The sequence below is a fragment of the Neltuma alba genome, unplaced genomic scaffold, assembly GCF_004799145.2.
Source record: "Neltuma alba isolate B1F8T4 unplaced genomic scaffold, ASM479914v2 tig00010210_pilon, whole genome shotgun sequence".
Classification (NCBI taxonomy): Eukaryota; Viridiplantae; Streptophyta; class Magnoliopsida; order Fabales; family Fabaceae; genus Neltuma; species Neltuma alba.
In genome coordinates, this window is record NW_021635146.1 from 62,861 (window position 1) to 207,039 (window position 144,179).

General features: G+C 35.1%; 1 pseudogene; it reads right to left on the minus strand.

The window, feature by feature from the left end:
• Nucleotides 1–138,070: 138,070 nt before the first annotated feature.
• On the minus strand, nucleotides 138,071–142,067 carry LOC114754851 (2-alkenal reductase (NADP(+)-dependent)-like; annotated as a pseudogene).
• Nucleotides 142,068–144,179: the final 2,112 nt, after the last annotated feature.

Consider the following 144,179-nt stretch of genomic DNA (forward strand, 5'->3'; position numbering starts at 1 on the left):
TTCTCAGACTCACTCATCGAGGGGCCCAGTAATATCTCTCTACGAATGTGAGGGACAAATTCCATCTTGACCATTCACATTCCTCCGCATGAAAAACCACTAAGCCTGAACATAGTCTTTATGATCACTCGGTCAAAAGTGACTTTTGACTAGGTCAAAGCTAAGCGTTTCTCATGTAGGAATCCATGATGATCTCAGTCAAAGGGCACAGTGACATGGTTTGTATATGAGAGAAGCTTATGACTTAACCCATGCAACTCTCTCATAGCGGGTCGGTCCAACACCTTGTACTCTTACATGTGCCTATGATTTTAATTTATATCTCTATATATCTTTAAGGTCATACTGGTCTTATTTCATCTCTGCTCTCACATAGATGACCGACCAGGGACATTTAGGATAAACCATGAGTTATCCAAGGATAGTCATCACAGTAAACATGCAAATAATATGATAACGTAATTAATAAATTCATAAATTAACAATGTTCAAAACATAATGATTGACCCCTAGGGCACAATTTCCAACAGTACTTTCGTCTTTTCTCTTCACAGAAGAGCCTTAGAATATTATTTTCATTTTTTAGGATTTTCTTGGAATTCTTTGTATACTCTTCCATTTTAACCCCTGTTGGTCATAACTTTCTGAATTTACGATTTAGTCCCTGCTTAGACTTAGCTTCATATAATCCTCTCTTTGAGGCTTCTAGCTTAACCTTTGGCTATATCTAGTTTCTTTTCTCTCTCTAGGCCTTCGAGACTTTGCTGGAGCCTCTAACTTTGATTACACTTTAGCCTCTTAAAACTTTTACTTTGCAGTTTAGTCCCTGAAACTGCTTTGCCTTCCTTTCTCATCTTTGGGACTTCTGCTCAAAAAGGGTCTAGTAGCCTATTCAATCCAGGCTATTTATGGTACTTCTAGGCCCAAAAGTTTGGATGTTACACTTAGTAATCTCCTTTTTAACTATATCAAGTATAAGAGGGTTCAGTCGCCTTTGGGGCTGCCTCACTGGTTTTGATCCCTCACTAAGGAGAATCCTGTGTGTGCAAATAGCTGGACTAATCCCAGGAATATCAGCTAAAGTCCATCCTATTGCCCTCCTATGCTCCCTTAAAATAGATAAGAGTCTCTCTTCCTCACTCCTAGATAGTGAGTTAGCAATAATAACAGGTAATTGTTCATTAGATTCAAGGAAAGCATATTTTAGAGTAGGGGGCAGGGGTTTCAAATCAATCATAGGTGGTTGCACAATAGAAGGGATCAATTTATGAAGTTTAAGAGAGAACAGATTACTCCCCTTTCCTTCAACCAATGATAGCTCTGGTTGAATTTGATCAACTTTGCAGTTTCCTTCCTCTCCAAGTGTTTAACCAACTTTATGTTGATCTACAGCAACAACCGTCTAGGAGGGATTCTTTTCCATATCATCATTTCCCATTTCAGCATTAGCTTTCGTGATGTTAAGGCAATCTGAAACATGAATAAAAAACCTTTCCCCAAGGGAATCATCACTGATAATAGAGGAATCACAAATTGAATTTGCATCAGTAAATGACACAGAAAATATATGCGGGATGGAAAGCATGCAATTAACCATAGTACAGTCAAGACATGTCACGTCACCACCACATGAACAAGTAGAAAGAGATGAATAAAGAGATGAAAAAGAAGAAACAGATTCATCTTCATCATTAGAGTTAGTAGAGTAAAGGTCAGAATAAAAAGAATCATGTTGCAATTCAATTTCAGAGCAAGCATCCTCAACAGCAATGTCTATCATGTTAACACCCAAAAGTGAATAGTCCTCATAAGGATGTTTCATTACTTCATACATGTTAAAAGAAACTTTATTATCACCCACTTCCATTATAATGGTCCCCTCTTTTATGCTAATCATGGTATTAGTAGTCCTTAAGAAAGGTCGACCTAGGATTAGTGTGATATCATTTACAAGCTCAGAAGACATGTCAAGCACATAAAAATCAGTAGGAAAAACCAAATCCTTAACTTGAACCAAAATATCCTCAATAATGCCCTCAGGATACCTAATAGTCCTATCAGCTAGTTGGAGTACAACAGTAGTAGACTTAAGAGTCTTAACTCCTAGTGAAGTATAAACAGGCTTAGGCATGACATTAATGGTTGCTCTTAGATTAAGCAGGGCTCCCCCTATAGTGACTTTTCCTATAGTGCAAGGGATAGTGAAAGATCCAGGGTCTTGACATTTTACTAGGATTTGGGGTTTAAACAAGGCAGACACATTAGAGGGCAATTGAACTCTTTCATTATGCTTAAACCTCCTCTTTTGTGTACACAACTCTTTAAGAACTTTTGCATATTTAGGAATCTTTTTAATCAGGTCAAGCAAGGGAATATTGACTTCTACCTTCCTAAAAGTTTCAAGCAATTCATGATCTTGCCTTTTATTGCCCAATTTTAAATTTTTCAAGTAAGAATAAGGAAAAGGTAGTTCATTGATGTTTACCTCCTTACCTTTCTTGCTCAAGGCTCCATGTTTGCTTAGTTCAGATTCCTTTGCATTCTTCTTGCCATCATGCTTAGTAGTGGACTCCTTCCATCGCAATTTCATCTCCTTGGAGCTTTCTGACTTCTTGACCTCTTGGGAAGGTGGTGGTAGATCATCACAAATAATCTCCTCATCAACAATTTCATCTCTTTTTTATTAAACTTCACTTGCCTCCCACTTCAAAGAGTGATAGCATTTAAACCCTTAGGTTTTATAACAGTGTTGGAGGGGATAGTGCCACTGCTCCTAGCTTGTTGCTCACTCATGTTATTGGACAGCTGAGTTACATAAGAGTTGATGTTCTCAGCCTTTGTCTCCCAATGCTCCATTCTTTTCTCTAAAGCACTAAATCTAACATCATTTTTAGAGGAGTCTTGTTGAATCAATAAAGCCAACGAGTTGAACTGATTTGCATTAGAAGTCCTTTCTTCTTTCATTAAGGCCATCATGTTATGCAGGAGTTGATTTGTGTCTTCTTTAGGTGGAAAAGTCAAGGCCTGAGGTTAGTTTGGAACTGATTTGGGATGAACCAGTTCCTCCACTCTTTTGAAATCTATTTGGAGGTTGACTCTCTTCATTTCTCCAGCCAAGTCGAGGGTTCGCTTTCCACCCCTCATTATAAGTGTTGGAGTAAGGGTCCCACTTCTGATTTGTACGACCCTGGAAAACCACAGATACCTCTTCATATCAGCCAGGACAGACACTAGAAATATGCATAACCGAGCCACAAGTCTCACAACTAGGGGCAGTAATATCCATAGGGGGTGTTGGTCTATGTACATTCATATTCTTCAACTCCGTAGTGATAAGGGACAATTGAGAAGTCATTTTGCTTTCCAGAGAATCAACCTTTGATTCCAAGGTGTCCATTCTTCTGTTGTGAACTGTTGAAGCTCCCAACTCATATACTACTTGAGTATCTCTTGCACTAAATTATTAATGATTCAAAGCCATTTTCTTGATCAAATCCCAAGCCTCTTCTGCAGTGGAGTCTATCAAAGTGTTGGAAATTGTGCCCTAAGGGCCAATCATTGTGTTATGAACATTGTTGATTTATGAATTTCTTAATTATGTTATCATATTATTTGCATGTTTACTGTGATGACTATCCTTGGATAACTCGTGATTTTATCCTAAATGTCCCTAGTCGGTCATCTATGTGGGAGCAGAGATGAAATAAGACCAGTATGACTTTGAAGATGTATAGAGATATAAATCAAAGTCATAGGCACATGTAAGAGTACAAGGTGTTAGACCGACCCGCTATGAGAGAGCTGCGTGGGTTAAGTCATAAGCTTCTCTCATATACAAACCATGTCACTATGCCCTTTGACCTGAGATCATCATGGATTCCTACATGAGAAACGCTCAGCTTTGACCTAGTCAAAAGTCACTTTTGACCGAGTGATCATAAAGACTATGTTCAGGCTTAGTGGTTTTTCATATGGAGGAATGTGAATGATCAAGATGGAATTTGTCCCTCACATTTGTAGAGAGACATTACTGGGCCCCTCGATGAGTGAGTCTGAGAAATGTATGGCCATACTATAATAGAAAGGTAGTTCCATTTCTGTACTCATACTACTCAGGGATCGAGAAAGCAACAGTCAGGAATAGGAGGATGACGTTCTCCATGCCTCATCCATGATCGAAATGTCATGTGACAAAAGGGACGTGATATGGTTGTATGAAAGGTTGCATCGTTCATCGATCCTCATATGATTTAGGTAGTCATGATGTCTTGCTAGAGACCGCTTACGACTTGTGAGTCATTATAGTAAATGGCCCACTGCCAACTTCATATGGGCCTACAGGGTCGCACACAAAATAGCCCAACACGAGCTATGATGTCCAGATTCATTGAATCTAAGATATGTCCAGATTCAATGAATAATCTAGGGTGGACATGTATGTATATATATATATATAAATTCGCATGTGTGTATATATATATAATATAAGAGGTATTTATAAGATTTGATTTATAAGGATAAATTAAATATATATCATTTTTTTTAATTGATAAGGTATAATATCTCAAATTTGATTTATTAGAATAAATCAAACATAATTCCGTCATATCTTTATTTTGAATTAAATGAATAGGTGAATTAAATCTGTAGGATGGATTTAATATAAAAACCGTATTTATTTAATTAATTGCTTATCAGATTATGCAATATGTGATATTATATTAATTTCGGAATTAATTTAGGATTAATTCTGAAATCCAATATCCTTAGCGTCCTATATATATTTGATATTAGGAGCTAGGGTTTTTGGGGATGTGAGGGTGCAAAACGTTTACAGATAAGAAACGGTCAATAGAGAGACGGTGAGGATGGATTATCAAAAACCCTAGAAGGACAAGAGACGCTAGCACGTCGTTCGTGATTGGAACGCTGTTCGTGTGGATACCAGTAGAGGAAGCCGATTTGAGTCGTCGACTTCTCACGATCACACCAAGAGCATAGGCATCCCGAACGTCGGAATCCCTGAGCAACCATCGATTCGAATACCGCAAGTAACATCTCTTACCACTTGACTTAAACACAATCAGTAGATCCGGGCAAGGAATTGAAAAATTTTAAAGGTTAATTTCCGCTGCGTGTCTTTCAATTCCTTACACAAAGATCCTCCTGATGCAGCATCTAACATTCCCTTCTCTTGGTTCTTCAACCAATCATAAAATATTGCACAAATTGTTCATCTGGAATTTGATGATGTGGGCACCTTGAAAGCAGGTCTTGGAATCTATTCCAATAGTCGTAAAGAGACTCGTCATAGTCTTACTTAGCTGAATAAATCTCCTTTCTCATTGATGAAGTCCAAGAAGCCAGAAAGTATTTCTCCAAGAATGCTTTCCTTAAGTTCCCCCAAGTGTGATATGCATCAGCCATATGTCTTGGAAGGCTCATGTACCACTCTCGAGCTTTACCCTCCAATGATAATTGGAAAACCTTCCACAGCACTTGATCCAGCGATGCTCCTACAGGCTTTATGCTCTAACAATTTCTTAGCTCAAAACCTCAATTGACAGATAAATGACACAAGCTAACCTAGAGAACCAATTTCTTAGCTCCCCGACAACGGCGCCATTTGATTTACTCAAAACCTATTCTAGACCTTGGAGGTTAAACCTCAGGTCGTCTCACTTAAACGGAGCCTTAACGAAATGGACCTAAATTAGCTTAAATGTCATGCAATGCAAACTTGAATATAAATAGGGGGTTTTGGTTTTTTTTTGAAATCATTGAGTGAATTGAATGAAGGGTAAACAAAATATATGTATATATTTTCTTGGATTTTAGGGAATAAGTGATGGATACAGGTAGACAATAACCAAATGATGATTAAGTTCCTCTTAAAAGTGTGCTCAGGCTGTCATAGTTCAAAATCAATTGATATGGGAGTAGAAATCACTAAGTTTTAAATTGATAAACCTCAAAGTACTCTTTGAGTCCAAATTTTGATAAACGAACTCCATTTCTCAAGATCCTGTTAAGTACTCTTAGTGTATAGAAAAATTGATTAATGCAACAGGTCAAATACAATAAAAATCGTCTCAATATCAAAACACAACCGTGCAAGAGTAAAGAGAATCAAAAGATTACAACTGACATATATGAGACTTCACATATTTAAACTCAAAGTTCTACAATAATCAATTGACTGCACATATGAAAATCCAAGCTGATTACAACTATAATCAAGCAGTTCAACTACAAAATACAAATCCTAAACCTAGAAACTCATAAATTCATAGCTGAACTAGGATTAAACTACTCCCCTTCTTAGCTCATTGAACTCCAACCATTGCTACACCTTCAAGAGGAAGGAAGACGCATAGCCACTCATAGAAATCTGAAGCATCTCAACTAAGAATGAATTTGAGCTTCCCATGGTGGAGGTTTGACAGTGAAAAATGGAAGAAATTAGGGTTAGATAAGAGAAAGATGAGAGAGAATGAAGATGGGGGTAGTGGTATGAATGAATGATGTCACTTACACAAAAATAGGGTTTTTAAACCGGTAATGGGGTGTATTGGGTCGGTTTATGAGAGTGGGTAGGTAAAATTTCTGAAAATGGTTTGGGTCTGGGTTGCTGATTCGAGGGGTTCACTATGGCGAACATATACTTTCACCATGGTGAACCTTGGCCGAGAGAACTTCTACTGATATAGTTTCTTTTATCGCGGTGAAGACAAAGTTGGTCGTGGTGAAACCTGGCAGAGGTGTCAATTCGTCTTGTGTGCTAGACTTCTTTGATCTTCACTCTTGGCTCTTCTTCTTGAGTGTCCTGAAATAAAAAGTAATGGTTTGAGGTATCAATTGTCTCAGAAATTAATTAAATCCAATTAATGAATAAATATGACAATTTTACCCTCAAATAACACTAACTCAGAACAATGACCCTCAATCTCAATTAAGCACAAATATCATTAAAATGAGCCAAAAAGTGTAACAAATATGGAAAAAGTCATCAATTAGTATAAACAATTTGAGCTCAATCATGATTCTAATGATTTTAAACACTTTTTCTTGGTGTTTCCCTACACAAAAACACCTTTTAAACTCATTGGAATTATCAAAATATATTGAAACAATCTCCAACATCAAAATCACATAGTGGCTAAATAGGGTGTTCAAAAACCCTAACTTTGTTTTGTTCTAAAACTCAATCCAAACATCAATTAAACATGCAATTTCAAGCTCATATTTATGGTTTCTATCATTCCCTAAACCATCCTTGAATAGACCAAAAATAGAAAGCATCACACCTTGGGATTTGTCATGAAATTTCAACTAAAATAACCCTTAAATCTAGCAAAAATCAAGTTTAGATATACCTTAATGGATCTTAGCTTGAAGCTTGATAGTTTTTCTTGAATTTGGAGGGTTTTAGGTGCTGTTTAGTGGTAAGTTTTAAATTTGGCAAAACTTTCCCTAATTTTTCTATTTTGGCCGAATTAAGAGCAATTAGGGGGTATTTATAGAGCTCCAAATCTGACCCTCTCCTGTCTATTGTGGCACCATTTTCTGCCACCTAAGGGGCCATGTGTCCTGTTATACCTTACTATCGTATCGTCTTAGGGTTCAATGAAAACCATTTTAGACCACATTGGATGGTCTTGGGCTCAATTTTATCTCAAAAACACTTATTTTTGGATTTTTACTATTCATCAGATAAAAATCTAGTTTTCTGGCCCAACTTCAAAATTTCATAACTTAATCTAGAAAAAATCAATATGGAGTGGTTTAAAATTATATATAAAGCTCTTTGAATGCTCTTTTAGGAAAAAAAAATCTTGTGAACCAATTCCATTGGAAAAAGCGTCAGGTTTTTGTGAAAGTCACCTCTGTCTATTAGGCAAAAACCCTTTTTCCAGATTCTAAACCTTAACTTTGAAAAATCATTAAAATTTGTGTAGTTGGCCATTTTTAACGTGTTAGCTATCAAAATGTCAGAACGTGATCTACAATCATGCCAAATTTCGTGATTGAACGCATTTAGGAACTTAATCAAAACGTCACTTAAAGTTGGCGGTGTCAGTAAATTTACAGCACTGCCCAGTACAATATTTACATAACCCAAAAATCCATGAATTTTTATGGTAAAATAGAAAAGAGAAACGAGAAGAGAAGGAGATCAAAGAAGAATATTAGAGAGAAAGGGAGAGCAAAGATGAAATGGGAATGGAAGAAAACTATCTGATATGTCAAAAGCCAAGTATGCTTACATGATAGAAACCTAGGGTATTTATAACCTAATTTTAAATAAAATAATTAAAATGCAAAATCAATAAATAGGTTAGTGGGTAGTTAACAAAATAAATAACTAACAAAAGAAAATTAATTAATTAAATCTATATCATTTCCCCCCAGGTTCAAAGAACTCACCACTGGAGAGTTAGAAAGCTGGTAGCTGTCAAGGAGGGCAGTATCTAAACGATGAAACTCATCCTCGGTGAGCCATGTAGCGTCTGCATCAGGATAGCCTTTCCAATGAATGAGGTGACAACTAATGGGACCTACTAGAGTTAGAACTGTCTACTCATCCATCACGACGTTAATGGCTTCTACGGGAGGCACAACTCTAGGCACGGGTGGGGTTGGGGCTTGGTGAGTCTGAGTACCTACAGAGTCATCAGAACACAAAGGGGGCAGCTCGAAAGTGCCCTGGTAAGGAACAAGATCCTCAACATTAAATACTGGACTAATAGACATATCTGCAAGTAACTCTAATAAGTATGCATTAGGCCCTAACTTCTTGGAAAAGCAAAATGGGCCAGAGGTGCGGGCGTGTAGCTCCTTGTAAGGCCTCTTTGGGAAACGCTCATGCCGTATATGAGCCATAACAAGGTCGCCAACATCAAACTCCTGGTGACGTCAACAGACATCAACAGCTATCTTATACCTGCCATTATTTAAAGCTAACTTACGCCTAACCTCAGCATGAATATCATGAAGGCAATGTGCAAAGGTCTCCACGAACTCAGAAGGGCAAGCAAACAAAGGAAGGGGAACAAGGTCAGTAGGCTGCTTTGGGTTGTGACCCTGGATAATTTGGAATGGGCTTTTGCCAGTGGATCTATTGACCGAGTTATTGTAAGCAAATTTAGCTATAGGTAAGACAAATCCCAGTTACCGGGCTTATCGCCAATTAAACTACGGAGCAGGTCACATAAGCTACGGTTAGTCACTTCAGTTTGTCTGTCAGTCTGAGGGTGAAACGCAGACGAGAACTTCAGTTGTGTACTGAAGATCTTCGAGAAGGTCTTCCAGAAATAGTTAACAAACTTAACATCCCTATCAGAGATGATGGTAGTAGGAAGACCATGAAGATGCATAACCTCTCAAAAGAAAAGCTTAGCCAGATGTGAGGCATCGGTAGTCCTACTGCATGGGATCAAATGTGTCATTTTCAAGAATTGATCAACTACAACCATGACAGAATCATGCCCTCGTACTGTCTTTGGCAACCCAAGCACGAAATACATACTAATGTCCTTTCAAGGTGCCTCAGGAACAGGAAGAGGCATGTACAACCCAATATTCCTCTTCTTTGCCTTTGTTGTATGGCATGTACGACATTGGGAAAGGATTCGAGCAACATCACACTTAAGGGAAGGTTAGTAGAACCTATCTTTAACTATGGTCATAGTCTTCTAAATGCCGAAGTGTCCGGCTAGCCCTTCCATATGTAATTCCCAAACGAGAAAATGATGCAGTGACATGCGGGGAATACACAACCTAGACCCACAGAATAGGTAGCCATTATCAATCAGGAAATTCACATGAGCTTGGTGGTTTTCGTCTTTAACCTTATAATAAATGATGCCAAAGTTAGGACACAAAGTGTACTCATCCTTGAGCTTGTCAAATCCCACGACATTAATAGTTAAGGTGTTGAGAACGTGGATTCTCTGGCTAAGAGCATCAGCTACCTTGTTCTCTACCCCTGGGCATTCAAGTATCATTGGGAGCTAAGGAACTTGAGAGATTGGTGGTTTGAGTAGATGACAAACTACTGGGGGAGGAGATAGTACTTCCAATGCTCCAACGAGCGAACAATGGCATGGAACTCTTTGTCGTACGTGGAGTACTTTTACTTGGCCTCATTAAGCTTCTCACTGAAGTAGGCGATGGGGTGGCCTTCTTGGCTTAGAATGCCTCCAATTCCAACCCTAAAAGCATCACAAGCAACTTCAAGCACTTGTTAAAGTCAGGTAAAGCCAGGACGAGAGCACTTGAGAGTTTCTTCTTAATAGTGCTAAAAGCTGTGGAGGCTGTGGGAGTCTACTTGATCTTATCCTTCTTCAAGCAGTCAATGATTGGAGACATAAGGGTGTTGAAATCTTTGATAAAACGCTGATAGAAGGACGCTAGCCCATAAAAGCTGCGTCTTCATGCAGTGTCTGCGGTTCTGGCCAATCTTGGATGGCTCGGACTTTTATGGGATCTGCAGATAAGCCTTGTTCTGAGACGATGAATCCAAGAAACGTAACTTGACTTTGCATGAAGGAGTACTTTGGTAGGTTAAGATAAAACTTCTCCTTTCGAAGGGTCAGGAGCACCTGTCTAAGGTGATGCAAATGGTCATCTCTGGATTTACCGAAAACCAGAATGTCATCAAAATAGACAACCATGAACTTTCCTAGATAAGGCTGCAACATATGCGCCATCACTCGTATGAATGTGCTCGGGGTGTTTGTTAAGCCGAATGGCATAATGAGCCACTTGTACAGTCCATCCTGCATCTTGAACATGGTCTTCCACTCATCTCCTGGTCTGATTTGAATCTGATGGTAACCATTGCAAAGATCAAACTTGGAGAACCACTTAGATCCAGACACCAAATCAAGCATGTCTTCTAACCCTAGGGATCAAGAACCGATACTTGACAGTTATCTTATTGATGGCTCAACTGTCAACACACATTCTCCATGAGCTGTCTTTCTTAAGAGTCAGAAGGGCAGGGACAGTGCAAGGACTAAGGCTACGCTGGATGTAGCCCTTCTCAAGCAAGCCATTAACCTGTCGATTGATCTCTTCCTGATCTTTAGGTTTCACCCTATAGTGTGGATGATTGGGGAGCTGTGATCCTGGAACCAAATCGATTGCATGCTGGATGTTCCTCATGGGTGGCAAGTCAGGAGGTAACTCCTTAGGTGCAACATCCTTAAACTTGTCTAAGAGTTGGGTCACCTCTTTTGGAAAATTGTCAGGTGTTGGTGCAGAAGGAGAAACGACCTTAGAAACGACGGCAAGGATGACATCAACCTCCCTACTTTCTTCGATGAACTGCTTCTCTGTCAGGAGGTGAAGGTTAATGGGCTTAGAGGTGGATCCTTTCAAGGGGCAGGACCTTTTACTTTATACTCAGGCTTCGCAAGATGGAGTAAGATGGTCTTGCCCTCATGGTTGAAGATGTGGTTGTTTGCTCAGCCTTGGATAGTGACATCATGGTCATATAGCCACGGGCATCCTAAAAGAATGTGAGACACATCCATGGGGATCACGACACACAAGACATCTTCCTTGTAGTCGCCTAAATGGAGTGGGACACGACACTGCTGGGTGATAAGCAACGAAGCGTTGTCGACCCATACAACACGGAAAGGCTTAGCAATTGGTTCCGTCTTAAGTCCAAGACGAGCGACACCTCGAGTAGAGATCACGTTCCTTTCGCTTCCACTGTCAATAACCAACTTGCATGACTTGTCAACATAATTCACAAAGGTGTGAAAGATGTTGTTCCGTTTCCAGAGTCATCTGGTGTTGGGACAGTCAGGAGACATCGCATCACTCCAAGATGGCCCAATGGCACTTCATCACAATTAATCTCTTCATCCACATCAGAAGGAATATTGATAGGGTTAACGACTACATCTGGCACGCTCTCGAGTAGTGCATCTTCTTGAGATTCGATAAGCAACCCACGTTACAGGCACCTTGAAGCGATGTGTCCCTTGGAGTGACACTTGAAACACTCTATTGATGAGCTACTCACACAAATGTTTGATGCTAATGACTCTCTTGGTCGTGAAGTACTTGGCCCTGAAAGTTGATGACTTACCCGTTGATTGGCCGAGGTAGCAGAGCTGCGAGCGGGATGAGACTCTTAACCGAAGAAGCTGGATGCCTGAAGGAGGGATATTTAGGCAGAGAGTCAATCTTGATAGCCTTATGATATGCTTCCTCTAAACTGTAGGGGCAGTTTACTTTGAGCTCCCTCTATATGTCATCCCTAAAACTGCTGATGAATCTCTCGATAATGACAAAACTCGGCTCATTTAAGTCGTTGCAAATCAGAAGGTCATTATATCAAGAGACGTAGTCAGTTGCCGACAAGGTTCCCTATTTGAGGCTATTCAATTGGTTGAAAAGTGTGCTCAAGTGGCTGACCAGTATGTACTTTTCCTTAAGGTTCAGCTTCATCTCCTCCCAAGTCATGACGGGAGGTTGCCCTAAGCATTTGAGGTTTGCTTGGACATGCTGCCTATAACGTCCTGAGTTTTATCAGGTTTTAATAGCCTCTTTTTGGTTGATTTTGAGGATAGATTAGTGATTTAATCTTGATCTTGGTGTTTGGCTTGGGATTGAGTTATGTTGAAGAAATAGGTGAACAATCCCTCTCAGGGTTTGTTCACTACGGCGAAGTAAAACTTCACCGCGGCGAACCGGGAGTTCCAGGAGGGAGTGTCCTTTCGGGAAGGTTTCGCCGCGGCGAAGTTAGGGGTATGCCACGGTGAAGGTTTTCTAGGCTAGCGAGAGTTTCCTCTCAGGAAGCTTTCGCCGCGGCGAAGTCAGGTTTTCAGGCGAGTAATCCCTCTCGGGATTAGTTCGCCGCGGCAAAGGGGGTCGAATCTATATAGTCGCGGGTCAAATATGCAAAAATTAGAAAATCTGAAGGAAGAGAGAGAGGCTTTGCTAGGGTTTCGAATTTTTAGCTTGGAGGGGGCATTTCTAAGGATCCATTACCTCAAGTAAGTGATTTTAACCTCTAATTTACTTTCTTTCTTGGAATTTCTGAGGATTTATGGTGAAACCCTAGAGTTTTCTAGGTTGTTATGGAATTGAGGTTTTTGACCAATTGTTTTGAGTTTAATTGATTGCTTTGGGTTAGTCTAAGTATTTAATCAGTGTAGTTTTCTTGGATTTGAAGAACTTGAGTTTTTGAAATTAGGGTTTATGGAAATGGGAGGTTTGTGATTGAGGATGATAATGTGGAGGTCGATTTTGAGTTTTGTGATTTGGGTTATGTTAAGGAAGGTTAAATTGGATGTTTAATCGGTTTAGAATGTTGTTAAGACTTCAATTGTTCAAATGGGATGTTTGGGTGTTGAATTCCTATAGTGGGTCCTTGAGGTTATGAGTTTTAATTGATGTTTGGAAAGGAATTAAGGTTTTAATGGATTTTTATGACCTTGGAGTGTTGTCTTGATGGTTATACCCTTTTTAGTTGGGTAGATTTGTGGTTGGAGCTAGGAATTTTGTGTCCTTAAGTGTTGTTTTGGCCACATTATTAGTTGAAGGCTAATACATGATGGTTGTGTGCTTGTGTAGACCGATTGTGAGCCTTGTGGGTGCACGCGGCCATATTGTTGGTTTGTTATTCCTTGCTCAGGCAAGAGGTAACCACTTTCCAATCCTTTGTACATGCTTTTGTGGTATTGTGAGTGGATTTATGTTTTATGCTCCGAGTAACAACTGTGTTCAAAGTGTATGTTGTATATTGAAAAGGAAAACCGTCTTGTGGGGTTTAAATTAATATTGATTGAATCTGAAATCTGTGAAAGATAGGCCACTGAAAGAAATTAATTGTGAAATGATCATTTACTCTTTGATTATGGTTTGAGCATGATGCATGAATTGGGGATTGGTGAGAGTTTTGATTGTTACTACCACATGGTAAGGCCTCCATTAATGCATGATGGTTGGCTCTTTACATCCCCTATAGTGAGGGATAGGCCTTTTGGCTCCTTACATCCCCCATAGTGAGGGATAGGCCGGGTTTGGCTCTTGAAAATCCCCCAAGGTGAGGGATATGGTTGATGGGATTGCATCATTGCACTTGCATGACTTGTTGTGGCTATCATTTATCATATTACTTGTGAACTGACCCACTTGACACCTCACGAGCACCTATTTAGTAGTACCTTGAATTAGAAAGGCTGGTTACTGGGACATTGTCTCACCCCGTGGTTTACAATATTTTCAGGTGAAGGTTCTAGGCGTGTGTCATCGGGAAGAGATGTAAAGGCTTGAGCTTGGTTAGCTTTAGGCCTCTAGCCCTTGTATATGTATGGCTAGTTGTATATTGCCACATTTAGGGCCCCTTTTGAAATATTTTGATTGCCCAGCCTTATTGTAAACTGAAGGGGATGTTATCTCCTTATTTTGGTTGGCCAGAGGTCATTTCTAGTGTCTTATGAAACTTTGATTTATTTTGTTGGAAACCACTTGGATGGGCTGATGTTGATGCCTTTTGTTACTCGGGTCAGAGGCTCAGAGGCCTAGTGGATGTTAATGAATGATTTTTAGTTGTATGCAACGGAGTTTGGGTTTGACTCGAGTTTGAATGTAAATTTCAAAAATTACGCAATTTCTTTCTACTATGGTAGTTTATTGTAACAGCTTTCCTTTTCTACCATAGTAGTAATTTTACGACAAGTTTATAATGTTTTGAGGTTAAGGGTTTTACACTGCCAATACTTCCATGCAGATCTGATGAGCTTTATCTTGGTAAAGCAAACACGCTGCATGTCACTCATATTGTACCACTCGAAGTAGTTGTCCATGGTGGCTAACCAATCGAGGAAGGCATTCGCATCTAATCGACCATCAAAGTCAGGTGCCTCAACCTTAACCCTCTTCATCGCATCATCATTGTAGTCTTGTCGAGGGGTGTCTTAGTATCACCTAGGTGGTGACGGGTCTTGTCCATATCTGGGGTGAGCTGTGTACCCTCCATAGGTACGTCGATTCCCAAGATGGGATTCATAACGATTCTCTGTACCTTGTTCATCCCATAGGTCGTCCTCTTCCTCGAGGGGTTGGGGAAAGGCCTCAACATGTAGCGGTCTAGCTTGTGGGTGATGCAGACCTATAGAAAGCTAGGAGCCTTTAGTGTGAGATGGTCTAATGGTGTTGAGCTTGGTGTGTGCTTGAGTGGTCTCAGGGGCATTTCCAAGAATTCCTTCTATACCTTCACTAAAGTCCTACCTATCAATTCTTAGGAGAGAATCTCTAATTTCCTGCTAGGAGGTCCTAAGCTCTTGATTAGCTATCTTAAGCTCCTGAGTAGTGGCTCTAAGCTCTTGACACGGGGAGTTATATTCTTGCTTAATCTCGGCCAAGGATTCCATAAGGCATTTGGTGAGTTCATTCAGTTTTAGTTCAAAGGTCTGAAGTCTCTGGTCTATTTAGGATTGAAGGGAGCTAACACGAGGTTCTAAGTATTGAAGTGCTTGGTCTAAGGTGTCTTGTCTATTTTCAATATCACAAATAGTCATGCAATAGATAGGTGAAAGCTAACAATAAATAACGAAGCAAGCAAAGAAGCTACTAATAAAATGAAAATAAAATCTTTTTTCCTTTTTTTGCCCCTTTTTTTCCTTCCTTTTTTTTCTTTTTTTCCTTTTTTTTAAGCTATAAAATAATAATCAGAAATAAATAACCAAAAATATATGTACAGGCAGCAGTGGTATCTAGCAAGAACAACGTCCCAAAGCAATAAAAGTAACCTCCAGTATACTAAAAAGTCACAGTAATTAATTAGAGGGTTGATTGGGCCTTATTGGCGTAGCTTTACGACACCAAAAAAATACCCCAATCCTCCTGGGTGACTACTCTTAGCGTTGGGAGGGTCAATGGTGGAAGAAATGGTGTGAAACAGGGTCAAAACAGTAAAAAACATGATCTGGGCAAGCTAGCAACGCGGCGGCACATGGAGACCATGGACAGGGACTATGACGGTGCGTGGGGGCATGTAGAACATCGGCTAGCCTTGAAATTTCTGGGTCTAGCCATGTTCCTCCTTGCGAACCCAATGGAGGTGGTTTCGCGCCAATCAGAGGTTGGACGAGAGAGTTATGAGCCTTCAAAGTGACGGTGACGGTGATCTCGCACAGTGGACTTTTTTGGTAGTAACTCACCGTGAAACTGAGTGGTCTGGACGATTATTGGCCAAAGAGGATGATGACGGTGGTGGTGCGGCGAGAGGAGGCCTGGGAGTGAATGGATAGAGGCGATTGGCGGCAAAAACTGGAGAGCGACGACACTGTGTGTAGCTTTTAAACTTAAGGGCGTGTTTAGATGGTTTGGATTGACATAAATTAGACACAAGGAAGCACAACCAGGCTTCGATGCCAAAATTGATGTAAAACAGAAAAGAGAAAGGAGAAGAAAAAGAGATCAGAGAAGAATATTAGAGAGAAAGGGAGAGCAAAGATGAGAACGGGAATGGAAGAAAACTATCTGATCCGTCAAAAGCCAAGTCTGCTTACACAATAGAAACTTGGGGTATTTATAACCTAATTTTAAATAAAATAATTAAAATGCAAAATCAATAAATAGGTTAGTGGGTAGTTAACAAAATAAATATTTAACAAAAGAAAATTAATTAATTAAATCTGCATCAATATGATACCATAATTTAACCTTCAGTCTGCAGCTTGCCCTTGGATGTTTCAGGTCCTAAAATGTTAGATTGCATTTAGAGAATGAGATTTCATTGAAATCCCAATAGCAAATTAACCAACTATATCATCAACAAGCATCATCATTATGCATAACTACATTAACTACTATTGGTGAACTAGCATGCTTATCATTTGGAAAACTCAACCATGCAAAGGTCAAAACAAGAAAGTGCAAAGAGCAGCCACATCACAATCAAGAAAGTTCATCCACATAATAGCAATTAATCATGCAATAATCAATAATGCCAAGTTAATGTTAGTAGTTAGGTTCAACTTGCTACCTTGCTCCAAAAGCTTGAGCTTTATTTGTTTCTCTTCTTTTCCTTCACAAATGTCAAAACCTAGCATGACAATCCACCAAAAAGGGCAGCAAGAATCATTAACCAAACCAAGCAAAAGCAAGAATACAACTTAAACATAACTCTTACTCCTAAAATTACTTCTTGACTTATTCCTACACGATTTTTCATGTTGATTCCAAATATGTGCTTAGATTTAAGAAAATAAAATTCCTCCTTTTAGTTTTCTCTTGACCGAACCAAAGGGGTTCTCTAACCAAAAATTACGATTTTGATTTTTAATGCTTCCAACACTTGTTCTTTAGGTTTATCATATACCATTTTTCATTTTAAGCACAATGGAAGCATTAAAACACTGAAAAACTCATCCTAGGGTCCATTTACTACCTTGGCCAAAATGAACCTCAAGAGACACAACGAAGAAAGTACTTCAAAAACAACCTATAACCACTTGCAACCACTAGGAACTAACATGTTTTGAAGTGTTCTAGCAAGTGTGATCAACAAAACTTCTTTCCCCACATGATAATCAGTTTGGCTAGCACCCTAAGAAGAGAAGAAATAGAAATTTCAACTATACAAAGAAAGAAAACAAGACAAAGATCCATTTAGAACCAAGAACTCACCTTGAATCCTTGGTTGTATGACCAAAGTTGGTAGCTTTTCCCTTGTTTCTCCTTGAACTCTCTCTTTTCTCTTTTGGTTCCCTCTTGGCCAAACTTCACATTTGAAATTAGGGAGAGATGTACTTGTTTAATGAGCCAAAATATCCCAACCACCATCATAAATGAAATTCCAAGTGTCATTATCCCCTTTAATCTTACTTTCTCTTTCATAATTAACTAAATCCAAACGAAATTAATTACCAAAAGCCAAAATCCTCTCCATTTGAGGAATGACACTTGGCAAGTTTAAATCCTTTTCATTAGGGGCTTGACACATGACTAATTGTGAACCATTTGAATTGCAAGACTCTAGTCTTGCTTTAACAGTGCACTTTGACTCCGGGTTTAATTTCTTTTCTATAATTACAGTATTTTGGCCTCTGTAATTATTTTCTGCCAGATCCCTAATTGATTCTTCATATTTTTATCTTCCCAAATTGCCCTCTTTGTCTCAAAATTAATTTCCCAATAATTAAATAAAAAGGAAAACTAATTTCCTTCTTTTTAGGGGTTTCTCTTTAAGGAAAAATCTTAGATACTTGAAGGTCTTCATTTAATTCCATAATCTCTTATAATTTCTTGGGATATTATAGAAATTTTCTTAGAGTTTTATTCTCCTTTAAAATATTTATTTGGAATTTTCCAAATAAAATCCCTTAAATTGGCCTAAATCACCCTTAAATTCTTTTGTAATTTCTCTAAGGGTAATTTGGTCATAAAACTAATTTTATAATCTCATATAATTCTCAAAGGATATTATTCTTATTTTTTCTTAATTTTATAAGGCTTGAAAATATTATTCTATAATTATATTTGACCAATTTTCCTTAATTAGTCAAATTTCCATAATTGGCTTGGAAAAACATAATAGTTATTTTCCACCAAAATTCTTCTATTCTCCTTATTATTTTTGGCCCTTAATTATTTAGAAATATTTTTATTCTTAATTACTATAGTACTAGATGTGACATGTCCCTCATCATATGCCTCAAGTTTTCAAATCAAGGCAAGTGTCCTTCTTGATTTTTCTTTTGAATTTTGGGCTTAATTGGTCTTAAACTCCTTGACAAGAAGAAGTGTGAGTTGCACGAAATTTCTGGGCCCTCTTGGCCCAATATGAAGGCAAAAACTGATTTAAAAAGGAAGGAGAAGTGTGACCCAATCACAATGATCAATTTCTAACCAAAACTAACTAGTTTGGTTACTATTTTCAAAAATATTTTTGGGCCTCCAAAAATTCATTTTTATCCATTAAAAAATCCCTTTTACTATAGGAAATCCCCCTAAAAAATTTTGGAATTTATCTCAACCTCTAACTATTTATTTTGAATTTTCTCTAAAATCAGGCTTTACCGATAAGATTTCGGTAATAAATATTCTAAAATTAATTCCTGTACCTTTAAGGCCTAGAATCAATTTTATAAATTCAAATAAATCCTTAAATAATTTTTTCATATTTTCTAGGAATTATTAAGGCCTCCATATATTTAAAATAATTATTTCTAGCTAATTTTTCACTATTATTTTGGCCAAAAACCTCTGTTTCCAGGAAATTCTATAATAAGCTATTTTCATGCTATTTTCACTCCAAAGACTCAAATAGGATTCCAAAACCTCAAATTTTCCCATTTTCCATTTTTTAGGAATTTCTAGAATTTTTCTCAAAGTTTTCTATTTTGCCCTTCCTAGACTAATAATTTCAAAAATATCAATCCGGGCCTTTTTTGGATTTTATGTTATGCCTGGCTTTGTCAGCCAATCCACTTTTTTTATTGACCCTTGACTTAATTTTTCATACCTATTATCAGGGTTAAATTCTACGGGATATGGCACATATCATATCATTAAACCATTCAACATTGCATATTGCCAAGGCATATTATGCATAGAAATTCGCACATAATCACATAGCTTACTCAATCACATCATTACAACATAAAACAAGTAACATATGCACATTCAAATAAGTAAGATACTAATCAAATTATGAATTCAATGCTACCTCTTGCTTAAGTATATATCTCGGCCTCTTAAGGTCTTTAGTGCTCCTCCTTTTTTTTTTTGGCACAATGGCTATCAATCCAAACACAAACACATTCCACATTACTAATAATTCAAAGCATAATAATTGTTACTCAATAACATGCTCAAATAGACCTCTTTTTCCTTAATTTGTAACATTATTGTTTCCTTTGTTTTGATCAATATCTTGCGCCATTCCTACATAATTTTCATGCAAAATCTAAATATCAATTCAGATTTAACAAAATCACACTCCTTCCCCCTTAACTCAACTTGGCTGAATAGGATGTTTAAGGGGTCTTTGGTTTCTATTTTGTATTCCAATGATTTTAAACACTTTTTCTTGGTGTTTCCCCACACAAAATCACCTTCTAAACTCATTAGAATTATCAAATCATATTGAAACAATTTCTAACCTCAAGAACCAAGAGTGGTTGGGAGGTACCCTTATGAACACTACTTACGATTTCTTCCAAAATTTAATCCAAACATCAATCAAACATACCATTCCAAGCTTATATTCAAGATTTCTATCCTTCTCTAACCATTTCTCAACTTTATCAAAATTATGGCAGCATAATAGCCTAGGATTTTGTCATGAAACCTTGGCCAAAATAACCCTTAAACATAACCAAAATCAAGCTTGAACATACCTTAATGAATCATTGATTGAAGCTTGATGATTTCCCTCTTCTTTTGCTTGAGTTTTTGGTGTGGCAAAGTCTCCCCTTGGTTGTCCCAAACTTAGCCGAGATTGAGCTCTTATGAGGGGGTATTTATAGAGCTGTTGGGCTGGCTAAATTCCTTTCTATGTGGCCTAAAAATCTGCCCACTCAAGGGCCATGTGTCCCCCCTTAAAGCCTTCCATCTTTAGGTCATGCTAAGTATCCCTTTACATGTGATTTTTCTTAGTTTCTTGGGCTTGTTTTGGGCTGAAACTCTTCTTACATGAGAGACCATGGGCTGCATGAAATTACTGCATTTTCTTGGCCCAAAATGAGTCCAAAATTGATTAGAAAGAAAGAAGAAATGTGGCCCAATCATAAATTATCAATTTAAAGTCAAAATACATTATATTGACTACTATTTCTCACTAATTTCCAAAAATAGTTTTGTGCCTCCAAAAATTCATTTTTATTCACCAAAAATCCTATTTTATTATAAAAATGTCTCATAAATTTTTTTAGAATTTATTTGCATCTTTAACCTCTTGTATTGAATTTCTTCCAAAATTAGGTTTTACCAATAAAGTGTCATCATTAATTATCTAAAGATAATTTTCTTCATATTCTGAGGCCAGAGATAATTTTAAAATCCATAATAATATTCTAAATAATTTTTTCATTTTTTTTCAAAATTATTGAGGCCTCAGGATAGCTCAAATAATTAATTACAACAAAAAATTCCTGTCCGGTCATAAAATACTGATAAATCTTAAAAATTCTGTAATAAATTATTTTCACTTCTTTTTCACCTCTGAGGCTCATATACTATTCTAAATCCTCAATTCTCTATTTTTCCTATTTTTGGGGAATTTTTCAAGTTTTCTGACACCCCCTTGCACTCTGTTCTACTTATACAGCATATTATGAAAATATCAGTCCGGACCTTGTTTAGATTTTATGTCATGCATGGCTTCATCAATTAGTCTATTTATCTATTGGCCCTTGACTTAATTTTTCACTTTCATTATCAGGGTTAAAATTTATAGGATATGACAAGAGCCAGGCTTGGTATTTTGCCCTTCAAATTGCAAATAGCTTGAAATAGCCAGTCCTAATAGGCTGAGGACTTAAACAAACCCTTTTATATTTTTTATTTTTTTTAAAATTTATTCATATGATGCTGGTATTATTGAATTTTTTTATATTATTAATGATGTTGCAAATATTTAATTTTTATTATTTTTTTAAAATTGAATTCCATAAAACGGTTTGATTTATTTGGTTTTGGATAGTGTTTGTTCAATTGAACTTTAAAAAATGGGCTGATTTATACTTTAGATGATGATTTAATTTATATTGTATGTGTTAATATTTATCTTTAGATGATGATTTAATTTGCATTGTATGTGTTAATATTTATAAACTATATAAATTTGATAAGAGAGTACTTTTATACTTATATAACTTGTGATTTCATAATTTGAATTAAAAATTTATGAGTTTCAATAGTCATGAATCTCAAAATAAAGTAAAATAATAATTTAACTACGAAACTTGAAAGTGAAACTTATTTGAGGAGAATAAAATCATAATTTAACTATGAAACTTGAAAGTGAAATTTATTTAAAGAAAAAAACCTTCATAATTTTGCCACTAAAGAAGAGTGCCTACTCATAATGAAGTTCAACCAAATATTTTTTATATTGAAGATAGTAATGAAAATTATGTTGATGCTGCTGCTATTGTTTAGTGTTTAGTTTGTGCTTTATATGATTTATTTAATTTTGGACAACAATTTACCATTTTTTAGGACACTAGCTCAATTTAGTTTGTTCTAGAAATTGGGGCAATAGTTTTAGCATTGTATTTTACTAATATTAATGGCTTGAATCATGAATTTTATCAGGTTTATTATCTTACTTTTGTCCATATCAAAATATTTTTTAAAAAAAACGTAAATGGGCATAAAAGTCTATAGAGCCCACCACTATAAGGGATGGTCCTTGCAAAATGAGTACTTTTGAAAAGCTAGCCTAGACGAGCCGGCCTATTTAAATTCACGACCCATGAAAGGTTGGCCCATTTTCCTAGTGCTAATATTTATTATATTAAGTTTATCAATCACACAGAGTCATATGTTCTATTTTTAAAATATTAGTATTTAATATCATTTAATTATAAACCTACATAAGAAAAATAAAACACATGATCAATGTTATTCGATAAATTGACATAATAAATATAAAAAATTTGACCTAAGTATTATATGTATATGTGAAGACAGCGATCTGCTCGTAAAAAGAAAAATATCATTAAATAAGGATGGAAAAAAATTCAGCTATGGACAAGATTTTAAATTAAGTACGGTAACATTGAAATACTTGAAAAAATTACATGAGTAATTTGGTCAGATTTAGAAAAACATTTTCTCACCCCTCTAGGAAAAACCTCACTTTTGGAAGGTAGGGGAAGGGAGTACCAAAAAGGAAAAATAACATTGAGGTCCTATGGTAGACAAAATACTGCAAAAATGTAGCTTGAAACTTTTAATTAAATAGAAGTCTTAAAGGGACCCGATTACAATAAGAGAAAATATGAAAAGACAATATTGTCCCTACTAAAACATACCAAGAAGATGTTGAAATTGAAAAATGATTTTGAACCCGACTCCTATTTGTATCAATCAGTTATCTCACTCTCCCCTTAAATACTGACTTTGAATCCACCCCTATCGAAAGTAGCTTAACTTGAATCCATTCAGCATTGCCATAATCGTTGAATATCATCCTTGTCACTGTTTGTAGTTGATGTGGTCATGGTTGGAGTGAAGTTGTTCATCGTTAGCATCTCATCGGTGTTCTTTGTTTTCGTTAATGTATTCCGATCCTCCTCTTTACAAAATTTGTGGGTTTAAAAATCTTACATCTGATTTGGTTTTCATTTCATGAAGTTGTGGGGAAAAAAAATCAGATTTTTTGTTCCAAGGGTGATGTTTGTCTGAAACAAAATATTGAAAAATGAAATTCTTTGGGGGATCAGATTTCATTTTTGTTTCATAAATATTTCTTTGTTAATTATTTGTTGGTGCAATTTTGGTGTCTGATTTAATTTTTCAACCCCCCGTCTCTCGCCTTTTCTTTTTCAAATTTTTTCTCCCTATGAGATCTTGCATTGTGTTCGTCCATAAAGTATATTGTCCATACTCATTAATCATATGCTCAATAGATGTAATAATCATCTCTAGTTAAAGGAAGCATACAATTTTATATGATTTTTTTCAATGAATTTATATGTATTTTCCTATTCAGTTTCTAGTTTCACTGACTGCAGGTTAACAAAATGTAATTAACTGAAGAAAGAAATAAACAAGAAGCACTCAATATAGGAAAATATGAATTTCTTTCTCAAATTGAGTGTTCTGAAATAACTTTTTTAAATTTTATCTTGAGAATTATATACATTTAAGGGCAGTTTTTCAAATTGAGGGTTCTGAAATAACATTTTAAATTTTATCTTGAGAATTATATACATTTAAGGGCAGTTTTTTGGTTGCACTTAGAATGCCAGATAGTGTTATAAAGTGAAATACAAAGCCAAATTTAGATGAAATTCTTAACTGGTTTCATTTAATCCCTCTATTTTTCAACACTTGATTGTAGACTTTTTAGTAGACCAAGACTCACATTCATTGAAACCGATTCTAATCTTGTTTCTATTTATTTTTCACCCCCAAAGACCTTAAATAGGATACAAAATGTTCACACACATACGTTCTTCAAATGATAAGAGAAAAGATTCATTAAGAATTATGTCCCCAAAACTCTACTACCTAAAGACAAATAAGAAATTTTTACCTCGCGTTTCTTCATTTGTTTCTTTCTCTTTTATCGATTAAAGCTATTACTTACTTCAAATTCTAAAAGCCCATGATGAAACACAATGAGCAACATATAAAAAGGTGAGTTTATGCTAAAATGAAAAACAATGAGCAACACAGAGCATAAACCTAGTCATCCACTGGATAATGATACATGCAGGGATGTATTTTTATCTTCTCAATATCATATCAAGGCTTCATTTATCACCACAGATTTGATCATTCGTCAAATCCTTCAAACGAGGCATTTCAAAGTGATTGAGGATATCAAATTTTTCTTTGGAAAGTTTTGTGTTAGCCTCTTTGATGCTATGTTCAAATTGTTTTTGTTGGGAAGTGATGAAAATAGATTTGCACATGGCAATTTATCAAGTCCCCTCTTGATTGCCATGATTTGCTGGGCTAGTAGACATATTACCCCTACTAGTTTCTTTGCTACAATGGGGTCATTGTCGCTTAAATCTACAAAAGAAGAAGGGTGGAGCACTATCTAGATTGTTTTAATGCTTGGGGTGAGGATTTCTCTAATAACAGAATGTGGTTGCAAATTTGACATACTATAAGGATCCTATTGTCATGATCTACCACAAAATTTTACAGTTGGCATTATTTTTACTAATGAGCTTAGTTGGAATGGATGAAGTTCAATATTGATTTAAGGGAGCTTATTTCCCATTTTGGAGAGGAGTGAAATTGCCAAATATGATTATTAAGGGTTAAGGTTTAACAATTATGTCCCCAAAACTCTACTACCTAAAGATCATTGCATTAACAACCTTAACAATTACAATTTTGAATACCTCAAGTGCTTAGGAATCAAATTTTGGCATAGAGAATTCGAAATTCACTAGTACCCACCAATTCACACCTTAAGGACAAGGTGTAGCTTGGAGGGTGGGGCAATAATGGACCCTTAGCTAATAGACTCTTTTGTATTGGGCTAAGGCTAGGTCATGCGGAGTGTATGTGGTTAGAGAGAGAAAGAGAAAAACAAGAACAAAGGATTACGTGCAATATATGTTAGGAAAAATTACACACAGGTCCTACAGAAGACAATTTTTTCAAAAAAAAGTCCTTTGAAATCCTAAAATTCTTCCTAAGTCCCCAGGGACCTGCGGTAATAAATTTTAAATGTGATATTACCTACTTACCCCCATTAATTTGAGTTTGTATTTTCCCTGCCTCAAACCCTCGGCCGTTCTCTTTGCCTATTAGGACCATCTTCGTCTTCGCAACTGCCCCAAATCACTCTCAGTGTCATTAGTGCCGAATCTCAACCCAATCCTCATGGTCTTTGTCTTAAGTGTGGATATGGTCTCTTGGGTAAAGCAAGGAACAATAGCATAAAGAGAGTAGTAGCATTCCAAGAAAGGCATTATCTTTTGCTTCCTTCGAAATCTCTCAGGCTACTCCTTTTTTAGAGATTAATGCTCTGTTTTCTGGTGATTGATGATGTGCTTCTGATGAAAATGAATCAAAATAATACTATAATGCGATGGTTAAATGTCTTGTTAATAAGTACATCGAAGGTTGTTAATGTAACTCTATGACTTGTTATTAACAAGTGATTGTGACAGGTTGATATGAAGGATGGCAACTTCAAGTGGGAAACATTTGTTCTATTACCTCCATATAGGGGGGAAATTTATTAATAGTGTAGAAGGTGAAATGCAATATGTTGGAGGTGGTATGAAAACAAGAATGATAAAGGAAGGCATTTAGAAAAATGGTCGGAAAAGAAAGTAATGGAATGATTATGAAATTCACAGTAACCTTTGATGAGTGTACATTTGTAGACCTTGTAGATAAAGTATAAATTTGGTGTAATTATATTGTACATATATATATAAAGTTGTAAATGACATCTGGTTGTAATATGATATAATATCATATCTCTATTTTGCTGTACTTGTGAATAGGTTGTCATAGACTTGTTGTCAGACATCGTAGAGGTTGTCATTGGCAATCTAAATTAAGTTACTGATATAAAGTGACAATTTCTCCTACTTGCAATGTTCAATGATTTCTTAACACATGATTTTAGTGTTCAAATTGCAATATGATATGATGGAAAGGCTAAAAAGAATTGGTTTTGATAAATTGTCAATTAATGCTTATTGATTATTTGTCATTCACTACTGTTAAGGTTGTCAATGCTTGCTAATTACTTGTCATTCACTACTGTCAAGGTTGTCAATGCCTGCTGATTACCTGCCATTCACTACTATCAAGGTTGTTAGTGCCTATTGATTATTTGTCATTCACTACCGTCAACAATGTTAAAGCCTGCTGATTACTTGTCATTCACTACTGTCAAGGTTGTTAATGCTTGCTAATTACTTGTCATTCACTACTGTTAAGGTTGATGCCTGCTGATTACTTGTCATTTACTACTGTCAAGGTTGTTAATGCCTGCTAATTACTTGTCATTCACTACTGTTAAGGTTGATGCCTACTGATTATTTTTTATTTACTACTGTCAAGGTTGTTGATACCTGCTGATTACTTGTTATTCGCTATTGTCAAGGTTGTTAATACCTGTTGGTTACTTGTCATTCACTACTGTCAAACTTGTTCCTTTTTTTGTTTTTTTTTATAGAGAGATTGTTTCTACCAAGTTCTTCATAGAGTAAAGCTAGCACTATTTGATGAAAAGGAAAAAATTGACAAGGAAGTCACATAGGCAAAAGTCCATGTGCAATTTGACACATGAGTTGTTGTTGTGCACAAAAACTAATTGTGTTTGAGTTTTTGGGAGATAATGTTTATTGACTAAAGTACTAGTATTTTTTCTAGGGACTCTTGTGGGGCTTATGTTTTGAGTTGGTTACAAATGTGGGACGGCATGGAGTATGGTGATGACGGCTACACAATGCCTAAGTACTCTACTCAGGAAATTCATGATGTGAAGGTTGGATGCTTGTAGTGGTTTGTAACTCATCAGAACAACCTGCATGGTGATCAAGTGTTATCTTTGCTATAAAGAAACCCCCAAAGCAAGAGGAAAAAATAAACGACCAGCATATATTGTATTTAATCTTTTTTATTTGACAGCATAATGACAGCTGAATGTAAAGTTCAAAGTTTGTTTTTTTATTTGACAATATAATGACAGCTGAATGTTAAGTTATGTTAATGTGTATTAACATTGTTTACTGGTTATGAAGTTTTTTTTTAATGACATTTTTGTGCTTTGATAACTATGAAATGCTTCATTCCAAACCCGAATCAAGTCCAGAAATAAAAGCTTATAAACAAATATTAACCATGATGACATGATAGCTATATATCACAGTCCTCTCTGCCAGATCCATTTACAACCTCAACGGCGGCTTTGGACAACCCAAGGAGAAGTGGTTAACAGCCTCAGTAGTGCCCCTGACAACTCACTCTGTGAGATACCACAACTTCTAAAAAAATTGTATTATTAGCACATATAACAACCTTGACAATATAATGGGAAGCATTTTGAAGTCATTAATAGCTTTAAGTGAACCCAACAGGATTACAGCAGATTTTTATTGCAGAGATTCATTTACAACCTCAACGATGCTGGTTGACAACCCGAGGAGATGTGGTTAACAACCTCGGCAATGCCCCTAACAACTCATTCTTTAGGATATCACAGCTTCTACAAAAATTAAATTATAACCAAACCATATCATATTACAACTTGAATACTAAAATCATGTGTTAAGAAATCACTGAACACTGCAAGTAAGAGAAATTGTCACTTTATATTAGTAACTTAATTCAAACTGCCAATTACAACCTCCCCGACATCTGATAACAAGTCCATGACAACCTATTGACAAGTACAGCAAAATAGAGATATGATATTATATCATATTACAACCAGATGTCATTTACCACTTTATATATATATGTACAATGTAACTACACCAAATTTATACTTTATCTACAAGGTCTATAAATATATACTCATTAAAGGTTACTATGAATTTCATAACCATTCCATTACTTTCTTTTCCCACCATTGTTCTAAATTCTTCATATGATGTGCCTTCCTTTATCATTCTTGTTCTCATACCACTTCCAACATATTACATTTCACCTTCTACACCATTAATAAATTGTCCCCCTATATGGAGGTAACAAAACAAATGCTTCCCACTTGAAGTTGTCATCCTTCATATCAACCTGTCACAATCACTTGTTATAACAAGTCATACAGTTACATTAACAACCTTCGATGTACCCACTAACAAGACATTTAACCATCATATTACAATGTCATTTTCATTCATTTTCATCAAAAGCATAGCATCAATCATAAAAAAATAGAGCATCAATCACTAAAAAAGGAGTAGCCTGAGAGATTTTGAAGGAACCAAAAGATAATGCCTTTCTTGAAATGCTACTACTCTCTTTATGCTATTGTTCCTTGCTTCATGTAAAACCCTTAACCTCAAAACATTATAAACTCGACATAAAATAACTACTATGGTAGAAAAGGAAAGCTGTTACAATAAACTGCCATAGTAGAAAGAAATTGCATAATTTTAGAAATTAACATTTAAACTCGGTTCAAACTCAAACTCCGTTGCATGCAACTAAAATCATTCATTAACATACATTAGGCCTCCGAGCCTCCGGCCCAGGTAACAAAAGACATCAACATCAGCCCATACAATTGGTTTCCAACAATGTATATCAGAGTTTCCCAAAACACTAGAAATGTCCTCCAGCCAACCAAAAATAAGGAGATAACATTTCCTCCAGTTTACAATAAGACCAACAATAAAAAATATTTCAAAAGGGGCCCTAAATATGGCAATATACAACTAGCCATACATATACAAGGGCTAGAAGCCTAAAATTAACCAAGCTCAAGTCTCTGCGTCTCTTCCCAATGGCACACACCTAAAACCTTCACCTGAAAACATTGTAAACCACGGGGTGAGACAACGTCCCAGTAACCAACCTTTCCAATTCAAGGTACAACTAAATAGGTGCTCGTGAGGTGTCAAGTGGGTCAGTTCACAAGTAATATGATAAATGATAGCCACAACAAGTCATGCAAGTGCAATGGTGCAATCCCATCAACCATATCCCTCATTTTGGGGGATTTTCAAGAGCTGAACCCGGCCTATCCCTCACTATAGAGGACGTAAGGAGCCAAAAAGGGCCTATCCCTCACTATGGGGGACGTAAAGAGCCAACCATCATGCATTAATGGAGGCCTTACCACGTGGTAGTAACAATCAAAACTCTCACCAATTCCCAATTCATGCATCATGCTCAAATCGTAATCAAAGAGTAAATGATCATTTCACAATTAACTTCTTTCAGTGGCCTATCTTTCATAAGTTCAATTTATTCAATATCAATTGAAACCCCACAAGACGGTTTTCCTTTTCAATATACAATATACACTTTGAATATAGTTGTTACTCGGAGCACAAAATATAAATTCACTCACAATACCACAAAAGCATGTACAAAGGATTAGAAAGTGGTTACCTCTCGCCCAGAGCAAGGAACAACAAACCAACAATACAGTCCTGTGCACCCACAAGGCTCACAACCGGTCTACACAAGCACACAACCATCATGTATTAGCTTTCAACTAATAATGTGGCAAAACAACACTTGGGGACACAAAATTCCTAGCTCCAACCAAAACTCTACCCAACTAAAAAGGGTATAACCATCAAGGCAACACTCCAAGGTCATAAAAATCCATTAAAACCTTAATTCCTTTCCAAACATCAATTAAAATTCATAACCTCAAGGATCCACTTTAGGAATTCAACACCCAAACATCCCATTTGAACAATTGAAGTCTTAACAACATTCTAAACTGATTAAACATCCAATGTAACCCTCCTTAACATAACCCAAATCACAAAACTCAAAATCAACCTCCACATTATCATCCTCAATCACAAACTTCCCATTTTCATAAACCCCAACTTCAAAAACTCAAAGTTCTTTAAATCCAAGAAAACTACACCGATTAAATACTTAGACTAACCCAAAGCAATCAATTAAACTCAAAACAATCGGTCAACAACCTCAATTCCATCACAACCTAGAGAACTCTAGGGTTTCACCATAAATCCTCAGAAATTCCAAGAAAAAAAGTAGATTAGAGGTTAAAATCACTTACTTGAGATAATAGATCCTTAGAAATGCCCCTTCCAAGCCAAAAATTCAAAACCCTAGTAGAGCCTCTCTCTCTTCCTTCAGATTTTCTATTTTTGGCACATTTGACCCCTTCCGCGACTATATAGATTCGACCCCCTTCGCTGCGGCGAACTAATCCCGAGAAGGATTACTCGCCTGAAAACCTGACTTCGCCGCGGCAAAAGCTTCTTGAGAGGAAACTCTCACTCGCCCAGAAAACCTTCACCGCGGCATACCCCTAACTTCACTGCGGCGAAACCTTCCCGAAAGGACACTCCCCCTGGAACTCCCGGTTCGTTGCGGCGAACAAACCCTGAGAGGGATTGTTCATCAATCCCAAGCCAAACACCAAGATCAAGGTTAAATCACTAATCTATCCTCAAATTTCAAGCAAAAAGAGGCTATTAAAAACCTGATAAAACTCAGGACGTTACACTTCACCCAAGAGACCATATCCACGCATAAGATAAAGGCCATGAGGATTGGGTTGAGATTTGGCACTGATGGTACTAAGAGTGATTTGGGGTAATTGCGAAGACGAAGATGGTCCTGATAGGCAAAGAGAGCGACAGAGGGTTTAAGGCAGGGAAAATATAGACTCAAGTAAATAGGGGTAAGCAGGTAATATCACATTTAAAATTTATTACCCGCAGGTCCCTGGGGACTTAGGAAGAATTTTAGGATTTCAAAGGACTTTTTCTGAATAAATTGTCTTCTGTGGGACCTGTGTCTAATTTTCCCTATATGTTAAGCAAAATGGTTTAGTGGGGGATGGAAAACAGTAAATATTGTGAGGAAGAGACTAGCATCTCGAATACTAGGGAACTAGTGAGTATGTCTGGGTTCTATTAGCTCTGTTCTATTTTCCAAAAATTCATAGTTTGCTCTAGCTTAGACTTACAATTTGGCTAGATTCTGTAACATCTCAAATTTTGGGTCTAAGAATGCAAGAAATATTCTAGAATAGGCAAGCTACCAAACCTCTTTTGGTAGGAGTCCTAAAAATTCCCTGAAATGATAGCAGGATTCTTAGGGACCAAATTGCAAAATAAAAATTTTTTGAGACCGAGAAGTGAGAAAGATAGAGGCTACGATAAAGTCTCGAGAGCCAAATATAAGAAACAAGGATGATTATGGGCCAAAATTCATGTTAGAGACCTCAATGAGATGATTCTTGAAGTTAAACCCCAGTAGGGACCCAATCATAATTTTGAAAAGTTTTGGGTCCGAAAGGGTAATAATTGAAAATATGCTTGAAAATTTTTAAAAAATTCCAAAAAATGGAAAATGATATATTAAGGCCTATTTCAAATTAAAAATGATGAAAATATCCCCATAATAACTTGAAGAGATTTTTAAAATTTTTTGCTAACAATGGGAATTTTGGCTAATTATTGAAAAATTAGTCAAAGTCAATTATTTTAATTATATGGAGGTCTTAAATAATCAGACAGAAATGAAAAAATTAGGTTAGAAATTATAGAATATTATAAAATTTTTCCCAACCCTTGAAAGTGAAGAAGTTCACGTTAAAAATGTTAAATATGATTAGTTTTGATGATGTCAAATAAGAGAGCAAAAAGTTTGTATAAATTATTTACCTCATATTTTGACTAACTATCATACTTAATATCCTGTGTAGTTTCCTCAAGAAAAGAAAGGAGTTATTATGTTGAACTTTGAGTTGTGGAGAATGATCAAGAGAAAGAAGAAGGAGAGATTGAGAAAAGAAGAACTTGCAAGATCAAATGGAAATATCAAGATTCAAGTTCATAGATTTGATGTTAAAGGTTGCTATGCTCAATCAGAAGATTGAATGGCTCAATCGGAAGATAAAATGCACAAACTGGAAGTTATATAATCATATATTGAGTCACCCTTCATATAAACATGGAAAATAAGCTTCAGAGGTGATTTTCATGGGCATTTATCGATCACTTGATCGATCATCCACTTATCGATCAAGTTATCGATAAACATATACTCTGTTATGCTCTGTTCTTCATTCGGCTCTGACATAGGTTTGATATTTCTCTAATATCTCTTAAACCACAAATCTGTTTGAGGTAAAACTTGATTCATATGAAACTAGTCTCAGAACACGGTTCATGGACACCAAAATCAGCTTCAAAGAGTTTCATATGAGGGAGACATGTTGTTCGAAACATTGCAGTAAGGATTAACGCCTTGATTCCAACCTTCGGTCACTGTGATGAAGATAACTTTGTAACTACAACGAATTTTGGGCTGATTCTTGTTGCATTAGAAAGTAGACTCAAAGAGCTTTTTGAGGATAGGTCATTTGTAAAATTTGGAGTTGAATTGGAAGGTTTATGATCAGTCAAAGTTGACCTTCGTCTTGCTTGAATCAGAATTCGAATTTATTGAGGCAAAGACCAGAAGTTCTACACTGATCGATTAAGCTCTCAAGCAATATGCTACTCAAACATGTTATTGAGTAAAAGCACTAGAAGAAATGAGAAAATGAAAAGCCATTATCAGATGTTACTCGAGCCTGATCAAGCAACTACATACTCGATCACTTTATCGAGTTCCTGGTACTATCTCTTCAATTCTTCTCTTATATCTTCACATGCATTTCTAAGTTGCTCAAGCTATAATCTATCTTTGAAAATATGAAAGCACAAGTAATCGATAACATTATCGATTAAAGGATAATCGATTAGATATTCGATCACTAATAGAATTGTTTAAGTGTAAGATTTTGCAGTAAATTATCGATCATTTAATCGATAATTGGTTGATCGATAAGTTGTCAGAAAAAGGTTCAACTTCCTCTATCTCATAACAAAAGATTTATCAATCACGTAATCGATCAGGAGGTAATCAATAATGACTCAGATAAATTGGTACTTATCCAAGTAGCTTGTCGATCACCTGATCGATCAGCAAATTATCGATCACATGATCGATCATCAGTACATTGCTCTTAAATCATGGCTCTTCGATCACTGGATCGATAATAAGATTATCAATAATATGATCAATCATCGCACTTGCATATCTACCTTGTTTTTCACATAACGTGATCGATAAATCAGTTCTTTGACTATACAGGATTAAAACTCTTTATCGATCACTTGATCGATCATTACTTAATCGATCACCTATTCGATTAACCTACATAGCCTGTGTTTTCACTAAATATACTTTTGCTTATTAATTATCGATAAGGGTATCCAACATCTATTTATCGATGATGTTCGAAAAATTATTGCTTTAAATTCTATTCTATAATGCCTTGTTTATCGATAACCTGATCAATCAACAAGTGTTCGATCACTTGTTCAATCATTGTACAAGTTCATTTGATAACATCATTTCACGATGATTTTGAAATCTTTTATCATTTTATCTTTAAGCTTTTCTCAGCCTTCCTTTTACACATAACTCTCTATTAAAAGGATACGAAGGCAAACGTAACTTGAAAAATTTTATTCTTGCATAAATTATTTAAAGCTCACTGCATTCATGTTTCATCAATTATCGATCACATATTCGATCATCATATGATCCATAATCTATTCGATAATTGCATATATTTGTTATATCTTTTCTTCATATAATTAATCGATAATATGATCGATCAAAGGATTATCGATCAAGGCATCGATTAATTAAGTTCATCTTACTTTCTGAACATCTGAGTATCTAATGATTGATTCCATGTTTTTCAACTTATTGTTTCTAAGATTATCAGATACTTGTCACTTGATTTGAGGAAGATTATTTTAGGTAAAGAGCCACAACGAATTTATGATGTGAAGAATCAACTTTCGTCAGAAGCTTCCAATGGCTAGTTTCAACGGTCATATTCTTCAAGCCAAACTGGAAGAAAATGCTCAACGGTCAAGTACCTAACATCATCTATAAATAGAAGAGCATTCAAAATAAGAAAAAGAAGAAGAGTTTGAGCTTACAACATCAAATGCTAAAATGTCCGAATCAATATATTCTCATTTAGAGCTTTGAGAGAAAACTCCCTGTCTCTATACTTCACAGACAAAAACATATGTATTCATAAGATAGAGAGGAGAGTTTCCCAAACATGCTTAAGATTCATCTATCACTTCTTTGAGAGAAGAAATATTCAATTTTCTTTATCATTATCAGATTGTATCCTTACGGTGTGTAAGGGGGAGTATTACCTCAGTGAGAGGTTGTTGTTGAATAGACTAATTAGTCTAAGGATTGTAAGTGGCGTTACAAGTGCCCGGATCAAACTTGTAGTTATGGTGGTTCTCAAGTACCCGTGTTAAACTTGAGGGAGATAGTGGATTGAAAATCTCAGGGGGAGCTTGGGGACTGGACGTAGGTCGGTGAGGACCGAACCAGGATAAATCATAGTTTGCATCTTCTCTTCCCTTACTTCTTATATTTCCAACTAAACCATTTTACTACTGTGATTATGCTTATGTCGATTCCTTGTTTTTATACTTAGAATTTCTTATGAATTTCATTACATTGCGAAAAGGTTTTTAATTTTAATTAACACCCAATTCACCCCCTCTTGGGTGTTCAGCCATTCTTACAAAAAATATTTAAAGCCGAATTTTTACTAAAAAGGAGTTATTTGGGAAATTTGTAAAAGACATATCTACATGTTGAGTCATGGTCTAAGAAAATTAAAGATTTTTCCCATAATAAAAGAGGATTAATGAAGTAGAAGAGCTGAATTTTTAGAACCAGGAGACATTAGGAAGTATTTAGTCAAAGTTATGGTAGAATAAAGTAATTTGATGTTTCCTTTAAGGAACAAAAACCCTAGAGGAACTTTAGATTTAATTATTGTTATCATTACATCACATGAGGCTATTTATGATAAGAAAGAGAGTGTAACAAAAGGATAAGGATATCAGAACATATGTCAATATTATTGAGAAAGTCAAGACTCGAAAAAGTACCTGATAATATGTAATATTGTAAAATTGGTAGAGGAATAGTCTAGGGTTTAAGTTTAAATGAATTTTTCCTATTTTCTTTCCATTTTTGCACCATTTTTCATGGGAGAATAGTATTAAAATTGTAGTATTTGTTTGAAGGAAAAATTGGAAAGGAATGACCTTGGATTTAGTTAAAACCACATGGGAGCACGGAAAAGAAGACACATGGCAATGATAATTCTTTTCAACTTCAAGAGCAAAATAAGATGTGTGAACTTACATAGGGCTTGGAAGAAAGGACACATGGCATTGTAAATTTTTCAAACTTCAAGGGTAAAATAAAATGGAGACCATTATAAATACCCTTCTCTCCTCCCATTTAGGTAGATTTGACTAAGAAAGGTCTTAAAGGGAGAAGCACAGAATTTTGATCAAAGAAGGGAGAAGAGGAAGAGTAAGAAGCTTCATGCCAAGTCAAGCCTTAATATAAGGTAAGATTGTGGATTTTGATGTATTTTATGATACTCTATGTATTATAAAGATTAATTATGGTTTTGATGAGTTTTGGAAGCATGAAACTATAAGGGAAAGTTCTATCCAATTGTGATTGAACCATGAAAAAGATTTAGTGAAGTCAAATTAATGATTGAGAGGAAGAAGAGAGTAGTAGTTAAGAGATTTTGTGATGAAATTGGAAACAATCCAACTTTTCCTTAACCTTTGTATAATTTCGGCCAAGACTAGGGTTTCTGTCAGGATTAGATTTTGATGGTTTTGATGCTTTCAATGTGTTTAACATGAAAAATTAAGTAAGGTGCAAGTGAGAAAGTAACTTTGGAAGCATTAGAATTGAAAATAGAATTTTACCCTAAAACCCCATAGTATTCAGTCAAATAGTTCAATGAGGAAGGAGTTGGATTTAAATGTTGAGCTTGAAAATAGATTCTGTATACAAAATTATATAGGAATAACATGTAAAATTAATTTTGAAAGGATTGGATTAAAAGAACAAAAGTTCAAGTTAAAAGGTTACATATAAAGAGAGCAAGTTTGTAATGTCATTTATTATGACTCTAATAAATGAATGGCAATGATGTGTTGATGTAATTACGGTCATTGGACATTATGGAAGTAGAATTGGAAGCTTGGACAATGAAGCTCTAGGTATGGGAAGAAAAGGAAGCAAGAGGAGCTAAAGCATTAAGATAGCAAACTTTACCCTTCTCTTATATGCTTGGTATTTGCTCGTATCACACCTTACTTTTAAACTTTATTTTATCTCAATCGGAACCATTTTTGATCATTTCTTATGGTTTTAAGCTAGCAAAATTTGAGCTTTGAAATTTCATGAATTCGGGTTACTATTCATTACAACCCTAATAAAGACCAAACTTTAAAAATTCATAACTAATTTCAGAAAAAATCAAAATGAGATGGTTCCAAGTTCTATGGAAAGCTCTTAACATGCTCTTTAAAGGAAAAAAACTCATTGGCATCTAGAACTCATCCATTAATCCTAGATTTCATTCAAAGTGATACTGTTCATTTGGTAAATTTTTAATTTATCCAAAATTTCTGCCCAACTTTGAAAGGGCATAACTTTCTATACAAACTTCAAATTTAATGAATTATCACTTGTTTTAAAGCTAAAAATAATATCTATACGCATGCCAAATTTCATTTCCAGATTCAAACAATTACACAAAATTTCATTGGTCAAACTTTATCTTTAAAAAAGTCAACTTTTGTCCCTTTATTTACCATTCTTGGTTTTTCTTTCCTTTTTAATCCATATAACCATTTTAATCACTCATACCACATGGAAACATGACTTTTGATCAAGTATGAATATATATATATATATATATCATTGTTGATCACTGAAACAAATATTCAACATAATTTATAATAATCCATAATAATTACAAACTTTGTCTTTGCTTGGTCCAACTCCTAGATGGTAAATTGCGAACATAAAGAATGAGATTTCATAAAAATCTCAGTAGTAAAGAATTACAATAATAATGTCAAACATGCAAGGTAGGTTACAAATAGATTTATGAACATTCTATGCCATGCAAGTATCATCACAATCCACTCATAAATAACATGTTAATACATGTTGCCAAGGCACACAATAAAATCAACTAACATGTCATTTTCACCAAATAATTTTAAATACAACATAGCATATATTCAAGTAATCATATTATGTAACAACGAAGCAAGTCGACATTAAAAAATGTAAACTCCATGCTACCTCTTTTTAATCCACAATTTCAGCCACTTTGATTCCTTTGGGTTTCTTCTTGTTCTCTTGCATAATGCCCATCAATTCATGTATAAACACATTCCAAATTACCAATAATCCAAGCATAAACATTAATGTTTGACCTTAAATTCAATTAAACCCATTTTCCCTTGATTTTTGGCATTATTATTTCTCTTTGTTTCCATCAATCTCTGAGGCCATTCCTACACAATGTTTTATATAGAATCCAAATATCAAATCAGATTTTACAAAATTACATTTCTTCCCTTCCATTTTGACTTAGCCGAATAGGGTAGTATAGCTTTCAAAATTTTTATTTTTTATTCTAATGATTTTAAACACTTTTTCTTGGTATTTTCCTACAGAAAAACACCTTTTAGACTTATTAAAATCATCAAATCACATTGAAATAAACTCTTACCCCAACAACCCATGGTGGCCGAATAGGGCTATATAAACCCTAACTTTGATTTCTTCCAAAATTCAATCCAACTATCAATTAAACATGTAATTTCAAGCTCATATTCATGATTTCCATCCTTCCCTAATGCTTCCTCAATCAGACTGAAATGTTATAGCATGACACCATGGAATTTGTCATGAAATATCAATCAAAAGAACCCTTAAATCCAACCAAAATCAAGTTTAAACATACCTTAATGGATCCTAACTTGAAGCTTGATGATTTTTCTTGAATTTAGAGGTTGTTAGGGGCTGTTTAGAGTTGAGTTTTGAATTTGATAGAATTTCCCCCTATTGTTTCTATTTTGGCTGAAATATGCTTAATATGAGGGGGTATTAATAGACCAAAAATCTGACCTCCCTCTCCTTACTTATGGCACCAAATTTTGCCACTTAAGATGCCATATGGCCTTTATCAAATGCTCCAAATTTTCTGATCTTGCCAAGTGTCTTATTTCTTGATTTTTCCATTGATATTTTGACTTGAATTGGGCTTAAGACTCCTTAATTGTTGGGCTATTATTTACATGAAATTTTTAGGCCCTCTTGACCCAATATGAAGCCCAAATATGATTTAAAAAGGAGGAAAAAGTGTGGTCCAATCACAATTATTAATTTCTAACCAAAACTCACTATTTTGGTTACTATTTTCAAAAATAGTGTTAGGCCTCCATAGGGTCTTACCAATAAGATTTTGGTAATAAATATTTTAAAATTAATTCTTGTACTTCCAAGGCCTAAAATCAATTTTATAAATTCAAATAAATCCTTAAATAACTTTTTTATATTTTTCCAATAATTATTGAGGCCTCTATATATTTATTTAAATTACTCAATTTTTACTATTTTTCCTAAAAAACCTCTATTTTCAGAAAATTTCGTAATGAACTATTTTCACACCATTTTCAACTTCAAACCTCCATTGAGGTTTTAAAACCTCTAATTTATCAATTTTTCATTTTAAGGAAAAAATTTTAGAATTTTCTCAAATTTTTCCATTGCACCCTTCCAGACTGATAATTTTGAAAATATCAATCCGAACCCTTTCTGGATTTTATAACATGCCTGGCTTCTTCAGTTAGTCTACTTTTCCTATTGGCCCTTAACTTAGTTTTTCATCCCCCTTATCCAGGTTAGATTTTGCAGGATGTGACATTTCCTTCCCCTTAAATAAATTTCGTCCTCGAAATTTAAAATATACCTTAGATAAAAAGCTCTGAGTAGCTGCTCTTCATGTCTTCTTCCTTTTCCTAAGTTACTTCTTCATCCCCCTTATCCAGGTTGGATTTTGCGAGATGTGACAGCTTGCATGTATGACATGTTTGTTATAGTTATGTGACTTTATAAACTCATGCATTGTGTATGTGATAATACTTGAAGCATGCCATAGGCCTATGTAATTTATGATTAATGCCTAATAATTTCCAAATATGTCATTATGTTATGAAGACGCTAAGTTTGCAAGCATGTTACGAATGCCAAACTATGCCATGTATATTTAGGTGGTAATTGTTTGCTATTGAGATTCTTCATACTTGCTATTGAGTTAAGGACCTTAACTAACCATAATAGATTTTATGAGCAAGGAAGAAGAATGCAAGATGTGGAATCTTCAAAGAAGAGAAGAATTGAAAAAATGTATTATGTAGTGTTATATAATGATATTTTCTTTATGTTCATGTATGTTATGAACAATGCCATTTATATTATATAATGATGGCATGTAAGATTGAGTATGACTATGCAAAAGAATGTTTATGGAATGTTAAAATGGTTGCATGTGTAATAAATGATGATTATAGCATATATTAATCTCAAGTAAAGGAGATAAACACCCTAATAATGGGCAATGAGTTTGAGACAAAGCCAAAGTGATACAAACAAATGATTTTGCCCTCAAATTTTATGAGTAGCTATTACACATCCTAAGTTTCAAAATAAGTGGCAAATCACCTAAAATGAATGTGCGTGCTAGAAGTTATGGTTGCTCAAATTTAGGGCAGAAAAGTTGTAAAGCACTATTTTGACCACATGAACAGTATCACTTCACTTTTTTTTTTTGGGAAAATCACTAACAGGTCCCACAGAAGGTAATTTATTACTCTGAAGTCCCATGAAATGTCAAAATCACTGACAGGTCCCAAGGGACCTCAGAGTAATATTTTCGTTTTGTAAAATGACATTACTGCCCCTCATATTCCAGATTCACATTTGCTCTGTCATTACGATTTACAACCTCAGCAGCGACTATTAACAACCTAATGAGAGGGCGTTAACAACCCTAGCAGTATCCGTTAACAACTTACTTTATAGAATTATATAACCTCTACATAAGAGTAAATTATAACCAAATAATATAATACAACAACTTTAACACTAAAATGGGAAGCTTTTTGATATCATTAAGAATTTTAACTAGATCCAATAGGATTATAGTAATATTTTAATACAAATATCCATTTACAATCTCAACAGCGATTATTAACAACAGAATGAGAGGGCATTAACAACCTAAGCAGTAGCCGTTAACAACTTACTTTATAGAATTATATAACCTCTGCATAAGAGTAATTATAACCAAATAGTATAATACAACAACTTAACACTAAAATGGGAAGCTTTTTGATATCATTAAGAATTTTAACTAAATCCAATAGGATTATAGTAATATTTTAATGCGAAGATCCATTACAACCTCAATAGCGACTATTAACAACTGAATGAGAAGGCATTAATAACCTAAGCAGTATCCGTTAACAACTTACTTTATAGAATTATATAACCTCTGCGTAAGAGTAAATTATAACCAAATAGTATAATACAACAACTTTAACACTAAAATGAGAAGCTTTTGATATCATTAAGAATTTTAACCAAACCCAATAGGATTACAGCAACATTTAATGCGAAAATCTATTACAACCTCAACAATAAGTATTAATAACCTAAGGAGAATTGTTAACAACCTTAGCAGTGTCTGTTAACAACTAACTTTATCGGATAATATAACTTCAACTATAACTAACTAAACTATAACTAAATAGTCTTAAAGTTAATCTTATATAGTTGTTAGAGGTTATATTATCCTATAAAGTCAATTGTTAATAGATACTGCCTAGATTGTCAACAGCTCTCTTTGGGTTATTAATACTCACCATTGAGGTTGTAAATGGATTTTCGCATTAAAATGTTGCTATAATCCTATTGGGTTTAGTTAAAATTCTTAATGATATCAAAAAGCTTCCCATTTTAGTATTAAAGTTGTTGTATTATACTATTTGGTTATAATTTACTCTTATGCAGAGGTTATATAATTCTATAAAGTAAGTTGTTAACTGATACTGCTTAGGTTGTTAATGCCTTCTCATTCGGTTGTTAATAGTCACTGTTGAGGTTGTAAATGGATCTTCGCATTAAAATATTACTATAATCCTATTGGATCTAGTTAAAATTCTTAATGATATCAAAAAGCTTCCCATTTAGTGTTAAAGTTGTTGTATTATATTATTGGTTATAATTTACTCTTATGTAGAGGTTATATAATTCTATAAAGTAAATTGTTAACGGATACTGCTAGGGTTGTTAACGCCCTCTCATTAGGTTGTTAATAGTCGCTGCTGAGGTTGTAAATCGTAATGACAGAGCAAATGTGAATCTGGAATATGAGGGGCAGTAATGTCATTTTACAAAACGAAAATATTACTCTGAGGTCCCTTGGGACCTGTCAGTGATTTTGACATTTCGTGGGACCTCAGAGTAATAAATTGTCTTTTGTGGGACCTGTTAGTGATTTTCCCTTTTTTTTTTTGGTATGAAATGGGTAAGTAAGTGATCCAATGGGTATGTTTTCCCTGTTAAGAATTAAAAGACCTTAAAATGGAGATTTGAATTACCTCAATGTGATTTCTATAATTAGTTATGAATCTTTGAAAGTTGGACCTTAAAACTGCCATTTACTATATGAAAAGTAACCCGAGAATTAAAATGCAAGATACTAATGTACAGGTTTTAAGTAATAATTCTCCTAAACCATAACACTTCCAAATTCATATTAAATGGGATGAAATGACAAATATTTCACATTCATTATCTCTTAATAGTATATTTGAGCAGTGGGTTCTCTCAGGTATAAAGATACTGTATTAAACCAAAATAAAAGGGTATTATACCAAGCACTAATAACATTGTTAAGAGATTGTCTAATAGTTAGGCCATATTGAGATTCTATTGATGCACTCACTAATACTCATCTCACTTGAAACTGAAACTTTGTACTTTTATATTCTTATACTTCCATATGCTTTACCTTTTGCAATTATACGCATTGAATCGAAAAGTGAAAGGTTTGATATGTTTATGTGTCACACTTTACTTTTATACCACATGTTATCTCAATTGGAACCATTTTGGATCAATTGTTAAGGCCTTAAGTTGGAAAATTTTGATCTTTAAAATTTCTTAAATTCGGCTTACTATTCAATATAACCCTTACAAAGGCCAAATCTTGAAAATTTATAACTAATTCTAGAAAAATCAAAATGAGATGGTTCCAAGTTCAATGGAAAGCTCTTAGCATGCTCTTTGAAGAAAAAATACTCATTGGCATCCAACACTCATGCATCAATCCCAGATTTCATTCAAAGTGGTTCATTTGGTCATTTTTTAATTTTTCAGAATTTATGCCCAACTTTGGGAGAGTATAACTTTTTGTACAAAACTCCAAATTTAATGAAATGCCACTTATTTTAAAGTTAAAAATATGATCTATAAGCTAGCCAAATTTCAGCTCAAGATTCATCTAATTGCATAAGATTTCATTGGTCAAACTTGACCCTTAAAAAGTCAACTTTTATCCCCTTGCAATTCTTGCCTTTTTCTTTTCTTTTCCTTTCACACAGCGCATACTTAAACATGATTCCTTAATCAATCACTCATATGTAAATCATCCTTAATCATTGATATAATGTTTCAACATAATTCATGAATATACATCACAATACATAACAATGTATAATAATTACAAACATAACTTCAATAACATTAAGCTCAATCATCTCCCAAAGTGAATCCCTTTCCTTTCTTCTTGCTTGATCTAACCCCCAGTTGGTGAATATTGGAATATAAAGGAATGAGATTTCATAGAAATCTTAGTAGCAATGAATCATAATCATCATGTTATTCAAACTTTGCATAATGCATTATGTTACAACACTTCAAAACATCCTCAAATCATTATGCCATAAAAGAAAACAAGCATATAATCATATTGGTATATCATTATGCATTTGGCTAAAGCATATCAAGCATCATAAAATCAACCATTTCTATAACATAGTTCAATTGACATAAAGCAAGCAACATAAACACATTACTTGGTGAAATTTGGCCTTCTCAAGAGGTTAATGTTCTACTTGGTTTTTCTCCACAAAACCTATCAATTCAAGTATAATTACAAGCCATATTAACAACCATTTAAGCTTGAACACAAACACTTAACCTTAAGCCTACTTAAATCCCCCTTTTCTTTGATTTTTAACATAATTTTTCCTCTTTTGATTCCATCAATCTCTCAGCTCATTGCTATATAATTTTTTATATAGAATCCCAATACCAGTTTAGATTTATCAAAATCACACTCCTTTTCTTTCATTTTTCATTGGCCGAATAGGGTGTATTATGTTCCAAAATTTTCATTTTTCATTCCAATGATTTTAAACACTTTTTCATGGTGTTTCCCAACACAAAAACACCTTTTAAACTCATTAGAATCATCAAATCATATCAAAACAAAATCCTACACCAAGAACTTGCCTTGGCCGAATTGGTGTTCTTTAAAACCTTAACTTAATTTTCTTCTAAAAATCCATCTAAACATCACTTAAACATGATAATTGTAACTCATTTTCAAGGCTTCTATCATTTCCTAAATCATGCTTCACTTGACTGAAGTGGACAACATAGAACCATAAGATTATGTCATGAAATTTTCACCAAAATAAGCTTGAATCTTAACTAAAACAAACCTCAAACATACCTTGATGAATCCTTAACTAAAGCTTGGTATTTCCTCCCTCAATTGCACTAATTGAGACTCACTTTCAGGTTCAAGAAATCAGTTTGGCAGCACCTCCCCAAGGTTTTCCAATTTAACTGAATTTTGAGTATTTTAAGAGACATTTACAGAGCAAAAATCTAACCTCTCCCCCCTCCATTTATGCCTATGACTTGGCCACCTAAGAGGCCCCTTGTCTGCCATCAAATGCTCCAAATTTCCTGATCATGTGATGTGTAAAATTCCAAGAACATTCTATTGATTTTTATGTGAAAATTGGGCTTAAATCTATTTAAATATTGGGTCATGGACTTACACGAATTTTTGGGCTTTATTGACCCAATGTGGGGCCCACTTTCGGGCTGTAATGGTCCAAAAAGGGTGGCCCACCATTTAGATATTAATTCCAAACAATATAGAAGTTTATTGATTACTATTCACTTGTAACTTTTCATAATTTTTATAGGCCTCCAAAATCATTTTTTTTCATGAAAAATATTATTTTAATATAAGAATGCAATCTGAAAAATTCTAGAATTTTTCTCCACCTCTAACTATTTATTTTGAATTTTCTCTGAATAGGGCTTTATCGGTAAGACTTTCAGAAATAAATTCCCTAAAATAATTTCCTATACTTCGAGGGCCTGAAACCAATTTGATAAATTCAATCAAATATTTAGATAATTATTTCATATTTTTTCTAGAATTATTGAGACCTCTAAATATTAAAATAATTATTTGTCACTCAATTTTTACTATTTTTTCTGAAAAACTTCCATTTTTAGGAAATTCTGTAAATAACTATTTTCACACCATTTTTACCTTTAAGACTTCTATTGAGATTTCAAAATCTCTAATTTCTCTTTTTACTATTTTTTAGGAATTTTCTGGAATGTTTCTCCAATTTTCCTATTTTGCCTTTCCTAGATTGATAATTCTAAAAATATCAGTCCAGATCCTATCCGGATTTTATGTTATGCCTGGCTTTGTCAGCCAATATACCTTTCATATTGGCCCTTGACTTAATTTTTCACATCCATTGTCAAGGTTAATTTTTGCAGGATGTGACATTATGCACCTAGATATCAATTCCGAAATATATCCTTTACAAGTAGGTCAAAAGTTTGCTCTTTCACTGGCTCCAACACTTAACCTAAATAGACCACCAAACACTAGCTATTTTAATTTAGTATTTCATATCATATTCCACACAATCCCTCCATTTTATCATTGAAAACTATTTTACATGTAGCTTTTGGTATTTTGCACAGACTTAATAGAAGGATCCTGTCTTTTTTGTTTTCTCTTTTATTTTGTATCTTCATTTTTTGTTTTTAATCATATGGTAAGGGCTTGGTTTATGCATGATCATAAAAGTAGATTCTATATTACTTGTAAGGACCATTTCTATAATTCTAACATGACTACTCACCCCCTGTTTTTATTTTTTAAAAAATTTAAAAAAAGTGGTTGATTTGTTTGTAGTCAAAAGCTAATTGCAAAGTTTATGGTAGGGCCAGGATATATTGCATTGATCTTGATGAGCACCAAACAATGGCACTATTTCTTAATTTTACTTTCAATTCATGGGGAATGAAAATTCCAGGCTGTTAGATTAAGACACTTTAAGAGTTATAATATTTAGGGCTTTCTTCTCAAGTAATTCCCTCAAATGTGAAGTAGGTTGAAGTCAAGCTAACATTGACTTCCACTGAGGTCAGACAAGGGCAATGGGAATGTTCTGGAAAACTAACATCTAACCTTTATATTTTCAAAATGGCTTGCGCTCTATTTTATTATTGAAGTTTAGATCCTTAGATGCAGCCTACTAATGATTTTAATAATTTAATAGCAAGATATGGTCAATATTCCTCAAACTATGGCTTGAGTTTTCTAGGCTATTGCTAAACGGATTACATTGATATGTGAGGATGAAAAGAATTATCATATTGAATGAATGGAGAGATTATGTGATTTTACATGTGTCTAATATCTTGTTCTTGATTTTCCTCTCCTTTTAAAGTTGTAGATAGGTTATCTATTGCTTGTCAGATCTCTAACGCTGAATTTGCCTGCAGATTTTTGCCAACTTTAAGGAAATAGATTATCATTGGCTAACAATTTTGAATATGTCATATATGGGAAGTTTTATAGAAATTCAAAAGGTTCAGGATGAGACAGAGCATATGTAGTCTTGGTTTCTCAATACAGAGCATATGTGGTCTTGGTTTCTCAATATTGATTTATTGTCAATTCTGGGTGTCAAATTTTGAAAAAATGGAATTGTTGTTTGTCACATCCAGTAATATGGTAATTAGAAATAAGTATATTCCTAAATATTCAAGGGCTAAAAAGGATAAGGGGAAATAGAAGATTTATGGTAAAAAATAATTATTATGATTTTCCAAGTCAATTATGAAAGTTTGACTAATTAAGAAAAAAATTGATAAAAAATAATTATGGAGAAATATTTGAAGTATCAAAAAATTAAGAAAAAATAAGGATAATATTCCTTTAGAATTATATGAGGTTATATAATTGGTTTTATGACCAAATTATCCTTAGAGAAATTACAAAGGAATTTAGGGTTGATTTAGCCTAATTTAAGGCCTTTTATTTGGAAAATTCCAAATAAATATTTGGAAGAAGAATAAAATCCCAAAAAATCCTATGATGTTCTAAGGAATTATAAGAGATTATCATATTAAAAAGAGACTCTCAGATATCCAATATTTTTCCCAATTATTTAAACAAATGGGAAAATCAATAATAATAAGGAGATTAGTTTTTCTTTTTATTTAATTAATGAAAAATTGAGTTTGAGCTAAAAGGGCATTTTGGAAAGATAAAAATAAGAAGAATAAATTATGGATCTAACAAAAAATAATTACAGAGGCCAGAGTACTGTAATTATACAAAGAAAATTAAACTCGAAGTAAAAGTGCATCGATAAAGTGAAGACTGGAGTCTTGCACTTTACTTGGCTTACAAATTGCCACTTGTCAAGCCCCTATTAGAGAGTAATTAAAGTTTCCAAGTGTCAAGCCTTAAGAGGAGAGGATCTTGACTTTGGAAACTAATTACATTTGAATTTATTTAATTAAGTAAGAAATTTCAAGAAGGAGTAGGGAGTGACACATGACATAGCAATTAATTGTGGTAGTTGGGTGGTTGGGGTATTTTTAGCATTTATAGTGGTGGATGAGATAATTGTGTTAGCATTAAATGAATTCTATCCTCCCCTTTTCAAGACTCCCTCATTCGGCCAAAGAAGAAAAGAGGAGCAAGTTGGAGTTCTTGAAGAGTGATCAAGAGAAAGACAAGCTATTTTAATCCACCAAGTTAAGATCTAACGTTAGTAAGTGGTTCTATGTTGTAGCTTGCTTGTTTTCCTTGAGATTGATGGTTAAAAACTCTTTGTTTTCCTCTTTTGGTTGCTGGCTGAATTGAACAGTGGTGAGGGGAGGGGAGTTTTGTTGTTTAACCTAGTTAGAAGACCTTAAATCATGGTTATTTCAAGTGGTTTGAAGTTATAATTGAAAGATTTCATGGTTGGGTTTTTAGATATATGTTTCAGCCAAGTCAAGAACTCAACCCTAGGATGAGATTTTTAATGTTTTGATGCTTCCATTGTGTTCAAAGTGAAAAAGGGTGTAGGATATGATAAACCTAAAGAACAAGTCTTGGAAGCATTAGAATCAAAGTTGTAATTTTTGGATAATGAACCCTTTTGGTTTGGCCAAGCTAAAACTGGAAGAAGGAAGTTTCTTTTGTTAAATCTAAATAGATATTTGGAATCTACATGGAAAATCATGTAGGAATGGGTCAAGAGAGAATATTTAGAGTTAAGGGAACAAACTCTAAATATTCAAAGAACAAAGATAGAAGCTTTAAGGGGTTTAGGAGTTGCTTGAGTTATATTGTTAATTTTCATGTGGTAATCTTGCTGCCCTTTTTGTGATTTATCATGATTAGGGTTTGTTAATTGTGGAGATACGAAGAAGGTCAAAGAATCAAAGAGCATTGGATCAAGATAGTGGGATTTAAATAGCTACTAACGTTAACTTTGCATTGTAATTTATGGCATAAATGCTTGCTATTATATGGTTGAACTATGATGATTGTGATGTGGTTGCTCCTTGCATTTATTGCCATGCCTTGCATGTTTAGGTTGCCTATTTATAAGAACATTAGTTCTCCTATGATCGCTAATGTTAAAATGCTTTATAATGATGTATGTTGATGTTTTGGTTGATTGATCTTGCTACTAGGATTTCATTGAAATCTCATCCCTCATAGCTGAATCATCAAAAGGGAGGCTACAAATCCTAGGATAAATATGGTGATGAACCATAAGGAAACAATTACATTTTGGTTGTGTATAAGCATGTATGTTGGTGCTGTGATCCCTAAGCAGGACACCAACTTGTAGCCATATTTTTATTAAGTTCCCTAATGAATTTCTTCACAAAATTTGTTATGCTTAAATTTCATGTCATGAGCTTCAAATCAATAGGCTGCACGCTGAAAATGGCCAACTATATGATTTTTGGTGATTTTTCAAAGTTAAGGTTCAAAATCTGGAAAAAAATTTTACCAAAAGGACAGAGGTGGCTTTCGCAAAAAGCTAGGATTTTCTCACAAGGAATTAATTTCCAAGATTATTTTTTTTGAAAGACCATTCAAAGAGCTTTCCACTTTCTTAGATTAAGTTATGATTTTTTGAGAAAACTAGATTTTTACCAAATGAACAGTAAAAATCTGAAAAGTAGCGTCCTCAACGTCCTAAATGAGATTTTTGAGTCCAAGACTATCCAATGTGGTCTAAAATGGTTCCCCTAGAACTCTAAACTGTTCTAGAAGTAAGGTGTAACATTTTTGGTATTAGAGCAGAGGTTTTGGCATAGGATAGAAAGCTCTGCTTAAGTTATTCATTAGATAATGGGGTTGGTTGAGGAAGAACTGACGAGCTTGTGTAGGAAACAAGATAAAAAATACCATAGACTGGGATGCTAAGTTAGAAAAGTCAATCAACCAAGGGGATATTGACTACATTGAAGTTATTGAGGAAGAGGATCTAGTGGAATGGGTCATGGTAGATGCTAGCCCAAGCCATTCATCAGTAAGCTCTAGTAACTATACCGAGCACTGGGCTGAGCTGTTAAGGATGTCTTTTAAGGAGTTGATGAACCTTCCTGGACTTAGAGACTTAGTAGATCCTAAAACATGCCTGATTCAACCACCCAGAGATTTTAGGATTCCTCAGCATAAGAAGCCTGCCCTGCAGACATAGCCATACGCCCAACAGACTTTGTTGCCAGACTGATGGTACCCCCAACACCTATAGTATCAGCTGTACCTACAGTACCAGTTGTACCTACCCTAGCTTTGCCTAATCATGAGATCCGCAGTGAGGGTCAGTTGAGTGATAGATTGAGGTTCCTAGGGCATCACATCAGGAGGGATATGGATGCAGACCTGAGAGTATACCTAGGTTACATCCAGGCCGTGAGAGAGCTGTACCAGGCCCACAGACTGGGCAATGCGTACTTGGAACCATATGACTGGTTGTGAGAGATGGTGGACGTCCCACCCCACATACCCCTCTGGACACACGAGATTGTCCGCCTGGACCATATACTTGGAGATGATGTAGAGGGTTGGATCTAGAGCCTCAAGGGCTTTGTTATTATTCACTTCCTCTATATGGATAGAGATCCTCATAACACTAACGTAGGATGTTTTGTTACAGCTAACCCTAGTAGGTTAGTCTGGCATGCTTGATTGCTATGTATGTTTCTAAATTGGCATGAATGTTTGAACTATATTGCTGTGATTGGTGATTGATACTTGAATGATGTATGATAAATGCATATGTTGTTAAATGAAATCCAAGAATGTTGTTAATTTCTTGTTCCTTTGTTACGCTATCCATTTAGTTAAAGCGATGGTTAGAACTTGATGAAAGCCTTCACTAGAGAGACCCTCAGGACACGACATAAGGGTCCCTCCCGATCTGTTACATTTAATTCTGGATTGCTTAGAACAGCAGCAGAAGACCATCGAGGAATTAAGGGCAGCACAAGCCTGCTTGGAACAAGAAAGAGACACTGTCATAGCTGCAATGGTAGCAGTAGCAGTGGCTAACCTTGATAGGAGGCAGCCAGAAGAAGAAATTTTCGTAGCTCAAACATCAGAACTGTTACCTAGACCAACAATGCTGACAATTGTCACACCTTAATATTGGATCCATTTAGGGTTTAATCAAAACCATTTTAGACCACATTGGATGGTCTTGGGCTCAAAAATTCATGAAAAACGCTGATTTTCGGATTTTTACTGTTCATCGGGTAAAAATCCAGTTTTCTGGCTCAACTTCAAAAATTCATAACTTAATCTAGAAAAATCAAAATGGAGTAGTTCAAAATTTCATTTAAAGCCCTTTAAGTCTTATTTCAAGAAAAAATAAGCTTATGAACCAATTCCATTTGAAAAAGCATCAGGTTTTTGTGAAATTCACCTCTGTCCATTTGGCAAAAATCCTTTTTCCAGATTCTGAACCTTAACTTTGAAAAATCATTAAAAATCGTGTAGTTGTCCATTTTTAATGTACTGCATATCAATTTAAAGCTCAGGACATGAAATTTAAGTATACCAAATTTTGTGCAGGAATTTGTTCCGTAACTAAAGAAAACGTGGCTCTAAACTAACGTCCTGCTTAGGGGTTACAACACCAACCATTGATAATTATACATAACCAAATGTCCACGAATTTTTATGGTGTAAAACCATAATTTAGCCTCCAATCTGCATCTTTCTCTTGAGAGTTTCAGGCCCTAAAATGTTACATTATATTTGGGGGATGAGATTTTTGAAAATCCCAGTAGCAAGATCAATCAACCAAAACATTAACATGCATCAATTACAAGCATTCCAACCTTTTGCTATTAATAGGGAACTACTTTACCTCATACATGTAGCACTCTAACATGCAATAACCAAGGCACATAAAGCAAGGAGTATAGCTACACAATCATCATCATCCTCATCATTTAGTTCAACCACATAATAGCACATGAAATTGCATAGCAATCAATGCAACATTCAACATTAAGGTCAATTAAATCTTACTACCTTAATCCAGTGCTCTTTGATTTTCTTGTTCTTCTTTCTTGCTTTCACAAATGCCAAATCCTAACATGGCAATCCACAAAAAGGGCAGCAAGAATCATCAACCAATCCACATAAGAATCAATAACATTACTTAAGTGACACCTAAACCCCCTAAAGCTTCCATCTTTGTTCTTGAATTTTTAGAGTTGGTTTCCATAAACCATAAAAATTCCCTCTTGACCTTTTCCTACATGGTTTTTCATGTAAATTCCAAATATCTAGTTTTATTTAACAAAATAAATTTCCTTCTTTTAGTTTCAGCTTGGCCGAACCATTAGGCTTCAAAATCCAAAAATTATAACTTTGATTTTATGGCTTCCAACACTTGTTCTTTATGTTTACCCTACACCATTTTTCATTTTGAACACAATGGAAGCCTCAAAACTTTGAAAAACACATCCTAGGGTTCAGATCTTAGTTTGGCCGAAATGGGTCTCAAGCTTCATAACAAAGAAAACACTTCAAAATCAATCTACAACCCCTTATAACCACTAGGATCTATCATACTTTGAAGTGTTCTAGCAAAATTGAACCATAAAATTTCCTCCCCTACCCCATAAGCATTTCGGCCAGCTCCAAATGAAAAGGGAAAACCAGATATTTCACCATACAGATCACCAAAACAAAGCAAGGATTGTCTTAGAACAACTTACCAAGCTTGGATCTTAGTTGGAAGATCAAATATGCTTGCTTTTGGCTTGATCCCTTCACAAATCACTCTTGCTCTCTCTCTTTTCCTCTAGGCCAAAATGAGATCAGATTATGGGGGGAGGAAATACTCAATTAATACTCTCAAAATATCTCATCTACCACATTTAATAAAAGTCCAAGTGTCAATTACCTAAGCCTCCTTGAAACCTCTCTCTTAATTAACTTAATTCATTATGTAATTACATTCCAAATTCAAGATCCTCTCCAATGGTAGTTTGACACTTGGAAAGCTTTAATTACCATCCATTAAAGGCTTGACAACTGGCGACTTATGGGCCAAGCAAAGTGCAAGACTTCGATTAACACTTTTACTCCGGGTTTAACTTCTTTTCTATAATTACAGTGCTCTGGCCTCTGTAATTATTTTCTATCAGATCCATAAATTATTCTCCTCATTTTTATCTTCCCAATTTTCCCTCTTTGTCTAAAATTTAATTTCCCAATAATTAAATAAAAAGGAAAACTATTTTCCTTCTCTTTAGTGATTTTTCCTCTTTCTAAAGGAATTGGGAAAAATCTTGGATACTTGAGGGTCTTCTTTTATTTCATAATCTCTTATAATTCCTTGGGATATCATAGGAAATTTTCTTGGGATTTTATTCTTCTTAAAAATATTTATTTGGAATTTTCCAAATAAAGGACCTTAAACTAGCTTAAATCACCCTTAAATTCCTTTGTAATTTCTCCAAGGGCAATTTGGTCATAAAACCAAGTTTATAATTCCATATAATTCTTAAAAAATATTTTCCTTATTTTTCCTTAATTTTCTGAGAGTTAGAAATATTTTTCTATAATTATTCTTGACCAATTTTCCTTAATTAGTCAAACTTTTCATAATTGGCCTGAAAAATTATAATAATTATTTTCCACCAAAATTCTTCTATTTCTCCTTGTCATTTTTGACCCTTAATTATTTAGGAATATTCCTATTCCCTAAATGCCATATTACTGGATGTGACATTTCTCCCCCTCTAAAATAAATTTCGTCCTCGAAATTTAAAGCATATCTTATTGGAAAAGTTCAGGATACTTTTGCTTCATCTTAGTCTCCATCTCCCTCATAACTTCTTTCAGTATAAAACCTTTCTAGACAACCTCGACCAGCAAAAACTTCCTGTTTCTCAGCTGTTCGACTTTCTGATCAATGACTTGCTCTTGTCTGATCTTAAAAGACAAGTTGTTTTGGAGCACAATGTCATCATAGCTTATGACACGTGTCGGGTCTAGATGGTACTTCTTCATTGGGAGACATGGAAGACATCATAATTTTGACTTACATTCAGGGGAAGGGTCACTTTTAATCTATTGGTCCATTCTTGGACAACTTTAAAATGGTCTACCATAGTTTGAACTTAACTTCTTAAGCTTTAGGGATCGACTGACTTCCATTGTTGGTTACACTTTAATCACCAACCTTAATCTTTAACGGTCTCCTTTAATGTCTGGGTAGCTCCTTTGTCTACTTTGAGCCGTTAGAAGTCTTTGTTGAATAACTTTAATCTATTGGGAAGTCTGATCCACTAACTTAGGACCATACTTACTTCTTTCATTGAACTCTATGAGCACAAGGGAGATCTACATTTCCTCCCATAGAGTGCTTCTTACAGCACCATTCAGATACTTGAATGGAAATGGTCATCGTAATTGAATTCGGCTCATGGTAAATGCATATCCTAGTTACCGCCGACATCAAACATATGTGCGCGTAGCATATCTTCTAACATCCATATTATCTTTTTGTGTCTGCCCATCCGTCTCAGGATGGGAGGCTATACTGAAGTTGAGAGTAGTGTCCATTTCTTTCATAAGGACCTCTAAAACTTCAAGTAAATTTCAGGTCTTAGTCTAAAACCATACTGCTTAGGGCACTCGGTAGCTTAACAGCTTCTTTAACCTTCATCTTCTATTATCTGCTAGACTTAGTACATTCTTGCCAAAATGGCTAACATATCTGGCTTTTGCACTTTCTTACATTACTTCCCAGGGTCACACTTTCTTTGGGCTACTCTTGCTTGAAACACTTAACTAAACAGTGTTGACGGGAAACTGAGGCACTGATTCTGCTAGGCTCACCTTGGTACTTTGTTGTCTTAGACCTATTTCTTGATCTATCTTTAGTCAGGTCTTTTTAGGTTACATTCTTGTCTCTCGCCTCGTCTTAAGGATTTATCTGTCAATACCTAGTATGTCTCTGTATCATATAGGTTCTTTCTGTATCTAGAGCTAGCTTGAATGTCTCTTTTTCAGGTCTTATGGCTCTAACACCTCTAACTTTGGCTTTCCTTTGTTAATCAGAAGGAAATTGAATCCAGTCTAATTAATGATAAGGTTTTCTGGAAGGAAGTCGTAGGTACTCTCTCGGTGTCGGTTTACAACCGCAGGAGGTTTCCACATCCTCAAGTTATCCCTGGTCCTTATCTTCCCAAAGTGGTACCATGCTCTTAAGATCTCTGGGAGACTTTTGACCATAAGACTAAGTATAATCACCTCCTCTCAGTTGGTCACCTAACTGATAATTCCCCAAAACTGTTCCAGGAACCATTACCATTCTCTTAGACTTTCTGTCAATTCCCTAGGCTGCCTTTTTATCTCTTTAGGTGTTTAAGCCAATCTGTCTTAGGAGTTCTCTTATTCCTTCAGCTACTCTTACTAGTTTCTATGTCTGTAGCGTGCCAACGAGGAATCTCATCCCTAAACAGGGAGCCTCTCTTTCTATTCACAGTTGCTTTCGGGAGTCATATGGAGAGGACTTTTGAGTTCTTTTTCTTTCTGCTTGCTCTAGTACTCTACTAAGCTCAGGTACATCTAAGCCTAGCTTCGTTCTTGGCTAGTCATACTTCTATTAGGTAAGGTCAACTCCGTTTGCCTTGCCTCGGCTGCTTCCCTTTCCTGCGCGAATAGGGTACCTTGCTCCATCTTAAGCAACGTAAATTTTAACTTGGAGGACCAACTCCCTTTCTCTCTAGGAAGATCCCTGGCCAAGAACTTATCCCTTGAAAAGGGTACCTCTCAACCTAAACCCCAAGCAACTGAGTATCTCTTAACATTCAGGGGAACATGCCAACTTTTAAGCTAGTTCCCTGCATAGCTATCTGTCTCGTCCTCTTCTTCTTGATCCTTAAGACATTTCACTAGGGCTCTCCATCTTACTTCACTATCTCAGAGTTTCTATTAAGTTATTCTAGGACCTGAGATAGCTACTCTATCATGGTGGCCTAGCCCTAACGAGGCTGTAAGAGTTTGTCTAGCTTAGGTTGCCACTTACACCTTCTTAATGGTGTAAAGACTCAACCCCTAACTGTCTCGTTCAACTTCTCATCATTACCCTTCGTCCTGAGGGGGAATATGATAATTCTAATTAGTGGCTACCTTTCTCTTCTTGACTTCTACTTATCTTACTCTTTGCGACCTCCAAAAGTCATTACGTCTTATTGAGATACCACCTCAACATTGAGGGTTAGTGTGTTTGTTCGTCGTGACTAGAATCCTGGTTTGCAGCGACAAAAGTTGCCACCTCTTCTGGTAATCACTTCCGTATTTGTTCATCACCATTAACTCTCTTGGTTTATTATGACGAAACACACTTTTCTCTTAACCTCTGCTAGTCTCACATAGCTTCACTCATCATATTATTGCCTGTCCAGGCTTCGTTATGAAGTTTAACTTAACTTTCGGATTTACTCCATTTCTCTTGGGGGTAGGATCATGGTTTTGTCCTTGCCATTACGGGACAACAACCAATGAATCCCATCACCACATTTACTTCATAGAAGGCATACATATCAAGCCTAAGGCGATATAGCAGTGCTCACAACTAACTATACAATTTAAGCACACATCAGATGTAACTGTCCTCTCTTACATTGGTGTGGACACATGCATGTTATAAGGCAACATGTTCATAATCAAGCCAAATCTTTTAGCTTAGGCATACAATTAAAAGAATGACTAGCACCCTAATTAAACATTGCAATCACTGGAGAATTGTTAAGAATGATCATTCCTTAGATCATTTCCGGAGACTTCCAGACTTCTTCCCCTGTGAAGATAAATACTCGTCCTCGGGTGCATGGCCTTGCCTTTTCTGTACTCTGCGCACATTCTCTTAAGAAGTGGCCAAGTTTACTGCAAGTATGACAGACATTTTGTCTGGCCATACATGGTCTATTACTCTAACTCTTACCACAAGTTGGGCATTCTTTGCTATTTGGGGGCTTGCCTCCCTTCTTACTCTTTCAGTTGTCCCATGGCCTCTTTCTCTTCCTATTGGCATTATAAGTGGTGCCACTCTGATCTCCCTTCTTAAACTTGGGAGTAGGCTCAATCATCAAATGATGGTTCAAGCCATTCTCTGTAATTCGGCAGGCCTCACCTGCCATGTCGAAGTACTTGAACTATCGGGGAGCAATCATCTCCCTTAAGGATTGCATTAGTCCTCTGACCATCTTTTTGGTCATCTACCTTTGATCATCTCGGTCATGCTAGTAACTGAAGTGGTGAGAAGGACGTTTAAACTTAGCTAAGTACTCATCAAATGATTTGTTATCCTTCTGCTTCAGGTTTAGGAATTCTGCTTCCTTTTCATCCCTGGCTGACCTCAAAAATACTTCTCATGGAATTGCTTTAGGAACATTTACCATGTCACTCTCATGTTCTGAGCATCCAGAAGAATCTTGGCATTCTTCCACTAATGATCGGCATCCTTTTCTAGCTGGTAAATAGCTATTTGGGGCTTCTCGCTTAGCCAAACAGTCTAGAACTTTGAAAATCTTTTCCAAGCGGTTAATCCAATTCTCTACTGCTTGGACATCAACCACTCCATCAAAGGATGGCGGATTGTGCTTGCAAAAGCAAGTCATCTACTATTGGATGCTGTTAAGGTCTATTACTGGCATGGCTGGTCTAGGCAATTGTTTTGTTGCTTGCGCTGTTGAGTTTTCTTCCTCTGGCTACCTCCTGTCGAGGTTAGCCACTACCACTGTTACCGCTGCTACTATTACAGCGTCTTTGTCTTGTTCCGGGCTAGCTTGTGCTGCCCTCAACCCTTCAATAGTCTTCTATTACTATTCTAAGCGATCCAAAATTGATTGTAGCAGATCAGAAGGGACCTTTACGTCGTGTCCTGAGGGTCTCTCCGGCAAAGCGTTTCATCGGTTCTAACTACTATGCTAACTAAACAAATAGCATATCAAAGAAACAAGAAATAAACATCATGTTTGGATATCATTTAGCAACATATGCATTCATAATACAACATTCAAGCATCAGTCATCAGTCACAGCAATATAGTTTAACATACATAGTCATCAACTATGCTAGACTAACCTACTACTGTTAGTTGTAACAATACAAGTCCTATATCAATTTTATGAGAATCTGACTATCTAAAAATAGTGAATCTTAACAAAGTTTTCAAGGTGCTGGATGTAATCCTCAACACCTAAATCCACTATCTGATTCAAGCGACAGAACTAATATACCCAAAAGGGTAAATTTGGAAGCATGTCTGTCATCGTAAAAATCCAGTCCTTGGTGTCTAGATAAGGGTTACCCAGTCCTTGAGTCTGATATAACATCTTTACTCCTTGAAGGTATTCTAGGTAGATGTTCGGGTCTTGCTCATCCTCATCTTTCCTGATATGTCGACCAAAGAATTCCAACTTCTCTCTCAATTGATCCTGACTATGGATCTTAGGTTCAGTCGGAACAGGGATAGGTACTCTGGGTGTTGGGAGTATCCCTGGCTTGGTACTAGGTTCGGGGATGTCACTTGGGTGTACACTTGGGGTAACAAGCTGTCTGCAAGACTGAATGTCACAACTAGGATCCACTGGTTTTTTATACATATTAATTGTGGGATCTACCGGGTTACTGGGTCTAGGAAGGTTCATTAAATCCTCAACAGTAACCCCTAAAAGGTTAGCCCCATACTCTTGGTAATGGTTGGACTCCTTCGTTGAGTATCCCGGGCTAGCAGTCCCCATAGTCCATCCCACCAGATCCTCTTTGGTGAGATCGGTCATATTAACATCCCAGTCATTGACCGACTTCTCGGATCTTGTGTCCCAATCCATTGTGTTTTCCATCATAACTCCTACAACAATATGTCAACTTTCCTTAACTAACCTGGATATCTAACACATAAACTCAAGCAGAGCGTTCTACCTATGTCAGAACCTCCGCTCTGATACCAAAAATGTCACACCTTAATATCGAATCCATTTAGCGTTTAACCAAAACCATTTTAGACCACATTGGATGGTCTTGGGCTCAAAAATTCATGAAAAACGCTGATTTTCGGATTTTTATTGTTCATCAGGTAAAAATCCAGTTTTCTGGCCCAATTTCAAAAATTCATAACTTAATCTAGAAAAATCAAAATGGAGTGGTTCAAAATAATATTTAAATCCCTTTAAGTCCTCTTTCAAGGAAAAATAAGCTCATGAACCAATTCCATTTTGAAAAAGCATCAGGTTTTTGTGAAATTCACCTCTGTCCATTTGGCGAAAATCCTTTTTCCAGATTCTAAACCTTAACTTTGAAAATCATTAAAAATCGTGTAGTTGTCCATTTTTAATGTGCTTCCTATCAATTTAAAGCTGAGGACGTGAAATTTAAGTATACCAAATTTCGTGCAGGAATTCATTCCGTAACTAAAGAAAACGTGGCTCTAAACTAACGTCCTGCTTAGGGGTTACAGCACCAACCATTGATAATTGTACATAACCAAATGTTCACGAATTTTTATGGTGTAATACCATAATTTAGCCTCCAATCTGTAGCTTGCTCTTGAGAGTTTTAGGCCCTAAAATGTTACATTATATTTGGGGGATGAGAATTTTGAAAATCAGTAGCAAGATCAATCCACCAAAACATTAACATGCATCAATTACAAGCATTCCAACCTTTTGCTATTAATAGGGAACTACTTTACCTCATACATGTAGCACTCTAACATGCAATAACCAAGGCACATAAAGCAAGGAGTATAGCTACACAATCATCATCATCCTCATCATTTAGTTCAACCACATAATAGCACATGAAATTGCATAGCAATCAATGCAACATTCAACGTTAAGGTCAATTAAATCTTACTACCTTAATCCAATGCTCTTTGATTTTCTTGTTCTCCTTTCTTGCTTCCACAAATGCCAAACCCTAACATAGCAATCCACAAAAAGGGCTGCAAGAATCATCAACCAATCCACATAAGAATCAATAACATTACTTAAGTAACACCCAAACCCCCTAAAGCTTCCATCTTTGTTCTTGAATTTTTAGAGTTGGTTTCCATAAACCCTAAAAATTCCCTCTTGACCTTTTCCTACATGGTTTTTCATGTAGATTCCAAATATCTAGTTTTATTTAACAAAATAAATTTCCTTCTTTTAGTTTCAGCTTGGCCGAACCATTAGGCTTCAAAATCTAAAAATTATAACTTTGATTTTATGGCTTCCAACACTTCTTCTTTATGTTTACCCTACACCATTTTTCATTTTTAACACAATGGAAGCCTCAAAACTTTGAAAAACACATCCTAGGGTTCAGATCTTAGTTTGGCCGAAATGGGTCTCAAGCTTCATAACAAAGAAAACACTTCAAAATCAACCTACAACCCCTTGTAACCACTAGGATCTGTCATACTTTGAAGTGTTCTAGCAAAATTGAACCATAAAATTTCCTCCCCTACCCCATAAGCATTTCAGCCAGCTCCAAATGAAAAGGGAAAACCAGATATTTCACCATACAGATCACTAAAACAAAGCAAGGATCGTCTTAGAACAACTTACCAAGCTTGGATCTTAGTTGGAAGATCAAAGATGCTTGCTTTTGGCTTGATCCCTTCACAAATCACTCTTGCTCTCTCTCTTTTCCTCTAGGCCGAAATGAGATCAGATTATGGGGGGAGGAAATACTCAATTAATACTCTCAAAATATCTCATCTACCACATTTAATGAAAGTCCAAGTGTCAATTGCCTAAGCCTCCTTGAAACCTCTCTCTTAATTAACTTAATTCATTATGTAATTACATTGCAAAGTCAAGATCCTCTCCAATGGTAGTTTGACACTTGGAAAGCTTTAATTACCATCCATTAAAGGCTTGACAAGTGGCGACTTGTGGGCCAAGCAAAGTGCAAGACTTCGATTAACACTTTATCGGTGCACTTTTACTCCAGGTTTAACTTCTTTTCTATAACTACAGTGCTCTGTCCTCTGTAATTATTTTTTGTCAGATCTATAAATTATTCTCCTCATTTTTATCTTCTCAATTTGCCCTCTTTGTCTCAAATTTAATTTCCCAATAATTAAATAAGAAGGAAAACTATTTTCCTTCTTTTTAGTGATTTTTCCTCTTTCTAAAGGAATTGGGAAAGATCTTGGATACTTGAGGGTCTTCTTTTAATTTCATAATCTCTTATAATTTCTTGGGATATCATAGGAAATTTTCTTGGGATTTTATTCTCCTTAAAAATATTTATTTGGAATTTTCCAAATAAAGGACCTTAAACTAGCTTAAATCGCCCTTAAATTCCTTTGTAATTTCTCCAAGGGCAATTTGGTCATAAAACCAATTGTATAATCCCATATAATTCTTAACGAATATTGTACTTATTTTTTCTTAATTTTCTGAGACTTGGAAATATTTTTTCATAATTATTCTTGACCAATTTTCCTTAATTAGTCAAACTTTTCATAATTGGCTTGGAAAATTATAATAATTATTTTCCACCAAAATTCTTCTATTTCTCCTTGTCATTTTTGACCCTTAATTATTTAGGAATATTCCTATTCCCTAAATGCCTTATTACTGGATGTGACAACAGTTGACCCTGATAGCATCTAGCAATGGATGACCCGTTTTTACTAGCGCAATCTAAGATCCTTTGATGAAGTGTTTGACGTCCAAGCGGCAGAAGACTGGATTAACCGCTTGGAAAAGATTTTCAAAGTTTTGGACTGTCTGGCTGAGCAGAAAGCCCAAATGGTGATCTACAAGCTAAAAAAGGACACCGACCGCTAGTGGAAGAACACCGAACTCATTCTTGATGTTTAGAACATGAAAGTGACATGGGAAGTGATCTTGGAGTAGTTTTACAAGAATTACTTCCTGTGGTCTGTTAGGGACGAAAAGGAAACGGAATTCCTAACCCTGAACCAAAAGGATAGCGAGCCATTTAACGAGTATTTAGCTAAGTTTATTTGTCTCTCTCACTACTCTAGTTATTTGCATTACCGGGATGATGAGAAGTGGACAACCGAGAAAATGGTCAAAGGACTGAGATAGTCCTTAAGGGAGATGATTGCTCCCAAGCAGTTTAAGTATTTCAATAAGGCAGTTGAGGCCTGCCGAATTACAAAGAATAGCTTGAACCATCATCTGATGGTTAAGTCTACTCCCAAGTCAGAGAAAGGAGATCAGAGTGGCACCTCTTCTAATGTGAATAGGAAGAGGAAGAGGCCATGGGACAACCAAAAGAGTAAGAAGGAAGGCAAGCCCCTAAATGGCAAGGAATGCCCAATTATGGCAAGAACCACACTAACAGACCATGTAGGGCTGGACAGGATGTTTGCTATACTTACAGTAAGCCCAGACACTTCTCGAGAGAATACCTGTAGAATACAGAGAAGTCGAGACCACATACCCAAGGACGAGTATCTGCCATCACAGGGGAAGAAACCCAGAAGTCACCTGAAATGATCCAAGATATGATAATTATTAACAACTCCCCAATGAATGTAATGTTTAATTTAGGTGCTAGTTATTTTCTTATCTTGTGTGTTTGTTCTAAAAGACTTGACTAGGTTATGAACATGTTGCCTTATGACATGTATTTGTCCACACCAATATACTCTAGGATAGTACATTTGATATGTGTGGCTTCCATGAAATTGATGTGGTAATTGGATTGAATTGGTTGTCATCTCATAACAGCAAGGGCAAAACCCTGATCTTACCCCTAAAAGAAATTTAGTTAAATTCAGAAGTCAAGTCAAACCTTGTAATAGAAGCCCAAACAGGCAATGGTATGATGAATGAAGCTAAGGAAGACTAGCAGAGATTAAGAGAAAGGTGTATTTCATTATGATGAGCCAAGGGAATTGGTGGTGATGAGCGAATACAGAAGTGATTACTAGAGGAGGTGGTAACTTTCATCGCTACAAACAAGGATTCTAGTTACAACGAATGAACACAATAACTCTCAGATATTGAGATGGTAACTCAATGAGATACAATGGCTCTTAGAGGTTGTAAAGAGTAAGATTAGTAAAAGTAAAAAAGAAAGAGATAGCTACTATTTAAGAGCTATTAGATTCCCCCTCAAGAGGAAGAGTAATGATAAGGAGTTAAACAAGATAGTTAGGGGTTAAGTCTATATACCACTAAGAAGGTGTGGTGGCCACCTAAGCTGGACAAACTCTTACAACCTCGTGATTGAGCTCAAATTGTTTATACTATTTGATGGCATTTTCTATGTTTTTGTTACGCTTTTTGGTACAATTTAATGATATTTGTGCTTAATTGAGATTGAGGGTCTTTGTTCCAAGTTAGTGTTGTCTGAGAGTAAAATTATCATATTTATTCATTAATTGCATTTAATTGATTTTTGAGACAATCGATACCCCAAACCATTTCTTTTTATTTTAGGATACTCAAGAAAAAGAACTAAGAGTGAAGACTAAGGAAGTGCAACACATAAGACGCATTGCCAAGGTTCACCGCGGCCAACTTATGTTTCGTCACCGCGAAGAAAGGATTCTCCACTTGAAGATCCCTCTTGGCCAAGGTTCGCCACAACCAACTTTTGTCTTCGCCGTGGCAAAGACACCACATCAGCATAAGTCTTCTCAGTCGTGGTTCGCCGTGGTGAACCCCTCAAATCAGAAACCTAGACCCAAACCATTTTCAGAAATTTACCTACCCCCTTTTACAAACCGACCCAGTACACCTTAATACCGGTTTAGAAACCCTATTTTGGTGTAAGTGACGGGATTCACTCATACCACAGCGTCCATCTCTATTCTCTCTCATCTTTCTCTCATCTAACCCTAATTTCTTCTATTTTTCACTGTTAAACCTCCACCATGGGAAGCTAAGATTCATTCCTAGTTGAGATGCTTCAGATTTCTATGCTTCAGATTCATTCCTAGTTAAGATGCTTCAGATTTCTAAGAGTACTTTAAGGTTTATCATTTTGAAACTTAGTGATTTCTACTCCCATAACAATTAATTGTGAACTATGACAGCCTGAGCACACTTTCAAGAGGATCTTAACCATCTGTTTACCTGCATTCATTACTCATTTCCCTAAAATCCTAAAATATTTTGTTTATCATTTATTCAATTTGCTTAATGATTTTAAAAAACCAAAATGTCACACCTTACTTATATAATATCTTAGCATTCATTTAGAACCATTCCAGACCACTTTGGATAGTCTTAAGCTTAAAAATTTCAATTTGGACGTTAATTTTCGGAAAATTACTGTTCACTGTCCAGTTTTCATATTACAGGTCCAACTTTGAAAAACCATAACTAATTCTAGAAAAATCGTATGGAGGTGTTCCAAAATTCTACGGAAAGCTCTTTCAATGCTCTTTAAGGGAAAAATATTCAACTGAACTCATCCTCACTGAAAACATACAGTTTATTGGATTAAGATTACTATTCGTTTGGAAAAATCTGGACTTTCCAGATTCTGCACCTTAACTTTGAAAATTCATATATCTTCGTATACAGATACAAATGAGGTGATTTAGTACTCATTTTGAAGCTTGGGATATGCATTATAAGTGTACCAAATTCCGTAGCTTAACTCATTCATATGATAGGTCGAACTGAAGCTTGAAATTAATTGCTTCAGGACCTACGTTTTATCCCTTAATATCTCTTTACTTTAATTCTTTTTATTTCTTTGGCATACCTAACATGGGCTTACTTTTTCCCATTCATGCTCATATACTTTCATTCATGCCATAAACATCCTAAGCATATACATTGAATTGATGGCATTCATAACATAACTTACAACATAGGAGAATTATACATTGAATAATAATATCAATCATTAGCATTAATAATTCTCCACTTCTTCTCCTTGCTTCTCATGCCCTTAGTGCCCATCATTGATTTGACCTAAATGGTTGGTTAGGGAGGGGGTGAGATTCGGGGGAATCTTAGTAGCAAACAATACCACATAATCATGCTAGATGGATGCTAATGCACTACACGCAACTTGTTTATTCTCTTGTTAATTAGTGACATACTAGCATGCTCAAAGCTAACTTCTTGATGCATGGCCATGGAGACATAATCTACTCATCATGAATAGCAATTACAGCAGCTAAAACATGTCACAACAACATGCAAATAACATGTACACGGCAACACACAAGCATACCACATCAAGCAATGACAATAGGTAAGTTCACTACCTTGCACCTCAAGCCTTCCTCTTACTTTTCCTTTGACTCCCTTGACTTTCCAACCATGTTAGCTTTCGGTCAACATTATCAAACATCCTCTTGGATGTTCCAAAGGTCCTAAACATAGTCATAATGATCATACAATCTATTAGGACCACTAGATTACATAAAGTTCAATGCTAGCTCTCTTGAACCTCAACCCTTTCTCTTAGTCTTAGGGTTTTCTTTCTAGCTTTTCTAATATAAATCTCATCATTTCCCATCCTTATGATCCATTTATTGTCAATTAGGACCACTTTAGATGGCCTTAGATTCAAGAAGATCAAATTTGGAAATTTTGGTTCGCGGGTACTGTTCACGCAGAATCTCCAGAATTTTTGCTCAACTTTGAAAATTCATAATTAAATCTATAAAAATCTAAATTGAGTGGTTCCAAGTCTCACTGAAATATTATTAAGTTAAATTTAAATGAAAAATATTTTTAGGAACCAATTCTATGCCGAACAGTACCAGAATTGTACGGAACTCGACACCCTTCCAAAAGCTTAACACTGTTTCCAGATTTCAAACCCTAACTTTGAAAACTCACCATAAATCGTACACATACCCAAATGAAGTGTTCTACCCATGGATTTAAAGATCACAGAGTGTACTTTAAGCATGAAAAATTTCAGAATTAGATACGCACAGTAACTAATTCGAAATAGGTATCAAATCAGATGTTACAGCCACCACATACCTTGATCTTGAAGCTTGAACTTTGTTCCTTCTTCTTGGCCTTCACCCCTACGTTTTTCTCTCTAAATTTTGGCAGAGTTTCCCCTCTTAAACTCGTGTTGGCTGAAAATATGAAGGGGAAGAGGCTCTATTTATAGCCAAAAAAGTTAGCTTGAATGGACCAAAATGCCCTTGGTGGCTAATAGAAAGGGTAAGGGCAAATTTGGAAGTTCAAGTGGACTTTTGTATCATCATTGCATCATCTTATTACATCATGCTTACCTCAAACTTCTAGAAGATGTCAAGTGTCATGAAAGTGGTGGAGGAGATGGGAGATTAGATCCTAGCCGTTGGATCAAACTTGTTTCATAAGCTTCCTCCGAATTTACTTGGCCCACGTTTCTCCGGCTTTCTTTATGGCCTTTCAGAGCTCAGAAAATTGTTCTGTCTGCTTTATAAATTCCCTTTAATTCTAAGAATATCTATAAATTTTCTTAGGCCATAACACTTCCTTTAACCCTTGCATAAAAATTCATTTACCAAAATACCCTTTTATCGGCAAAACCGGCTCTTTAATTTTTTAAAGCCACTCTACTGGCCTTTTGGTTGCGGGACTAATTTTATAAATTAGTACAACCTTTCAACCATTTAACCTCATTTTTGTATACATTTTTGAGGTCTCTTGCTATTTCAAATAATTACCTCAAACGGTATACTTTTTACCGGTAATAACCTCATAAATTCCATTGAAGCTGCCTCAGGGGCATTTTCATCTTTTCTCTTCATAGAAGAGCCTTAGAATATTATTTCCCATTTTCTAGGATTTTCTTGGAATTCTCTGCGTACTCTTCCATTTTTACCCCTGTTGGTCATAACTTTCTGAATTTACAGTTTAGTCCCTTCTTGGACTTAGCTTCATATAATCCTCTCTTTGAGGCTTCTAGCTTAACCTTTGGCCTGTATCTAGTCTCTTTTCTCTTTTTGGGCCTTCGAGACTTTACTGGAGCCTCTAACCTTAATTATACCCGAGCCCCTGAAAACTTTTACTTTGCAATTTAGTCCCTGAAACTGCTTTAACTTCCTTTTTCATCTTTGGGACTTCTGCTCACAGGGGTTTGGTAACCTATTTAATTTAGGCTATTTCTGGAACTTCTAGGCCTAAAAGTCTAGATGTTACACAAAACCCCCGATTTATGTTCAAATTTGCATTGCATGACATTTGAGTTAACTTAGGTCCATTTTGTTAAGGCTCCGTTTAAGTGAAACGACTTGAGGTTGCACCCTATAGTGCAGTCCTTGGATAAAAATTTTGATTTAACCTCCAAGGTTTGGAGCAGGTTTGGAAAATCAAATGGAGTCATTGCCGGGGAGTCAAGAAATTGGTTCTCTAGGTTAGTTTGTGTCATTTATCTGTCAATTGAGGTTTTGAGCCTTTTTAGATTGCATTTTAGGTAGCTTAGGTGCATATTTGTTCATAGTAGAAGTTTTCATTTTGCATAGCATCAAAATTTTTGGAAATACAAACAAATATACTAATTTTCTATACCTTTAGCATTTTCACTCTGTATCTGCATCGTCTAGAACTCTGTCTTGCTCTCTATGACCTTTCGTCGTGGTATACTTTTGCTTTCACCGTGGTCAACTAGCAAAAATTCATGAGGATCCCTCTTGAGATACCTTCGCCATGGCAAACCTACTACATTCAGCTCACAGACCATCTTAGCCTGCCTTCGCCACGGTATACTTCTACTTTCACCGCGGTGAACTCCTCTGGACAAGTTTTGAAATTTAAACCTTTTAGCCTTTCTTTCTATGCATACACACCCATACTCATACATACACTTGCATCCATCACAATTCATACTTTTATCTGACTTTGTGTGTGACAAGTCAATTTTGTTTGCTCTTTCTTTGTGATTTTGTTCTTGTATGCCACAAAAAACCAGCTTGTACCCTTGAACCCTAAGATTGAGAGAAGACTTAGAGATATAAGAAGAAAGAAGAGAGTTTAGGGGACAAGTAAATTAGTGGTTGAACAAGAAAACATCTCTGCGGAATCTAGCCTATTTAGTAGCAAGAGTGACCCTATTAAAGAAGAGATCATGGCTGATTTACCACCTAACCCACTTAATCCTAACCTTAATGCTAACCAAGTGAGGAATGGAGGCAGTGGAGAACAAGAGAGAGGGGGAGAAAATAATGGGCACCCTAGAAGAAGAACAATTAGGGAAGCCACCACATCTAATGTTAATTTTGACCTCTTTACTGCTGCATGTCCAAATTTTGAAGTTAGCTTTGAAATTAAAGGTTTATTGATTAACTTACTTCCAAAACTTCATGGCTTGACAGGAGAAGATCCTTATCTTCATTTGTAATCCCTTTCTATGGTTTGTCAGAGCATGAAGCCTATGGGAGCATCGTTGGATCAAGTACTGTGGAAGGTTTTCCATTTATTATTGGAAGGTAAAGCTCGAGAGTGGTACATGAGCCTTCCAAGGCATGTGGCTGATGTATATCACAGTTGGGGGAACTTAAGGAAAGCATTCTTGGAGAAATACTTTTCGGCTTCTTGGACTTCATTGATGAGAAAGAAGATCTATTCGGCTAAGCAAGATTATGATGAGTCTCTTTATGACTACTGGAATAGATTGCAACACCTGCTCTTAAGATGCCCACACCATCAAATTCTGAATAAACAATTGGTGTAATATTTTTATGATGGGTTGAAGAACCAAGAGAAGGGTATGTTAGATGCTGCATCAGGAGGATCTTTGATAGACTCCACTGCTGAAGAGGCCTAGGATTTAATCACGAAAGGGGCCTTGAATCATCAGTAATATAGTGTAAGAAACACTAGAGTGGTACATGAGTTGAGGGCTTCTACAGTTCATAACAGAAGAATGGATACCTTGGAATCAAAGGTTGATTCTTTGGAAAGCAAAGTGACTTCTCAATTATCCCTTATCACTGCGGAGTTGAAGAATATGAATGTGCATAGACCAGCACCCCATATGGATATTACTGCCCCTAGTTGCGAGACTTATGGTTCAGTTATGCATATTTCTAGTGTCTGTCCCAGCCGGTATAAAGAGGTATCTGCAGTTTTCCAGGGTTGCCTAAATCAAAAGTGGGACCCTTATTCTAATAGCTATAGTGAGGGGTAGAAAGCGAACCCTCGACTTGGTTGGAGGAACGAAGAGAGTAGACCTTAAAATAGATTTCAAAAGAGTAGAGGACCTGGTTCATCCTCAAACAAGTTCCAAAACTAACATCAGGCCTTGACCATTCCACCTAAAGAACACACAAATCAACTCTTGCATAATATGATGGCTTTGATGAAAGAAGAAAGGACATCCAATACCAATTAGTTCAACTCTTTAGCTTCCTTAATTCAGCAAGACTCCTCTAAAAATGATGCGAGATTTAGTGCCTTAGAGAAAAGAATGGAGCATTGGGAGATAAAGGCTGAGAACATCAACTCATATGTAACTCAGCTGTCCAATAATGTGAGTGAGCAGCAACCTAGGAGCAGCAACACTATTCCCTCCAACACTGTTATAAACCCTAAGGGTTTTAATGCTATCACTCTTCGAAATAGAAAGCAAGTTAAGTTTAATAAAGAAGAAGATGAGGCTGTTGATGAGGAGATTACTTGTGATGAGTTGCCATCGTCACCTCAAGAGCTCAAGAAGTTTGAAAGCTCTAAGAAGATGAAATCATGATGGAAGGAGTCTACTACCAAGCATAATGGTAAGGGGAATGCAAAGGAATCTGAACCAAGCAAGCATGGAGCCTTGAGTAAGGAAGGTAAGGAGGTAAACATCAATGAACTACCTTTTCCTCATTCTTACTTGAAAAATATAAAAATAGGCAATGAAAGGCAAGATCATGATTTGCTTGAGACTTTTAGGAAGGTAGAAGTCAACATCCCCTTTCTTGACCTGATTAAAAAGATTCCTAAATATGCAAAAGTTTTTAAAGAGCTGTGTACACAAAAGAGGAGGTTTAAGCCTAATAAAAGAGTCCAATTACCCTCTAATGTGTCTGCCTTGTTTAAACCCTAAATCCTAGTAAAATGCCAAGACCCTGGATCTTTCACTGTCCCTTGCACTAAAGGAAAAGTCACTATAGGGGGAGCCCTGCTAGATCTAGGAGTAGCCATTAATGTCATGCCTAAGTTCGTTTACACTTCACTAGGAGTCAAGACTCTTAAGTCTACTACTGTTGTACTCCAACTAGCTGATAGTACTATTAGGTATCCTGAGGGCATTATTGAGGATATTTTGGTCCAAGTTAAGGATTTGGTTTTTCCTACTGATTTCTATGTGCTTGACATGTCTTCTGAGCTTGTAAATGAGACCACACTAATTCTTCGTCGACCTTTCTTAAGGACTGCTAATACCATGATTAGCATGAAAGAGGGGATAATTATAATAGAAGTGGGTGATAATAAGGTTTCTTTTAACATGTATGAAGCAACAAAACATCCTTTTAAGGATTATTCACTTTTGGATGTTAACATGATAGACATTGCTGCTGAGAATGCTTGCTCTGAAATTGAATTGCAACATGATTCTTTTTATTCTGACCTTTACTCTACTGATTCTAATGATGAAGATGAATTGTTTCTTCTTTTTCATCTCTTTATTCATCTCTTTCTACTTGTTCATGTGGTGGTGACGTGACATGTCTTGACTGTACTGTAGTTAATTGTATGCTTTCCATCCTACATACATTCTCTGTGTCATCTACCAATACAAATTTGAATTGTGATTCCTCTATTATCAATGATAATTCTCTTGGGGAAAGGTTTTCTGTTGATATTTCAGATTGCCCTAACATTGTGGAAGCTGATGCTGAAATGGAGAATGATAGTATGGAGAAAATTCGCTCTAAGGAGATTGCTACTATAGATCAACTTGAGGTTGGTTCTGTAACACCTTATATTTATACCAAATAACTTATCTTGTGAAAGCATTTGGAATCACTTTTGAAGGCTGCAAATGATGAAAAATCAAGTTTGAAAATTTTCATTTACGGGTTACTATTCATTGTCATCTTAAAATGTGACAAACTTTGAAAATTCATAACTAATTGTAGAAAAATTGAAATTGAGTGATTCCAAATTCTACGGAAAGCTCTTTGGATAAAATTTTGAGAAAAAATAGTTTCTAGACTGATTTCCTTGGAATTTGAGCCCAATTTTCTTTGAAAAAGTACTATTCATTTGGTCATTTTCGGGTTTTTTACTTTATTTTTGCCTAAATAGGGAGAGGCATAACTTTCTGCTTGGTTATCGGAATCAGGCGAACTACCCCTCCTTTTAAAGAGAAAAATAAGTTCTCTTTGTCGCCAAATTTTAAAACCTAACTCACTCGTTTACTCAAATGGTCAATGGTCAAACTTTGATCCCTTTTAGTTGACTTTTTACCCCCTTTGGAAGGGTAACTTAATTGACCACTTAACATCATAGCATACTCTGCTTAGCTATATTAGCTATTTCTAATCATGCTTGGACCATTCTACTCATACTTGTATACCTCTAACCTTAATCATACTATTGGAAACATAAAGCATGCTTCATATTACATTCCTCCAAAGTAGAAAGGTTTAAAGCCATATAAAGTTACTATGGCTTACTACCTCTTCAAATAAGAGCCAACTCCTTTCCTTTGCCCTTGGATGTTGAAGGCCCTAAGGTTTATTTAAATATTGGGGTAAGATTCTTGGGGAATCTTAGTAGCAATTGCATACATTATCAAGGTCACACAATACATTGTAAATCAAGCTACATGCATGCATACTTTAACTTTATGTTCATGCTATGGCAAAGACATATCATCATAAACATTCATAGCACTCAACATAGCATAAGCCAAGGCATAATTTGCATGGAGACAACATCATATAACATAACATTCTCATCCACCTCATAGCATAACAGATTAGCAAAACTCATAGCCATAATCATACAAAGTAAGGTAACACTCTAATATAATGAATTGCAAAAACTACCTTGAATGCTTTCCTTCCTTTTGAACTCTTTCTTCTTGACTAGATCTTTGACCCTTTGTTATGTATAGCCTATTAGGCAATCAATGACTGATTTAGCCCAATTATTCTATGTTATTTCATATCATTTTAAGGGTTTTTATCATAGGTTTTGGCTCCTTTTAATGATAATTGTGCTTAATTTAGATTAAGAGTCCTTACTTTGAGTTAGTGTCTTTTTGAGGGTAAAATTGTCATAATTGGTTATTAATTGTATTCAATTGATTTCTAGGACAATTGATACTTCAAATTGTTGCTTTTTATTGTAGGACACTTGAGAATTAGAGCCAAGATTGAAGACCAAAGCATTACACAACATGAGAGTTTCCAAGAAAATGCTGTGCTGTGGCAAAAAGTCTGAAAATGTGCATCAGTGGCTATTCTGGAATAGTTCGCCGGGGCCAACTTTTGAGTTCGCCGGGGCCAACTTTCAAAATCTCACTAGAATACCTCTCTGGAATAGTTTGTCGCGGCCAACTTTTGAGTTCGCCGCGGCGAACCTCTTCGTATCAGTAACGTCAGATTCGGATCCAGAACGCAAAAATGGACCCTCTACTCATATGATCCGACCCAAATTGACCCTAAAAGCCCTTAGAAACCCTATTTTCGACCTATCACTCCATTCTATCACCTCCAACACCTCTATTCTCCCATCCTCTTGCCTCTCCATCTCCATCTTCTTCCCCATCCATTTCCTTCATCTTTCATTCACTCCATCTCAATTCCTTCCACTCACAGCTACCATGGCCGACGGATTCACTTCAGTTGGAGCTTTTCTTGAAGCTATGGAGGGCTAGGGTTTATCAACTCTTGAAGAATGGTGGTGTGGCTTGAGTTCCTAGGCTTCAAAGGGGAGTTTAGTTTCAGTTTGCAATTTTTAGCTATGATTTATGGCTTTCTAGGTCTAGGAGTTGTAATTTCTTAGTTAGGAAATTGGGACTGATACTGTAATTATTGGTTAATGATTACATTTGTAATTTGGATTGATTGATGTTGAACTTTGTGCTTAAATATATGTGGTTGCATATATGCTTATTGTAACTCTTATTATTCTCTCCTATCTTGCATGGTTGTGTTTGGGTACTGAGTTGATTGTGTGTTACATTAAGCCAATTACATTATCATTCCAAATTTACACATTAGGGAAGCTAAACAAAGCTTTCATTAATGAGTTCATTAATGAAAGCTTTGGACTCATTGAGTTAATGAGGTTCTTATTAAGAAAACCTAATGATTTGTGAAACTCCCAATATTTTAAGTGAACTATGATTGCCATCAAAACCATTTTCAAGAGATTTCCTATCATTCATTTCCATTCCATCATTATTATCTTAAAACACCAAAAATATAGTATCTTAGGTTTGTTTTCATTGTATTTAGTTTAGGCACCATTCATTTAAGTCTTAAAAAAACCCAAAACCCCATTTCATTGCATTGCATGGCATTTAGTCTAGCTTAGGTAATTAATAAAGGCTCCCAAAAGTGAAACGACCCGAGTTTGCACTATACTGCATAGCTTGGATTAAATTTTGATTGAGAACCCCAAGGCGAACGACAGAAAGGCTCTCTTTCAATGACATAACATTAAGTATCATTGCAACTTCACAACTTAACATAACCCTTTAAACCCCTTTTTCTTGATTTTTAGGGTTTATTTTTCTAGCTTTGATTCTTGAACTTTCTTGGGCCTTTCCTACATAATTTTTCATGTAGAATCCATTTATCATATTAATTTTATGAAAATCCAATCCCTTCCCATTGACTTAGCTTGGCCGAACCATATATATATTTGTAAGGAAAAGGATTTTCAACCAAACTAACATGTAACCACTTAATCTTTAACCTTGCTTAATCTTCATCTAAACCATTCCCTATCATTTTGATAAAATTTGGGCAGCACTTCCCCTTAGGAAAATGACTTTCTACCATCATTAAAATAGCCTAAAATTAACATACCATCATTATAACTTGAAACGGAAGAGTTTTAGAAGCTTACCTTGCTTCCAGATGACTTTCTCTCACTAAAATTCTCCTCTTTCTCTCTCTACACGAAAATTGCAAGAGGTTTCCTACTTGAAAGGTCTTGCATGAAATGAACATGTGAGGGGGTATTTATAGGCTTCATATTTCACTAATTCCACATATGCCCTTCTTGCATAAGACTTAATCTTAGCCCTCCAATTTTTACCTCTTTCCACATGTACAAATCTTAGGCTAGGTAGCTTAATATGTTGCCACTTGGATGATGAGTCATTAGGGCTTATGTCATCTCTTCTTATCCATTAAGATTAATTAGGCTCTAATCAAGGTTTACTCTCTTAATCCCTTGATTAACTTGGCTAATCAACCTTCTAGAAACTTTTGACTTTTCAAAAGTAGATGGTTGAATCCTAGCCATCCAATGAACCATGTTTGCCACATGTCACAATCCTACAAAAGATGACTTAACCCTAATCATCTTACTTAAACCTAATTAGGTTTTAACCTATCTTGATTTATTATTTTCTTTTTCTTTTTCTTTTTTTTCTTTTCTTGGCCAATTTAGGTGTGACATGTGTCCTTATCCATCTGTAGGAAATTTTATCACCCCTGTTGTCCAGACAGTCCACTGAGTCTTAATATAGTACTGGTTTATTTTATCTGATAGTTGAAAAATTCTAGTATCTCAAAATTCTTATATCAAATCACCATTAATTATGTCTCAGTAAAGGGAACTTCTCTGATTAATTTCATAATTTTTCTCCCTCTATAACTCCTTAAATTGTCGTTCTTGTAAAAACAGACAATCTACCGATATTAATTTAGCTTTAAATTCAATTAAAGCTAACCTCCTCATCATTTAGGGTTGAAAATAATTTTATAAATTTCCATAATTCCTAAATAAATTTCCTTTAAATTTTCATAATTTTCTGAGATCTCTAAATATTTTTAATAATTGACATTGGCTAATTTTCCTTAATTTAGCCAGAATATTAATAATTAAAATAATTTTTAATAAATTATTTTCAACCTGTATTTACTTTCTAGACCTCAAATACCATTCTACGGCATTAATTCTATTTTCCATGATTTATTGGAAATTTTTAGGATTTCTGGGCACTAATTACGATAATGCCCTTTGTAGACCAATCATTTTAAAAATGACAATTTAGTCCTTTTTCAGTTCTCACTTCAATTGTTATGCTGTTTATCTATCTTTTATCTCACCTGGCCTTGGTCAGCCCTAAATCTTTCATTAATCATACTAAAGATATCAGGGTATGACATATTTCCCTATTTCTAGGTTAGAAATTTTGGGATGTTACAAGTTCAACACTTGGAGAGGAAGGAAACTACAAAGCTAATAATATTCAACTAGAGCTATCATGGGTTGAAGAAAAGGGGAGTAATCTGTTCTTTCTTAAATTTCATAAGCTAATCCCTTTTGTTGTGCAACCACTTATGCTTGATTTGAAACCCTTACCCCCAACTTTGAAATATGCTTTCCTTGAGTCTAATGAACAATTACCTGTTATTATTGCTAACTCGCTGTCTGAGGGTGAGGAAGAGAGACTCTTGTCTGTTTTAAGGGAGCATAAGCGGGCAATAGGGTGGACCTTAGCGGATATTCCTAGAATTAGTCCAGCTATTTGTACACATAGGATTCTCCTTAGTGAGGGATCAAAACCAGTAAGGTAGCCCCAAAGACGACTGAACCCTCTTATCCTTGATATAGTTAAGGAGATTACTAAGGTTTTCAGTGTAGGGATTATCTATCCCATTTTTGATAGCGAATGGGTCAATCCGGTACACGTAGTACCCAAAAAGAGTGGGGTGACATTGGTTAAGAATGAACGAGATGAGCTTATCCCTACAAGGGTGCGAAATTCATGGCGTGTGTGCATAGACTATAGAAAACTTAATGATGCCACACGAAAAGATCACTTTCATATCCCTTTCATAGATCAAATGTTAGAAAGGCTTGCTAGCAAGTCACATTATTGTTTTTTAGATGGCTTTTTAGGTTATTTTCAAGTTCCTATAGCCCTGGAGGATAAAGACAAAACCACATCTACATGCCCCTTAGGTACCTTCGCTTATCGTAGGATGCCATTTGGGTTATGTAACGCTCTAGGCACCTTTCAAAGGTGCATGATGGCCATTTTTAGTGATCTCCTTGAGAAAAACATGAAAGTCTTCATGGATGACTTCACAGTCTATGGGGAGAGCTTTGATCAGTGCCTGAATAGCCTAAAGTAGGCTCTTGAGAGATACATAGATAAGAAGTTGGTCTTAAATTTTGAGAAATGTCATTTTATAGTGGATAGTGGGATAGTTTTAGGCCACCTAATCTCCCAAAAGGGGATTGAGGTTGATAAGGCTAAGATTGAAGTTATTTCCTTACTTCCTTACGCTACCTATCTTAAAGATTTAAGATCCTTCTTAGGGCATGCAGGGTTTCACTTGCGATTTATTAAAGACTTTAGTAAAGTTGCCCTACCCCTTTCTACTTTATTGAAAAAAAGATGTGGAATTTAATTTTGATGACAATTGTCGACATGCCTTTGATACTCTTAAATCTATGCTTGTTTCACCTCTAATCTTAACTGCACCTAACTAGGATTTACACTTTGAACTATCATGTGATACTTCTAATTTTGCAGTCGGTGCCATGCTTGGTCAAAAGGAGGAGAAGCAATCTAGAGTCATAGCTTATGCCTCTAAAACACTTGACCCAGCTCAAGTCAATTATACCACCACCAGGAAGGAGATGTTTGCTATTGTTTTTGCCTTAGATAAATTTAGGCAATAGCTAATCAATTCTAGAGTGGTTGACAGATCATACGGCGGTCTGCTATCTACTCAAGAAGCCACAATCCAAGCCAAGATTAATAAGGTAGGCTTTACTTCTATAAGAGTTCGATATTGAGATAAAAGATCGCGCCGGGGTAGTGAATCAAGTAGCTGATCACCTAAGTAGGCTACCAGAGGACACAAGGGGAGTAGAATCTTCTAAACTCACTTGTGATTCTTTTCCTCATTCTGCTTTATATACTGGGGTTGTTAAAGAGCCTTGGTATGCTGATATTGTCAATTATCTCATGATTGGACTCACCCCTCCTTTTATGTCTAGATTTCAAGCACAGAAGCTTCGAAGCGAGTCCCAACACTACATATAGGATGCACCTCATCTGTGGAGAATGTGTAGTGATCAAGTTATTAGGAAGTATGTGCTGAATAAAGATTTCAAGCCCATCATTTCAGCTTGCCATTCCATGGTTTGTGGGGGTCATTTTAGTACAAGGAGAACATCTAGGAAAATCTTACATTCTGGATTTTATTAGCCAACCCTTTTTAAAGACTCTTTTGTATTTTGTCTGTCCTGTGATAAATGTCAACGTTTTGGAGGGTTAGGAAAAAGGCATGAGATGCCTTAACAACCTTTATTGTTTTACAAAATCTTTGATGTTTGGGGCATCGATTTCATGGGACCCTTTCCTTCATCCTTTGGTTTTGTATATATTTGTTAGCTGTAGATTATGTGTCCAAATGGATAGAAGCGATACCTTCTAGAAAAGATGATGCCCAAGCTATTTCAAAATTTCTTAAATCAAACATTTTCTGTAGGTATGGGATCCCTAAGGCCGTAGTTAGTGACAGGGGTACACATTTTTGTAATATAATTGTAGATAATCTGTTTTCAAAATTTGGTATCACTCATAAAGTCTCCATTGCCTACCACCCCCAAACCAATGGTTAAGCTAAAATTTCTAATAGAGAGGTGAAGCACATACTGAAAAAGATAGTAAAGCCTTTCAAGAAACACTAGAGTTTACACTTGGAAGAAGCATTGTGGGCCTACTAGACAGCATACAAATCACCCATTGGCATGTCCCCTTACCGTTTGGTCTTTGGGAAAGCTTGCCATTTATCAGTAGAGCTCGAGCACAAGGCCTATTAGGCAGTCAAGCAATGCAACATGAATATAGAGTATGCCAAAAGGGAAAGAAAGTTGCAACTGCAAGAGTTGAAGGAGCTTAGACTTAAAGCCTATGAAAAGTCCAGACTCTACAAGGAGAAAACAAAGTTCGTGTATGACCTGGGGATCCTGGGAAAGTACTTCAAGGAGGGCGACTGAATACTGCTGTGTCAGGTCCAGTTCATTTTCAAGCATGGGAAATTAAACACCCGATGGGATGGGCCCCACACAGTCACAAGAGTGCACAATTTTGGGATGGTTGAGCTTTTGTATGAGGAGACTAGAGCGAGACTCAAAGTCAATGCCATTTATTAAAGCTTTACTATGAGAATCAAAAGCCTCCTTAACTCCCAGGTTGTTTCTTTCCTTCACTCATTTACTTACTTTTGCCCTATTATTGCTCATGATATATTATGTGCATTAGTATGCTGATTGAGTGTTGGGGAAAAACCATCTCAGTAGTATAGTTTTAGTGTAGTTAGTTATTTTCCTATTTAATAAGATTCCCTTCTTGATTTTGATCTCTGCTCTTCCTCGTCGTGTGCTTAATTGTTATAGTGCAACAAATTATTAAATTATCTATTTTTGATTGATAGAGAAAATTTGCTACTCAATTTTGTGTGTTATGCTGCCTTATCATATGTTTATTGAGCACCTTTTGATCTCATTTTGTGCACTTAATAGCTTCTAAAGTATCCAAGTGCCCCTTTTGTTTATGTGCCTTGTTCCTCTGCTGCTGTGTTGTTTCTGTTTAGTTTTTGGGTGTCTCTGGCTAGTTTCACTATGGCGAACTTCATCCTTCATCGTGGCGAAGCTGCCCAACTTGTGTTTGTTGCCCTCAGTATACCTTCACCGCAGAGAACTCCAACTTTTGCGGTAACGAAGCTCACCCAGTTCTGTGTGTCATTCTCAGGATACTTTCGCTGGAATGAGGCCACTTTTCTTTCCTTTCTCTTCATCTCGGGAAGGTTCCGCCACGGCGAACCCCTACCTTCGTTACGGTGAAACCTTGGATTCTGCACAGAACGTTTCACTTAAACCCTAGTTTTTAATGTTAAATTACCATTCTACCCTTTGTAACTGCCAACCTATTTAATTTCTCTAACTCCATTTTCATCTTTTTACTTCCCTTCAACCCTTCAACTCTCCAAAACCACCACTCCCCCTTTGTATTCTCCAAACCATCAGCCTCCCTTCCCTTTCTACACCATCCTATTTCTTCTTTCTTCTCCTTCCTCTTCCCCCCCACATTCAACCAAAACCCCTTTTCCTTCTCCAAGTTCCAGTTCTGCCTGCCTCTTCTCTTCCATACCCCATTGCTTTCTTTTCTCCATTGATCCCTCTCCCTCTCTCCATTCTATCTGTGCATGACTCCCTTTTTTTGGTAAGTCTCTTCCTTTCTTCTTCTTTTTTCTTTGCTCTTTTTGTTTGCTCTATTTGAGTTTCTGTTTAGGGTTTGTTAGTTTTTCTATTGAGTCCCTTTAGTTTCTTGTGGGGTAGGTTTGTTTTCATCTTCAGTTTTAGTTACGTAGCTCTTAGACTATCTAATGATTCATGGTGTATTTTGTTTTTCTGTGATTCCTTTACTCAATTATGAAAGGTTTTGGTAATTTGAAAACCTATGAATCATTACATAGCCATTTGCTACTGCCTAGGTTTTTAACTTTGGTTTTTCTGGGGTAGTTATAGTTGCTGTCTATTTGGTGTTTGTTTAGTGTGTTTTGTTTGTTGTGTTCAGAGTATGCCTCGTACTAAGAACCATGTGCCCTTGTTTGAATCTGATTCTGGGGATGAATATACTTTTGAGGAGTTGTATGAAAAGATTGATCAGAGACCTCTTCTCAAGCAGTAACGTTTTCCCTTAAACCCCCTAGATAACCCTTTTGCCTGCCAACACCGAGCATCCCAATTGACCGGTTTGGTCCAGGAGCGTTGACTTTCGTAATATCCGTGTCCACCATTCTTTTACTACTGAAAACATCCACTACTATTACCGCCTTCCCCCTTGTCGTCATTTTGATTATTCTAAATATAGAGATAAATATCCTTTTGACGATGCTGTCCAAACCCTGTGTCATGAAGGTGTCACTTGGCATTGCCCCCGCACTATAGAACAATACCTAAAGCAATCCGAGTTTCAACCTGAGGCTCGTCCTTAGCTGCACTTTGTCGGCAACAACTTAGTACCCACTATCCACCTAGCAAACGTTTCTAAGTGCCAAGCCCTATACATTTACCTTCTCATAACAGGCTAATCATTTGATGTAGCCGACACCATTTACTCAACTCTCCATGATGCCATTAACACCCCCCAACTCACCAATAATATCATTTTCCCCTACCTAGTCACTGACCTTTTTCGCGCTGCCAATATCCCTAAGTACAACAATAACAGCTACTTCGAGCCAGCCCTTTTGTTTCAATATGACCCTCTTAAACAGCTTGTTATTGGACCACCTCCACCCATCTAATCTGTCTATGATGTTGGAGCAGCCTCTATAGTTGGTACATTAGTCCAAGAAGGACAAGAAGGCTAGGAAGATCAGGAAGCCCCTAAACCTGTCACCTTGGACACCCTAACTGATGATATTGATGAGCTGGTAAAGCGTGTCCACCAGTTGTGTGTCACACTCCTCCAAGAGATGAAGAGGCAGAAGGACTGCGATGCTCTTTATGATCGAGACCAGTGTTATCGCCGTCGTGTGGATGCTTTGATTCCTAAACGGTTGAACTTTCTCCTACCCCTCGAGAAGGATGACCCTTAGAGCAGAGCCGGGACATCTGGAGTAGGCACTTCTGGTATAGGACCATCTAGGTCTGGGGCGGATGATACTGGGATGCAATAGTAGTTCTTTCTTTGTTTGCTTTGTTTCTTATTTTTATTTCTGTTTTGAGTTGGTGCTGCTAGATACTTTTTAAGCTTTTCATTGTTTTCATTACTTTGAACTTGCCCAGTTGGATTAGATGCTGGTTTAACTATTTGGCTACTGATGGCCTTCTTATTTTGCTGTTATCTTTACAATTGCATTGATCCCCTATGCTATTTTCACTTATCCTTTTTGTTTTGCCTACAACCTGTCATCCTTCTCCCTCCTCTTTGTGAATTTGATGTGTTGTGCTTCAATTTAAATTGGACTTCAGAGCTTCCAATTTACTTGTTGGTTGGTTTGCATGTACCAATTTAAACATTGAGGACAATGTTGTGTTTAAGTGTGGGGGAGAGATCTCCATTTTTTATTTCAGCAAATGCTTCATCATACATCCATTTTGACTCTTTAGGTGCTTTAGAACTGATCAACTGCGGCATTTCTGAAGTTATTGAAGTTAATTTCCTGGGAAGTTTGAAAATTGTATTGCATTCTGTCTTTCCGCCAACCTTTACTGTGGCAAACTCCTTCCTTCGCTATAGTGAAGCACTTCTTTCTCAACTATTTTCACTTCTCGGTCATACTTCACCGCAGCCAACTTACGGTTCTGCCGTAGCGAAGTAGGCCTGTTACCAGGTTTTCCTTCTCAGCCAATGTTCACTGCAGCACACTCCTTCCTTCGCCATGGCGAAGTGTAAAAAAAATAAATAAAAAATAAAAAAAACCTTAAATGCTTTGCAATTTCATTTTCCTTCCTTCATAAATCCTCCTGGTTTAGATTCTTAATACTCTTGTATTTTTAAAAATTATTGGAAAATTCAAATTAGACTTATGTTTTTAGAAAACTACCCATGGTTTTAAATGATGGTTGAACTTAGACTAGTCATTCCCCACTGTTTTTTTACAAAGAGTAAATGAGGGTATGCTTTGAAAATAGGATTATGCGCTTTTAAACCTTGAGATCGATTAATTGAGATACGAGCCTTGTTGGAAGGATATTTGGGCTTGAATTTGTTCAATTGTGTGAATTTGTTAGTTTCATATTTCTCTAGAACTTGTTTTAATTCTTAATTGAAGCTTGATGAATCAATATTTTGTGAACATGACAGAAGCATTCGATTCCAAACCCTTATTACCCAAACACAAGGCCAAACACCTTACCATTGCCAACCCATTTGGACCTTCACTTTGAGTACATGCATACAAATAAATTGTAAATATTTTATTCTATTTTGGCCTTGGTTTTATGTTAAAAAAATGTGAGAAAAGCCAAACAAAGAAATAAAATAAATAGTAAAAAAACAGGGAGAGAAAAAGAGGGAAAAAAAGGAGTTAGTATTTTATTTTAAAAAATTTATTATTATTAATAGCTCCTTTTCTTCAGGAACGTTTATGTTTGCTTTGTGGATAGAATAATTGTTATGCTTGTACTCAATTCCTCTTTCTATGTTATTCCACCCATTTCACTTAACCATCACTAAAATTTACGAACCCTAAAGTCCACTTGATTTGCAATTTGTGGTTCTTGTGGTGGAGAGGTAGAATTATCACAAGCTTATTGTTAGTGGCAGTCTCACCCAAGGGGGTGAATTGGGTGAGTTATAAAAAGTTTACAAAATTAAAACAATGAACTAATGAAAACAGAGTGTGAGTTAGAGAGATTTCACTGTAGAAAAGTGGACACAGAATTTATACTGGTTCGGTCTCAACCACTTGACCTACGTCCAATCCTCAAAACACCTCTGAGTATTCTACTATGTTCCAAGATTGATCGGGCTCTTGGTGCCTCAATACAGTAATTGATACTCTCAATCACTCCCCCTTACCACCCATAAGGTTACAATCCCACTCAAGAGTCCACACTCTTGAGTTTTTCACACAATATGTGATTAATGATGAAATATATAGACTCTCTTACAGAGTGAATAAGTGATAATCACTAAAGCTCGGTATATGGAAGAACAAAGTATTGAATGTAACAGTAAATAATCAATAGAGGGTAGCTCGTGTATTCAATCTGCTCATTTAATGCTTCTTCACACCTTTTATAGTTGAGGTAGTTTAGTAACCATTAGATGGAAAAGCTTCTAGCCATTGACAGTCCGGTTGCATGTTTTCCCAGTTGCAACGGTTTCCGCCATTAATGCTTCTGATAATGTAGGTTACAGGCTACTTAGACAACTGTGGGACAGCCGTTGGGTTTTTCTTCATAATCTGCAATAATATATTGATTCAATAATTTTTTCTTTACAGAGTAAGGTCAAAAGCAGAACTGAACAAATGATAAAATGAACATTCATAGTTTACAGGTAGAATCAATCAGTAGTTGAATGTGCTGTGTAATGACTGATCGTGCTTGATCGAAGTAATGATCGATTACTAGTTGATCGATCACGTTATCAATTATTCAGAGTAAGAGCTTTTGAAACAGATAACTAAGTTTATCGATTAATTGATGGATCAATGATTTATCGATGAAGTGATCGATAAAAGGAAATAGTGACATCATACTGGTATGCAGAGAAAAAGAAGATCAAGATCACTTTTGATTTTGAGTCTCTTTAAATAGAGAATTAAGACAATCATGAAGGCTGAGAAAAGCTCAAATGAAATAGATGATAAATTTTGAGAAACATCGTGACTGGTTGAAATTTAAACTGAAATCGCTCCTTGATCGAACAAGTGATCAAACACTTGTTGAACAATCAGGTTATCGATAAACAAAGTGTTATAGAACAGAATTTAAAGCAATAATTTTTAAACACATTATCGATAAATGGATGATAGATAACCTTATCGATAAACAATAAGCAAAAGTATATTAGTGAAAACATAGACTATATAGGATTGATCGAATAGGTGGTCGATTAATGAATGATCAATCAAGTGATCGATAAAGAGATTTATTCTTGTAAAATCAAAAAAATGATTTATTGATCTCATTATGTGAAAAACAAGGTGGACAAGTAAGTGCAATGATCAATCATATTATCGATAATCTGATTATCAATCTGCTGATCGAAGAACCATAAACTAAGAGCGATGTACTGATGATCGATCATGTGATCGATAATTTACTAATTGATCAGGTGATCGATAAGCTACTTGGATAAGTACCTGCGAGAAGAGAGGGTTATGAAGCAATGTTCAATCACGTTATCGATAAGTCATTGATCGATAAAGTAATCGATAAATGGTGGCTAAAAAAATAGAATAAGTAGAGTGCATTAGCATTTATCTGTCCTCTTATCGATAATCTGTTAATTGATCATGTGATCGACAATTGCCTATCAGATTTGTATCCCAATCAAGTGATCGATAATTTACTCCAGACTTTCATACATAACTAAGTTAACAATAATCGATCAACACATTATCTAACAAGTTATCGATCAATGTTTTTGCTAAGTTACTTAATTGTATAGAGATATTATCTATCAGCTTATCGATAAGTCTTTGATCGATCAGATAATCGATTAACATAGTGAAACACAAATTTGTTACTTTGTTATCATCAAAACCTTAATCCTAACATTCTCCCCATTTTTTATGATGACAAAACATAGGTGAGGAATATTAACTATGTATCATTAGATAACAGTGAAATCAAATCAGCAAAGATACTTGACAAATCAAAGTGAGACACAAGGGCAATAGAAAAGTTTAACTGATAACATGAACTGTCAGAATACATCAGTAAGCAAATTACACAAAACTCAAAATACATAATAGTAAAAGGCATATCAGTAAAAGTAAGAAACTGAAAAATAAAACTTAAACAGTAGAACTAAAAAAAGCTTAAATAGCAGAACTAAAAAAAAATTAAACAGTAGAACTAAATAACAGAATCCTTCTCCCCTTTTTTGTCAGCATCAGATGAAGGGGAAGGAGTAGAGACAGTAGGCATGGGCAGTGGAATAAGAAGAGGTGGAAGGTGAGAAAGTGGAGAGAATGGTGGAAAATATAGAGAAGGGACCAGCTAGGGAACAGTGATGAGGGCTAAAGTAGTAGAAGGAGTAGGAAAGGTAAGGGGTATTGGTGGCGAAGTGGAAATAGGAGAAGTGGGTATAGGAGAGGTAGAAGGTATAGGCTCATGATGAGGAAGAGATGGTGGATGAGATAGTAAGTCCTCAAAGCTAAAAGTAGTGCTGGGGGCAGAGAAGTTGTTGCAGAGAGAGGCCACTATCCCTTTGAGCTCTCGGATCTCTCTGTCAACATAATCAAATCTCTAAGAAACCTCCTTTTCCAAAACCATCATTGCTTGTCGGTGAAGATCTAGGATTTTGGAAATGCCCTCAAAATTTCTGTCTGAGACTTCCCCATAGTCTCTGGCAGTGGAATAGACTCTTTTCTCAAACTCTTGAAGTTCAGCTTGAAACATTTCTCTGATTGATCTCTCCATAAATGATGGTCCAGGGGTATGAGAAGGAGCTGTAGTGGATTCGGCCTCATCCTGAGTTCTAGAGGTGCTGGCAGCTGGTTGTTTCCCTTTATCCTTTTGAGGCATCTTCTGTAAGGGTCTAAAGGGTACAGGGATCCTCATCTTGTTCAGCTGGGTGATGCCAAAAGCAGGAACTTTTGTCGTGGATTCTCCAGGCTCAAAATGGGCAATGTTATTTGCCTGTAGGATATATGTGGCCAACTAAGGGTAGGGGATTGGTGTAGACTTGGATTTGTTAAGAACAAAATCCTTCATCTCATTATAGATCAAAGCCCCTATGTTGATCCTTTCACCACGATTATCCTAGCCAGCAGCAAATAATCATCCTGAGTAAAATGTGAAAAGCTCCCGGATTTGTTGATCATGCTCTTGAAATATATATAGTGGATTATTCTATAATAATCATACATCTGCTTAGGTGGAAAGTTTAGCTCTCTGGGGTAGTTATCACTCTGTATCAAGATCTTATAAGCTTTTACATCATTCATATCTCCCCCTCTCACAGATTCTTGAGTTCCCAACAACTCATTCAGCTTAGCACCAGTAATGTGGAAGGTTCGTCCTTTAAGTTTGACTCTTAAATAATCTTTTATCAAATTGTCCTGCTCATCATATTCTTCTACTGATTCCATACTACAGTAGAACCTTTTAATTACTTCTTGACAATATTCTCCACCAATTATCAGCCAATTCGAATAGTATTCCAGGGGGTCACTTAAGTCCAAACTAATTTGTTTATTTTTCTTTAGACTCTTAATATCCACAAACACCACAGGACAAAATCTTCGATTTACAAAATCTGTCTTAAGCTTAGCCGAATTCACATCTTTATCTAGGTTTCCAATCAGCTGCTCAGAAAAATCAGATTGAATACCTTCAGTAGGAGTCTGCCATGACACACCTTCACTGGCTCTCTGCTTTTTCTGTCTTGATTGCCTGGGGATGGGAATTCTCAAAGCGGTCTCCACAGCTTTCTGAACTGAGGCTCCTTCTTCTGACTCAGTTTCTGATTCCTCAGTGACTACTAGTAGCTTGGATTTGGACTGGGGAGATTTTCTTTGAGGAATAGGTTGCTCTTCAGCCCGACTCTTTCAGATTTTAAGGACTCCTCTCTTCTTGGATGATTCTTTCCTCACTTTTGGTCTATACCTCTTCTTAGTACCTGAGGGAGTAGTGTCGCTTGGTTGAGATCATTTCTCAGTGCTTTCTTCCTACTCAATGTTCGACTGCTTCACTCTCGCCATTTTAGAGGTACCAAAGGATTTCTGAGGAATTAATACGTTAGAGGAATGTATTTCGAATTCGGTGGAGGTCAAGTAAGTGGCAGAGATGGATTTGAGTGGAAGGAAGTCGAAAATTTAATAGAATAGTGATTTCAGACCGTTGTGTGAAACAGGGGAACGGCTTTGTTCGAGCTAGGGTTCGATAACTGACGGGGGGTTTTCAAAAATTGAACGTTATAAACTTCAGAATTATCGATCATGTTATCGATCAACGGATGATCAATCATGTGTTTGATAAATATGAAGAACACACAAGAACACTAAAGACAATTATCGATCAAGTTATCGAACAAGCAATTATCGAACATGTTATCGATAAAATTAATAGAGGAAATACGTACCTGGTATGTTTTATCGATCATTTGATCGATAATCCACTTATCGATCAGTTTATCGATTAATGCTTACTAAAATTGAACCAAGTGTCTCAAAAACTTGTCGCTCCTTATCGATGTTCTGATTGATAATCCACTTATCGATCAGCTTATTGATAATTATCATTCTGAATTTCTTCTTTCCCCTCACATGTTGCATTTGTCGATTAGGTGATCGATAAATTTTCCCTTTGTGGCATTATGATTATCGATGTCTTGTTCGATTATTCCATACTCTGTTTACCTCCGTTTTTCTTCTATAAAATAGAGCTTCCTGCAAAACAAATTTCTATCCACTCCAATGCTTAAGTTAGTCATTTAATCATCAAAACATTAAATCTAAAGATTAAAATTTGAGAGATAATATGAGATTTCTTACAACTCATTGGGATTTACCGTTCTAAATTCTCTTCTAAAGTAGTTGAATTTCTGTTGATCTAGAGGCTTCGTGAAAATTTCTGCTATTTGATATTCAGTGGGAATGAATTCTACCTTTACATCTTTCTTTTGAACATGATCCCTAATGCAATGATGTCGAACATCGATATGCTTAGTTCGGGCATGATGGACTGGATTCTTAGACAGGCTTATCGTACTCGTGTTATCACATAGGATTGGAATCTCTCTCAAGTTGATTCCTAGATCCTGTAGTTGTTGCTTTAACCATAGAATCCGAGCACAACAGCTGGCAGTGGCAATATATTCTGATTCTGTTGAGAAGATTGCCACTGTATTCTGCTTTTTGCTTGACCACGAGACAAAGCACCCTCCGAAAAATTGACATTGTCCACTAGTGCTCTTTCTGTCCGTCTTATATCCTCCATGATCTGCATCTGAGTATCCCATTAGATATTTTGCTCCCTTCTTTGGGTACCAGATTCTCAAATTCTGAGTTCTGATAAGGTATCTGAGGATTCTCATGACGGCTTCTTCATGTGATTCTTTTAGGGTTGATCGATATCTTGTGCACATTCCCACACTGAATTGAATATCTGGCCTGCTAGCAATGAGATAGAGTAATGAACCAATCATTACTCTATATCTAGTCAGATTCACGTCCTTGCCCTTTTCGTCCTCATCTAGCGAGATGATTGAGCTCATAGGAGTTTATACACTTTTGGCATTTTCTAATCCATATTTCTTTAGTAACTCCTTCAGATACCTTGTCTGGGATATAAATATGCCATTTTTCTTCTGCTTGATTTATAATCCCAGAAAGAAATTCAGTTCTCCCATCATCGACATTTCGAACTCTCCCTGCATTAGTTTAGCAAACTCTTGACAAAGATCTTTATTAGTAGCTCTGAAAATAATATCATCCACGTAAATTTGAACAATCAAAAGATCTTTCCTACTTCTTTAATGAAAAAAGGAGCATCCACTTTGCCTTTTTCAAATCCTTTTTCTATCAGAAAATTGCTAAGTCATTCGTACCAAGCTCTAGGAGCCTGTTTTAAACCATATAAAGCCTCTCAATTTATAAACGTGATCAGGAAACTTTGAGTCTTCAAAACCATGAGGTTGTTCAAAAAAGACTTCTTCTAAAATATAGCCATTCAAAAATGCACTTTTAACATCTATTTGATATAATTTGAAATCTTTTATGCAAGCAAAGGCTAAGAGTACTCGTATGGCCTCCAATCTAGCCACTGGAGCATAAGTTTCCTCATAATCAATGCCTTCTTCCTAATTATATCCTTTAGCTACTAATCTGGCTTTGTTTCTGACGATTTGCGCAGATTCATCAAGCTTATTTTTGAATACCCATTTGGTGCCTATGACCGGATGATCATTAGGTTGGGTACCACTTCCCAAACTTGATTTCTCTCAAATTGGTTAAGCTCTTCCTGCATTGCGACTATCCAGAATTCATCGGATAAGGCCTCGTCAACATTGGTAGGTTCAATATGCCAGATGAATGTAGAGAAGCGCACTTTATTGAACACTTGTCTCTGGGTTTTGACCCCTTCATTGACTTTACCAATGACTTGTTCCAGTGGATGGTCTTGGTTATGTCTCCAAGCCTTAGGCTGCTCTAAATTTTCTTATGAAGAAGGTTCATTTAAATCATTTTTGTTTTCTAAACATTCTTCTGAAGGTAATTTGTTTAAAAATTTATTTAAATCCAGTTTTTGAAAATTTTGAAAGATCTCAGCATCATCATCTATAGGTTTTGAAATCGGCTCAGTTTTAGCAAACACAACATGTATTGATTCTTCAATTGTAAAAGTATGTTTCTTGAAAACCCTATAAGCTTTACTATGATTAGAGTAACCAAGAAATAAACCTTCATTAGCTTTAGGATCGAATTTACTGAGATTCTCTTTGTTGTTGTTGTGAATGTAGCACTTACTCCTGAAGATCTTTAGATGAGCCAGGTTAGGCTTTCTTCCTTTGTATAGCTCATATGGTGTTTTCCCGAGCAGTGTTCTGATGTAAGCTCTATTAGATATGTAACAAGCCGTGCTCATTGCTTCTGTCCAGAACACTTGTGAAATTCCTTTCTTGTTCAGCATTACCCTTGCCATTTCTGTGAGAACTCTGTTTCTCCATTCAACAACACCATTTTATTGAGGAGTTCTTGGTGCTGAAAAGTTGTGATCAATTCTATGCTCGTCACAGTAGTCTGCGAATTCATTGCTTTCAAATTCTCCTCCGTGATCAGGCCTGATTAACACAATAGAAATACCTTTCTCATTTTAGACCTTTTTGGCAAAAATAATGAATGCATTAAACGTTTCATCTTTAGAGGAAAGAAACGAAGTCCAAGTGAATCTCGAATAGTCATCAACTATCACAAGAGTGTACAGGTTTCCACTGAAACTTTTCACTCTCGACTGACTAACTAAATCCATATGAAGCATTTAGAGTGGCCTTTCGGTTAAGACTGTCTTCTTTGATTTAAACAAATACTTTGCTTGTTTACCCTACTGGCAGGCATCACAAATAATATCATGTTCGTACTGAATTGTCAGTAAACCAACAACCAAATCCCTTTTTGTTAATTTTGAAAGTTGATTCATGTTAACATATGCAAGACGTTTATGCCAAACCCAACTTTCCTCTTTTTTGCTAATAAAATAGTTTTCAGAAGATTTAGAGTCAATTTGGAGTGTATAACAGTTACTATCCCTTAGAGCTCTCAACTTTATATTCAACTCTTCTTTCTTCAATGGCAAGTTGTCTTTACTTATTACTAAGCATTCTTCTGAATCAAAGATCACACAGTTGTTTTTGTCAGTACTCTGACTGATACTGAGTAGATTGTGACACAGACCTTCCACGTAGTACACATCTTCAACCTTCATTCCTTTGTTACTTCCTATCTCTCCGATTCCAGTAATTCTTCCAGATTGATTGCCACCGAAACTTACTTTGCCTCCGTCTTTTAGTTTGAGTGATGTGAACTTCTCAGTATCACCTGTCATATGTCTGGAGCATCCACTGTCGATGTACCATTTGTTTGTTTTGGATGCTTTGAGGCATACCTACAACAACACAATCATGTTTTAGGTACCCATACCTCCTTAGGTCCTTTTTGGTTAGTATGAGTTGTAACATACAAACTTTTGGCCCTAGAAGTACTAGAAATAGCCTTAATTGGATAGACTACTAGACCCCTTTTGAGCAGAAGTCCCAAAGATGAGAAAGGAAGTCAAAGCAGTTTTAGGGACTAAACTACAAAGTGAAAGTTTTCAGGGGCTCAAGTATAATTAAGGCTAGAGGCTCTAGTAAAGTCTGAAGGGCTCAAAAAGAGAAAAGAGAGTAGAAACAGGCCAGGGGTTAAGTTAGAAACCTCAAAAAGAGGATTGTATGAAGTTAAGTCTAAGCAGGGACTAAACTGTAAATTCAGAAAGTTATGGCCAACAGGGGTAAAAATGGAAGAGTATACAAAGAATTCCAAGAAAATCCCAAAAAATTGGAAATTGTTATGAATATTATAATATGTGGATGTCCATCTCCTCTTCCTCTTCCTCTTCCTCTTCCTCTTCCTCTCAACTTCATCATCAACTCCCACTACTTCCACTAGGCATTAATCTTCCACTACTCCATTACCTTTCCACTATGCCTTTAATCTTGTAACTCCCCCCACTCATATTCATGTGGTTTATTGTCTACTATCTATCATTTAAGTAGAAATATAACTTATGTGTAAGTGATAAACCTTGTCGCTAGGTAATCAAAGCTTTACTAGGGAAATGCAGCAAGTGAGGCACTACCTAGGTCATTCTTCTCAAGGAGCCTTAAGTTGTATTTCAATTCTTAACAATTCACTTTTAATTATCAAATTACCAAGATGAAGACTTGAGTTCAGAAAAGGAAAATTGAAACAAGAAACAAATCTAATGAAAGGTAAAAGGCAAAAGAAGATTCAGATAAGAGATAGTAGTTCCCCTAGCAATTTATCCAACCTTCCTTGTTCAATCTTATAATTTGGAGTCTCTTAATGTCAATTAAATGAATAGATTCAGCTACTGCTCAAATCTCTCTTAACACAGATCAAAAACAACTTATCTTACTAGATTCATTATCTTGTTTTGTGAGAAGGAAAATCAATTGACAAGAACACTTGAGAAGCAAGTTGCGATTCTCTAAGAATGACCACAACTGTGAATCATCAATGTATTCAACCAAAATTTAGATTTACAGAACAACAGTCCAAGTAAAACGAATTAGATTTACAAATCAATAGGTAATCCTCTATTCAACTAAACTAAAGGACACAACTCATATCTGAATGTTCAATCAGATCTAAATTCCAAGAAACATAAATCTAATCATTCAACCTTCATTCTAATCACAATTGTTCAACTGAAACAAATGACTCTTAGAATAGAAAGTAGAAAATAGATCTGAAATGACTCCCTATTCAGCTCCATGAACTCAGGTCAGCTTCATTGCTAGAAGAACTTGGAAATTCAGCTACTCATACTCTGGATTAGGGTAGAAACAGTAAGAATTGATGAAAGATCCATGGTTGATCGGTGGAGATTGATGAATTTGGATGAAAATAGAAGAGAGAAATGAGAGAGGGCGGAGAGAGCAAGAAAATCGCGTCTGGAGGGAGAATGGGCAACTGAAAATCTCGTCCTCACTGAAGCGCGCGACTCTGCTTTTAAAATCTGGAAATTTTCGTCATCCGCCGCGGCGCCTCCGTCAATCCGCCGCGACGCCTGTCCTGTACAGCGTCGTTTCAATTAATGATCCTGAGCTTTATGAAAACTTCCGTCTACCGTGGCGCCTTAGTCCATCCGCCGCGGCGCCTTTCACTGAGAGTACCACTGGAAATCTGCCGCGGCGCCTTCCCAAATCAGCCGTGGCGCCTCAGACAGAATGGTGAAAATGCTACTGAAACTTCCTGAAATTCATACCAAAGCAGGGATCAAAAGTACACACATATAAAATCATATAAAAACATGTAAAAACACTTGCAAAACCTCACAATTGCTCTCACCAACTCTTATGCACATTGAAAGCTAATTATGCCCAAAGTATGCAAATATAGATGGCAAAAGCATGAGTTTAGGGCTAGAAATATATGCAAATAATGAGACTTATCAACTCCCCCACACTTAGCTTTTGCACTCCTGGGCAAATCAAGTCTAAACATATTGTGAAAGAGAAGGATGCGAGAAAGGAATAAGCAAGCTCAAAAGTTTAGGTTATAACTGCAACCAACAATGATTCTTCAACCAACATCCATCCATGGAACATTCTAATGCAAAGAAATCAAGCAATGATATGTAATTTAATCCAAGTGAACAAGATATAGAAGACCACACAAGGGAATTAGTGTATCACTCAACTCACAAGTATCAAAGGTTTTTTCACTCAATTCACTTATTCAAATGCTCTACCATATGCTTGTAATAGCTCTACCTCTCCACCACTTAAACACATAAGTACTCAAGAGTCAAGAGGACTTTTGTGGCTTGTAATGTAAGGGATGGGAAGAAATGCACAAGGATGCATATGAGGATGGAGTTGATATGTGAATCAACGTGTAGAATTCAATAGCATTAGTAACGTTCAATTTAAGGGTTGATTTCTTGATCTTGAATTCCCAAGCTATAAAGGTGCTTTTATTCCCACTTTCTTTTCCTTTTTTGGTTTTCCATTTATTTTCAACTTTTCTATTCTCTTTCTCTTTTTTTTTCTTTCTTTTACATTCACATGTTTCTTCTTTTCTTTTTCTTTCTTTTTTTTTTAAAGTTCAAGTATGCATCTCCTCATATCAATCAATCCATTGAATCCATTAAAATGCTAGTGAATTCTAAAAGGAATTAATGAAATGAAATATGCATCCTTGTAGGAAAGAGGTTTTATAAATGAGAGTGAAATGAATGGAAAAATTCAGCTAAAAGGCTCAAATGGGTAACAAGGGATAAATCATGTGGGGTTTAGCCATTTGGTCTAAGTAGCTACTTTGAATGAATGCCTCAATCATGTTCAAGAGTACTAATGTTGCATGTGGTCTTAATTAAGAACTAAGACAAGTTCTAGAGAGCATAAGAAATAAGTGAATGCACACATCAGAAATGAATATAAAGGCTCAAAGAATCCTTCCAACTAGGCTTTGTCTTCTATATTCATTTACTTCAGCTAAAGAACACATCACGCTTAATCTCTATGCCTTAGAAAATTTCACTTCAGGATATTTAATTTCCAAATCAAATCAGTCACAAATGTAACATTAGAATTCCTGAAGCAACCTTAAACCTTCATAAAGTTTTTGAAAACTGAGGTTCTACAAAAGATACAAAACACACAAAAACACAACATTCACTCCCCCACACTTGATCCTTGCATTGCCCTCAATGCAAATTTGAACAAAAGATAGCAAGGAAAATTGGTAAAGGAAGGAATGGAAAGAAACAACAGAACACTTCAAAACAAACTAAAAACAACCTACAATTGCTACTAGTTATGCCCTCCCCCACACTTGTTCAAAAATGGAGTTCAAGAATGATAATAATCCAATAAACACAGACTAAAGTGTGTAAGGAAGGGGACAACCTGGAATTATGGTGGATCAAAATTCTCCTTGTAAATTTTGAGCAGGTGGCCATTGACCTTGAAAGTCTTACTGCTCTTCTCATCTAGCAGCTCTATCATGCCAAACTTGTGGACTTTAGTGACCAAGTATGGTCCTTCCCATCTAGTGCTCAGCTTCCCAGGTTTAAATGTGAATCGTGCTTTGTACAGCAACACTTTATCTCCAACCTTGAAAGTCTTCCTTAGGATTTGCTTGTTGATTTAGCCCAATTATTCTATGTTATTTCATATCATTTTAAGGGTATTTATCATAGATTTTGGCTCCTTTTGATGATAATTGTGCTTAATTTAGATTAAGAGTCCTTGCTTTGAGTTAGTGTCTTTTTGAGGTTAAAATTGTCATAATTGGTTATTAATTGTATTCAGTTGATTTCTAGGACAATTGATGCTTCAAATTGTTGCCTTTTATTGTAGGACAATTGAGAATTGGAGCCAAGATCAAAGACCAAAGGATGACACAACACAAGATTAGAGTATCAGCACTAATAGAGTTCGCCGCGACGAAGATTCTCTTCGCCGCGGCGCCAAATTGAAATCTCACCAGTAGTCTCAAGGGCAAAGTTCGCCGCGGCCAACTTACAGCTTTGCTGCGGCGAAATCACAAGATTAGACGGAGCTCCTCTCAGGCATGCTTCGCCGCGACGAAGGATTTCCTTCGCCGCGGCGAACTCTTCGTATCAGCAACGCCAGATCCGGATCAGAACGCGAAAATGGGGCTTCTAATCATATGATCCGACCCAGATAGACCCCTAAAACCCTTAGAAACCCTATTTTCGACCAGACACTCCATTCCATCTCCTACAACACCTCTATTCTCCCATCCTCTTGCCTCTCCATCTCCATCTTCTTCCCCATCCATTTCCTTCATCTTTCCTTTACTCCATCTCAATTCTTTCCACTCTCAGCTACCATGGCCAACGGATTCACTTCAGTTGGAGCTTTTCTTGAAGCTATGGAGGGCTAGGGTTTATCAACTCTTGAAGATGGTGGAGTAGCATGAGTTCCTAAGCTTCAAAGGGGAGTTTTAGTTTTAATTTTCAGTTTTTAGCTAGGCATTTATGATTTCCTAGGTCTAGGGATTGTAAACTCTTAGTTAGATACTTTGATTAATTCTGTAATCAGTGGTTACTGATTATCTTTTGTATATTGGATTGATTAATGTTGAACTTTGAGCTTAAATATATGTAGTTGCATGTATGCTTAATGTCTCTCTCATGATTCTCTCTTATCTTGCATAGTTGTGTTTGGGTATTGAGTTGATTGTGTGTTTCATTAAGCCATTTGCATGATCATTCCAATTTACACATTAGGGAAGCTAAACAAAGTTTACATTAATGAGTTCATTAATGTAAGCTTTGGACTCATTGAGTTAATAAGGTTCTTATTAAGAAAACCTAATGATTTGTGAAATTCCCAATATTTTAAGTGAATTATGATTGCTATCAAAACCATTTTCAAGAGACTTCCTATCATTCATTTCCATTCCATCATTATTATCTTAAAACACCAAAAATATAGTATCTTAGTTTTGTTTCATTGCATATAGTTTAGGCTCCATTCATTTTAATCTTAAAAACCCAAAACCCTATTTCATTGCATTGCATGGCATTTAAACTAGTTTAGGTAATTAATAAAGGCTCCCAAAAGTGAAACGACCCGAGTTAGCACTATACTGCATAGCTTGGATTAAATTTTGATTGAGAACCCCAAGGCGAACGATAGAAAGGCTCTCTTTCACTTGTCATGAATCATCTTCGTCTTCTCCTTATAGAACCTAGAATTCTCATATGCTTCAAGTCTCAACTCTTTAAGTTCCTGCAATTGCAATAATCTTTCCATACCAGCAGAATCAAAATCAAGGTTACATGCTTTTACAGCCCAAAGAGACTTATGTTCAATCTCAACCAGTAGGTGACACATCTTACCATAAACCAATCTATAAGGAGACATGCCTATTGGGGTTTTAAATGAAGTTCTATATGCCCACAAAGCATCATCTAATATGGAACTCTAATCCTTCCTAGATGGTTTAACTATTTGTTCCAACACCTTCTTGATTTCTCTATTTGCATTTTCAGCTTGCCCATTACTTTGGGGATGATAAGGTGTGGATGTCTTATGTGTCACACCATACTTGGTGAATAGCCCTTGTAGCAATTTATTACAAAAATGAGTGCCATTATCACTAACTACCGCTCTAGGAATGCCAAATCTAGAAAAAATGTTATTTTTCAAAAATTTTGAAACAGTAGCAGCATCATTCTTTTTGGTTGCTATGGCCTCTACCCATCTTGAAAGGTAATCAACTGCAAGAAGAATGTATGTAAATCCCATAGAAGGAATAAAGGGGCCCATAAAATCAATACCCCATACTTCAAACACCTCACAGAAAAGCATTGGGTGTTAGGGTAGTTCATGTTTCTTAGTTAGGCTACCAAATCTTTGGTAAATATCACAATTCTTGCAATACTCATAAGAGTCTTTAAAGAGTGATGGCCAATACAAACCAGCTTCCAATATTTTTCTTGCAGTCTTGTTAGCACTAAAATGACCTCCACAAGTTTGAGAGTGGCAAGCATGCAAGATGTCTTGAAATTCTTCATTTGGCACACATCTTCGAATGATTTGGTCGCTACATACCTTCCAAAGGATTGAAGGTTCCCAAATGTAGTGTTTAGACTCGCTTTTAATCTTCTGCATCTGAAAATGAGACAACGAAGGAGGAATTAGACCAGCAACTAAAAAGTTGACAATGTGACAATACCAAGGTTCCATGAGAGACAAGGTAGAAACAGAGCAATCCTTAAACTCATCACAAACAAGATCTGAATCAATTACTCCCCTTGTAGTTTCTGGCAAAAGACTTAGATGGTCAGCCACCACATTTTCTGCTCCAGGTTTGTCTTTGATATCAATATCAAACTCTTGAATCAACAACATCCACCTTAAGAGCCTCGGTTTGGATTGTGGCTTGCTGAAAAGATACTTGACAGCAGAATGATCAGTGAAAACAGTAACCTTAGAGTTAATTAGGTAAGGTCTAAACTTGTCTAATGCAAAAACAATAGAAAAGAGCTCTTTTTCAGTAGTTGTGTAATTAGTTTGAGCCTTATCTAGAGTCTTTGAAGCATAAGCAATAACTTTGGAAGCCTTACCATCCTTTTGTCCCAAAACTGCTTCCACCGCATTGTTAGAGGCATCACAACACAATTCAAATGGTAAATTCCAATTAGGGCAAGTCAAAATAGGTGGAGAAATCAATCTGGATTTAATCTCATCAAAAGACATTTTACACTCATCAGTGAAATCAAAGGAAGCATCTTTTTGCAGTAATTTGGACATTGGAAAAGACACTTTACTAAAATCTTTTATGAACCTTCTATAAAATCCAGCATGGCCTAGGAAAGATCTAAGCTCCTTAAGATTTGTTGGATAGGGTAGAGATGAAATTACTTCAACTTTTGCTTTGTCTACCTCTATTCCCTTTTCAGAAATTAGGTGACCTAGAACTATTCCTTGCTGAACCATAAAGTGACATTTTTCAAAATTTAGGATAAGGTCCTTTTCAACACATTTAGATAGAGCTTTTTCCAAGTTCACTAGGCATTCATCAAAATTATTTCCATAGATGGTAAAGTCATCCATAAACACCTCAATCCCATTCTCTAGCAAATCACTAAATATGATAGCATACACCTTTGGAATGTGCCCGGTGCATTACATAGTCCAAATGGCATTCTTCTATATGCAAATGTGCCAAATGGACAAGTGAATGTAGTCTTCTCTTGATCTTGAGGTGCAATGGGAACCTGAAAATAGCCACTGAAACCATCAAGGAAACAATAGTGAGATTTACAAGCTAATCTTTCAAGCATTTGATCTATAAAGGGTAGGGGAAAATGATCTTTTCTTGTAGAATCATTAAGCTTCCTATAATCAATGCAAACACGCCAAGAATTCTAGATTCTAGTGGGGATTAATTCATTTTTCTCATTCCTAACCACAGTGATCCCACTTTTCTTGGGAACAACCTAAACTGGACTTACCCACTCACTATCTGAAATAGGGTATATGATACCAGCACTAAGCAGCTTTGCTACTTCCTTTTTAACAACATCAAGTATGAGTGGGTTAAGTCTTATTTGAGGTTGCCTTATGGGCTTTGCATTTTCATTTAGCAATATTCTATGAGTGCAAATTGAAGCATTAATACCAGGAATATCTGCTAGAGACCACCCAATTGCACTTTTATACCTTTTCAAAACAGCAAGTAACTAAGATTCTTCAATATCAGTTAAAGAGTTAGAGATTATCACTGGGAGTCTTTCATTTTCAGCTAAAAATGCATACTTCAGTGTTGATGGCAAGGGTTTAAGCTCCAATTCAGGAGGTTGAACTACTGAGGGTATCAGTTTCTTGAGCTCCAAGGTAGTGCAATTATTTTCAGATTGCTTCAAAGCTTCAATACCAAAAATTGCAGTTGTACATTCATCCTCATGTGAGTAACGCTCCTTAGTTGATCCCTGTAACAATGCATTTAAAATATTTGTAAATCCATGTGAAAACTCAAAGTTAGATTGCAAAATAATCTTGAGGAATTCCAATTTCAGAAGTAAAATTTGATTGCAAAAGTGCACTCCCTATGCTGTATATTTCGGCAAATTTGGTTGGTGTCATGCTTAATCTCCTAGGGTTGGGAGTAGCTACACTTCGCATGATTCCCAAGAAGTGTTTCAGTTCTGTATGGTTAAAGAAATTAAGATCAAGTGACTTGTAAAAAGGGTTGGAATACAAAATGTGATAAGAATTTAAAGACAAATCCTGTTGTTCAGAAGGTTCAGCTGCATGCTCCTTAAATGGGGGTTCATCCATGAGAATTGGGCTGGCCTTGCAATCATGAGTCTTGTGCCTTTCACCCTCTCTTTCTTGTATAAGAGTTGATTTACTCTCTTGTGCTGTTGAGAAATCTACAAGCAATCTTTTTACAAGTTGTTCATCACTTGACAGTGTGGAATTAGCATCAATGGAAGACTTAATGGATGAAATTGAAGACAACTCACTCCAAGTGAAAAGCCAGCCATCAATTTTAGAATCAATGCTAGGCACATCATCAAGGTGTGAAGAAAAAGAAGATGAAGGAGAATATATGGAGGAGAAAGAAACGAAAGAATCTTCAGTATCATCATTGCTACCATGCTCAAAAACAGATTCACACTCATTTTCAAGTGACACATCAGTCATATTAAGCCCCAATAGAGAATAATCCTCATGTGGATGTTTCATCATCTCATACATGTTAAATTGAATTTCTTGACCACCAAATTCCATTTTTATAATCACATCCTTCATGCAAATCATGGTATTGGCGGTTCTTAGAAATAGTCTACCCAAAATTAATATGCTTTCACTTATGGCCTCATTAGTCATATCTAGCACATAAAAATCAGCAGGGAATACAAGGTCTTTTACTTGAACCAAAATGTCTTCTAAGATTCCCTTGGGATTACTAATAGACTTATCAGCTAGTTGCACTAAGACACTTGTAGGTTTCATGATTTCAACTCCCAAAGCATAGTAAACAGAACTTGGCATCACATTGATAGCAGCACCCAAATCTAGCAAAGCTTTAGAAATATGAAACTTACCAATTTGACAAGGAATGGAGAAAGCTCCTGGATCTTGGCATTTCACAGGTAATTCAGCTTTAAAAAGGGCTAAAACATTAGGGCCAACTTGCACCAATTCATTAGTTTTAAACTTTCTTTTGTTAGTACAAATGTCTATTAAGAATTTTGCATATTCAGGCACTTTCTTCAACAAATCTAGCAAAGGAATGTTAATTTCTACTTTACTAAAGAAATCTAAGACTTCTTTATTTTGCTTTTCTTTTGCAACCTTCTGCTCAAACATAAAAGCTCTAGGAAAAGGTAGATCTTTCAAGCTTACCTCCTTACCTTGACTTCCCAGTTTATTGCTCTTGTGAGAATCTTCATCTTTCTCTTGCTCAATCTTTCCATTGTCTTGGTTAGGCTCTGAAATTCTTGAAAAAGATTGCCCCAAGTCCTCTCCTAATGGTACTTTATGGACTCCTTCATTATCCTGAATTAAAGAGCTTGCTTCATTTGTGCAACCTTCAGTAGTTACACTTCTAAATCCAGCTTCTTTTCTTGCTTGCAGAAGTTGCTTCTCTCTTAAGCTTTCGGATTCCACACTTGGTGGTTTCTCTTTCTGGACAGAATTCCCCTTAGTGTAATGATCTTCATCCAAGTCAGATTCTTCATCATTCTCATTGAATGTCACCTTTCTTCCACTTCTCAAACTTATGGCATTCAATGACTTGGGATTAATCACAGTATTGGAAGGCAGAGCTCCACTTGTTTTTGCTTGAAAACTGCTGAATTATCTGAAATTTGGGTAACAAAGTTAGCCAAATTTGCAGTCTTAGTCTCCTATTGTTCAAGCCTATTCTCTATAGCAGCCATTCTTGCATCAGATGCAGTGGTATGCTTATCAATTCTGTCCATTTGAGATGCCATAGCACTGAGATTAGCATTCATACTGTTCATGCTTTTCAACAAAAGGGACATGTCATCATTCCTTGAATTACCAACTTCTTGAGTAGTTTGGGAAGGAACCATCACTTGTTCTGAATGTTGACGTTGCTGGAACCTATTCTGCATGAACCTCTCCTTGTTGTTCTCTCCTCCTCCCCATCTAAAATTGGGATGATCCTTCCATCCTTCGTTATAAGTGTTGGAGAAAGGGTTCCTTTGCTGATATTGACCGGATCTTTGTTGATACATGGCTAACACTTCTTCAAATTGAGAAGGGTAAGATTCAGTACAATGCATCATAGAACCACAGGAGTCACAAAAGGGAGCTACCAAGGCTTGAGATGTTCCCATAGCACCACATTGTTTAGTTGACAAGAGTTGCTCCATCCTAGTCATTCTCTTGTCCATCCTTTCTGACAAGGCAGCAAATTGAGAGTCAAAGTTAGTAGGATTTAACCTCAAAATTTCATTGACAGATTGGTTGTCCCTTGTGCTGAATTGTTGATTGTTGTTAGCCATCTTCTCCAATAATTCCCAAGCATTGTGAGGAGTCAAATCAAACAGTGAACCATGGGCCGCAGCATCTATTGTGTTCTTGTGATGAGATAGCAAACCCTCATAGAAATACTGGACTAGATTAGACTTGCTGATTTGATGATTTGGACATTTAGAAAGCATAGCTAGAAATCTTGTCCAATACTCATACATGGTCTCTCTACTATCTTGTTGAACTCCATAGATAGCCTTCCTCAATTTAGATGTTCTTGATGCAGGAAAGTATTTCTCTAAAAAGGCCTTCTTTAGTTGTTCCCATGTGAGTGTTGTGAAGTACTGAGGTAGACTTTGCAACCATTCTTTGGCATTTCCTTCTAATGTGAAGTGGAAAGCTCTCCTTAGCACATCTTCCAATTGAGCACCATGGGGCTTCATAGAAGAACAAACAACATGCATGTTTTGAAGATGTCTATATGGATCATCTCCTGCAAGACCAAGAAATCTTGGTAAGGTATTAATCAAGGTACCTTTAAGTTCAAAATCAGCTTCAAAGTTATAAAAACCACATGTATCACAGTTCACACTTGAGTTATTAATTTCTCTAATGCTCCTATTCTCCTCATCTCTATTCAGTTGAAGATTAGCATTATGGAGAACATTTTCAGCTTACCTTTCAATTTGAGGTCTATTTGTAGCATCACCTCTCTCAGTTTGAGCATTGTTATTATTTTGATCCATCACAAAATGATTGTCTATAAACCCTCCTAAAGTAGATTCAGATTCTGAGGAAGAGCAAGTTTTAACTTGAGAAGGTTCACTCACTATAGGTTGCTTACTAGACTCAGCTATTTGTTTAGTTTTCTTGATTTGCCTAAGAGTTCTATTGATTTCCCAATCAAAAGGTATAAGAGCCTTATCCTGGGACATGCAACTAAAGAACAAGAGAATATACTAATAAAATAAATGTGAAAAAGCAATTAGACAAAAGACAGAAGTCAGAGAGAGAACAAAAAGTTAAGAGGGAATCAGGTGAAATCCACCGCGACACTTCCTAAGATCCACCGCGGCCTCTATTACAGAGATGAGTGCCGAGCTGAAATCGGACAGGCGCTGCGGCCTCTGGTGAAATCCGCCGCTGCGCTTGTTGCAGAATTGATTCTGTGAAAGGCGCTGCGGCGACTGATGATATCCGCCGCGGCGCCTGATACTGATAAACCAGGTGGACGAATTCTGCAGCAGCTTTTGACACTGTTCACACCTTCACTCCTGCAAATTGAACCCTTAACACAATGGTATTAATTTTTCAACAAGGAAAAGATCTCAAAAGCATAAAAACAACAACCCATCATTAGGTTTAATGGAAGAACAATTAAAAGGAAAAAGGTTGCTTTAGCAAGGATTCAAACAATTCACAGCCTAACAATTTGTGTTAACTCCGTGACAACCTATGGAATGAATTTGGAACACAGCAATAAGGGAAACTACTCAACAACAAAGCACAAGAGTGAAAATGCAAACACAACTCAAAAACACTAAAGCTACTTTTTCTAAAGTTTTGGGTTTCAAATATAAAAATTTTTCTTGGCACATCAGTGAATTGCTTAGAACCTCAACAAGTAAGGCTCCCCGGTAACGGCACCAATTTGATAAACCTTGTCGCTAGGTAATCAAAGTTTTACTAGGGAAATGCAGCAAGTGAGGCACTACCTAGGTCATTCTTCGCAAGGAGCCTTAAGTTGTATTTCAATTCTTAACAATTCACTTTTAATTATCAAATTACCAAGATGAAGGCTTGAGTTCAGAAAAGGAAAATTGAAACAAGAAACAAATCTAATGAAAGGTAAAAGGCAAAAGAAGATTCAGATAAGAGATAGTAGTTCCCCTAGCAATTTATCCAACCTTCCTTGTTTAATCTTATAATTTGGAGTCTCTTAATGTCAATTAAATGAATAGATTCAGCTACTGCTCAAATCTCTCTTAACACAGATCAGAAACAACTTATCTTACTAGATTCATTATCTTGTTCTGTGAGAAGGAAAATCAATTAACAAGAACACTTGAGAAGCAAGTTGTGATTCTCTAAGAATGACCACAACTGTGAATCATCAATGTATTCAACCAAAATTCAGATTTACAAAACAACAGTCCAAGTAAAACGAATTAGATTTACAAATCAACAGATAATCCTCTATTCAACTGAGCTAAAGGACACAACTCACATCTAAATGTTCAATCAGATCTAAATTCCAAGAAACATAAATCTAATCATTCAACCTTCATTCTAATCACAATTGTTCAACTGAAACAAATGACTCTTAGAATAGAAAGTAGAAAATAGATCTGAAATGACTCCCTGTTCAGCTCCATGAACTCAGGTCAGCTTCATTGCTAGAAGAACTTGGAAATTCAGCTACTCATACTCTGGATTAGGGTAGAAACAGCAAGAATTGATGAAAGATCCATGGTTGATCGGTGGAGATTGATGAATTTGGACGAAAATGGAAGAGAGAAATGAGAGAGGGCGGAGAGAGCAAGAAAATCGCGTCTGGAGGGAGAATGGGCAACTGAAAATCTTGTCCTCACTGAAGCGCGCGACTCTGCTTTTAAAATCTGGAAATTTTCGTCATCCGCCGCGGCGCCTCCGTCAATCCGCCGCGACGCCTGTCCTGTACAGCGTCGTTTCAATTAATGATCCTGAGCTTCATGAAAACTTCCGTCTACCGTGGCGCCTTAGTCCATCCGCCACGGCGCCTTTCACTGAGAGTACCACTGGAAATCTGCCGCGGCGCCTTCCCAAATCAGCCGTGGCGCCTCAGACAGAATGGCGAAAATGCTACTGAAACTTCTTGAAATTCATACCAAAGCAGGGATCAAAAGTACACACATATAAAATCATATAAAAACATGTAAAAACACTTGCAAAACCTCACAATTCCTCTCACCAACTCTTATGCACATTGGAAGCTAATTATGCCCAAAGTATGCAAATATAGATGGCAAAAGCATGAGTTTAGGGCTAGAAATATATACAAATAATGAGACTTATCAGTAAGACTATGCCTATAAATAAGGCATGCCATTGTATTGTGATGCAAGTGAAGCAAGTAAAGGAATACAATATCATTCTCTCATTTTCTTGTCTACTTCTCTTCTCCAATCTACTTCTATTGTTGGTTAATTTCATGATACGTTATCAGCACGAGACTCTACCATCAGAATTCATGGCTCCTAGTTGATACACATTGAAGTTTTGTTTGTTGAATGAAGATAGTTTGATCCAAACAGTTTGGTAAGATTTCTCTAATTTATTTAGAAGAAATGGTGGTTTTGTATATTAATCTTATTGATTCATTGGTAGCCGAATATTTTATTTATCGTATTGAGATATGAAAATTTTTATTTTTATTTCTTACTTTTCTTATATTGTTATGATCCTACTATTCTTATACTTCTTGATTTGCTATGAGGTTTATGTTCATCTATAATATTATTCTATATGATTATCATCCTCGATATTAGTAAATTCTTATCTTAGAAAGTAAAATGCTAAACATATAAATGAATGGCTAATAGCCATTATATTCTTAATTTTGTGATTAGATGGCCAAAAGCCACATTACGTTTTGATGATTATTTGATAAAAGACCATCTTGTCGTAGTAACGGATGGCATGACAAGATTGTCACAATTTGATAATCTATATCAAAGTCCTGAAGATTGATGGTTAAAAATTAAATGATACAAAAGAACTTCATAGTTCTAAAAATTTTGTTATAGTCCAGAAGACTAATATTTGAGAAAAATGATGGTGTGATATTAAAAGCAAAGAATATATCCATAAGAGTAATGAAAAGTATGATCACATCGTATCAGTGGAACTGATAACTAAAAAAACAATAATCTTTAGGCTTGATTATTAAATCATAACAGCGAAAAAAGTAATAGTCCTATGATCAATATGATAAAATTATGAACAAATGTTATAATATGACTAGAAATGATATAGACAAATATGTATCAATTCATTGAAAAGCAAATGTTACAAAAAAATAGTTGTGGAATCAAAAAGGCCATGTGATATTATGAAAATATCGAAGCTAGCTCTAATGCCTGAAAACAATAAGTTGTGAAGAAAGATAGATGCCCAAAGTATATATATAAAAATAGAAAACATATAAGTATATGCCTAGAAGGCTATGTGTATAATGTTTAATTTTTATCGGTCTTTAAATTTATTGTGATTTCTGAGGAACAAATTATTATAAGAATTTGATATTGTGATGTTGATAAGTGTGTGATATAAAATTAAATAGATCAAATAGATCCAAAAGTTACTAGTTATATTTTGTTTATTTATATCTTATTTATATGATATGATTTAATATTAGCTTTGAATATTTTAAATGTTATAGTATCTTGATCAATATTGAGAAGTTTTGAATTGTTAAGTCTTATTTGTACTTTATTTTTAAAAGTTCATGTTTTTCATCATTTTTGTGTTCTCTATGTGTATTGCAAGTTAAATCTGTGATACTCATAATTATTTGTTATTATGTTAATGATATATTGAAATAAAGTTGTCTTTCATATTCGTCTTAAATTATATAGTTCCTGAAGAACTAGATGTAATAGTATTAATATAGTTCCAGAAGAACTAATACTGATTTTTCTTTATGAGCAGACAAAGTATTGATAGTGAAAAATATGACACATAGATCTACATCACAGCTTTGGTTCTCCAAAGAGTATAAATGTTATAGTACAATTGGATTAAAGTCCGTAACTATACATAAACTAGGAAGTACTTGGGCTTCCAAGCAAAAGATAGGTTATTGATTTTAACTTATTATATGCTAGCAGTTGTTTATAAAATATATGAATAAAGGAATCATGTTTGAATGACTCAATCTTGAGGGGAAAAACTGTTGGAATACAAGTATGAGTTGATATTGGATATATTTTTCATATTAATTCCATAAATGGATATCATCAATCATATATTAAAAAATTTATTATTGGTAATGAAACATGGTACAGTAAACCAGAAGTTTACTGATATAATTAGATTTATTGTTGGCATGACTTGTTTGATTATCTTAAACTATATGATGTAACAAATTATTGAAGATTATGTATTGATATCCATTAAAGAACTAGAAGATTCTTTTGAATAGCCAACATTTTTAAGAATTCATATGTGCTGCTTGTTCTCAAAGAAAATTGATTATAAAATATCACTAGTTATGTTTTGTTTTCGAATGGATCACTACATTTTTGGAAATATATATGGGCCCATTTAGAAGCACATAAACCATACAAGTATTCAATATTTAATAGATGCATCTATATAAAATGGTAAGATGTGTGATTGACATTAATTTGCAACTTGAAGTTTGCAAAATTATTTAGATAAATATTTCTGGACTATGTAATTCCCAAAACTTGACTTTAAAGATGCTAGAGAATTTATATATCAGGCTTTTAATTTTGAAAAGCCTGCTTAACAGATTGATCTAGCAAAATCATTTGTTAATGCCTCCGTGAATAGCTTGATCAATATTTATGAGAACAAATTTTTCCATTTTTGTGTTGGCATGTTTGACTTAATATATTACAACACTTATAGACATCAAGGTAACAAAATTCTCCCAATAAAATTGGCTTTTGGTTAGGAGCCAGATATTTTTCATTTAAAAAAAGTTAAATGTGCAATATTTATTCCTACCAATCCACCATAATGCACATAGATGGATATTAAAAGAAAGTTGGGACATATGTTGGGTAAAAACCTCCTTTTTCTTGTTTGTCTCTAAATGGAACAAAACAATGTTCCTAAAAGAAACAAATGGATTTATGAGACTTATAATGTATAATTAGTTGACTGTTATTTGACAAAATTTTCCTAACATGAGGGGGAGAAATTGAGTAGCTGGAAAAGAAAATGCATGGAATGCATTATTATTATCAAATACAGATCCTCATATATATCAGTATGGACCAGAAGTTCATCAAAATTGCATTCATGGAATACTACAAAATATTTTAATGACCTGAATGAAAATTTTTAAATCTCTTATTCCAGCTGAAAATGCTCCAATTATTTTAAATATTAAGACATGTCAGAAGCATAAGAGGTTAATCGGTTCCAATATAAATATCTTGAATAAAGAGGAGCATACAACTTAGAAGTTGTATTGAGGAGGCATGTACTCTAGAAGAGTTCAAGACATAACTACTTGTAAAACCCCAGAAGAGGTTCAGTAACTGAAAAGGAAGAAAGAGATCTCAACAAGTTATGTCACAAAAGAAAAATGGAACCGAAAAGGTAAAGTTGTCGACAATGATTTTCATAAGACTATCACATGATAAAAAGAGGATCTGACGTATAGATCTATCATACAAAATAGATATAAATTTGGCCAAGAAGAAAAGGAAAAGGAAAAAGACATGATGAAAATATTATTTCGATATGTGGAAATAGGCCTGTAGTCCCAACACATATAAAGTTTTATAGAATATATAGACGTTTATGTGAAAATATAGATTTTCACAAATAATGAGACATATTACTTTGTGGTGGATATAATTTTACATATTTGAATAGTCTGGCAGTTATGAAATGCGCATGTTAAATATTATTATGACCCATGAATGAGGATCATTAATAGTGAAATTTACATGATAATCCTTGGATGATCAAAAATATGCCAGGAGCATATATAAGAAAATCTTTCAGTATATAAAATATTATGAAGATTAAAATAATTTCAGTATGTATGATCCATTTTATAGTTTTGAATCAAAATATATGAAATTCTCTAAAAATTTCACTTGCCAGAAGCATACAATTTAAGTTCTTGAGAACAATGATTAAGTTAAATAAGTTGCCAGAAGCAATCAGGGCGTATGTGGTATAACTGAATAAGTAAATATCAGTTGAAGAAATGATATAAAAATGATCCAATTTGCCCATGCATTTTTATGAAGAGATCTGAAAATGAGTTTACTATAATTATTTATGTTGATACCATAAATATTATTGGAACTCCTAAAGAGCTTACAAAAGCTATGGATTGCTTAAAGAAAGATTTTGACATGAAGGACTTGGGAAGAACAAAGTTTTGCTTTGGATTGCAAATTGAATACCTGAGAAATAAAGATTTTTGTGTATCAAATAATTGATACAAGAAAGGCCTCAAAGTGTTTTTATATGGATAAATCACATCCATTATATACTTTGATGGTTGTGAGATTTGTAAAGGTGAATAAAGAACCTTTTAGATTTTCAGAATTTGATGAAGAACTATTTGGTCTAGAAGTACCATATCATATCTTATCAGTCATTCATGACTTGACATATCATTTGTTGTTAACTTATTACTAAGATATAATTCGTCACGAAGGACATTGGAATAGAATTCTAGATTCCTTTTTGATCTACATGTTAGTAATTCCAGATAAAGTATTTCATAATATTCAAAAGATGATGAAATATATATTTAGCAAATCTGTTCAAATAAAAATCTAGCAGATTTGTTCACCAAGTCGCTTCCAATTACAATATTTGAAAAACTTGTTCATGATATCGGATGCCACAAACTCAGGATATCAATTGATATTATCAAGAGGGGGAGTTAATACACGTTGTACTCTTTTTTCCTTGTCTATGGTTTTTTCCCACTAGGTTTTCCTAGTAAGGTTTTTAATGAGGCAGTAGCAAATAGTATATCAATAAATGTGTACTCTTTTTCTTCTGCTAGGTTTTTGTCCCACAGGGTTTTTCCTAGTTGAAATTTTTTAATGAGGCACATATCTTATATAATGGACATCCAAGGGGGAGTGTTATGAATATTATAGTATGTGGATGTCCATTTCCTCCTCTTCTTCCTCTTCCTCTTCCTCTCAACTTCATCATCAACTCCCACTACTTCCACTAGGCATTAATCTTCCACTACTCCATTACCTTTACACTATGCCTTTAATCTTGTAACTCCCCCCACTCATATTCATGTGGTTTATTATCCACTATCTATCATTTAAGTACAAATGTAACTTATGTGTAAGACTATGCCTATAAATAAGGCATGCCATTGTATTGTGATACAAGTGAAGCAAGTAAAGGAATACAATATCATTCTCTCATTTTCTTGTCTACTTCTCTTCTCCAATCTACTTCTATTGTTGGTTAATTTCATAATAGAAATAATATTCTAAGGCTCTTCTGTGAAGAGAAAAGACGAAAGTATCCCTGAGGCAGCTTAAATGGAATTTATGAGGTTATGGCCGGTAAAAAGTATACCATTTGAGTTAATTATTTAAAATAGCAAGAGACCTCAAAAATGTATACAAAAATGAGATTAAATCGTTAAAAGTTGTACTAATTTATTAAATTAGTCCCACAACCAAAAGGCCAGTAGAATGGCTTTCATAAATTAAAAAGCCAATTACACTGATAAAAAGGTATTTTAGTAAATGAATTTCTATGCAAGGCTTAAAGGAAGTGTTATGGCCTAAGAAAACTCATAGATACTCTCTAGAATTAAAGGGAATTTATGGAGTAGACAGAAGAATTTTCTAAGCTTCGGAAGGCCATAAAGAAAGCCGGAGAAATGTGGGCCAAGTAAATTTGAAGGAAACTTAAGGATTAAGTTTTGATCCAACGGCTAAGATCTAATCTCCCTTCTTCTCCACCACATTTGTGACACTTGGCATCTTCTAGAAGAATGAGGTAAGGATGATGCAAGAAGATGATGCAATAATGATGTAAAAGTCAAGTTAAAGTTCCAAAATTGCCCTTACCCTTTCTATTAGCCACTAAGGGCATTTTAGTCCATTCAAGACAAAGTTTTGGCTATAAATACCCCACCTTGGAAGAGTATTTTGGCAGCTATTTGTAGAGGGAAAAACCTGCCAAAATTTAGAGAAAAATGTAGGGGTGAAGGTCAAGAAAAAGGAACAAGGTTCAAGTTTCAAGATCAAGGTATTTGATGGTTATAGCATATGATTTGATGCCTATTTCGAATAAGTTACTCTTTGTATGTGATTATAAAATTTGGCATGATTAAAGTGAACTCTTTAAGATTTAAATCCATAGGAGAACACTTCATTTGGATATGTCTACGATTTATGGTGATTTTTCAAAGTTAGGATTTGAAATCTGGAAACAGTGTTTAACCTTTGGCAGAGTGTCAAGTTCCGTACAATTTTGGTACTGTTCACAATAGAATTGGTTCCTAAAACTATTTTTCCTTTAAAGAGAACTTAAGGAGCTTTCAGTGAGACTTGGAAACACTCAATTTTCATTTTTCTAGAATTAATTATGAATGTTCAAACTTGAGCAAAAAATTTTGGAATTTCTGCGTAAACAGTACCCCGCGAAGCAAAATTTTCAAATTTGATCTTCTCGAATCTAAGCCATCTAAAGTGGTCCTAATTGACAAGAAATGGATCTTAAGGATGGGAAATGATGAGATTTATGTTAGAAAAGCTAGAAAGAAAACCTTAAAACCAAGAGAAAGGGTTGAGGTTCAAAAGAGCTAGTTTTAGATATTATGTAATCTAGTAGTCCTAATAGATTGTATGATCATTGTGATTATGTTTAGGACCTTTGAAACATCCAAGAGGATGTTTGGTGATCTTAATCGAATGCCCACATGGTTGGAAAGTCAAGGGAGTCAAAGGAAAAGTAAGAGGAAAGCTTGAGGTGCAAGGTAGTGAACTTACCTATTGTCATTACTTGATGTTGTATGCTTGTGTGTTGCTGTGTACATGTTATTTGAATGTTATTGTGATATATTTTAGCTGCTGTAATTGCTATTCATGATGAGTAGATTATGTCTCCATGGCCATGCATCAAGAAGTTAGCTTTGAGCATGCTAATATGTCACTAATTAACAAGAGAATAAACAAGTTGTGTGTAGTGCATTAACATCCATCTAGCATGATTAATATGGTACTATTTACTGCTGAGATTCTCTCAAATCTCAGTGCCTCTCTAACCAACTATTTAGGTCAATCAATGATGGGAAATAATGGCATGAGAAGCAAGGAGAAGAAAGTGGAGAATTGTTCATGTTAATGAATGATATTATTATTCAATGTGTAATTCTCCTATTATGTGATTTATGTCATGGAGGCCTATGATGCCATGTATTTAATTATAATGCTTATGGCATGTATAGAAATATGTGAGCATGAATGGGAAAGAGTAAGCCCATGTTATATATGATAAAGAAATAAAAAGAATTAAAGTAAAGAGATGTTAAAAGATAAAACATACGTCCTAGAGCAATGAGATTGTAACTCTAGTTTGACCCATCAAACGAATGAGTTAAGTCATGAGATTTGGCAGACTTATATTAAATATCCCAAGCTTTAAAATGAGAGGTAGATCACTGCAATTAGATGTGTACACAAGGAGATACGAATTTCCAAAGTTGAGGCACAGAATCTGAAAGTTCCAGATTTTTGAAATGAACAGTAATATTTATGGATTAAACTGTATGAATTGGACAAAGATAAGTCTAATTGGATATTTTTCCCTTAAATAGAATTGAAATAGCTTTTTAAAATTTTAGAACACCTCAATATGATTTTTATGGAATTAGTTATGGATTTTTGAAGGTGGGCCTGTAATCTGAAAATTAAACAGTAAATAGTAACCCAAGTAATTATGTTGAAATTTTAAATCCGCGGGCTTGTGTCATGATCTACTTGAACCATAAGGTTTACGAATGCGTGCTTTGGGGGGTTAAAGATAGGACATTTTATGAGTTGTCCTAGGCACAAAAGTACCTTTGGGCACCCATTTTAATGTCCCGTAAATTCCTTTCTTCTTGTGATAACAAGAAGAGGTTGTATGACCTTTACGGTTGCAATAAGAATATAGTGCAAAATGATTAGAGGAGTGAATATTATTTCTAAAGAAGGTAAGATACAATCGGCCACTACTCTTTTTCTTTCCCTTCACCTTATCTTGAACAGGATCATATATTCCAGTTTTATCCATCGAACACCGTTGAGCTCCCAAAATCACTTTGAACATTTCACTACCCTTAGTGAATTTTTCTAAGGTTTTTATGAGATCCTCGGCCTTCTTTCTATTCTATTCACATTCCATACATACTGGAGGTGGGACTGTATTGTCCTTTTGCTTTGTTTACTGTTGCTCTAGGAATTTTATTCTTTTCTTGGAGCTTACCAACTCCTTTGTAATTCTTACTAATTCTAAATGTAATGTATTGTATTCAGATTGTAATTCATCATAGGAGGGTTCAGAAGTGATTACCTCATCTATCTCTGATTCTTTGTCTTCCTGAGCCACAAGACAGATGTTGGCGGTTTCTTCATCATCACTTTCTTCTTCTTCTTCTGAAGAACTATCTCCCCAGATTGATGTGACAAAGGCTTTCTTCTTTCTGAATCTTTCTTTTTCTTTTCTTTATCCTTCATCTTGGATAGCTAGGGACACTCTGCTTTGATATGTCTTAGTTTCTTGCATTCGAAGTAGATGATCGGTTCTTTTGGCTCATTCTGAGATGTGGAGATTCTGCGTTTTGACTGACACTTCCTTCCGATTTTGCTCTTGTAGAATTTCTTGAATCTTCTGACAATAAGATCCATTTCATCATCCTCCAGATCTTCTTCGTTGTCATCTTCGCTCTCTTGAGTTCTGAGAGCGATACTTTTACGGTTTTTCTCATTCATCTCCTTTTTATATCTTTGCTTGCTCTCATATTCTGCAGGGCTTTTGAATAGCACTGCAATAGAGCCAATTGATTCTCCTTTCGTTTCTTTAATGGCTGTTACCTTCGGCTCCCATTCTTTTGTGAGACCACTTCAGATTTTTCTCACTTGGTCCTCTTGACTATACTTCTTTCTGAGTACCATGAGGTGATTTATGAGATGCGAGAATCTGACTTCCATGTCTCAGACACTCTCTCCATCCTTCATTCTAAATAGCTCGGATTCTGTGGTGAGAGTATTGATTCTGCTCTGTTTTACACTGGTGATCCCTTCGTGAGCTATCTCCAGTGCTTCCCACATTTCTTTCACAGCTTCCAGACTGGAAACTCAGAAGTATTCTCGTTGGCTCAGTGCACAGGTAAGTATGTTGATGGTGTCACACCTTACTATAATATTGACTTAGGTTCCTTTCTAAATCATTTTTGACCACATTGGATGGTCTTGGGCTCACTTTTTACCATAAAAACGCTAATTTTCGGGTTTTTACTGTTCATCGGGTAAAAATCCTGTTTTTCTGGCCCAACTTCAAAAATTCATAACTTATTCTAAAAAAATCCAATTGGGATGGTTCAAAATTCTAATTAAAGCTCTTTAAGTCCTCTTTCAAGGATAAATAATCTCATTATCCAATTCTTTATGAGAAAGCATCAGGTTTTGGAGGAAACAACACTGTCCATTTGCCAAAAACCCTGATGTCCAGATTCTGACCATTAACTTTGAAAAATCATTATAAATCATATACTGGGCCATTTTTAACGTATTAGCTATCAATTTGAATATCAGGATACCAAATTTCACGATTTAACGCATTCAGAAACATAATCAAAAAGTCACGTGAACCGGTCAGAGTCAGTGTGCTTCCAGCACTATTAGTTTAATATGTACATGACCAAAATATTATCACGAAATTTTATGGCTAAACTCCACAAATCAACCTTCAATCTGCAGCTTCCCCTTGGAGGATTCAAGTCCTAAAATGTTACATTATTTTTGGGGGATGAGATTTTTGAAAATCCCAGTAGCAAATTAACCAACTATAACACCAAGCAAGCATCATTATTATACATGATCATATTAGCTACTATTGGTGAACTAACATGCTTATCATTTGGCAAACTCAAACCTGGAAAGGCCAAAGCAAGATACTATAAAGAGCGGCCATATAACAATCAAGAAAGCTCCACCACAATAATAGTAATTAACCATACAATAATCAACAATGCTAGTTAGTGGTAGTAGCTAGGTTTAACTTACTACCTTGTTCCAAAAGTCTTAGCCTTTCTTCCTTCTCCTCTTTCCCTTGGCAAATATCAAACCCTAACCATGTGATCCAACAAAAATGGCAGCAAGAATCATTATCCAACCATGAAAAAGCAAGAACATACATCAAAATGATTCTTGAACCATAAAGTTCCCTCCTTTGTTCACTAGTTTTAGATTTGGTTCTCTTTAACCCTAAAAACCACTCCTTAACTTGTTCCTACATGGATTTTCATGAAGATTCCAAAAATGGGCTTAGATTTATGAAAATAAATTTGCTTCTTCCAGCCACACCTTGACCAAACCACTAGAGGTTTTGACCCAAAATTTTCAGCTTTGCTTTTAAGCTTCCAACACTTGTTTCTTCTAGTCTACCCTACACCATTCCTCATTTTAAGCATCATGGAAGCCTTAAAACAATGAAAACCTCATCCTAGGGTCCATTTCTTCACTTGGCCGAAAATAACTCTCACAACAACAACCATGAAAAATGCTTTAAAATCACTTAAACTCACCTGCCAACACTAGGATCTAGCTTGTGTTGTTGTGTCTTAACAAGTGTTATGATCAAAACTTCTTTCCCCTTTTTATTAATCAGTTTGGTCCACATTAAAAGAGGGAAGAGACAGATTTTAAACCATAAAAATGAAAGAAAACAAAGTAAGAACACCTCTAGTACCAAGATCTAACCTTGCAACTTGCTTGAATGACCAAAGGTGCTCCCTTTCTTCTTGTTTTCTCTCAAACTCTCTCTTTTTCTTCCACTTCCTCCCTTGCACGAAATATGAGTCTGAAAATGGGGAGGGAAGAGCTGATTAATTGGCTCAACATATCTCAACCACCCTCTTTAATGATAGTCCAAGTGTCATTACCCTACTAAGTCTTGATTCCTCTTTCCTAATTAACATAATTCCAAATGAAATTAATTACTAAAGTCAAAATCCTCTCCATTTATGGAATGACACTTGGCTAATTCAAATCTTCTCCTTCAAGAGCTTGACATATGGCTCAATAGGATCCCTTGGATTTGCAAGACACCAATCTTGCTTTACTGGTATATTTTAGGCTCTGAGTTTAACTTCTTTTCTATAATTACAGTAACTTAGTCTTTGTAATTATTTTTGTCAAATCCTTAATTTATTCTCCTCATTATTATCTTCCCAAATTGCCCTCTTTGTCTCAAAATTAATTTCCTAATATTTAAATAAAAAGGAAAATTAATTTCCTTCTCTTTAGGGATTTTTCCACTTTTCACATTTATTTGGAAAAATCTTGGACACTTGAGGGTTTCCATTTAATTCCATAATTCCTTATAATTCCTTGGGATCTCATAGGAATTTTCTTAGAATTTTATTCCTCTTAAAATATTTATTTGGAATTTTCCAAATAAAATCCCTCAATTAGCCTAAATCACCCTTAAATTCTCTTATAATTTCTCTAAGGGTAATTTGGTCATAAAACCAACTTTATAATTTCATATAACTCTCAAAGGATATTATCCCTATTTTTCCTTAATTTTCCATGGCTCGAAAATATTTTTTCTTATTTACATTTGACCAATTTTCTTTAATTAATCAATTTCCTATAATTGGCTTGGAAAATTACTGTAATTATTTTCCACCAAAATTCTTTGACTTTTCCTTATTATTTTTAATCCTTAATAATTTGAGAATATTTCTTATCTCTAATTATCATAATGCTGGATGTGACAGATGGCTTTGTCATTTAGAGTCACCAACTTTCTGTCTTCTTCATCGAACTTGCTGGGACTCTTATGTACTTGCTGTTCGTCTACGGTTTTCATAGGAACATAGTTACCATGCTCGATCACGTCCCATGATCCATACTCGGTCACCTTGATGAAGATCTTCATCCTCATCTTCCAGAAGGTATAGTTTTCTCCATTAAAGCCAAGCGGTTTGGATGTTGAACACCCTTCAGGTAGCACGCTGTCTCCGAATCCTGCCATGGGATCTCTCTTCGAACTGTTAAGTCTTTACTGAAGAGACCTGCTCTAATACCAAATGTTAGTGGCAATCTCACCCAAAAGGGGGTGAATTGGGTGAGTTATAAAAATTTTGTGAAATTAAAACAAAGAACTAACAGAAACAGAGAGTGTGAGTTAGAGAGAGTTCACCATAGAAAAATGGACACAAAATTTATACTGGTTCGGTCTCAACTACTTGACCTACATCCAGTCCTCAGAACACCTCTGAGTATTCCACTATGTTCCAAGATTGATCAGGCTCTTGGTGCCTCAGTACAGTAATTGATACTCTCAATCACTCCCCCTTACTACCCGTAAGGTTACAATCCTACTCAAGAGTCCACACTCTTGAGTTTTTCACACAAGATGTGATTAATGATGAAATATATAGACTCTCTTACAGAGTGAATAAGTAATAATCACTGAAGCTCGGTATATGGAAGAACAGAGTATTGAATGTAACAGTAAATAATCAACAGAGGGTAGCTCGTGTATTCAATCTGTTCATTTAATGCTTCTTCATGCCTTTTATAGTTGAGGTATTTTAGTAACCGTTAGACGGAAGAGCTTCTAGCCATTGAGAGTCCGGTAGCGTGTTTTACCAGCTGCAACGGTTTCTGCCATTAATACTTCTGACAATGTAGGTTACAAGCTACTTAGCCAACCGTGGGACAGTCGTTGGGTTTATCTTTATAATCTGCAATAATATATTGATTCAATAATTTTTTCTTTGCAGAGTAAGGTCAAAAGCAGAACCGAACAAATGATAAAATGAACATTCATAGTTTACGGGTAGAATTAATTAGTAGTTGAATGTGCTATGTAATGACTGATCATGCTTGATCGAAGTAATGATCGATTACTGGTTGATCGATCAAGTTATCAATTATTCAGAGTAAGAGCTTTTGAAACAGATAACTAAGTTTATCAATCAAGTGATGGATTAAAGATTATCGATCAAGTGATCGATAAAAGGAAATAGTGACATCATACTGGTATGCAGAGAAAAAGAAGATCAAGATCACTTTTGATTTTGAGTCTCTTTAAATAGAGAATTAAGACAATCATGAAGGCTGAGAAAAGCTCGAATGAAATAGATGATAAATTTTGAGAAACATGGTGACTGGTTAAAGTTTAAACTGAAATCGCTCTATGGTCGAACAAGTGATCGAGTTCTTGTTGATCGATCAGGTATTGATAAACAAAGTGTTATAGAATAGAATTTAAAGCAATAATTTTCGAACACATTATCAATAAATGGATGATGGATAACCTTATCGATAAACAATAAGCAAAAATATATTCAGTGAAAACATAGACTATGTAGGTTGATCGAATAGGTGATTGATTAATGAATGATCGATCAAGTGATCAATAAAGAGATTTATTCTTGTAAAATCAAAGAACTAATTTATCGATCTCATTATGTGAAAAACAAGGTAGACAAGTAAGTGCAATGATCGATCATATTATCGATAATCTAATTATCGATCTGGTGATCGAAGAACCATAAACTAAGAGCGATGTACTGATGATCGATCATGTGATCGATAATTTGTTGATCGATCAGGTGATCGATCAACAAATTATCGATTATGTGATCGATCATCAGTACATCGATAAGCTACTTGGATAAGTACCTGCGAGTAGAGAGGGTTATGAAGCAATGTTCGATCATGTTATCGATAAGTCATTGATCGATAAAGTGATCGATAAATGGTGGCTTCAAAAAAAATAGAATGAGTAGAGGGCATTACCATTTATCTGTCATCTTATCGATAATTTGTTTATCGATCATGTGATCGATAATTGCCTATCAGATTTGTATCCCTTTATCTGATAGATGTTCGATCATCCTGATTATCGATCAAGTGATCGATAATTTACTCTAAACTTTCATACATAACTAAGTTAACAATGATCGATCAACACATTATCTATCAATGTTTCTACTAAGTTACTTAATTGTACAAAGATATTATCTATTAGCTTATCGATAAGTCTTTGATCGATCAGATGATCGATTAACATACTGAAACACAAATTTCTTACTTTGTTATCATCAAAACCTTAATCCTAACACTTATGGTAGAAATTGGACTAAGCAGACTGAAAGTGAAATAATCCTAAGACAAGTGAGTTAAGAGCTAAACACATATCCTTGAGATAAATCTCTTTTGCCAATCTTTTGGATTAAATGTCTATAGTGTGTTTACTTTCTTAGCATATCTTTGCTTTACCGTTGTCAATCTCTATGGAAATTTCTTACTAATTTTCTACTATCATCTTTAAGCATGTTAGTGTTTCTCATTGCACTGGTATCCTTTTGTATCATTTCTGGGCTTTGTCCAGGAGTGCAAAGGTTTAAGTGTGGGGGAATTTGATTGAGCTCAAATTGTTTATACTATTTGATGGCATTTTCTATGTTTTTGTTACACTTTTTGGCTCATTTTAACGACATTTGTGCTTAATTGAGATTGAGGGTCTTTGTTCTGAGTTAGTGTTATTTGATTGCATTTAATTGATGTTTGGGATAATTGATACCTCAAACCATTTCTTTTTATTTCAGGACACTCAAGAAAAATATCCAAGAGTGAAGATTAAGGAAGTGCAGCACACAACACACAATAACGCCTCTGCCAAAGTTCACCGCGGCCAACTTATGTTTCACCACAGGGAAGAAAGGATTCTCCACTTGAAGATCCCTCTCGGCTAAGGTTCACCACGGGAAAGACACCACATCAGCAGAAGTCTTCTCAGCCATAGTTTGCCGTGGCGAACCTATACTTTTGCCGCGGCGAACCCCTCGAATTAGCAACCCAGACCCGAACCATTTTCAGAAATTTTACCTACCCACTCTCACAAACCGACCCAGTACACCTCAATACCGGTTTAGAAACCTTATTTTGGTGTAAGTGACGGGATTCACTCATACCCAACCTCCATCTCTCATCTTTCTCTCATCTAGCCCTAACTTCTTCCATTTTTCACTGTTAAACCTCCACCATGGGAAGCTCAGATTCATTCCTAGTTGAGATGCTTTGTAACACCTCATGTTTAAATCAATTAACTTTCCTTTCGGAAGCATTTGGAATCACTTTTGAAGGCTACAATTGATGAAAATTCAAGTTTGAAAATTTTCATTTACGGGTTACTATTCATTGTCACCTTAAAATGTGACAAACTTCGAAAATTCGTAACTAATTGTAGAAAAATTGAAATTGAGTGATTCCAAGTTCTACAGAAAGCTCTTTGGATAAAATTTTGAGGAAAAATAGTTTCTGAACTGATTGCCTTGAAATTCGAGCTCAATTTCCTTTGAAAAAGTTACTGTTCATTTGGTCATTTTCAGATTTTACTGTATTTTTGCCTAACTTTGGAAAGGCATAACTTTCTGCTCGGTTATCAGAATCAGGCAAACTACCCCTCATTTTAAAGAAAAACATCAGATCTCTTTGGTTGCCAAATCTTATGACCTAACTCACTCGTTTGGTAGGTCAAACTGGAGCTACAAACCCACTGCTCCAGGACTTACGTTTTATCCCTTAACATCTCTTTAATTCTTTTTATTTCTTTGACATACATAACATGGCCTTACTCTTTCCCGTTCATGCTCATACACTTTCATTCATACCATAAATATTATAATTAAATACATGGCATCATTGGCATCCATAACATAGTTCACAAAATAGTAGAATTATACATTTATCAACAGTCTCATCCATTAACAAGAATAATTCTCCGCTTACTTCTCCTTGCTTCTCATGCCATTATTGCCCATCATTGATTGACCTAAATGGTTGGTTAGGGAGGGGTGAGATTTGGGGAATCTCAGTAGCAAACACTACCCATAAGCATGCAAGACATAATGCACATGCATGACATGTTATAACATTAACACATGAATGCCATGGAAAGTAAGCTAAAGTATTTCATGCTTCCATAACATATTGCCAAGGAAAAACATAACATAAACTTGCAAACATAACTTTGCAAACATTTCATCATAGCTTAGTCACATCATGGCAACACAATCACATCATGCAAGCATACATATCAAGCACACAGTATAAGTAAGTTCACTACCTTGTAACATGGCTTTCCCCTTGCTTTTCCTTTGATTCCCTTGTCTCTCCAACCATGTGGACATTCGGTCAAGACTAAAGGTCCTAAACATAGTCACATTGATCATACAATCCATTAGGACCACTAGATTACATAAAGTTCAAGACTATCTCTCTTGAACCTCAACCCTTTCACTTAGTCTTAGGACTTTCTTTCTAACTTTTCTACCATAAATCTCATCATTTCCCATCCTTAAGATCCATTTCTTGTCAATTAGGACCACTTTAGATGGCCTTAGATTCAAGAATACCAAATCTGGAAATTTTGGTTCGCGGGTACTGTTCACGCAGAATTTTCAGAATTTTTGCTCAACTTTGAAAATTCATAATTAATTCTAGAAAAATCCAAATTGAGTGCTTCCAAGTCTCACTGAAAGCTCTTTAAGTTAAATTTAAACGAAAAATAGTTTCAGAAACCAATTCTTCGCCGAACAGTACCAGAACTGTACGGAACTCGAAACTCTTTCAAAAGTTCAACACTGTTTCCAGATTTCAAACCCTAACTTTGAAAAATCACCATAAATCGTACACATATCCAAATGAAGTGTTCTACCTATGGATTTAAATCTCACAGAGTGTACTTTAAGCATGCAAAATTTCAGAATCAGATACGCACAGTAACTAATCTGAAATAGGCATGAAATCAGGTGCTATAACCATCACATACCTTGTTTTAGAGTTTGATCTGGCTTGGAACCACTTGGCTTTTCTTTCTCCCTCTTCTTTCTCTCTCTAGAAACCATTTTTCAAGAGCTTCCCCATAGATTCCTTATGCTTGGACAAAATGGTAGGGAGGGGAGGGGGTATTTATAGAAAAACAGACTGAATCTGGACCGTTGATCTTAAAAATACGTGGCTCGATCTGGACCGTCCATTTTCTCTTTTGATCTTACGGTGACAAGTTTCCTATGACATCATGCTTACCTCATCATGATGACATCATGCTTACATCATCAAGCCACATGTCTTTAATCTGACCGCACACGTGTCTTACATCCGACCGTACACGTGTCTTCCATCTAGCCGTACACATAATATTTTCTTTTTCTCATCTAACCGTACACTTGTCACTTTCATGTCCTTTCATCATTTATGGCATTAAAATAGGGAGAAAATAAACAGAAAATTTGTGCAAAAATATTTTCTTAATTATTTCTCCACCTATCAAGCCAATCTTGCACCGTATCGGATACTTTTCGGGTCTTGACTTACCCTGTACCACCAGGACATGTTCTGACACTATTTTCTCATCTTAATAAGTACATATATGGTGCCACCTTAGAGGAGCAGAGGGAAAATAATTAGCTCTACTGACAGGCTACTTAACCTTACTGAGTCATACAGTAGAGATTTCACTATAACGGGTAGACAAAAGACTGTCTAAAATATTCCCATACTGCGTTCTGATTTTTATGCTGTTCATAAATATCTTCTGGTGACTCAGCATGATGACTCGTAGGTGTCATGATTACGCTTGATGACTCAGCACGCTGACTCGTCGGTGTCATGATTACTCTTGATGACTCAGCACGCTGACTCAGCGTCGTCATGATGGCTCTTAGATATTTTCTTTGGTTTTGTTTCCTATTTAGGGAACAAAATTATTTAATATTTGACTGGAGCATTTTATTCAATCCAGAGCTCCAAAAATTCATCCAAAAATATCATAAAATTCCTCATATTCTAGAGAAAATCTGTGAATTTTCTCAGGTCATAACTCAACCTGTAGCCCTACTTAAAAATCATTCTTTAAAATGCCCTTTTTTGGCACAACTGGCTTTTAAGTATTCTTAAAGCCATTTTGCTGGTCTTCTGGGGATGAGACTAATTTTATAATTTTCTAGTCTCTTAGATCATACATCCCCATTTTACTATAAGTTTTTGAGGTTTCCTTATGACTCAAACAATTGAATCTACCTCTACATCTCAAATTGAGCCATAAACTTATAAATTCCTTTTAAGTTACCTCAGGGGTATTTTTCGTCATCTCTCTTCACAAAAGAGCCTTAGAATATTATTTAACATTTTCTGGGATTTTCTTAGAATTTTCTAAGTACTTTCCATTTTTACCCCTGATGGTCGTAACTTTCGGAATTTACGGTTTTACCCCTGCTTAGGCTCAACCTCATAAAACCATCTCTTTGAGGCTTCTAACTTAACCTTTAGTCTGTATCTAGCCTCTTTTCTCTTTCTGGGCCTTTGAGACTTTACTGGAGCCTCTAACTTTGATTACCCTTTAGCCCCTTAAAACATTCACTTTGCAGTTTAGTCCCTAAAACTGCTTTAACTTTCTTTCTCATCTTTAAGACCTCTACTAAAAAGGGGTCTAGTAGCCTATCTCATTCAGGCTATTTCTGATACTTCTAGGCTTGAAAATTGGGATGTTACATGCTTCAGATTTCTATGTGGCTAGGTGTTTTCCTTCCTCCTGAAGGTGTAGCAATAGATGGAGTTCAATGAGCTAAGAAGGGGAGTAGTTTAATCCTAGTTCAGCTATGAATCTATGAATTTCTAGGTTTAGGATTTGTATTTTGTAGTTGAACTACTTGATTATAGTTGTAATCAGCTTTGGATATTCATTTGTGTAGTGGATTGGTTATTATAGGACCTTGACCTTAAATATATGAAGTTTCATATATGTCAATTGTAATCTTTTGATTCTCTCTACTCTTACATGGTTGTGTCTTGATATTGAGTTGATTTTGGTTGCATTTGACCTATTGCATTAATCAATCTTTCTACACACACTAAGAGCACTTAACAGGATCTTGAGAAATAGAGTTCATTTATTAAGATTCTGGACTCAAAGAGTATTTTAAGGTTTATCATTTCGAAACTTAGTGATTTCTACTCCTATATCAATTGATTGTGAACTATGACAGCCTGAGCACACTTTTAAGAGGATCTTAATCATTATTTGGTTATCTGTTTACCTATATTCATTACTCATTTCTCTAAAATCCAAAAATATTTTGTTTATCATTCATTCAATTTGCTTAATGATTTTGGAAAACCCAAACCTCCCTATTTATGTTCAAATTTGCATTGCATGACACTGAGTTAACTTAGGTCCATTTTGTTAAGGCTCTGTTTAAGTGAAACGACCTGAGGTTGCACCCTATAGTCCAATCCTTGGATAAAAATTTTGATTTAACTTCCAAGGTCTAGAACAGGTTTGGAAAATCACCTTGTTAGGGCTAAGGCATCATGATAGAGTAGCTATCTCAAGTCCTGGAATAGATGAATGGGAACTTGGAGATAGTGAAGTCAAGAGCCCTAGTGAAATGTCTTAAGGATCAAGAAGAAGAGGGTGAGACAAATAGCTATGCAAGGAACTAGCTTAGAGGTTGGCATGTTCCTATTAATGTTAAGAGATACTTAGTCACATGGGGTTTAGGTTGAGAGGTACCCTTTTTAGGAGATAAGGTCTTGGCCAGGAGTCTTTCTAAAGAAAGTGAGAATTGGTCCTTTGAGTCAGAATTGATGTTGCTCTTGATAGAGGAAGATACCCTATTCAAGGGGGAAAGGGAAGTAGCCGAGGCAAGACAAGTAGAGTTGACCTTACCCAATGGAAGCATGACTAGCCAAGAATGAAGCTAGACTTAAATGTACCTGAGCTTAGCAGAGTACTAGAGCAAGCAGAAAGGAAAAGAACCTCATAAGTCCTCTCCTTATGACTTCCAGAATCAGCTACGAGTAGAAAGAGAGGCTCCCTCTTGTAGGGATAAGATGTCTGGTTAGCACACTATAGACATAGGAACCAGTAAGAGCTTGCACTTCTTGCATTGAAATGCTAGGCATTATGCATGTTAGAGTATGCTCATACTGAAAAGTGAAGTAGAAGACAGAGAAGTTGCATAAGTCTTCTCTCTGTACCGTTCTAAAAGAGTAAGAGACGGTAAGAGCAGCTGGATGAGTAAGAAAAACTCCTAAGGCAGATTGATTTAGGCACCTAAAGAGACAAATAGGTGGCTTGGTTAATTGACATGAAGCCTAAGAGAATGGTATTGGCTCTTAGAATAGTTTTGGGAAATTATCAGTTAGGTTACCAATTGACTGGAGGTGACTTTACTTAGTCCTATGGTCTAAAGTCTCCTAGAGATCTAGTACTTCTTTGGGAAGATGAAGACCAAGGATAAGTTGAAGATATGGAAACCTCCTTCAGTTGTAAACCAGTACTAAGAGAGTACCCATGACCTCCTTCCAAATAACCTTATCATTAATTAGGCTAGGCTTAATTTCCTTCCGATCAACAGAGGAAAGCCAAAGTTAGAAGAATTAGAGCCGTAAGACCTGAACAAGAGGTATTCAGGCTAGCTCTAGATACAGGAGAACCCCTTGCGATATAGAGACAGACTGAGTATTGATGGATAGATCCTTAAGATAAGGCAAGAGATAAGAATGTAAGATGAAAAGACCTAACTAAAGATAGATCAAGAAAGGTCTAAGACAGCAAAGTACTAGGGTTTAATCCTATCAGAATCAGTGCCTCAGTTTCCCGTCAGTACTGTTCAGTTAAGCGTGCTTCGGCAAGAATAGCCTGATGATAGGTAACCTCTGGGAAGTAATGTAAGAGGATACAAAAGCCAAAAATGTTAGCCATTTTAGCAAGAATGCACTAAGTCCAACAGAAATGGAAGATAAGGTTAAGAAAATCGTCGAGCTAATAGTGTCTCAAGTAGTATTGTTTCAGACGGAAACCCAAGATTTACTTCTAAGTTTTGGAAGTTCTTACTGAAAGAAATAGATACTACTCTCAGACTTAGTATAGCCCACCATCCATAGACGGATGGCCAGATAGAGAGAACGATATAGATGTTAGAAGATATGCTATGTGCATATGTGCTTGATTTTGGCGGTAAATAGGATATGTACTTATTGTTAGCCGAATTCGCTTAAGATGACAGTTTCTACTTAAATATCCAAATGACACCATATGAAGCGCTTTATGGGAGGAAGTGTAGATCTCCCTTATGCTGGATAAAGCTCAATAAAAGAAGTATGAATGGTTTTATTATAGTGGATCAGACGTCCCAGCAAGTTAAGGTTCAGTAAAGACTCCTAACGGTTTAAAGCAGACAGAAGAGCTACGCAGATACTAGAAGGAGACCGTTAGAGTTGAGATTGGGACCATGTTTTCCCTCAAAGTGTCGCCAATGACAGAAGTTGGTCGATCCATAAACATTAAGAAATTAAGTCCAAAGTATGTTGGACTGTTTCAAATTTTGTCCAAGGCTGGATGGTAGCTTATAAGTGGCCCTTTTCCTAAATTTGAGTCAAATTCATGATGTCTTCCATGTCTCCCAATTGAAGAAATACTATCCAAACCCAACACATGTCATAAGCTATGATGACATTGTGCTATGAGACAACCTGTCTTTTAAGACGGACTAAAGTGAATCATTGATCAAAAGGTCAAACAACTGAGGAGCAAGAAAATTCTGCTAGTCAAAGTAGTCTGGGAGATGGAGACTAAAATGAAAGGAAAGTGTCCTGAGCATTTCCATTAAGATACGCTTTAAATTTCAAGAACGAAATTTATTTAGGGGGAGAAATGTCACATCCAGTAATATGGCAATTAGGAATAAAGATATTCCAAAATATTCAAGACCAAAAAGGGTAAGGAGAAATAGAAGATTTATGGTGAAAAATAATTATTATGATTTTCCAAGTCAATTATGAAAGTTTGACTAATTAAGAAAAAATTGGTCAAAAATAATTATGGAGAAATATTTCTAAGTCTCAAAAAATTAAGAAAAAATAAGGATAATATTCCTTGAGAATTATATGAGGTTATATAGCTAGTTTTATGACCAAGTTGCCCTTCGAGAACATACAAAGGAATTTAAGGTTGATTTAGCCTAATTTAAGGCCTTTTATTTGGAAAATTCCAAATAAATATTTGGAAGGAGAATAAAATCTCAAGAAAATTTCTATGATGTTCTAAGGAATTATAAGAGATTATGGGATTAAAGGAAGACTCTCAGATATCCAAAATTTTTTCCAATTATTTAAACAAGTGGGAAAATCAATAATAAGAAGGAGATCAGTTTTCCTTTTTATTTAATTAATGAAAAATTGAGTTTGAGCTAAAAGGGCATTTTGGAAAGAGAAAAATAAGAAGAATAAATTATAGATCTGATAGAAAATAATTACAAAGGTCAGAGTACTGTACTTATACAAAAGAAATTAAACTCGGAGTAAAAGTGCCCCAATAAAGTGAAGACTGGAGTCTTGCACGTTACTTGGCTCACAAGTTGCCACTTGTCAAGCCCCTATTAGAGAGTAATTACATTTGGATTTATTTAATTAAGAAAGAAGTTTCAAGAAGGAGTAGGGAGGTGACACATTGCATAGCAATTAATTATGGGAGTTGGATGGTTGGGATATTTTTAGCATTTATAGTGGTAGATGAGATAATTGTGTTGGCATTAAATGAAGTCTATTCTCCCCTTTCAAGACTCCCTCATTCGGCCAAAGAAGAAAAGAGGAGCAAGTTGGAGTTCTTGAAGAGTGATCAAGAGAAAGACAAGCTATTTTAATCCACCAAGTTAAGATCTAACGTTAGTAAGTGGTTCTATGTTGTAGCTTGCTTGTTTTCCTTGAGATTGATGGTTAAAAACTCTTCTTTTTCCTCTTTTGGTTGCTGGTCGAATTGAACAGTGGTGAGGGGAGGAGAGTTTTGTTGTTTAACCTAGTTAGAATACCTTAAATCATGGTTATTTCTAGTGGTTTGGTGTTATAATTGACAAATTTCATGGTTACGTTTTTAGAGACATGTTTCGACCAAGTCAAGAACTCAACCCTAGAATGAGATTTTCAAAATTTTGATGCTTCTATTGTGTTCAAGGTGAAAAAGGGTGTAGGATAAACCTAAAGAACAAGTGTTGGAAGCATTAGAATAAAAGTTGTAATTTTTGGATAATGAACCCTTTTGGTTTGGCCAAGCTGAAACTGGAAGAAGGAAGTTTCTTTTGTTAAATCCAAGTAGATAATTGGAATCTACATGAAAAATCATGTTGGAATGGGTCAAGAGAGAATTTTTAGAGTTAAGGGAACAAACTTTAAAAACTCAAAGAACAAAGATAGAAGCTTTAAGGCGTTTAGGAGTTGCTTGAGTTATGTTGTTAATTTTTATGTGGAATGGTTAGTAATCCTGCTACCTTTTTTACGATTTATCATGATTAGGGTTTGTTAATTGTGGAGAAGAGGAAGAAGTTCAAAGAATCAAAGAGCATTGGATCAAGGTAGTGGGATTTAATTAGCCACTAATGTTAACATTGCATTGTTATTTATGGCATGAATGCTTGCTATTATATGGTTGAACTATGATGATTGTGATGCCGTTGCTCCTTGCATTTGTTGCCATGGCCTTACATGTTGAGGTTGCCTATTTATAGGAAGATTAGTTCTCCTAAGATAGCCAATGTTAAAATACTTTATAATGATGCATGTTGATGTTTTGGTTGATTGATCTTGCTACTAGGATTTCATTGAAATCTCATCCCTCATATGTAACCTAACATTTTAGAGACTGAATCATCAAAAGGGAGGCTGAAAATCCAAAGATAAATATAGTGATGAACCATAAGGAAACAACTACATTTTGGTTCTGTATAAGCATGTATGTTGGTGCTGTGATCCCTAAATAGGACACCAACTTGTAGCTACATTTTTATTAAGTTCCTGAATAAATTTCTTCACAAAATTTGTTATGCTTAAATTTCACGTCATGAGGTTCAAATCAATAGGTAGCACGCTAAAAATAGCCAACTATATGATTTTTGGTGATTTTTCAAAGTTAAGGTTCAAAATCTGGAAAAAAGATTTTTACCAAAAGGCTAGAGGTGACTTTCACAAAAATCTAGAATTTTCTCACAAGGAATTAATTTCCAATATTACTTTTTCTTGAAAGAGAATTCAAAGAGCTTTTCACAGAATTTTGAACCACCTGATTTTGATTTTTCTAGATTAAGTTATGATTTTTCGCAATTTGACCAGAAAACTGGATTTTTACCAGATGAATAGTAAAAATCCGAAAAGTAGCATCCTTAACGTCCTAATGAGATTTTTGAGCCCAAGACCGTCTAATGTGGTCTAAAATGGTTCCGCTAGAACTCTAAGTTGTTCTATAAGTAAGGTGTAACATTGTTAGGCCTATTGTACTGATTTAGCAATTTAGAGACTTGATATTTAGTCAAAATGCAGATATGATAACTATTTTCAGTCAAGATATGTAGATATAAATATAGATTGTTGGCCTAAAAAAAAGATATAAATATAGATTATCTCTTTCTTTTCATAGAATTAATTAATTATCCTTTTGCTTTCCTTTTCAAAATTTTGAATTTTCATCTTTTAACTTTTCAAGTAACATTTTGTTATCTATGAGCAGGGAAAAAATATATCTTCTTGTTTTATTGTGCACTAATCATGCATTAGGATGGTTCATTTGTTGTATGAATAGTCTTATGTTTAATGATAAAATATGGTCATTTAATTATTTAAAGATGATAGTGTACCTGAGGCAATATAAATGAACTTGGCACTCTAATTGGGTTACAAGGAGATAAATATATCTTTTGGTGGGCTTCTAATGATGCTGCAGGGAGACCATTCTCATTGCAACAAGTTTGAGCTAGATCAAAGACTTTACCTTCTAATTAGGAAAGTGTGAAAATGCCGTAATATCCTAAAAGGAGGTTGTGAAGCTCTCATAACAGGTTGGTAGGCTATGACTTCTTATCACTTACATGGAGAAACTTCTGGATATTGTAATTTTGATGGCTTTGACCTATAGATTGTCATGTAATAAAGTGGAACCCTAATACCTGGAGAATTGTATTCTTGTAAGTGATCCAAACTAATTTAATTATCTGGACACCGATTTTGTGGCAAGGTCACATTTGACTGAGTTGATAGATTTCCAAGGTAATAGATATGGTGATTGATATGATAGGGGAAAAAAGGAAATTTTATAATTCAAAATCATGTCTACTATGATATAGAGATAACTTACACACTATTCAAGATTTGATGCTCCATAAACATTCATCCATGAGTATTGTTTATTGAAGAGCTAGTAAGAAACACTTAGCAACAGTGGATTTTAGCGAATTGGGATTGGGATTGGAAGTACAAGTAGGGAGTGGTGCTTTAAAAATACGTTTGATACAAGGTAATATATGGGGGAAATGTTTACATTAATTTTATTATATAATTTGCCATAAATTATACAAAGACATGCACACTATTATATTAAATAAATAAAAAAGAGTTCGTGAGATATTATGAGGATAGGTATTATACCCTTTTAATGTATTCATTTTAATTTTTGAATTAAAAAACTGTATGGATAATTTGGTAAAAATAACCACTCGATCCCATAGATGATTTTTTTAATACCATGAGGGGTAGTGGTATTGTGTAATCCTATCTCAGTGGTATTGCACAATCCCATGTATTGTTTAATACTTTATACCAAACATGTTAAAATAACCTCTACTAATGTCAATACCAATTCCAACTCTCTACTGTTTCATACCAACTAGAGCCTTTAAGTACATTTATTTTCAATTCATTAAAAAAATAGGGAGAATTACACATAAGTCCCAAAAAAGACAAAATATCACAAGAAGGTCAAATCATCAAATTGATTTGAAGTCCCCAGAGACCTAGGGCAGATTGAATGGAATTGTTAAAAGATGCCTTTGCCCTCATTCATTAAAAAACAAAAAAGTAAAGAAAAAGCCAAAAAAGGAACCTATTTCACAAGCATCTTCACTTATTCAAGAGAAAGAGAGTGGAGGAAGGTACCGAGTTTGTATCGGCACCATCATCATCTCCATCATCTATCATCTCTACCACTCTAGCGAAGGCACCTTTTCTCTTTATTGTATGTATAGATTTTGAGGTTCACTGCTATTGTCTCTTTTTCGCCCTATGAAATGGAAAGCTTATATTTTGGTATGAACGTTGATTGGGTTTGGGTGTTTGGGTAGAGAGATATTTTTCTATGCAAAACTTGTTGATCACAGGCCATCTTTATGATTTAAGTTGTTTCATTGCATGTGGGCTAGGATTTTGAATTGCTGCTCTATTCTTGGGGATAGTGTGCTCTGTCATGGCATGCTTAGATAGGAATGAATAAAAAGTATGAAGCTTTTTGTAATGAGAACTCTTGTTATGTGATTTCAAAATATACCGTCAATACAGGCCTCGAAAGTTGTTACTATGGCTAGGGTGTTGTCAATAACAAGCCAGTGATACAAGATAATTTTCTTGATTCTAGTATCATAGGTCTATCACAAACGTACTAAAAATAGTGAGTTGTATGTTGCAATAGAATAAAGAAATAGAATTCCTCACTATGCTTGTATTATTATCTCCATGATAGCAATTCTACCATATATATGATCGTTTAAAATTCTCCCTAAGCAAATCTCAATTTTGTTTGCATATTAGTCTATGTATATATATGTTTATATATTTTAATTTTTTTATTTTTAGTAGAAACATGTATATCATTTTCAAGAAATAAGGAGAACCTATACACACGATTGGTGTTGATAGGGGTAGAGAAATTGATGGGCCTTCAACTAAGGCTAATGATGGGGAGTGAGAATGTGACAGAACCTATGCCTGTGGTGGCTTGTAACACATAGTAATAACTTACTAATAAGTTACTCACCATAGTAGCAAGCAACCAACAAAGGAAGAGGAAGAAATGGATTTCTAAGTAGTCATATTATGCATTTTATTACTTGAATGATAATCAATGTAATGACTCCATTGTAATGATGTCATGTAAACTGACATTATTCCATTGTTAAATGAATATTTGATTATCTGATTCATGTGTTCTCAAATGATTCATCTGATTGAAAACTTACTATATTAGAATTCATATGAGGCTTACATTAGAATTTATGTGAGCTTCACATTAGAATTTTTAGCAAAATATGATCAACAAGTGTAAGGGCTTGCGTTAACAACTCAATATGTGCCAATTGACATGTTAGGGGGGTCTCGAATGATAACTCTATTAATGCAATAATATTATATCCACAACAAATGAAATTATAATAAAAAAGTAACACAACCTAATTTAAGTTGAAATCATGTGTGATCATCATTTGTAAACTGATATAAGATTATATGATATGTTTACATCAGAATTTTCAGCAGAATATAATTGACAAGTGCAAGGGCAATCATTCACCACACCATGTGCACCAATTGACAAGTCAAGGGGTCTCTAATAACTACTTTAGTTATACAATAATATTATATCCACATCATATGAAATTATAACAAAATAGTAATAAATAACCTTATTTAAGCTGGAATCACATGTGATCGTCATGTGTAAATTAATATGAGATTATATGATATGTTTATATTAGAATTTTTAACAGAATGTGATTGATAAGTTCAAGGGCATTTATTGAAAACACCATGTGCACCAATTGACAAGCCAAGGGATCTCAAATGATAACTCCATTTATACAATAATATCATATCCACATCATAGGAAATTATAACAAAATAGTAATAAATAAGCTTATTTAAGTTGGGATCATATGTGATCATTATATGTAAACTGATATGAGATTATATGATATGTTTATATCAGAATTTTCTGCAGAATGTGATTGACAAGTGTAAGGGCTTTCATTCACAACATCATGTGCACTAATTGAGAAGTCAAGGAGTTTCAAATGACAACTTCATTTATATGATAATATAAGATAACATCATATGAAATTATAACAAAATAGTAATAAATAACCTTATTTAGGTCGGAATCATATGTGATCATTATATGTAAATTGATATGAGATTATATGATATGTTTATATCAAAATTTTCAACAGAATATGATTGACAAGTGAAAGGGCTTTCATTGACAACTCCATGTACACCAATTAACAAGGCCATATATGCTGGATTCTCAATTAAGTTACAAATAAGGTCATTCTTAATAACAAAAAGGGTTATTCTAATATAAAGTGGATTGTCATTCCTTGATGATAAAGAACCTCTGAATAACTTCGAGTTGAGTTATTTGCTTGGCTTCCCCAACTCTGTTTCATTTATATTACCCAGGGAGAAAGTTGTTGCTAATATAGAGAATCTCTTTGAAAGATTTACAATATTCAACAAATGTCGAGCAACTTTATTTCTTTGGGAGACATACTCCTTAGATTGTTCTTTGTTGTCTTGTACAAGTGATTATCTTTCACCTATATAGAATAGAAAAACATTGTTTGATGTCATACCCCGAATTTTGGGTCTAGGAATATAAGGAATAGCCTAAAATAGGCAAGTTACTGAGTCCCTATGAGCCGAAGTTTCAAAAATGTAAAAGAAAGGTTAAATGGTTTTCAGGGACTAAACTGCAAATTGAGAAAGTTCTAGGAACTAAAATTTAAATCAAGTTAGTGACTCTAGTAAAGTCTCGAGGCCTAGAAATGAGAAATGGAGATGAATGTAGGCTAAAGGTTATGTTAAAAGCCTCAATGAGGTGAACTATGAGGTTAAGCCAAACCAAAGGCAAAATCATAATTTTGTAAAGTTTCGGGTTGAGAAGGATAAAGATGGAAATTATACCCAAAAGTTCAAGAAAAATCTCAAAAAAAAAAGGGAAATGACATGTTAAGGCTTGTATGTGAGGACAAATTATAAAAATGCCCTTGAATTGACTTTAAATGAAGTTTAAAGCTTATGGTTCATTTTGAGGTATAAAGCTAGCTTTAATTGTTTGAGCTATAAGGAGACCTTAGGAAAATAAGTAAAAATAAAGATTTATGAGTTAAGAGGTTATAAAAAAATTATAAAATTAGTCTAATTCCCAGAAGACCAACAGAATGGCTTTAAGAATACTTAAGGGTATTTTACGGGAAATTCAAAAAGAAATATTTATGGGTTGAGCTATGATCTGAGAAAATTCATATATTCTCTACAGAATTAAAAGAAGTTTATGGTGTGGACGGATGAATTTTTGGAGCCTTGGATTGAATAAAATACTCTAGTCAAATATTAAATAATTTTGTCCCCTAAATAGGAGACAAAATCAAAAAAAAATATCTAAGGTTCATTAATAAACGCGCTAAGTCAGCGTGCTGAGTCGCCAAGGTGCATTTATGGTGCTGCTGAATCATCTAATAAGTCACCAAGAGATATTTATGGATAATAGAGAAAGCAAAACGCAATACGGAGGTTTTAGACATACTCTATCTACCCAATACAACAAAATGTCTACTGCATGACTCCATGAGCCTAAGTGGCTGATCAATGGAGCTAAATACTTTCCTCTCTACTCCTCCATATTGGCGCTAGAAGGGAACTCTCCTACTGGTTAGAAATTTTAAGAAAGCATGTAAGGGAAAAAAAGGGACCGGTAAGAGTCATATAAGACCAGTAGCTTGGAAGCTTATAGGAGGACTTTTCTAATTCTCTTTTCTTCTCCTCTTTCATGCATATGTATGACTTATGATCAATGGGAATATTGCAAGAAGATACTTGGCAAGTTGATCATAACCTGTGGCAAAATCATGAGCTTAATGTCTTAATCAAGAAACACATGGCATATTTGATGTAAGCATGATGATGTAAGGCAAGATGATGTCATGAGACACTTGTCAATCTTGATTACACTTGGCAAGATCATAAGGAAGGAGTTTTAATCATATGACACATGTCATAGTAAAGGTGAATTAGTTTAACCATGGTAAATGGTAACTATAGCATTATAAATACTCCTCCCCTCCCATTTATACAAGGATTTTCGGCCAAGAGGAGAGTTAAGGGAGGCATGAAATTTACCAAGGGAAAAGGAAGAAGAAGAAGAAGCTCAAGTTCAAGGCAAATCCAAGCTCCAAGATAAGGTAAGATCATGGTTTTTGATATAGTTTCACTTGCTTTATGTCTTATTGAGTTTGGTTATGGTTTTAATGATTTTTAGAAGCTTGAAACCCTTAGTAAAGAGGCTACATAAAATTGATAAGTTAAGAGGAAGATAAAATTGATGTTAGGATAAGGTTTAAAAGCTTGAAAGGAACAAGAATCAAGTAGTTTTATGTTGAAATTGGTTGAATTTCATGATTGTGTTATTTAAGGGGACTGTTCAGCCAAGGCTGGTTCTTGGTGTGAGGGTTGGATTTTGATGATTTTGATGCTTTCAATGAGTTTAGAATGAAAAATTACGTAGGGTTATATGGAGAAAATATGTTTGGAAGCATTAGAATTGAAAATTAAAATTTTGGATCCTAAGACCCTATGGTTTGACCAATTCAAGAAATGGGAGAAGGAGTTGGATATTGATAAATCCAAGCTCATATTTGGATTTCTCATAAAAAAAAATTGAGTAGGAAATGACTAAGGGAATGATTTTAAAGGAAAAGAAAGTAAAATTCAGGATTAAAGAGGAACAAGTTTAAGAGTTAAGATGGTTAGTGAATTCTATGGTCCTAACGAAATGGCAATTGACTTACAATGTTAACTAGGGCTATGAGACACCAAGGAAGAGGAATGGCAAGAATGATCAAGCAATCTTGATGGTTGGCAAGCAAGGGGACAAGAAGAAAGCTTAAGGATAAAACATAGTGAACTTACCCTAATGTGTGCTTATGTGTTGATGTTGCTTGATGATGAATGAAAGCATGATTGATGAAATGTTGCTATATTTCTTGTTTAATTCATGGCCATGTGTGTTTGAAATATTGAGCATATGAATATGACATTTTAAAGCATGAAAGTATGTGATACCAAACATATTATACACTTGCATTTATCTAGCATGTATGAAAGGTGATGTTTGCTACTGAGATTCTCTCAAATTTCACCCTCCCTTAACCAACCCTAATAGGTGCGAAGATCATAGGAGAACAATGCAAGAATGAAGGAAGAGCTGAAGAATTAAATAATTTGTTATGATATTATATTGGGTAATGCATTACATTGATTAATATTTAATTATGCCTCTCAATGTTGTGTAATGTTAAATGATGATGATGGCATGTAGAATTGACTATGATAATGTATTGGAATGTTTACTGTAACGATGGAATGATAACATGCAAGAAAGGCATTAATTATGCAATATTAATACAAGTTAGGGGGATAGTTTATCCCTAAATGAGCCACGAAATAGTGGCAGAGTGGAAGAAAGGCAAATGATTGAATCTGCCTATGAAATTTGGTACGCTTAAAGTAAACATCCTGAGCTTTAAAACAAGTGGTAGATCATTTAAAATGGATGTGTATTCTAAGAGTTACGGCTATTCAAAGTTAGGGTAAAGAAACTGAAAAGTACAGTTTTTATCAAATGAATAGTGAACTTCACACAATTAACTGTATGATTTGGCAAGGTTTAAGTCGAGATTTATATTTTTTTCTATAGAGAATTAAAAGAGCTTCAAATATAATTTTGAACCATCTTAATATAATTTTTCTATAATTAGTTGTGAATTTTCAAATTTGGATCGAAAATCTGGAATTTACTAGTAAATAGTAACCCAAGATTCAAACTTTAATTTTTCAATCCGCGAGCTTGTTTCGTGAATTACTTGAACCATAACGCTTCCAAACACGCACTAAATTGGGTTTAAGAAAGAATGTTTCATTTGATACACAGAATGCAGTGCAATCAGATTTCTTCTTAGCTTGGGAAAGCAAAATTTAGCTTCCATGCACTATGAATTTAAATGTATAGACTGATATTATTTTCTCAAGATTTAAATGCCCTACAACATAAATTTTGTTTTGCGTATACTTTTTATACTAATTATATACCATTATATTGCAAAAGACTTGAAGATTTCCCATCCTACACTAACATAAACCTGAAGTTACCCATGAAGTGAAAAATGGCAGTAGGAAAAAATCCAGACATATCTCTAGAAAATCATGTTCCAAAATTATACCTCATTTTTCAATATTGGATGTGCTTTAGCCCAAGCACTATCTATCAAGAGAATTAATGATTAATGAAGTTCCTTTACCTTTGCAAGGCTTTTGATCTTCTCACATATGTCACATCAATTGATGGTGACTAGAGAATATCATCAAAATTGTATTACCCTAATTTATATTCAATTAATATGGAGAACAAAGATAAAACATAACCCTAATTGACAATATAAGTCTTTCAAACTTAATTAAAGGAAGACACACAAAGTTTCTTAAACTTTCTTTTTCCACCATTCATTCCAGGACTTAATCAAAATTTTCAATTTTTTACTATGAAAAGGCTTCTGTTATTCAGAGTTCAAAACAAGATTATACTATCATAGCTATCAACCAAGTTCATATTCCCTTTATTTCAAATAATTACAGCAAACAAAGAATTAAAATTATAACACAAGGGACCCAAAAACGATAGCAAAACTCCAAAGGGAACAAGAAAATGATGGAGAATAATAACAATATGCCAAACAAAACATCTTAAATTTTCAAACTTAACCCAACACATGCAATGATAGATAATAACATATGAGCATTCTGGGCATCTATAATCAACAGAGTCATGATGATTGACTCTGTTCGCATGAGCACATATATTTCAACACACAAGATTGGCATAACTCATGGCATATCATATTGAAACCCCCAAAAAAAATGCAGCAATTTAACATTCAACATCTTTGATCTTCAGAAGACAAATTGAGCAGAGATTTAGCAGTATTGTTATACTAGTCACCAAACAAATAAGATACATTTTAGCAACATTATTCATTTAACAACCACATAAAACTCAAGCATTAAAATAATTTCACACAAGTCTCAATATTCTATTCTACACAAAAATGTAGCTTTAAATTTTACTTTTAGACATTTCATCATACATCTAACATGCATTTAATTTAGCAGGTTCTAAAGAAATCATTCCTATTAAACTCACAGTCCCAAACTTCATATACTAGTTATGATTCAACTTTATTTAATCACTAAATCTTAATACTTCTCAACCCAAGTTCTAGTTAGAGCAAAATCAAATCACACTAACCAGCAGTTTTTAGATTTCACTTTAGAAGAGAATGACAACGCAAGAGTTCAATTAGGCTAAGGGAGAAAGGGAGACATTAACAGGAACTATGAGTGAGAGGGGGATTGAGAGCGAGAGACACTAGGAGGGGGAGTGATTGCAAGGGACGGTAGGAGGGGGACTAATTGTTAGAGATGACGAGAGGAGGAGTAAGTGTGAGATGGTAAGACGGCGATGTCGAGTGAATGCAAGAAGAAGAGAACTCAAGAAGGTGAGTGCAAGAGGGAGAGACAGGGCAAGAGATGGAGATTGAGTATGAGAGGGAGAGAGCTCAGAGACGTTGAGTGCAAGACACCAACACTATGAGAGTGAGAGTCTGCTTAAGTTTGAATTAGGGACAGGGACAATGACTTAATTTCCTATTTACATTATATTACTCTCAAGTTTCATAGGACTTCTTATTTATTTTGAGATTATAAGGGATCATAGATTAATAAATTTTGTTCATTGGGGCTTGTGTGTAATTTTTCCAAAAAAGTATCTCAACAAACGCAATCTTCTCTTCTCACATTTAATATGTACTTTTACACATTTTAAAAATATCATCAATATTTAAGTATGATTAAGTAATATTAAATATTAAATAATTTTGGACAAAAGTGTGCCCTTTTTACTCAAAGTCTTATTTTGATTCCTTAATTTTATAAGTTGCTTTTTTAGTTTTCTAATCATAGGGCTACTAATAAAAGATGCTAACATTAAAATTTTTAGATATTGTCAGAATATTTTTAAATGATCATATATTAAATTTAATCTTCAAAAATAATAATGATTGTACCCAAAAAAAAATCATCTAAGACTAACGAAATTAGAGTCAAATGACTACTTCATAAAACTAAAGATGAAACTAAATAAAGTTATAAAATGTCAATACTTATATAAAAACATTAAAACACTAAATATATCACTCATAGACAACAACCAGCACTCGTTTTCCAGCATTGCGACCACCATAAAGGCTACCCACAGCTAAAAGGCAATTCTCAAGACCTTCAACGATATCTTCAATGTACGAAATTTTCTCATCTTTTATATGAGGCAAAACAAATTCTAAGTATTTGGGATAGAGATCATAGTGATCTTCTACATAAAATCCTTGCATATGATCTCTCTTAAGAATGAGTTGTTCCAAATTTTGTATGCCTTCATATTGGTAAAGATTATACTGTGAAACCATTCCACATAAAGTTATGGAACCACTGTGTCTGATATTTCTTATTCGCATTCTATTACTCTTAAGTTTCATGGGATTTTTTATTTATTTTGAGATTATAAGAGATCATAGACTAATAAATTTTGTTCTTTGGGATTTGTGTGTAATTTTTCCAAAAAAGTATCCTCAGCAAGTGCTTCTCTTCTCCCATTGAATGTGCACTTTTACACATTTTTAAAATAGCATCAATATTTAAGATGATTAAATAATATTAAATATTAAATAATTATGGACAAAAGTGTACCTGTTTTACTCAAAGTCTTGTTTTGATTTCTTAATTTTATAAGTTGCTTTTCTAGTTTTCTAATCATAGTGCTATTAATAAAAGATGCTAAAATTAAAAATTTTAAATATTGTCAGAATATTTTTAAATGATCATATATTAAATTTAATCTTCAAAAATAATAAAGATTGTACCCAAAGAAATCATCTAAGACTGAGAAAATTAGAGTCAAATGACTACTTCGTAAAATTAAAGATGAAACTAAAACTTTATATAAAGTTATAGAAATGTCAATAATTGTATAAAACATTAAAACACTAAATATATCACTCATGGGCAACAACCAGCACTCGTTTTCCAGCATTGCGACTGCCATAAAGGCTACCCACAGCCAAAGGGCCATTCTCAAGACCTTCAACGATATCTTCAATGTACGAAATTTTCCCATCTTTAATATGAGGCAAAACAAATTCTAAGTATTTGGGATAAAGATAAAAGTCATCTTCTATAAAAAAAAATCCTTGCATGTGACCTCTCTTAAGAATGAGTTGTCCCAAATTTTGTATGCCTTCATATTGGTCAAGATTATACTGTGAAATCATTCCACATAAAGTTATGTGAGCTCTATGTCTGATATTTAAGAGAACTGTGTCAAGTGTTTTGCCACCAACATTGTCAAAGTAAAGGTCAATACCTTCTGGAAAGTACCTATTTTGCAAATTCAAATCTATTAGCTTCTGGAAAGACAAATTGGAGAGTGTAATGACAACAAATAAAGAGTCAGAAGACTAAGAAACAACCTAGAACATAGACAAACGCGAGAGGCAAAATGGAGAGTGCGACTACAAGTGAAAAAGTGATTTGAAAAAAAAAATTAGAACAAAAAAAGTTTTTTAAAAAAATAAAGCCTGTAAAAATTGCTTTGAGTTTTTTTTTTGTTTTTAAAAACGTATTTTTATTTTTTTGGTTTTACAAAACACTCAATTAACATTGAAACAATTTTTTTATACATCGTTTTTAAAAACAAAAAAATTATTTTTAAAACAAGAAAATAAATAGCCTGTAATATATTTTCTTCTCCATCTTTTTACGGAATATAATGCACCATATACATATATATTTTTTTTAATATAAAGCATCTGGATAGGTGGTACATATGTGTGTGCCTATATAGATGCATGCATATGTTGCAATATAAGCACTAATTTAACACAAACCTTAATATTATTATTATTATATATATATAATAAATACGAACCTTTTTAACGTTGAATCCAGATCAAGATTTTCCTTGTAGTTAAAAGCTTCGCCAAACCCTAATTTGTTCTTTAATAAATCCACCTAATTGTAAAAGGAAAAAAAAAATGAACCCATAAGAACAAAAAAAATTTGTAAATTTTTAATTTTTTTATATTTTACATATGCTTGGGAGAAAAAGGAAAATAGGGCTTGTGTCATCATATAAGCATTTATTAAATGGAGGAGATCTAGTTATTGATGGATAGCAACATTACCTTCTCTTGACTTCCTGCACTTCCAACAACATAACAGCCACACTATTTTGCAAATTGGCCAACAAGATGACCAACTGCACTAGATGCTGCTGACACAAATACATTATCTCCTTTCTTCACACATCCCACTTCAAACAAACCAACATAAGCAACCATACCTTGCATACCTGTGTTTAAAACAAAATAATAATAACAAAACAACAACTCCTCTCCTCCCTTGGATAATTGGACCAGTAAATCAGTGAACCAGTCTATAGCATGATTTGGTCAATTGTTTTGGATAGGTTGATTGAGTTAAATCTTATAGTTTTCCTCATAGTGAGATTGAAATAACGTCATTTTGATTTAAAAAGAAAAAGAAAAAGAAAAAAAAAGCATTTCATCATATTTCTGTTTTAATAACTATGTTTTGTTAGATTATGTGTGGTTTACACGTCAATGTTTCATTTACTTGTAGATCAATAATGCCTTTTTTATTTATATATGGCTCTTTTTAGAGTTATATATGTATATATGAATATTTTTGTATATCTTGATTGTATTTAATATTTTAATCATGATTGGGTTGACCTTGGTTCAACTACGGGTAGACTATTGACCCTCGAATCACTATCTTGATTGGTTTAATTACTAATCTAACTTTTGAGTACCTTTACAAATAGTAGGAATTGAAATGTTAATGTTTGTTGGGTCTAGCGAAAAATTAGAGTACCTTTACAAATAGTATAAATTGAAAATTGTTAATGTTTGTTGGGTCCAGCGAATTGTACTTAGATTTTTTTCCTTAAGCCAAGTTGATGGTTTAGATCTTATGGATGAAAAAAAAAATCGCACTTGGAGAACTGCTTCTAATTAGATCTAATAGTACTCGAATCTAACCTAATATTCTTTCGATTCTTAATATAAAATCTATTTAACTAATTTAATTAGATTAAGGAAGTTAGGTAAGTTAGTTAATTATAAAAAATATGACATATTTTTCCTAAAATACCATAATCATCTTTCTTAATATCCTCTTTCTCACTTACTTGATTATGGTTGAGGGAATATTCATAGGGTTAATGCAGGAAAAATTGATAAATATGAGAAATAAGTCTTATATTTAGAATCAAAATTAACTTAACAATTAGGTCATATATTAAGAACTAAAGGAGTAATATTCAATATGTAAAAATATAGATAAATTGAAATTATTGAATGGTAAGTTTACATACCAAGGATTCCAGCACAGTAGGAAAGTGGGACTTTGATGGTGTGATCAATTTTAAGAAGAATTGATATGGAGAGACCAGGCTATACTCTTCCCACATCGTCATACCGCCCCAAACAAAATCTCCTCTCTTATAGTCAGGGTGTTCAGATTCAACTACTTTAGAGACTCCATATCCAAATATTGGCTGCAATTGTTAAAAAGCAACTCTTACCAGTTTACACACAGACAGAGAATTAGAGCAATTTTCAAATTAAAAATACACTTTTATTCATTTAACTTTATTTTACGTTTTAATCTTATTTTGATTTTTAATTTAATATCATATAATTTTATCGTATCTTTTAGTTTCCTCCCTTAAATTAAAGGATGAAATTATAACCTGATGAAATTAAGAGACAAAAATGAAAATTAAAATATGGTTACGGCCCTGAAAAAAATCAAATAAAGTTAGCACGCAAAACATAAAATTAAGGTGAAATTGAAGAAACACATTAAAATTAAATAAATTAAAGAATAGAAAAAGTGGGAAAAAATGCTTGATTGAATAATTAATTGATGAATGGTATCTAAAATTTAGAGTACTTATATACTTTCGTATGGGAAAAAAGGTAAAAAGTACCGTAAATTTTCAAGGGACTTCCCCCAATTTTTCCTTAAAGAATTAAATAAAAACTCAAATAACAAAAAATCTAAACAATTTTTCTACACACGTCCTACGTGGTCTCTTGCACATTCCTCACTAATGCTAGAAAATATTTCTCTGGAGAAAACTACTAATACTTCTCTGATCATTTAAACAAAAACTTGTTTTCTCGCTACATTTTGTCACGGAAAATGACTCAAATCAAATGTACCTTATTCATAACTGCTAATAGACAACAAAAACACATTAATTTCTGGTTCTTCGTTGCGCTTATAGAAGAAATTGTTGGCAGTTAGAGAAGGAACGAACCAAATTGAAGAATAATCAAAAGCCATCCTTGGATTTCATTTAATTATCCATTAAAAAAAGTAAATATATGAATGTGTATGTGAGAGAGAGAGAGAGAGAGAGAGAGACTTACAGAACCAGGAGTAAAACTAGAACCAGAAAGACCAGTCCTAGTCATGAAATGTCTAAAGTCAGGATCACAGGACAAGTAGAGATTCTTGAGCAGAATCTGATTCGAACCTTCTGGAACCTTCAGCTCCATGGATCCTTCGACAACTTTCATATGGGATTCCTTTGGACTTCCTGAGACTAGATGGTCCCTCAGAATCACTTGCTTGTTCCTCACCATTGTCACTTTTTTTGTGTTTTTCTGTGCTTTCCTCCAATATCTGCTCAACTTAATAGTGCGAGAAGGCCGAGGGGGTGTTAAACTAGTCAAAGAAACAATAATGCCGGAAAGAAGGAGATTCTCCCTCTGGCCTTTGGTTACGATAACCCACTGACTAATTCAAACAATACGAATAAAAATAGTTAAAAAGCATTTAATTTATCATAAAATTTAAGTGATTCTTAATATTATTCTCGTTAACTACACTAAATTTTAATATTATCTTAATTTTTATTCTCTCATTATTGTTATTAAATATGAGCTTATATGGAAAAAAAATATTAAATACTCATTAAAACTGTCAAAAAGTCTTGGAAAAATAACCCAAAATTTTTCCTATAACAAGGAGAAAAGGGAGTATTATAATAATATGACTGATCCTGTCTGTTTCAGCAATATTAAAGTTTGTGTTCCATCTAATATATTAATTATTATTATTATTATTAGTTATTTTATATTTTTATTGTTTTGTTCACGATTTTTTCTTGTAAACTAAACCTAATGGCTTGATCTTTACATAGAAAATTGATGACACTTTTGTCACCTACAGGATATCACATGAATACACTTATAAAATATTTGTTTGAAGATCAATATATATCAAAATAAAAAAGATTTCATGTGAATCTCTAAACACATAATGTGCTATGTGATGTGCTGTTATTTTTCATACAAGCATGGTTAGTATAATAGAGTCTAGGAAATGAAGAATTAGTAAAACATCGGTTTATATAGAGACCAGAGTGACTGGAAAAAGATTGAAGCAGTGGATAAATATCCTTTTCTAAAGTGCCACTTCGGCTTGAATGGGTGAGAAGATTGTTTGAGCAAATTCTTCTTCCATGTGAAATTGATATGATTTAAATGATGCAAAAAAATTAAGGCAACTCGAGCAGTTCAACGCAGTCTCAGACAAAAAATGCCAAAAAAAAAAAACAAGAATAAGAAGATTGCGTATTCGTCCATATAAAAGGTTTGAATTTTATCATGACCCAAAAAAAATTGTGGCAACGCAAGAGTTATATCTTTAAATATTTTAACCATCTCATATAAATTTTCCAACCCTGTGCTGACCTGAGAATGCTGTGAAATAAAGGCGGGTGCTAGATCTAACACATTATAATTACATGGAAGGTGGCATGTGCTCTAGGATTCCAGAGTTAAGCGTGATGTTAATCTGAATTTACTCTCAGCGATACAGATATTTTGCCCCACCCAGATAGTTAGAATTTGGAGTTGTTTGAAAGGATTGAGTAGAAAAAGTTACATTATATAATAGATAAAGTCTATTATTAGAAGTTCGGTCTCAATCTTAGTACGTTGAACAAGTTCAATGAAAGTTTATTCTTTTATTCTCAACCGTTGTTGTTAACTCGTTATAAACTATTTATTAGTATCGATTTCAACTTAACAAAATTAAAGCTGTTCCTAACTCTTGTAATAACATTTGACTCGCTCTTGTTAACACAATCAAGTGAGTTGAAGAAATCTATGTCAAAACCTAATAGTAGTAATAATAATGATGATGATGATGAAAATAAAAAAATAATGATAATGATAATAAAGACCTTGTCTAATTCGTTATTCCGAAATAATAGTGTTTTTTTAAAAAATTTGCTTAATAATTAGTTTTTAATTAAGAGTTTTGAAAAACAAAAAATAGCAATTTGTTCTAAATTAAAAAAACAAAAGCAACCTTAACTACCTGTTTTGTTATCCTTAGGAAAAATAACACAAAAATGATAGTTGGATTATGAAAACTCAAAAGCTCAACCTGAATAAGAAAAATTTCAGTTTCGGCATAGATGACCAAATGGAATTTTAAAATTTGCTCAAATGACCATGTCGCTCTTTAATTCCCCCCCCCCCCAAAAAAAAACCCCTTAAGTCACCCTCATGGCCGATGGCACTTTGCCACCAACGGCTATTGCCGAAGTTCAAGTAGGCCACCAATCACTAGAACTCCAATGGCCGAAGCTTTGATGACAACTTTTTTTTGGGATTTTTTTTAATTTTCATAACATGATTAACAACTCTTGTGACAATATTCACAAGTCCATTAACGCCATTAACCATTTGTTTTTTAGGTTTTCAAACTAGGATTTTTCAACTTCCATAATGTGATTAACAATTCATATAATAATATTCACAATTCTATTAATGTCATTAATCACATGTTTTTTAGGTTTATAAACTTGAATTTTTTTCGACATTTATAATATGATTGATAACTCTTATAGTAGTATTCACAACTATATTAATATAATCAACCAATTTATATGATAGGTTTTCAAACTTGGAAAAATTGGGGGAATAGGA